The 102664-nt window shown below is 46.5% G+C and overlaps 2 protein-coding genes and 1 non-coding gene across 10 annotated transcripts; 2 read left to right on the plus strand and 1 right to left on the minus strand.

Moving 5' to 3' along the window:
- Nucleotides 1-11396: 11396 nt before the first annotated feature.
- Nucleotides 11397-57793, minus strand: PML (PML nuclear body scaffold). 8 transcript variants are annotated; one of them, XM_070430491.1, is made up of 9 exons: nt 57544-57793; nt 55395-55861; nt 33282-33862; nt 31750-31820; nt 26077-26214; nt 25469-25721; nt 24387-24439; nt 15115-15265; nt 11397-13872 (listed from the first exon to the last, which is right to left on the minus strand). In XM_070430491.1, exons 1-9 carry the CDS (start codon nt 57676-57678, stop codon nt 13094-13096), a joined length of 2628 nt encoding a protein of 875 aa, XP_070286592.1. In that variant the 5' UTR covers nt 57679-57793; the 3' UTR covers nt 11397-13093. The 8 variants fall into 8 exon arrangements, with proteins under 8 accessions (XP_070286592.1, XP_070286602.1, XP_070286629.1 ...); XM_070430528.1 differs by having other exon boundaries at nt 13777-13867; XM_070430501.1 differs by lacking the exon at nt 26077-26214.
- A 2085-nt stretch (nt 57794-59878) lies between these two features.
- Nucleotides 59879-76027, plus strand: STOML1 (stomatin like 1). Its single transcript, XM_070418601.1, is given in 11 exon segments — nt 59879-59900; nt 61210-61325; nt 62336-62420; nt 62423-62486; nt 62796-62982; nt 64357-64364; nt 74419-74513; nt 74516-74605; nt 75046-75118; nt 75120-75285; nt 75968-76027. Coding segments are annotated over 10 exon segments (882 nt in total). The 5' UTR covers nt 59879-59900; nt 61210-61271.
- A 14990-nt stretch (nt 76028-91017) lies between these two features.
- LOC139001394 (U1 spliceosomal RNA) lies at nt 91018-91179 on the plus strand. Its single transcript, XR_011469988.1, has one exon. It is a non-coding gene; the product is annotated as a U1 spliceosomal RNA (small nuclear RNA).
- Nucleotides 91180-102664: the final 11485 nt, after the last annotated feature.

Here is a 102664-nt window from a genome sequence, read left to right on the forward strand (position 1 = left end):
GTGTACGCCGAGTACACTAAGCCCCCACCCCTTCCCATTCCGCCCCTCAAAAAGCGTGCCCACCCCTGCATGTGCTGGTCTCCCCTTGCAAGACAGCCGGGGAGGTCCTTCTCCTCTGATATAGCCTGTAGTCCTGATTTTCGGCCTCTGATTTTTCAAGTGGGGTCCACAGTGTACTCTCTCTGATTTGGTGTTACTAGTTGTGGGGTTCCCTTAATTATGAGTTAAGAAAGGTGAGAGAGAGGAGATCATGGCGGCCAAATAGGCAGACCTTTCTTTCACCTTCTCCCAGGGTCAGACTGGTGTGGATGCAAGGGGCCACATGCTAACCTGACAAGCTCAGGGCAGGCCTGCATGGCAGTCTTGCAGACTCAGAGACCTAAAGTAACCACAAAGCATGGTCTGAAATTAAACTTTAACTAAAAGCAGTTATGGTGGGTAGTTACATCCTAGGCTGGTATCTTCACTGACAAGGTCAACCTTTACCTTAACTGAGCCTATATGTCTTTTTGCATCTATAATAACATACCCTTGAAATGTCTGGGTAACTTGTAACTTCCCTTTTTCCGGACCCCTTGGGGCACAACCTAATGTGCTGGGCGCCAGGACAGATACCACAAATTCCTTCATTGCTATCATGTTAAGTGTTCCTGCACCCACCTAAGTATGTGTCCATCATTTTACTTTTTATCCAATCCCAGGGGTCCCCCCCGTCCCCCCCTTTGCTTTGTCCTGCATCTCTAGTCTATCACCAATGGATTTCATGTAACCCACCTTCGTCCCTCCTTTGATTGCAACATATAAATACAAATGTAACCTGCCAATCTCCGGAGCATTATCTCAATTCGTTGAGGTTCTGCTTCCCAGCATATGTCGACAGTTTGGCTCAAATAAACTCACAGAAATTATTTACAGGTTTCAATGGTTTTTACGTTAACACTGGAAATAAAACTAAAGCAGGGAACATACACCCAGAATTACCAGCTGAGGTCCAACTGAGGAGGAGACTTATATCAAGGAAGGACAGAAAACACTTGGAGACTGGAAGGAAGGGTGAGGTTGTAAGAGGAGCTGACCCACTTCCAGGGGTGGCAGACCGAGAGTGAGGAGGAAGCTCTTGGCTATAGGAGGGTCTGTTCCTTCAGAAGATAGAGGCCTAGAACCCAGGCTCAGAACCAGAGCCAAGACAGGTCGCCAATGAAACATCCAGTGAGAAAGGCAGCAGAGCTGCTGGCTGCCAGAGTCTGGAGCTGACCGACCGGAGCTGGTGGGAGAGAAAGCCTGTTTCGTTTTCTTTTCTTTTTTTTTTTTAAACCCAGAGCGCAGGAGTTTTTATTTGCAGCTACTCACTCACCTGAGGCTTTGATGCAGGGAGGGCGGTGTGGACAAAGTGCCTAAGGAGAGGCTGGGGAGGGAAGTATTGCAGGGAGACGTGGAAAAGCAGCAGCCAGAAATCATGCATGTGGTCAAACCTAATGGGCCATTTTTCCTGATAGGAACTAGCTGCTCCCAGTAGCCAGCAGGGCAGGAAAAGAAAAAACCCACCCTACATGCTACAGCCTGCCTCACCCTCAGGAGCCCTGTCTACCACACCCTGCATTTTTACCTTTTCAGAGGAAACAAAAGCAAAGGCCAAGCCTATGGGTTGAATAGTCTCAGGGAGCACCTGTGATTGGATTGGGGGAGGGGCTGTACACCCCACTATTCCAGAATCCTGACTGGTACTTTTCCCTCACAGGAGAGCTGATAGAAACTCCAGGTTTCCAGCTGACCCCACTGACTGCATACGAGGATCTCCACCCAGCCCAGGGCAAACTAATATTTTGGGCAACTTGCAGAGGAGTAGCTCTGGAACAGGGACACACACACTACATTCCCTGAAATCTGAACAGTACCTCCCCATCACAGGAGACCCAGATATCTAGACTCCCAATTCCACCTAAAGACCTTTCAGAAACAGACTTTTGAGTGATTAAGATTGACAGCTGGCCAACAGGCAAAGGTGGGCAGAGGTGGATCCCGGAGAACCTGGAGAAGTTTGCTGACCCAGCCCTGGACCCCATGCTGCTAACAAAGCTGCTTTACAGGGGAGCTTGGCCTCTCCCACATGCAGCCAAGTCCTATGGAGAAAGACACAAACTGAAGATCGCCGAAAGCCAAATGATGACAGTTTCTGACAGTGGTTAGCACCCATGTACCTCACAGGAAGCCCAAAATTGGCAGACAGAGCAGTCAGCCAGTCATCAGAAGAGCAGGATCCAAAGGAAGCTCCCATGGGGCACTAAACTCTGCTGAAAGGAATGCCACTTCACTTTCTTCTTTATTTTTTCTTTTTCTTCCCCTTTTCTCTTTTCTTTCTCTTTTTTACTTTTTAAAAAATGTATCTTTTTTACTTATCTTCTTTATTGACTTGTTATTATTCTAGACTCTATTGTTCTGTTCATACATGTAACTTTCCTCTTCCCTTTCCTACTCAAAATGTTTTCTTTCTTTTCTTTTCCACCTGGTTTCTCATCTTTTTTCCTTTTCTTATGTTGGGTTTATTTGCTTTCTCCTCTATTTTCCTTTCCTTTTTTCTTCTTTTCTTTTCTTCCTCCTTTACTTTAAACTGTTTTCCTCTCCTTATTCCCCTAACCCAGTATTCTTATTTTATGTCAGCTCTGCACCTACATATTCCTTTTTCTCCCCTCCCCCCCTTTTGTGTGTGTTTTTGTTTGTTTTCTCTTATTTGTTCTTTCTTTCTCTTATTCTGTCATTCCTGCTCTTGCTTTTTCTTTCCTAATTATCTCTTCTCTGGTGGTTGCTTTCATTGGTGCTGTAGGGATCTTGTGCATATTTTTGTTTTGTTTCTTTTGTTTTGTGTTTTGCTACTGTATTTTGTTCTGTTTAGTGAGCACCTCCACAACAGCTTGTGGTCAGTTCCGGGGTGAGCCACATAGTCCACCAGCCTGAGAGGAGATTCCATACATAAACAGGACAATAACATTCAAGACCCAACTACAACAGGAGCACCCAAATAACTCAAGCAAGGGGCTTTCCTAGAGCACCCAGCTCAGATCTAAGAAACTACACCTCTAGGTCCCACAAAACCCCTACTACATAAGAGCAATGCACAAAGTCTGGGAGGCATAGCAGTTTGATCTAATACATAAAAACAAATACAAATGGATAGCAAAAATGGGGAGACTAAGAAACAACCCACAAATGAAAAAGGATGAATTGCTAGAAAAGGAACTAAATGAAATGGAGGCAAGCAATTTGTCAGACAAAGAATTCAAAATAATGGTAATAAAGGTGCTCAAAAAACTCAGTGAAACTTAATGAGCATTATAAGGGACTAATATAATGAGAGCTACACCAACATGAAAAGAGAGTTGAAAAAATAAATAAGAATCAATTGGAAATGAGAACTGACATAGCTGAAATAAAGAACACCCTGGAAGGATTCAACAGTAGACTAGAAGAAGCTGAGGACTGATTCAGTGAATTAGAAGACAAGATAGAAAAAACACCCATTCAGAGCAGCAAATGTGAAAAAAAATTAAATAGCAGGAGGAGAGTCTAAGGGAGCTTTGGGACAACATGGAATGTAATAACATTCACATCAAACAGGCAGCAGAAGGAGAAGAATCTGAGAAAGGAATAGAGAACTTGTTTGAAGAGATAATGGCAGAAAATTTTTCTAACCTGGTGAAGGAAAAGGCACTCAAGTTTAGGAAACATAGAGAGTCCCAATCAAGATGAACCCAAGACCCACACCTAGACACATAATAATTAAATTGTCAAACATTAAAGATAAAGAAAGAATCTGAAAGGCTGCAAGAGAGAGACAGAGTTACCTACAAGGAAGTTCCCATTAGACTGTCAGCTGATTTCTCAATAGAAATACTTCAGGCCAGAAGGGAGTGGCATGAAGTATATCAAGTAATGAAAACCAAGGGACTGAACCCAAGACTACTCTATCCAGCAAGGCTATCATTCAAAATTGAAGGTGAAATAAAAAGCTTCACAGACAAAAAAAACCCACAAAAATACAAACAACCCCCCCCCACACACACACAACAAAACACCAAGCACTGCAAGAAATGCTAAAAGGACTGTTGAAAGATGAAGAAATAGATAGAAAGAGAAGAACAGAGGCATAAAGACAAAGAATGGCAACAAATAAGTACCTATCAATAATATCCTTAAATGTAAATGGCTTAAATGTGCCAATCTAAAGATATAGGGTAGCTGAATTAATAAGAAAACATGACCCATATATATGCTGTCTACAAGAGACACACCTCAGAACAAAACACTCACACAGAATGATAGTGAAAGTATGGCAAGAAATTTTCCAGACAAATGGAAATGAAAAAAAAATTTGGGGTGGCAGTACTCATATCTGACAAAATAGACTTCCAAGTGAAGGCCAAAACAGGAGACAATGGAGGTCACCTCATAATACTAAAGGGATTGATACAACCAAGGATATAACTCTGGTAAACATATATGCACCCAATACAGGAGCATCCAAATCTACACTAATAAGAGAGAAACATGGTAATTAGCGTACAACCGCTACCCTTTTCATTGGCTAATCAGTGAGTATATGCAAATAAACTGTCAGCCAAGATGGTGGCCGGCAGCCAGGCAGCAGAGAACAGGATGCTTGGTTGCCCCAGCGATAGAGGAAACCAAGGTTCCCGCCTGCAGCTGCGGGGCTCTGAGCTCCTGAAGCAATAGCTCCAAAAGATACAATGTTTCAATTATAGAAGCTAAAAGATGGTGGTTAATCTGCATACTCAGGCTCCAAGCGGTAGAGCGAAGCCAAACAGCCCTGAAGCCGCAGAGCAGAGAGGCCTCACTGCCCCGGGATCAGCAGAGCCGGGAGGCCTCCTGGCCCCGGGATCAGTGGAGCCTCCCGGCCCTGGGATCAGCAGAGCCGCCAGGCCTCCCGGCCCTTGGATCAGTGGAGCCCAGAGGCCTCCAGGCCGCCTGGATCAGCGGAGCCGCGAGGCCTCCCGGCCCGGGATCAGCGGAGCTGTGAGGCCTCCCGGCCCCGGGATCAGCGGAGCGGAGAGGCCTCCTGGCCTGGGATCAGCGGAGCCTGATGGAAGCCCTGTGTGTTTATGCACCCTGGGGGTGCAGAGGTCCTGTCCTAGGCAGAGGCCTATGGCGAAATTTTCGACTCTGAGAAGCAGCCTGGGGGCTGGAAGGCGGCTCCTCTGACCTCAGTGCTGGAGAAGACCATTAAGCAGAAAACTAAAGAAACCGATTTTACATCATTTCCCAGGTGGAGAACAGTTGGCATGTAATCCCCTGACCAGTGCCCAGCCTCTCCTCTGTCAGTCTATCTCACTCTTAGGTACCATGTTCTTTGTTCTGTCTTAACTGCAACTCATTTTTAAACTAGATTGCTTTTAAAAGAAGACTAAATAAAGTTTCCCTTAAGTTATTTAGGTGGTGCTGGGGCTGCTGGGGGCCTGATAGAAGACACAAACACGCAACGGGGGGGCCTGTACCCAGCAGCCCCAAGGCCCGCCACCTTGGTGCTGGGGCTGCTGGGGGTATCAGAGACACAAACCCGCAGGCCCGGCACCCAGCAGACCCAAGGCCTTCGTGGCAGCACTAAGGAGCAGCAAGCCAAGTGGTAGGAAGCAGCAAGCAGGTGGGCAGTAACAAGGGAGGGGTCCCGGACTGCAAGAGAGCACATGCTGGGCTAAGGGACCCCCCACCCATCCCCAGTGCACAAATTTCGTGCACCGGGCCTCTAGTATATAATAAAAAAAAAAACTTCTGCAGAATTTTAAGGGAGAGATCGACAGTAATACAGTCACAATAAGGGACTTTCACACCTCACTGACATCACTGGAGAGATCTTCTAGACAAAAAATCAGCAAGGAAACAGTGACCTTAAACAACAAAATAGATTAGATGGAATTAGTTGACAGCTACAGATACACATTCTTCTCAAGTCCACATGGGACATTTTCAAAGATAGATAACATGTTAGGATACAAACTAACTCTCTACAAGCTCAAGAAGATTGAAATCGTATCAAGCATCTTCTCAGATCACAGTGGAATGAAATTAGCAATCAACCACAGTAAAAACACTCAAAAACATTTAAACACATGGAGGACAAATAGCATGTTATTAAACAACAAATGGATTACCAAAGAGATCAAGGAAGAAATAAAAAAACTTCCTGGAAACAAAGGAAAATGAACACACAACAATGCCAAATCTATGGGACACAGTGAAAGCAGTCCTGAGAGGGAAGTTCATAGCATTACAGGCCTACCTCTAGAAATGAGAAAAAGCTGAAATAAACAATCTAATCCTACAACTTAATCAGAACAACAAGAAAAGCCCAGAGTAAGTAGAAGGAATGACATAATAAAGATCAGAGCAGAAATAAATAACATAGAGACTAAAAAGAAAACACAAAAGACCAATAAAACCAAGAGATGTTTCTTTGAAAAGATGAACAAGATTGATGAACCTTTAGACAGACTCATGAAGAAACAGAGGACTCAAATAAACAAAATGAGAAATGAAAGAGGTGAAGTAACAATTTACCCCACAGAAATATAAAGAATCATAAAAAAATACTATGAACAACTATATTCCAACAAACTTGACAACCTGGACAAAACAGACATATTCCTAGAAAAATATAATCAACCAGGAAGAATAAGAAAGCCTAAATAGGCTGATAACTACTGAAGAAATTGAGGCATTAATAAAAAAACTCCCAGCAAACAAAAGCCCTGGTTTGGACACCTTCACAGGGGAATTTTACCAAACATTCAAAGAAGACTTAACACCTATCCTCCTCAAACTATTCAAAAAAAAAAAAATTAAAGAGGAAAGAACATTTTCAAGCTGTTTTTACAAGGCTAGCATTAGCCTAATTCCAAATAAGACACTACAAAGAAAGAGAGTTACAGGCCAATATCCCTGATGAACATAGATGCTAAAATCCTCAACAGAATTCTAGCAAATTGGATCCAGAAACACATTAAAAAGATCATATACCATGACCAAATGGGATTTATTCTGGGGATGCAAGGCTGGTACAATATTTCCAAAGCAATAACTGTAATACATCATATAAACAGATTGGAAGACAAAAATCACATGGTCATGTCAATTGATGCAGAAAAAATATTCAGCAAAATCCAACACCCTTTTTTGATAAAAACTCTCAGCAAAGTGGCAATAGAGGGATCAAACCTCAACATAATAAAGGCCATATATGACAAACCTACAGCAAACATCATACTCAATGGGCAAAAACTAAAACCATTTTCCCTAAGAACAGGAACAAGACAGGATGTCCACTTTCATCACTCTTACTCAACATAGCACTGGAAGTCCTAGCCATAGTGATCAGACAAGAAGAAGAAATAAAAGGCATCCAAATTTGAAAGGAAGAAGTAAAACTGTCATTATTCGCAGATGACATGATGTACATAGAAAACCCTAAAGACTCCACCAAAAACTACTGGATTTAATAAATGAGTAAGGCAACATAGCAGGATACTAAATTAACACCCAGAAATAGATGGCATTTTATACACCAATAACTAACTCTCAAAAAGAGAAACTAAAAAAAAACAAAAACAAACCCCATAAAACCAAAACAAAACCCCTTTACCATTGCAACAAAAAAATTAAGATGCTTAGGAATAAACTTAACCAAGGAGGTAAAAGACCTGTACTTGGAAAACTACAGGACATTGACAAAAGAGATAGAGGAAGATATAAACAAATGGAAGACTATACCATGTTCATGGATTAGAAGAATAAACATCATTAAAACGTCCATGCTATTCAAAGCAATCTATAGATTCAATGCTATCCCTACTAAAATACTACTAAAGGCATATTTCATGGATCTAGAAATAAACACTCCAAAAATTTATATGGAACCAAAAAAGATCCAAATAGCTGCAGCAATCTTGATAAAAAAGAGACAAAGTTGGAGGAATCACAAGACCAGATATCAAGTTATATACTACAAAACCACTGTACTCAAAACAACCTAGTACTGGCACAAGAACAGACATATAGATCAATGGAATTGTACAGAGAACCAAGAAACTGACCCAAGCCATTATGCTCGATTAATATTTGAAAAGGGAGGCAAGAGCATACAATGGAGTAAAGACAGTCTCTTCAATAAATGATATTGGGAAAATTGAACAGGTACATAAAAAAAAAAGAAACTAGACCACTAACTTACACCATACAAAAGAATAAAGTAAAAATGGATAAAAGACTTAAATCTAAGTTGTGAAACCATAAAAATCTTAGAAGAAACCATAAGGTGCAATATCACAGACATCTGCCCAGCTAGTGTGGCTCGGTGCTTGAGCACTGACCTGTGAACCAGGAGTTCAATACCTGGTCAGGGCACATGCCCGGTTGCAGGCTCAATCCCCAGGAGGCGTGCAGAAGGCAGCCAATCAATGATTACCTCTCATCATTGATGTTTCTATCTCTCTTTCTCTCTCCCTTCCTTTCTGAAATCAATGAAAATATATTTTTTAAAAAATCTCAGACACCTCTCATAGCAATATGTTTACCGATACATCTCCTAAGGCAAAGGAAACTAGAGCAGAAATAAATGGACTACGTCAAAATAAAAAGCTTCTGTGCAGCAAAAGAAACCATCAACAAAATAAAAAGAGAGCCCACTGTATGAAAACATATTTGCCAATGATACATCTGATAAGGGGTTAATTTTCAAAATATATAAGGAACTCATATAACTTAACAAAAGGAAGACAAACAATCCAATTTAGGAATGGGCAAAGGACCTAAATAGACACTTCTCCAAAGTGGACATACAAAAGGACAAGAGACATATGAAAAATGCTCAGAGTTACTGATCATCTGAGGGATGCAAATTAAAATGACAATGAGGTATCACTTCACACCTGTCAGAATGGTTATCATCTACAATCAACAAGGATGTGGAGAAAAGGGAACGCTTGTGCACTGCTGGTGGGAATGCAGACTGGTGCAGCCACTGTCAAAACAGTATGGAGTTTCCTCAAAAAATTAAAAATGGAGCTCCCATTTGACCCAGTGATCCCATTTCTGGGAATATATCCAAAGAAACCAGAAACACCAATAGGAAAGAATATATGCACCTCTATGTTCATAGCAGCACAATTTACAATTGTTAAGATCTGTTAATAGCTCAAGTGCCCGTTAGTAGACAAGTGGATAAAAAAGCTGTGGCACATTTACATTATGGAATCCTATGCAGCTGTAAAAAAAGAAGTATCTCTTACCCTTTGAGACAGCATGGAGGGACCTGGAGAGTATCATGCTAAGTGAAATAAGCCAGTCAGAGATACAAGTATCACATGATGTCACTCATATGTGGATTCTAATGAACAAAATAAACTGATGAACAAAATAGATCTAGAGACATAGAACAATGGAACAGACTGACCAGTTTCAGAGGTAAGGGAGTGGGTGGGGAGATATTAACCAGGGAAGTTATGATACACAGACAATAGTGTGGGAGAGGTATGTGTGGGGTGAAGAGGGTCAATGGGGGAAAAGGTGGGGACATCTATAATACTTTCAACAATAATGATAAATTAAAAAAAAAGAAAGGTGAGAAAGGATCCTCTTATTCTAGGTGTAGGGGCTGGGGCACTTGGGGTGGGGTAGAGACAAGTCTGAAGTCAGAAGAGGCAGGAGCACAGCAGGGGCTGGGCCTGCTGGGAGGTTTAGGGTGCAGGTATGGAGTATTGCCAGGATTGGGACTAGGGGTCAGAGTGAGGGTAGGGTAGGAATAAGAATGGAAGTGAGGCCCTGACCGGTTTGGCTCAGTCGATGGAACGTCGGCCTGAGAATTCAAAGGTCCCAGGTTCGATTCTGGTCAAGGGCATGTACCTTGGTTGCGGGCACATCCCCAGTAGGGGGTGTGCAGGATGTGTTTCTTTCATTGATGTTTCTAACTCTCTATCCCTCTCTGTAAAAAAATCAATAAAATATATTTTAAAAAAAAAGAATGGGAGTGAGGCAGGCCAGTGCTGGATGAGGGGAGGGGTAGGGCGGGAGCACAACAGGGCCCGGCATCAGGTAGCAGCTAGGTGTTATGCAGGTAAGAGTGTAAGGCTGGAGTTAAGGCAAATTTTTAAGTGAACTTTCTTGGATGTGAGTGAACCCTTGGGTCTCAGGAGGAGGCACTGGAGCAGTGCTGAGCTGTCACAGGATGTCTGCTTTCAGCTCCAGGTCTATGTGGCTGAATTCTCCCATCTGGGTGTACTGGGGACACAGAGACAGCTACTGTTTAGCCACTTCAAGGTGGACTCCCCTGCTCATCTTCATAGCTCCCTAAGAGCCAGGGTCTGACAGACAACTCTCTGTCCCAGATCTTGGTCTTCATCCCTCTGGAGACAAGCCCATGTACTTTTCCTTGCTGAGCTCTAATATCTGTTTCTTTTTCTAACTTATAAAGTAATAACACTGTCATCTAAGTTGTCGGTAAAATAAGATCTTACATTTGGTGATTCTTCACATATTAAAGAGCTGTTTTCACAAACATTTTCTCACTGATTCACAAACATCCTATTAGGTGAAAATGACCTCTACCCCATTTTACAAAGTCAGCGCCTGACGTACCAGACCAGTCATAGGCTACTAGGATTGAAACTCAGTGTTCTAACCTCTAGCCCAGCAGACTCATGGCTAGCTGACATGGATAGACCAGACATAGAATTAAAAAATGAAGCACGGGTGCATGTTTGTGCTTGCTCTTGGAGACTAAAAACTTCAGGACTGGAATCTGGGTACCTGGGACAGGGAGATGGGGCTAAGGGTGGTGACAGTGACCAAATCTCATTACTTGGCTGCTCACCCAGGCCAGGGGAGAGCTACTACCTACATTGCCTGTGCCACGGTAATCCCTGCAGGTACTAATCTGACAGCAACGCATTGGTCACACATTGCTAATATCCTGGGCTTCCCCTACCTGCCAAGGGTTTTACACCTGTGGCTCTGACACAGACAGGGGACAAGATTACCCAGCAGAGGGCTGAGGTGAGGTTCCAACAGACCTTGGTGTCTGGCTCCTGACTTCCTCTAGGAGTAATCCTTGAAGCTGGCACTTCATTCCCCCCACATGGCTCTCCCCTTTGGGGATAATCCTGGGCAGGTCCATGCTCGTTTCCCTACTTGGAATAGGGGGTTCACATCTGTGAGGCCCTTAGCAGTGATCAGCATGGGGCCTTCTGCTCTGCTAAGTCCTGAAAGGTCCCTACAAAGAAGAGTTCCCTGAGGCCTGGAAGCACCCCCTTCACCAGGCAAGATGCTGCTCAGTGACTTCAGGGTGGGCAGCATGAGGCTTTGAAGATTCAAGTCTTTATTAAAGGCTGTGAAAGTGGAGAGGGCAGATCAGACTTTATTATAAAAGCTGTGATGAAATGCATCTGAAGGTAGCGGGCATTGTGAGGCTGGGCTTGCACTAGGATAGTTGAGCACTGCTCAGTCCAGGCCTAGGCTGCCTTGTGGCTGCCAAGACGATGGCATCACAGCCCACCCAGGGCCCAGGCCCCTCCTCCCCTCTTCCCATCAGTCTGTCCCTGCCAAGCTTCAGAGGCAGCACCTACTTTAAATTGGAACCCTATTTTAAATGCATCAGAGTTCACTGGTAGAACCAGTGCTCTCGCTGTTGTAGCAAGTTTCTATGTAATCCCTTAATGGGTTTTCAGGGCACCCACAAGATGGGGGCTGAGGTGTGCGCACACAGACTTCACCTTTGTGAAAGCTGAGCCCATAGAAGCTGGGGTCTGGGCTGCATCCCAGTAGCAAAAATCGAGGAACAGGGATGGGAAGGGGAGGGGACACTGGTTCTGCCAGTCAGAAGGGATGGCTCTGACCTGCTAGTGTGCTGCTGCTGACCTCTGCTGTGCCCTCAGGCTGGGAACCTTAGCTTAGGGTTGGGGGCTAGGGTTCAAGAATGAAACCATCTGTCTACTGCCTAGTGGCATGCTGCCCATTCTTAAAATCCCAGAATGGCAGGGTTGAATGGGACTCGGACCATCCAGACCAACCAGCCATTTTACAGGTGGGGACAAGGGGACTCAGGAAGAGGCCTTATCCTAGGTCAGGGCTTTCTCTGCTGCTCCACACTGCTTCTCCTTCGAAGTGCAGTCTACACAGCAGTGGTCCTGGAACTCAGCCAGCATCAGCATCACCTGGGCAGCCTGCTAAACTAAACAGCTTGCTGGGTGCCACCCCAGAGTCCAGTCCTATTCCAGAGGTCTGGGGCAGAGGCGATCAGGGGAAACCAGGTGTGGGCCTCTGAACTACACAGAGAGCAGCGCCGGGTCAGAGGACATTCCTTGGCAAGGCTGAGGCGGGCAGTGCAGACATGGCCAAGGGCCATGCTGAGAGGGGTCAGTAGCCTGAGGACCCAAGGGCAAAGCCTGGACTAAGGGGAGTGTTTGTGTGGCCAAGAGGAAGGAAGCAAGTGTGGAGGGAAGTGGGGACAGGCATGGCACAGCAGCTTCTGTCTCTGCAGATATGTGGGAAGTGGACAGAGGGCCGGCCTTCAGGCAGGCTGAGGCTGGGAGAACCCAAGCTCATGAGGGGCAGTTTAGTTTGAAAGGCACTTTGAGTACCTGTGGGGCCACTGGTGTTGCAGGTGGTGTCCATGGGAGCTGTTGGCAGGTCCCCTGGGCAGTGGCTGGGAGTCAGGGAGGAGCTGCAGGGACAGAAAGTGGCAAGCTGGGTGGGTGGGGCAAGCTGGAGGCCACTTAGCCAAGGCCATGCTTTCTTCACCCAGGACCTCCCTGGTTCTGGCTCCTGCAAGGGAGGGGCCAACGGCCTGGTGAGTTAACTCACTGGTGCATCAGGGATCTGGTAGCTCCAGGGGGTGGCTGCTTGGCCTTGGAACCTTCTCTGTGGGATTTTTAGAGAAGGGGAGTTTGGTCCCAGAGAACAAGACCTTATTCTGGACCAAATGTCAGCTGAGTATTAGGGACCAGGTTCTGGGGATGCTGTGATGGGCAAGACCTGGCTGAGGGACAACATCCCTTTCTGTCCCCAGAGATTCCAAGCCAGTCATTCCCTCATCTCAGCTGTGCTGGGGAGCCCTTTGGGCCAAGCTGTGGCTAGCAAGAGGGGTACAGATGCCTTCTCCCACTGCCAAGGCTGGCCCCTCCAACAGGCTTTTGAAGTAGGTACTCATAGCTTGAAAGTTGAGAGCAGGCCGTGCAGGGGGCGATGAGGTGGCCTGTAGATACCGGCTGTACTTCTTCAAGCCCCTCTGTGGGTCTTGACAGTGTGCAGTCAACAGCTCCGTGAAGCTCACGTTGTGGAGGGCCAGGAGGCGGGCCTCGGCCCGGGGTAGGACGGCTGCCTGCACCAGGGGCTGCAGGGATCCGAAGCACTGCAGGCTGCTGAAGGAGTAGAAGTGCTGGGCCAGCTGGGGTCCCGGGGAGACTTCAAGGAGGCGACACAGGTCACGCATGGTCAGCACAGCCGCCAGGGCACTGTGTTCACTCATGTTTCTTGCCAGGTAGGTCTTGGCCAAACTCTTGAGTTTGAAGCTGCTGGCCTGGGGCACTCGCTCCTGGATGAGGGGCAGAGTGGCCAGGAAGCCGGAGATGGCCTCCTGGAACTCCCAAAGCTTGTTCATGTCTTCCAGGGCCCGGAAGAAATTGGGGAGGCTGGGCCCCCACAGCTTATAGCAGGCCAGGATGGGACGGCACATGGAGCTCAGGAAGCAGAGGAAGTGCTGTAGCCCCACCTCCAGGGAGACCGCCTTGGAGTGGATGCTTAAGGCCTCTGGCTGGATGAGCACTCGGAATTTGCTCTCCTGGTTCACGGCTGCCAGCTGCCTAATCTTCTGGGCTGGGCAGGAGAGAAAGGCAGGATGAGGTCCTAGGGACATGGGAGGCACTGGGAGGGATTGGGGGACCTCCAGGGCTGCTGACCCACTATCCAGAGACCCCACCTTGGGGTCTGCTGTCAGGAACCAAACATCAGCCTTCAAACATTTGCAACTATGCCCCAAGCTCTGCAGATTCAAGTCTTCTCTAATGGTCATTAGAGAGCCCACTTTCATTGTCAATCTTGAGGTCAGATTGAGGCAGGCAGAGGCTGGGAGAACCCCTGGGGGAACCCAAGGGGAAGCTGCTGACTGCACACTGCAGATATGAGGGAAGTGGACAGAGAGCAGCCTTCAGGCAGGTAGCTGCTGGGAGGAGGTCTGCTGCCCTTAAATGCCTTGCTCACTGGCTGGGAGTCCAGCTCCCCGCTCCCCTGCCACCTGCCTCGGAGTTCACCAAACCCTTTAGATCCAGGCCCCCCCTGTCTCTCTTCTGTCAGCCTCATCCCACTACCCTTGAGACCCTTCACAGTTTCTACCTAGCCCTCCACTTCCTACCCTTGGCCTCCAGTCCCACCAATCACTTAGCTAAGGCTCCCAGCCAGTTGGAGCCCTGAGACATACAACACACCTGCCCAATCTACTGCACTCAGAGTGTGGCCCAGAGCCTCTTGTGAGGTCTGTGAGTGACTTCCCTGTCCTTCGGGAACACCTGCTGCTTCTGGCTGGCTGGGCTAGCCCCAGGCTGAGACTGTGCGATAAGGCAGGGCCTCAGCAAATACTACAAGAGTTGAGGGACTTCTGGGAGAGAAGTCATATCTCTCTGTGACTTCAGCTCTGTTGGCCTCCCTGTGCAGCCCCCTGTGGAATGGGTCTTATACCTAGAAATGTGCAATCACAGCCCAATGCCTGGCTTGAATTGCTGGTCTCATAGCAGTGATTTTCTACAAACACTGGGTTCTGTTTAGAGGTGTCTTCCCAAGGCTCTCCAAGGAAGAGAAGCACTCCTCAGAGGTGAACTCCCAGAGGCGCTTGCCTCACACTTTCAGGCACTGGTCAAGGCAGCTGTCCTTATTCAAACAATGGAGCGGGACACTGGGAGTCCCAGGGGAGTTGCAGTGCGCACTCGCTCTCCCCTCTCTGGCTGTGGTCATTGGCCAGAGCTCAGGGCTCTCCTGGACCCTGCAGATGGCTCTGCCTGTACTTATCTTGGGGACTTAGAGACTAAGTTAGAAAGGGGTGGGAATGGTCATTAGAGAACCCACTTTCATTGTCAATCTTGAGGTCAAAGAAAACCAGGGGCCTGACTTCTGATTGGAGGTCTGTGAGGCTCTCATCCAGGACCCTGAGGGAGTCGGTGCCCTCCAGCTGAAGGTCACTGGACTCGCTGCTGCTGTCATCCAGCTCTCGGAAGGACTGCAACACAGAAAAACCAACAGGTCAGGGGTCCGGAGGGTGAGAGGGAGCATATTGGTCATGGGAGCATGTGCTGGTAAGCAGGTGTGTATAGTCACACGTGTGCGAACATGAGCAAGTTGGCACAACCTGGGCATCTGCATGCACATGACCAAAGGCATGTTATTGGAGAAGGGAAGGTGTGTGTCTAGGTGAGTACACAGTGCACTTGTGCAGGCTGTGTTTTAGCCAGTGCACATGCATTAATGAGGAGGGGTAAGAGGATGAGATCATGTGGGCAAGTGTGTGTATATCTGGGTATGCATGGGGAGGTGTGAATTTGTGAACCTATATTAACACAAGTGTGTGTGGGGGTGTGGAGGCTTGGGAGCGGGGCCAGTGCTATGTGGGTACAGCTCAAGGTGCCTGCTTCTCACTTGATCTCTGAGCAGACTCAGAAGAAACACAAACTGGGGACAGGAAGAAAGAGTCTTATCTTGAACCCCAGATGTCTCTCTGGAAGGGGCCAGGAGCCTGGCTTTTCTTGTTCCAAAAGCCCTTTGAGGTATCAGTGTCCTATGCAAAGGGGAGGGGGAGGACTGCTTAGTTTCTAGGACACACAACTAGGTAGACACACAGAGCCCAGCACTGAAAGCAGTGGAGGGATAAAGCTCAGAGCCTAGAGGCTGCCAGACAGCAACCAGGAGATGGAGGCTTACGGAAGTCTGAGGCTCCTCGGGGGTGAGCACAGTTTGGAAGGGGCAAGAAAAATTTGGAAGGTCTCTGGTGAAGGGGAAGGGCTCCAGCTTCCAAGGGGCTGGGGCTACAGAGGGAGAAGTGTTCTCTCATGATGTAGAGTTAATTGCTCGTTATCTGCACAGCTGCCAAACCCAGATGTTGTCTTTGGTGGCCTGCTCAGAACCTCCTGTGAATGCCACCTATGGACATCAGCCAGAGACCCGGAGGGAAGGGCGTGGCAAGCGTCCAGGGCTGGCTGCGGGAACTGCTGGGACACAGGTCAGAGCAGGCCTTGGTCTTTCCTTCTATGGACTGCCTCTGGCTGGTTGATGGAGTTGGCTTCACTTGCAACTATCTGAGGCCTGACTCTGGCTAATGAACCCTGGCTCTGACTAATGTCCATGGAAGATAATTAGCACATTCTCCTAGGCCAGTGGTTCTCAACCTTGGCTGCACATTAGAATCACCTGGGAATCTTTTTAAAATCCTGATTTCTGGGCCTCATCCTCCGGAAATTCTGTTTCTTTGTTACTAATGTTGTGGCCCCACCCCATAACAAAGAAACAGAATTTCCGGAGGATGAGGCCCAGAAATCAGGATTTTAAAAAGATTCCCAGGTGATTCTAATGTGCAGCCAAGGTTGAGAACCACTGTCCTAGGCCCTTCTACTTTCCAGGTGAAACATTTAATGAATAAAAATTCAACCAAAAGCTAAGTCATTATTAACCACAGCTAACATGTGCTGGATATTCCTAGGAGTGGCTAATTTTTACTTTTGTTTGCGTTTCATAGCTCTACCCTACGCTCATCATTAACTTCCTCCCAGTCAGTGATAGAAATATTCAATAGAAATCCACCCAGAGCTGGTTTTACTTAGAGAAGCCTGAGTTCCTGGACTTTAGACAGAAGGTCCTAATAAGAGACTTTGTCAAATGCCTTGCATATCAGTATCTTGAATCTGCCACATGTCCAAGGCTAATCTCTCTATATAAAACCCTAATATGCAAATAGACTGAACAGTGGAACAACCGAACAACCAGTCACTATGATGTGCGCTGACCATCGGCGGGTGCGTGTGGAACATGGCGGGTGTCGGCAGCAGGCAGCAGAGCATGGAACATGGGGGCATTGGCCACAGTGGGATGGTGGAGCAGGTAAGTGGGGGCACCGGACCAAGGCAGGGCACTAGTCGCTATCATGGGGGCGAGCCTCTGGTGGTTACTGAAAATTCTTTGCTCCTGTGTGTCACGGTCCCACCCAGTGCTTGCACTTGCGCTGGTGCCAGCTCCGCTCACACCTGCTGCTGGTGCCAGAGCCTCCACTCGCACCCGCTACCAGTGCCCAGCACTGGCCCTGATCGTTCGGCACTGTCAGTGGGTTCAAGCAGTGACTTCCGGCCCCCATCACCCCTCAGGGCTTCTCTACCTCCCTCTGCTCCTGAGGGGTGATCGGGGCCGGCAGCCACCTCTCACACCTGCTGCCGCCCACGGTCCCGCTCGCATCCACAGCCAGCACCAGCCCCACTCCTACCCTCTGCTGGAGCCGGCCCCAGTCACTCCACACCATCAGCAGGTGTGAGTGGGGCCAGCGCCGTCAGCACATGGGAATGGTGGTGGCGGGAGCAAAGCTGCCAGCAGACAGGGGACCAGGGGCCGTAGCAGGAGGGGCCGGGCGGGGGCATGGAGGATGGGCTGAGAAACATCCCTGTGCCTTGCAGCCCACAGTTCCTTTTAAGGTTCACAAATTCGTGCACTGGGCCCCTAGTTTTACATAACTGGTTCTGACTCTTGTCTCATGTCCTGGCCTCCTCCCTCCCTTGTAAGGAGTCTTCTACAGAATCTTCCTTGAAGTTGATAGCTGGTGGAGAGCTGAACTCTCCTTGCTATGTCCTCGCCTTGGCCTCAGCTCTCTTACTAATATCTGAAGATCCATTCCCTTGGCTGAATCCCCTCTGCCACCCACTGACATGATACACTAGGCTTTCTCTTCTGCCTCCTTCCTTCTGTGGTGTCTCTTCAGGCCTTAGAGCCAGAATATTTCTTTAGAATATTTCTTCCAGCTAAGCTCCCTGGAGAGCAGCACACTGCATCTTTGGGCCTGCTCCCCCATCTTTATAGGGGGGTCACTTATGACGGCCATCAGAACTTCATTTTTAGAGCCTGCCATTGTCCTGGGTCACTTTCTTTTATAGTCATGGAAATGTCCTGTCTGAATTTACAGAAGACCCTGCAGGCTTCCCTAATGAAAGGGCATCGCTTCCCTTCTGCTGAGCTTGTCAGTGGAGGAAAGCTGGATCTCCCAACCCCAACTCCTCCTGCTCCCACGTTCCTCTTGCCCTTGGGGACTTCCATAAAGTATGGCTTCTCTGTGGGGCTGGTCTCATGGGAACACCTTCCACTGAACTCCGGCCATCTGTAAACTCAATTCCCCCACCCTGGGAAGTACCGGCACATTTAAAAAAGACTTTTCTAAAGGGCAATCGGCATATAGAGGCCCAGACACAAAACACCTTTCTACCCCTGCTCACTAAGGAACACCCTCATGTCCCACCCCACACACCTCAACCTATTCCACAATCAGTATAACTGAGTGGGTGGGGGAGCAGAGAGGGACAGTGCGTGAAAACAGAACCCAAGAAGCCAGGAAAGGGCCCTTCCTTGGTAAAAGCTGAGGTTTCTTGGCTGGGAAAGGAATGGGGGCAGAAATGAAGTGGGGACAGGTGAGAGTGCCTGTGTGAGGACTAGAAAGTGAGCAGTGGGGAAAACACTTTGAGGACCTAGGGCAGTGATGGCGAACCTTTTGAGCTCGGCGTGTCAGCATTTTGAAAAACCCTAACTTAACTCTGGTGCCGTGTCACATATAGAATTTTTTTGATCTTTGCAACCATAGTAAAACAAAGATTTATATTTTTGATATTTATTTTATATATTTAAATGCCATTTAACAAAGAAAAATCAACCAAAAAAATGAGTTTGCGTGTCACCTCTGACACGCATGTCATAGGTTTGCCATCACTGACCTAGGGAGTGGGAGATGATGACAGCTGAAAGAGGAAGAGGAATTTAAAAAGTGCTGCTATGTGTTATGAGTTGGATCCCTTTGAAAGATGCAAAGAAATACAGGAATTTATTTTTTTATTATACTTGGCTAATGGACTGGGTTTCCTTGATCTAGTTCTCTTCTCCCCTTTTGGGTAGTATCCCAGGAGGTATGTGTCACCTCCATTCAAGACTGATACACACACATCTTAGCAGCACTTCTCTGACAACTGAATCCCCCAACTCCTTCAGGGTTCTCTCCTTTGGCTCTGCATTAGCAGCTTCAAGACTCTTGATGCCCAGGCTCCATCCCAGACCAATTCAATTAGGGTCTCTGTGGATGGGACCTAGGAATCTGTCATTGGTAAAACCCCAAGTGATCAAGTGTCAGGCAGGGTTGAGAAGGATTGTCCATGTTTGGTCATCAGCCAGATAGGAGCCAAACCCTTTGAGATTCAGCATCTAGTAACCAGAAGATATCTGCCTAGTACCTGACATTATGGCTTACCAAGAGTCCCCAGCTCCTGAGGGACTTTCTCAGCAGCCAAGCTTAAGCAACAGTAGGGATCAGTTTGGCAAGACATGCACTGCTAGTTTTTGCAGATACAAAACCCAAGATCTTTCTTGAAAAGTCTGGAAGGCCCCAGAGATGCTTCACCTGTATCTGTGAATGGGCCCACCTCATTAGCTCACCTGTGGCCCCCATGCTCACTGTTCCAACCCCTCTGCCGGCTGCTGCTGTCCCTCGGGGGACACGGCTCACATCTTCCCAGAGGAGCACCTATTTTTCTGATACACACTCACCAGCATCACTGTCCCTCCCCTGGATCAGCTGCTTCCCACAGACCTCCCTTCCACTGCCACTTCTGACACAGCCCCTCCTCCTCGATAGGCCCCCTACCGCTTCCACTTGGTCTTCCTGATGCCAGGCCCTGGGGCCAATCATCTGTCACAAGAGTAGTGAGAACACCCATTTTTTTTTCTGCTTTGGGTCCTAACACAGGGCCCATGGCAGAGGCACTGCTGACCCCAGGTGTCCACCACCAAGCCTGGGTCTCGCCCCTCCACCCAACTACTGCCTCATCGGAAGGGGCGAGGCCACTTTCAGAGCAGTCTCCCATTCACTCAGTCTCTCCCCGAGCCAGCAGGCCTGCACCAGAGCCTCCAGACAGGTCTACATTGCAGCAACTGACACACCTACAGCCCAAGGAAGCGGGGGGGGGGGTGCTTACATGCCCTGTTACACTGGGGAGATGTGGCATATTAGCAGGTCTGTATTCCACAACTGTCACTGGAAGGTGAGAAAGGCCATGGGAATGCAGGAGCCTGGAGCACCCAGGGAATGTCACCCTGCTCCCTCTCTCCAAGCTGCTTCAAATACTCTAGGACAGTGGTTCTCAACCTGTGGGTCGCGACCCCTTTGGGGGTCGAACGACCCTTTCACGGGGGTCGCCTAAGTCCATCGGAAAACACATATATAATTACATATTGTTTTTGTGATTAATCACTATGCTTTAATTATGTTCAATTTGTAACAATGAAATTGGGGGTCACCACAACATGAGGAACTATATTAAAGGGTCACAGCATTAGGAAGGTTGAAAACCACTGCCCTAGGAGCACCAGGGGTCTGGAAGGGGCATGGAAGGTGGGTAAGAAATGCACTAGGAGGACCTAATTTGTTTTCTTTTAAAATTTCTTCAAAAGGTTTGGGACTTCTGTAATGGTTAATTTTAAAACTGTGTCTGATGAATACCTACACAAAAGCCATTGGTCCTCTGGCTCTCTCCATGCCTCCAGAGCTAGTCTCCGAGGTGAGCAGCTAATTCTTCATCACCTGCAATGCCCTCAGGCACCATCTGGCTCCTTGCCCACAGCTGAAGATTAGCCTGATACCCCACCACCCAAACAGCTGGAATCAGTTCCTCCGTTTGACTCTCAGGAAGTCTGGGGAGACCTGTGGCATCTAGTCCTTTTCTCTATCATCTCTTCCCAGGCTTCTACTTCCACCCAGACTCAATTTTGTTTTAATCTTATCAAGATTATGGGATGGAAAACAGTGCCCAGATTTCAGAACATGGAAAGACAAGACTCAAAATGGATTGGCTGTGAGGAATAGAAAGGGTGTGTGGTGTGTGTGTGGGGGGGTGGGGCTGGGGGGTCCTGGGCAGCTCTGAGGTCTCAGCTTGTGTAACTGGGCGGATGGCGTAATTCACCAAGCAGAGCAAGAGATGAGTTTGAGGTCTCTCTGGGACATCTGAGTACCGCTGTAGGAGAATCTCTGGCTGTGCTGGTCTCAACAGCCTCTGGCTAAGATTATAGGAACGTATATAGACCAAAAGGGAAGAAGGCCCAAAACCAAAGCCGGAACATTTAAAGGAACAGAGACCTTGAAGGAGAGGAGCAGCAGCCAGGCTGCAGGAGGGAGCGGAGGGAGCCCTCCCGAACCAAGGGGAGCAGCCTCTCAGGAGGCTCCAATGCTGGTCAAGATTAACGACTGGAGGTGGCCATTGGACTTGGGAGCAGGGTCCACTGGCACAATGAGGGAGAACAGGGAAATGGGGTGAGCAAGGGACACCCAGGGAGGTAAGGAAAGACAGGTTCTGAGATGGGAAGACTTCCTTCAGCATGTTTAGTTATGGCTCTTAAGGAAGTGGAAGTATTTGAAGATGGAGATGAGGACAGGCAGGTGGGGTAGGCTCCCAAGGAGGCAGGGGTGCTGGGGCCAGGACAGAGGAGTCCCAGACAGGTGGATGTCCCTCCACCCTAATGGGACAGGGGGAGGAATGTGATGGGATCAGGTCAATCTGTGGTTGGATACTGGAGAGCAAGATGCCATCTGAAGGTTCCTGTTGTCTTCCTAGGGCAGAGGGTGTGGTCACCTGCCGAGAGTGAGGCTGGGGATGAGGGCCCAGATCTCAGGCTGGGGAGGCTCAGTGAGCTGAGGTGGAGGGTTGGAGAGTGCCTTCAACTGACTATCCTTTGTGGTTTTCCTCCCGTTGATTTTCTCCAACAGAATTCGGCTCTGGGTAGCAGTGCAGAGGCAACCTACTGAATCTCACCAGGGCTGTTTGTGAAAGGCAGGCCTAACTGGAGCCCAGGAGGAGCTGGGTGGGAGAGAGTGGAGGTACTGGAAGTTACCAATGGGAAGCTCAAGGGACAGGAGGCTATGGTCAATCTTGAGTGGGCCAGTTTAGAGATGGACAGTTCAGTGATGGTGAGGTTCCAGGGGTGGCCTTGCAGTGAAGACCCCTGAGAGGTCAAGGAGCAGAGAGGCTGGGGTAGAGGATGCTGTAGTCCCCCAAGAGGAAGGGAGAGGAACCTTAGAAGGCAGGTGCCAGAGTCTTCCGTATGTGGGGAAAGCAGGAAGACAACTGATATGAGCTAGGGAAGTGGGGTTCACCTTAAGACCTGGAACCTCAAAGGCACAGGCAGTCTTATCAGATGGTGGGACTGAAACAGCCCAGGAGACACAGGGCCTTGACCTCACCTCCTACCTCTGATGTAGCAGTAAGAGGGACAGAGTAACCCCACAGGAAACCACGTTTCAGGGCAGGGAAGTGACAAAAGCTAAGTCCAGTAGGGAATCTGTTGGTCACAGAGGAAGGGTTTGCAAGGGTGATCTTTCAACAAACATTTATTGAACAGCCACATCTGCCAGGTCCTAGGATTGACACAGTCCCTGACCTCATGGTCTTAGATACTGACAGAAGCCCAGTGGAAAGGCCTGGGGTAGGGGGAAGGGACAGTGGGAGGTACAAAGGTCGCAAGAAGCTTTCTTTTCTTGAGCAGAAGCCCAGACATGTGAGGAGTGGTGGCCTGAATCTGTCATGCCCTCTCAACTAACAAGGACTAAAGTCTCCTTGCCCAGAGTCTATGCAACCATTCCTTCCTCGGTTCAGTCTTTGACCAAGATGTATGAATGCCTACTGCTTGTAGGGCCTTTAGGTGTGTGGGCTAGGCTGGGCAGAGGGATGGAGGAGGGTGCAGAGCAGGGTGTGGGTGTTGGCCACAAGGTTATAAGAGATTGGTGGCCAGCGGTTGTAGAGGGAGGCAATTGGGGCTCTCAGAGGCTTGTCTGAGGGGGACCTGGGCTGGTGGGGGACCTCTCTGAGGAGGGGAGTGATGGGGATGCATTTGGAGGGACTTCCTGGATGTGGGGATTCTCTACAGGGGTCCTGTCAGAATCTTGGGGAGAGATTCCTGCCCCAAGAGTCTGGGGTGATTGGCCTCCTGCCCTGCCTCCTCTGAAAGAGGCATCAATCTGGGGAGCAACAGAGGGAGGAAGAGCAAAGAAGCTGTTGAGCCACTGAGCTAAATGGGAGGACCCCCGGAGGGAGTGGCCCAGAGACCGCCCTACCCGTTGCACCAGTCGGGGTTGGTTGATGGCTGGCTTTTGGAGGCAAGCAAGACACTCCTGGAGGTTGGCAGGATGGTTGGGAGGCTCTGTATTGGCAAGGGTAGTGGCTTGGACCATCGGGGAAGGACAAGTCCATCGGGGGGCACAATACGGTTTGAGTGGCAAGTGGATGTGACGAAGGCGGATGGCTCTTTGTATCCTGCGAGACGGGTGGCTGATCCCACGGTGGATGGCAGCATGCTCCTGGTGCCCGGCAGGCTGGCTGGGAGGTGTGGCATCGGGGATGACTTGCGTGGTGGGATTGTGGGGAGGCCAAGCCAGGAAGCGGCATGTACCTCGGGGCAGACGGGAGGCCCGGCAGGTGTGGGATGCTCTTAGTGCTCTCAGCAGGGGGCGGGCTGGCCGGGAGTATGTCGCAGCGGTCTCCATGGGCTCCAAGCACTTTCCAATACAGAACCTCAGATTGAGGGCTGGAAGGGACTCAGGGGCCACCCAGTCTAACCTTTCACTCTGTTCAGATCCTCTTTTCCCCTAGACAGGGGACTGCCCATTAACAAACCTCAGGGACAGAAGGGTCACAACCCACAAGCCACTGTCCCATTACTGGATGGCTTTAAAGAAGTTCTTTCTTACCTGGAGTGAAATTTGCTTGTGTGAGCTCTACGTGGTGCTGCCCTGTGCCCTTACAATCCCTCAAATTGGCCCTCAGTCGTGTCCACCCTCCTTGTTGAGGAGGGGACAGAAATACATAAGGAAGTTCCCAACAAAGGCAATGCCTAGTCCAGAAAAGAGACAGCTCTGGAAGGAAGCACTCTATCAGCAGTTAAGAAGAGAATATATGGTTACTGAAGGCCCCTCATCTGGAGGGAGGGCTGGAGTGGTCCAGGCCCACAGGCCTTTGAAGATTATCCTTAGGACAGCTCAGGTCTGAGAGTCACCTGCTGTGGTTGTGTCCCCTGGAATGGGGGGAGGCAGGAATCCCAAGCCAAACTTCTGGGCCACTCACCGAGTTTTCAGCATCTGAGTCCTCTGAGCTGCTGATCACCACAACGCGCTCCTCTGAAACAAGGCAGAGGAGGCAGCGTCAGGCCCTGCTGGGAACGCCCGCTCCTACCCACCCCAGCCCGTTCTCCCGTGGGGACCTTTGTTGGCCAGTGGACTGGGTGGGTGATGTGTGGCCTGCAAGAGGGGATGCCAACATTCACCGTGTGTGCCTATGGGATCTGTTTATTCACAGTGGCTTTCCATGACCGCCTGCCGGGCCCTGTCTGTGAATACCTGATTCGGCTGCTGACCCTGAAAGCAGCATTTGCTCCCTGTGGAGGCCTGACAAGCATCACCTGGGTTAGAACCTTTTGTAATCCTAAAGAAGCTCATTGGTGTATTCCACTTCTCACACCTGTGAGAATGTTCAGTTAAAAAATAGCCTATATCTAGTTAAAACCTTTTGATTTACCATCAGCATTTGTGAGCAAGGAATATCAGTTAGGACTGGATGTGTGAGCAGGGTCAGGGCCTGGGCTGGGACCTAGAATGAGAACAAGGCTGGACTGTCTTGAACATTCCAGAATTCTATTGGTTGACCTCTAGTCTTGCCAAAGGACTTCCTATTTGGCAGTGTCCCTGAAAGATCTCTAGGACAAATGAGGGCCCTCAGGCGGTAGCCTTTGCAGAAAAATTTGGGACCAGATGGGTCCATGGCCTTTACTCAAGTCCTCTCTGGGAATGTGCTAGACACCCACCAAACAAACATTTCATGGGGAGACCCAGGCTGTGCAGAGGCACGGTGCTAAGTTCTGCACAAGTGTGTTGGGGGAAGGAGCTACGGAACTGTGAACTTCAGCTCCTGGTGCTCCCCACACTGGAATCCCAGCGAAGCACATGGTGAAATAAATCACATGCGCTCTCACCCTCCCCAGGCAAACTGTGGGCTCTCCTTGCCCTGTCTGGTAGCAGCTGAGGGCAGGACACAGGGAATGCTGTTGGCTTTGGGCTCCCTGGGTGGGTCAGGATGCAGAAGAGGGGCCCCACCCAGCCCCTGGAAAACAGCATGCAGGCCTCAGCCTCTGCTGTCCCTGACCTCCCTACCTGCCTCCCCAGAGTCGCCAGTCTCATGGTTGTTGAGTTCCTCATTTCCTGCGGTGTGGCTCTCAGGGCTCTGGGACCCCTCCACAGGCAGTGGTGAGACTGCCTTGGAGGTGCTGGGCCTGGGCTGCTCGGGGGAGCTCAGAGACAACCTGGCCTCTTTCTCTTCCTCGGACTCCATCTTGATAACCTTCCTGCGGCACTCGGTCTGGCAGGACTTCCTCCTCTTCTGTGGCGTGGCTATGTTGGAGACCTCCTGTGCAGTGGGAAGTCACAGTGCCAGGTCAGGAGCCTCCAGGGGCCCTAAGGTGGTGGGCAGAGACCTAGACCTGGGTGGCTGGGGCCTGTGGCCTTCCTCTCTGCCTCTCCACACAGAAAGTCCTCCCAGGTTGCCATGCACACTGGCCCTGCCTACTAACCACCGGCCTCTGCCTGCCCTGGGAGTGGCTCATATGCTCAGTGTAGAGGGAACTTCCTGACAGGGCAGCGGAGGGAAAGGAAGGGCATAGAGCAGGTGCTGACTAAGGTCTGGGTTCTCACTCAACTCCACGTCTTACTGCTTGCTGGGATCTGGGCTCTCAGGAGGGGAGGCAGGACTGCAGAAAACTTACCTCTCTACAGGAGGGGTCTTTGATGGAGTAGGCGTACATTGGCACAGGGTGTGTCCCAGGCACCGACTGTACCACGGCCACAGGTTGAGCCTCAGCCAGCCCCAGGGCCTGCACCTGAGCTATCTGTGCCCCTGCTGGCTGCAAAGTCAGAAAAGGAGAATCAGAAATGACTATGCAGCAGGATAAGGGCTGGGAACCTAGGCCTAGGGTCAGCCCAATTCCCAAGGCCTCACCCAGCCATAGGTACAGGCTGCTCAGTCCAAAGCCTAGAGGCCTTAGGGACCAGGAGTCTTCCCCACACCCTCCATGTCTGCACCTCATGACCCTGAGGTGCTCGCATCCAGGAATCACTGCCCAACAACTCCTCCAGGCTTGCTCGACATCTAGCCCACACAGCTCCAGGGACAAAACGCTCACTGCTGCAGGAGCGTTCCTCTACAGCAGCCAAGTTGTAATAGGAAGGAGACCCTTCCATTGAGCTGAAACTGGCCTCCCTGTGGCCTTCACTCTGCCCGAGGGGCTTCAACTCAACTGCCTGTGTCAGAATAGCCACTAACGCATCTTGGACAAATCACTTAAAACTCCTGGGGCCTCAGGCCCTCTCTGTAAACGGGAATAATCATGCTCTCTACCCCCCAGGCAGTGTAGATGAAGTACATTACGAAGTAAAATGCTAGAAAGAGCACCTGGCACTTAGTACCTGATGGTGATGAGTGTTTTTATTCCCCCTCTGTGCCAGGCTCAGTGCAGGTGCTTCATGTACCCATCCCTAAGTGAAGGAGAGGCAGCTCCTCAAAAAGTCTGACAGAATTTTCATGATTCAACAAATCTACTCCTACGTATATATCCAAAGGAACAGGAAACAGATGTTTCAACAAAAACTTGCATATGAATGTTCATAGCAACACTATTCACAAAAGCCCAAAATGTCTGCCAATAAAATGTGGCACACCCATATAGGGGAGTGTTATTCAGCCATAAAAAGGAATAACATTCTGATACACACATGAATGAACCTTGAACACATTCTGCTGAGTGAAAAGAAGCCAGCCACAAAAGGATACATATTGTATATTTCCGTTCATGTGAAATACCCAGAATAGCTACATGTACACATGTAGAAAGCAGCGTGGTTGTTGCCAGGGGGTGGGGGTGGGCACAATGGGGAGCGACTGCTTCATGGCTTCGGGGTTTCCTTTTCGGGCAATGGAAATATTCTGGAACTAGATAGTTGGGATGGTTGTACAAGATTGTGAGTGTAGCCCTGGCTGGTGGCTCCGTGGTTAGAGCATCAGCCCACGTACCAAAGGGTTGGGGGTTCAATTCCCAGTTGGGGGCATGTACCTGGGTTGCCTTGGAGGCAACCAATTGATGTGTCTCTCTCATGTTGATGTGTTGTTGTTTTTTCTCTCTCTCTCCCTCCCTCACTCTCTTCCACTCTCTCTAAAAATCAATAGAAAAATATCCTCAGGTGAGGATTAACAAAAAAAGATTGTGACTGTACTAAATGTAACTGAATTTTATACTTTAAAATGATTAAAATAGTTTTCTAGGGGGTCAATGGGGGAAAAACGGGACATATGTAATATTTTCAATAATAAAGATTAAAAAAATAAAATAGTTTCCTTACGTGAATTTTACCGCAATAAAAATATAGTTTTAAAACAAGAGGTAAGTACCACCCTATGATTATCACAAATCTACAGAGAAGGAAACTGAAGCACAAGAGAGGGGAAATTATTGCCTACGGTCACAGACCTAATAAGGGCCTGGACTAGGGTTTGAACAGTGTTGTGAAATGAAAGTTCCCTTCCAGAGCCCGCGCAACTTGCTTTTCTTCAGTCTCTGTCTCCTTTACATCCCTCCTGCCACCCTTCCCTATTGTGTGAAACTGAACGGCTTGTTAAAAATGAGTGAGTTATGTGGGAAGTGCTCCTTTGAAAGGAGAGGCCCACACTCCTGACCACTGGTGCTTCAAATTCTATGTGATGGTCATCAGTCAGGAGCATGCAGTCTGTCCACAGGGTGAAAGCAAGGCATTCCGTCACAGCAGAGGGGCCCTTCATCAAGAAGAGCTGCACTGGAAAAGCCAGGTGACCGACTGTGAGATTACAAGGCCCGGGATACTTTCCTAATGGGGACAAGCTTTGCCCCTCCTGTGTGGGGACAGATGTGGCCAGGCCTACTCTCAGAGGACACCAGCGATGATCTGGCCAAACCCAGGCTGGGGTAGACAGGGAAGGCCCAGTACGACGAGGCCACGTGCCGGGTACCGGACCGGAGCCAGGCAGGGCTCTTTTTGGTATCATCAGTGCTCTGATGTGGGCTGTGGGCTCCTCCGCTGTCTGCTATAATGATTGACTTACTTCTTTCTTCCCCCATTCCTGGGTTTCTTTTGCACAACATATTTACAAAAAGGGAGGAGAGTTGTCTTGGGATCAGAGAATGCAGCCTGTGTGGGGGAAGGGCAGAGAATGGACAATCTCTGACTCCAGGGAAGTGCACAGTCTATAGTGAGTGCTCTATGCCAGTGTTTTACAAACTATATTTACTGTGACCCATTAGTAGATCATGAAAGCAATCGAGTGGGTCATGACCCGCATTTTTTATATTACATAGAACAGGAAATATAGTAATCCCATGTATAAGTGTCATTTGTTTTGCAAAACTTCTGTTTTAACTAAAGGTATGTGTGTATGTCTACTGAGTGTAGGCTAGATGTAAAATATATTTTTTACAATGGGTAGTGGCCAAAAAGTTTAAACCATCTATTATATATTTTTTAAAAAAAAGTAGCCCTGGCCAGTGTGACTCAGTTGGTTGAGCATCGTCCTATGCACTGAAAGAAGGCTGGTTCAATTCCCAGTCAGGGCACTTGCCTGGGTTGCAGGCTCCAGCCCTGGGCACATGCTTGGGTTGTGGGGTGCATACGGGAGCCAACTGATCAATGTTTCTCTCTCCCTTAGATGTTTTCTCTCTCCCTCTCCCTCTCCCTTCCTCTTTCTCTAAAATATCAATGGGGACATTAAAAATAAGTATGGGTGAGAAAGTGGAAAAATTGGAACCCCAATTTTTGGTAGAAATGTAGAATGAATGGTACAGCCACTATGGAAAATTGCAGGGCAGTTCCTCAACAAATTAAAAATAGAATTACCATATAATCCACCAATCCACTTATAGGTAAATTTTATGTTACGTGTATTTTGTCACCATTAAAAAACTTTTTTTTTTTAAGTTGGAAAGATCCTGCTCTACCTTTCATGTCTGGCTCTACAGGCTGCTGGTCAGTAAAAGACCTTTCCCTACGGACCGTGAACTCCTCAACGGCAGGGTTTGTCCTCTTTGCCTCCATTCTACCCTCCCTGACACCCACCCCCAATATTAACAAAGCAGAGGACACATGAGGCTCAGTAAGAAAAAACACATCATGATGACTGATTTATAAATGTTTCATAGCTTTAAAATTTTTTATTTTTTTCATTAAAGTATTGTAACATCATTGCAAAAAAAGTCTATGAGAAACAAAAGAGGGAGATGCCCGAGCTACCCCACTCCCCCAGAAGTCCTAGTTAAACCTGTGGGCATGTTTTGTCACCTCTGCCTAAGCATACTGTTGTAATAAAAGTTAACCAACAGTTTCAGGAGGGATGAGTGTTGGCACCAGAGGCCCAGACAGGGACGTGGATCTAGGAGTTGTCTTCCTCCTGGATGATGGACCTGACTCTCCTGGAACAAACCAGACCTGCCTGCCTCATTGGAGCTGCCTCGCTCGTCTTTTGCACTCACAGTGTTACTCCCTTCCTTTCTCCCAGCTCCACCTGCCTACCTACCCCCTCCTCTAGCCTATTACTTAAAGACCACAAGAGGCTCTGCAAAAAAGAGCATTCTTCTCATGCTCCAAGTTCAAACTACTTAGTAGTGAGTAGTGAGATGTCACCTCAAGATAAAGACACGGCAAAATGCCTAGACCTTACACGGACAGTATGGGCTTTCTTGCTGTTCATCAACTAGCAACTGGCACCTGGAAGACAGCTGAGATCTGTGGGCCCAGGGCACTTTCCACTATTATTCATATGCTTTCTTTGGGGACATTATCCTAGCACTGTATGTAATACAAAACAACCTAAATATACATCAACAGAGAACTGGCTGAATAAAGCCTGCTATAGTCAGTGGTCCACCATGCAAGTGCGAAAAGGCACCAGGAAAGAATATTTGATGGGGTGAAAAAGCCTGAGGCACAATGCTATATATACATGGTACTATGCTATCTATGCGCAAAAAGAGAATGGAAAAAGCAAATATCTATAATTGTTTTTACTTATAATTACATAAAGAAATTCTGGAAGGAAATGTAATGTTAAAAAAAGATAGGTATGTGAGCATAAGAACTGACATATAGGGGGCAAAGATGGGAGTGAGACATTTCTCTCTCTGTTTTTATTTCTGACCATATGATTATATTTCCTATCCAACAATTAAAATGTTTTTTTTTTCCTTTGGTCACTTTTGGAGCTATGTATAGTATATAGGGATGTGATACCCAAGGCAGGAGTTGGCTTCTAGTCCCGCCCCAGGTCAGCATGAGGCCTCCGGTTAAGCCACACCCTCTCTCTGGATATTAGCTTCATCTTCTGTAAAAGGGGGGTTTAGACTCTATGCTCTCTCCTAGCTGTAAAATACTCATATCTAAAAGTCCTGCCTCCTCCAGGAAGCCTTTCCCGATTGCCTTAGCCTTCACCATTCTCCCTCTCCTATGGGCCATGCTATAGTAAAGCAAATCCAGGAAGGCTTGCCACCCTGACCACCCACACCAGAAGACCTGCTTTTCATGGATGTCTGATCAGTTCTGGACAGGCAGGCACATGCAAACCTGGATAAGCAGGATGGGGAGGAGACCAGATACCTGGTTCGGGAAGGAACCGAGGAAATTGATCCTGGTGGAGAGTGCCATGCATGCAAGCACCCAAGAGGGCAAGTCAAAGGGGCGCCATTGCATTTTTACCCAGGGAAACACTCTAAGTCAGAGCAGTCCAGAGATGGGAGTGACAGCCTTCAAGAATGAGTGAGCTTCCTGTCCTTAAGGGTGTGTGCATGAAAGCTGAACGGTGACAGGTCAGGGGCACTGCAAAGGGAACGCAAACATTAGAGGAGGAATGGTTAGCTTCCAACTCTTGAGAAACTATGGTTCGTGGATATATGCTGACCCTGAAATCATACCACTCGACCCCAGGCTGCTGGATGGCCTCATTCTCCATTTCTTTCCAAGAACCATGTGTGGGGGAAGAAGAGGGAAAGGTCCCCATGCTGAAAAGACTCAAATATCCAGGATGGGGTGCAGGGAAGGGAGAGGTCATCAGGAGTGCCCATCAGTGATCACCTCCTTTGTCTTCTGTCCACTCCTAAGGCTTAACTGCTCCTGAACCCATCAAGAGCTCATGTCCCATCAAGAGCTACTGTGGCATTTAGGAACCCAGAGAAAGCCACCAATCCTCTCTCCCACTGAAAACTCCAGTCCAGCCACTTGCTGTTCATTTTCCAGGTATTCTCCTTACTCTATCACCTGCAGATACAGGGACAAAACTCGGTTTCCTTTCTGACATAGGGGAACTCTCAACCTGCCTGACCTTCTGGACTGTACCGCCTCCCTGCCAGACCTCAAACCCATCTCACCAGATCAACGTCAGAAGGCTCCCTGGGAGTGCTGGTCTCCTCTGGGCTGGCTCTCCTGGGTAGAGGTGCATCTGCAGAATACAGAGAAGGTCATAGCAGGCTAGGGACACTCCCGGTGAGAGGGCTCCTGGCCTGGGACAGTAAAAGAGGGAAGGGGGGGGAATGTGCCTACTGCTTTTCTTGGATACCCATTCTCCAGGGCCTCTCACAACACTGGGGCACTCTATGGAGGGGCGAAGAGTTGGAAGGAAAGCTCCCTGACTGCAGTGGGCATGAACCCAGCCAGAAGGGAGAAAGGGGTGGCATTAGCATCAGTGAGCACTTGCCTTTGGCCCCAAACTAGTACACCTCTCTCCATCTCTAGGCCAACACCAAAGCAATATGTGAACAATGCTAAAGGTGCTACTGCTTGCTGTCTTCTCCATGATACTCTTCTGACCTGAAGTCTGGGTTTTATTAAATCTAGTTTAAATCTCTCATGCTTTGGATTAAAATATGTAACTCCTTTCTTTGTCACTGCCCAGTTACAACCGCCAAGGCAAGCTGTCTAAACGTCTGTGGGGTCATTTCCTGTATACGAGGTAACATTCACTGCATTGATGGAGAAGGCACAAGTCCGTGCCCACTCTAGACTTTACTTTTATGAGCCCATATCCATCAACTCCAAGGGCAGGAAGGAGTGAGCCCTTTCTCACTGACACCTGCCCTGAGGCCTTCAGATTCTTAGCTGCCCTCCCCTTTTCATACCAGCTGCACAGAGCTCAGATTCCACCCCAGAGATTTGCTCAAAAAGACACGAAAGCCTCCTCGCCCTGGAGGCCCCCGCACATCCCACCCCTTGAAAGCTTCTTCAAAGTGCCCCGCCGTATCCAGCTCTTGGCCTGAATTTGGACTGCAGAGCCAGTCTCTGTCTCCGGCTATATGATATGCCCCCATTTTGTCTCCCAGTTGGATTGGAAAACTTGAGGTGAGGAACTGTCTGCTCTTTTCCACCTCCCAAGTACCCAATACCAGGCAGGGCCCACAAAGTGGCAGCTGGTCCAGATGGCAGGCCATTCTGGTGGCAAATAATCTCCACTGAGCCATAGTGTTCTTTGGGGTAAGCACCCAGCCACCCCAGGGGGTTTTCCCAGTCTACATCTGTGTGACCTCATATTCCAATGGACTTCTCTGTTGCTGAACACAGGTGGCTTAAGAGAATCTCCTGGAGTGGTCAGTCCCTCTGGGGCTAACATGATATTGGGTCTAATTCTCAGCATTGTAGTTTCTTAATTTCCCCAAGGGTCACAAGATCACAGCTAATTCACAGGGTCTTGTACATTAGTAAAACATGACCCCTCTGAGGGGCTGCAGCCCCAAGTCAGCAGCTCCTTTCCACCTTATCCTGCGTCCTGGAACCTACGATGTGGTCAAATCCCAGAGACAATAAAAAAGCCCGTTTCCCTTTCCGTCACAGGAAATGATCTTTCCTGCCCCGCCTTCCTCAGGGAGCAGCAAGGCACAAACCCTAAATGGTAAACAGGCCAGCTTACCCGTTCCCTTGGTGATGCAAGAGACGAGGTCCTGCAGGCGCTCCTTGAATTCTTCGAAGCCATCAGTGCGCACAGCGGCGTGCAGTCTCTGGGGCTCCTCTTGGCGCAGGCGGCGGAGCGCCTCTCGCAGGAAGCCGTGCATGTCCAGCACCTCCTGGTCCGAGGCATAGCGCTTCATCCTCTGCACGAGCACGCTGCCCGTGCGGATGCGCTGCAGCACAGCATCCAGTTGGCCCAACTGGCCCGCGATCTTCTTGTACTCGCTCTGATACCGCGCGTTCACTGCCTCCAGCAGCTCCTTTTCCTGCGCCAGCACATGAGCTACTAGCTGGCTTACACGTGCGCGGATAAGCTCCTCCAGGTTGGTGCGCACGCGCCCCAGCTGGCTAACAGCTGACCGCATCTGTGCCTGCGCCATGCCGAAGGCGCTGTCCTGCTCCTGCAATGCCTGCGTCATGGTGTCCAGCTCCTCCTGCCGCTGTTGGATCTCTGCGGCGATGTCGCACTTGAGGTCACTGTGACCGCTGTCCAGGAGCGCACAAGTGCAGCACAGCGGCTTGGAGCAGCCTCGGCAGTAGATGCTGCGGACGTAAAAGGCAGGCCTGATTTAGGGCTCTCTTGCTCCCCCTCCCTTTTTTTATTCATTCCTCTTAAAAATATGACAAATTTTGAATCATGGTTTGTTTCCAGGTTTGTGCTTTCCCCAATTTAGTGTTTGTTGTTATGGTGGTACTATCCAAACTACCAATAAAACATTAGAATATGGAAGTTACTAAAGTAACAGTGGTTAGTAGTCTCCATCCATGAAACAATGCAAAGACATTTTTAAAACATCAATCATCTCTTCCCACCACTTCTGAATTTCCTTTCCCCACGTCTGAGGTAACCAGGTAACCATCCTGGGTACATCCTTTCACACCTCTCTTCATTCAAACAAACCACTTTACACAAATATCCAGACTATGCAGCTGCTTGCAGGATTCTAAGGACTTGATACATTTCATCCCACTTCATAGTTGCTAGATCTAGCCAGTTAGGGGAGAATGATTGTTATCCTCATTTCACAGATGAAGAAAATTAGACATTCAGAGGTTTAAAAGTTGGCTCAAATAAATACAGCAATTTTGGGGGGTTGATACTTGTGCTCTAAAAAATGAGATCATGCATAACTTCCTCCTCTAATTTAACTTTCATTCAGGATATTGTTCTGGGTTTTTTAAGTATAGAGCTAATGTATTTTCTTTAATAGCTCATTATATTCCAGATGGACTACAACTGATTCAGTCATTCTCCTGTTAACAGACATAACAATGACTTCCTGTTTATGCATTTTTTTTCTTTTCCTCTTTCTTTTTCTTTTTGGCCAATATGGACAATACTTTATGTAGCCTAATGCATGGATGCTTTTGCTTCTATGAAATAGATGACCAAAAAAAGTATTGCTAGATCAAAGAATGTGTATATTTTTTTAATAGATTTCAGCTAGCAGATAATTATATAGCTTTTACCATATGTCAGACACAATCATAAATGATAAAATATTAACTCATTTAATCCTCCCAAAATCCTATGGGGCAGAAACTATTATGCCCATTTTAAGGATGTGGAAACTGAACAAGAGGTAAAAAAACAACTTGTCCAAGGTCATACAATTAGTAAGTGGTAAGATGCAAACTGTGGTAGGCAGAATAATGGCCCCCATCCGTGTACCAATTCCCAGAACCTGTGAATATGGTAGCTTACATGGCATAAAGGGCTTTGCAAATGTGATTACATTTAGAATCTTAAGATGGGGAGATCATCCTGGATTATCAGGATGGTCCCAATGTGATCACAGAGGCCTTATAAAGGAAAGGGAAGAGGCAAGAGAGTGAAAGAAGGGAGAAGTGATCATAGAAGCAGAGGTCAAAGTGATACTATCCTGCTGGCTTTGAAGATGTAAGGGGGTGGGTCATGAATCAAGGAATGCAGGCAGTCTCTAGAACAGGGGTGGGGAACCTTTTTTCTGCCAAGGGCCATTTAGATATTTATAACATCATTCTTGGGCCATACAAAATTATCAGCTTAAAACTTAGCCTGCTACAGGTGGTCAAACATTAAATTCACCCCTAATGCCTTGGCAGGGCCAGACCAAATGATTTCGAGGGCCTCATACAGTCCATGGGCCAGACGTTCCCCACCCCTGCTTTAGAAGGAAGACAACTCTACTGACATCTTGATTTCATCTCAATGAGACCCAATTCAGACTTCTAATCTCCAGATATATACAATAATAAACTTGTATTGTTTTAAGCCCATAAGTTTGTGGTAATTTGTTACAGCAGCAATAGCAAACTAATATAAAAACACAAGCAGTCTGGCTCAGAGTCCATGCTCTTAACCATTGCAACACTGCTTCATATATTACCAGGAAAAATATTGTTATTTACTTTCCCAGAAATATTGTTACTCTAACCGGCAATGAAAATACATTAGCCCACCTAAGGCCAGGAGAAAGGCTCTTAGCCGGGGCCATTTTGGCCTCAATTACTGAGATTAACTTGTCCTAGAACTGACAACAGAAAGCCTGATAGTCTGCCTGACTCCAAAATCAGGGCACTAGGCACTGGTCCTCAGCGTTGCTGGCTCTCAACCTTCCAAAGTCACCCAAGAAGGTAAAGTCTCAGGGCTTGATCCTCTTGGTTGTAGTTCCTTGCTATTTATCACTTTGAATATTTCTTGCCACTCCCTTCTGGCCTGCAAAATTTCTGTTGAGAACTCAGCTGACAGTCATATGGGCACTCCCCTGTAGGTAACTAACTGCTTTTCTCTTGATACTTTTAAGATGATCTCTTTGTCTTTAACCCTTGGCATTTTAATTATGATGTCTCTTGGTGTGGGCCTCCTTGGATTCCTCTTGTTTGGAGTTCTCTGCACTTTCTGGACTTGTAAGTCTATTTCTTTCACCAGGTAGGAGAATTTTTCTGTCATTATTTCTTCAAATAGGTTTTCAATATCTTTCTCCCTTTCTTCTTCCTCTGGCACCCCCCTAAAGCAAATTGTTGGTACACTTGAAGTTGTCCCAGAAGCTACTTACACCATCTTCATATTTTTGGATTCTTTTTGCTCTTCTGATTGGGATTTTTTGCTCCCTCATATTCCAAATCATTGATTTGATTCTCAGAATCCTCTACTCTACTATTGAATCCCTGTAAATTATTCTTTATTTCAGTTACTGTATTAATTTCTGACTGGTCCTTTTCCATGTCTTTGACATTCTCACTAAGATTCTTGAAAGTCTCATTAAGACCCTTATAACCATGGTTTTGAACTCTGTATCCAGTAGTTTGTTTGCTTCCATTTCTTTCATTTTTGATATGTTTCTTTGTCTCTGCATTTTGGCTGTTTCCCTGTGTTTGTTTTTATGTACTAGGTAGAGCTGCTATGTCTCCTGGGATTGGCAGAATGTAGTATGTGTCCTGTAGGGCCTAGTGACTCAGCCTCCCCAATCACCTGAGTTGAGCACTCTAGGTGCACCCCTGTGTGGGCTGTGTGCATAGTCTTGTAGTTGAACCTTGATTGCTGTTGGTGTAAGTGGGAGGAGTTGACCTCTAGGCCAATTGGCTGTGAGGACCAGCTGCAACTATAGTGGGAGAGATACTGTGCATAAAACACCCCTATGGAGCAGGACTTGCTTCAGTGGGGCTTTGGTGCTCACTGAATCTGCTTCTTGTGTGTGTCGCTTGTGGATGTGTAGAGTTGTAATCTGTTATGGTCTGAGGCTGTATACTGGGTGCACTGGCTTTAGGACCTCCAGGGAGGTGCAAAGTCAGGCACTGCTTGGGCCACCTGGCAGGAGCTACAGAGAGATCTGCGGACGGCTGTTATTTGCTACTTGTATTGGGCTTGGAGGCCCAGCTGTGAAGCAAGGCAGGCTGATGCTAGTGTCAGGTCTTGGGCCTTTTGTTGACAGGTTTGGGGCATGCTGTCACCAGCTGCAACTTGTCTGAGAGATTTTAGCAAAAGTTTACAAATGAGATTTTGAAACTTAACCAGCTGATTCTAAATTTCACATGATGGAATAAATGGATCAAACAGGTAAGAAATTTCTGAAAAATCAGTGTAAGGAAGGGGAATTTCCTCTGCTAGATAACACATTATAGAACTTCCATTATTAAAAGTGTGGAACTAGTTCTATAACACATTCTAGAACTTTCATTATTAAATTCAAGAGAAAGATCAGCAGAACAGACCAGATAGCCCTGACATAGGCTCTGACATCCACAAGAATATTTTATACAATGAAGAAAGCATGCCAGACTAATGGCTATTAAAGGGGTTTTCAATAACTGGAATCAGGGGGAAATGGCTTGTTTGGTGGGGAGGGGGGCGGATCAAGTTAGAGCTTTGCTTTACACACACTCCAGGATACATTTCTGATGACTCACATAATTAAATGTGAAGATGCTTCCATAGATATACTCTAGTTGACTAACTATTCTCATAATAGTAAAGACCTTATAACCACAAAAGAAATGGAAGAAGTCATACAATCAACAGATGCAACTATCTAAGAACTCAAAACTGTATATTTTTTGGAAAGATATTCACGGCATCCTATAGTAAGAAAAGCAAGTTAAGGGACATAAGAGTTATTTATTTTGTTTTAGATGATTACAGAGATAGCAGTAAGGAAAAGAAAAGGTGTATATTGATAAGAGTTACCTCTTTATCTTTTCACCTATTTAGATTTTCCAAAAGTTTCCAAAATTAATTTCAGGCAAAAGAATTTGGATTTTAAATAGGAGTCAATGGGGAACCCTTGAAGAATATCCACTCTAGGAATTACCACAAAGCTTTCTCCTCTTCCCTGAGATGTACTGTTTCACTTACCCCTTTATGGCTGTACAGTGAATTGACTACATTGTTAATATTTTACATGAAACCCCAACATGTTTCCTGTCTTCCCACCCTAAAGCTGCCTCTGTCTAAACTGTCATGCCAGAGGCCACCTGAAAGCATAAGCGTTTGAGTTCTGGTGGAGGATAGACTCCTGAATTTGAGCTCTTTCAATTCCTAGCTAAGAGGCCTTGAGTAAATTACTGTCTCTGAGTCTTAAGTTGCCCATCCATAAAATCAGGATAAAGATGCCTCTCTCGCCCTAACCGGTTTGGCTCAGTGGATAGAGCGTCGGCCTGCGGATTGAAGGGTCCCAAGTTCAATTCCGGTCAAGGGCATGTACCTTGGTTGCAGCACATCCCCAGTAGGGGGTGTGCAAAAGGCAGCTGATCGATGTTTCTCTCTCATTGATGTTTCTAGCTCTCTATCCTTCTCCCTTCCTCTCTGCAAAAAATCAATAAAATATATTTGGAAAAAAAAGATGCCTCTCTCATAGACTTGTTGCAAGGACAAAGATAGGCTGGTGTATGTGAGGTGACCAGCATGGTGCCAGGTACACATGGGTCATTCTGGAGCCATTAAAAAGGAGGGGGCATTAACTACACATATACACATGGGTAGCCCCACTGTTGGTGGGTGAACCTCTCAACCTCAGACAGTAAGGAAACATCACCACTAAGTGGGGTCCCTGGGCTGTCCCCTTCCCAGTATGGACAAGCCACCCCAGTCCAGCCGCACCTCCTGCTGGCACCAGAGCAGGAGGCTACTTCTGTTGTTCTAGGAAATAGGGTATCTCAGAAACGCAGGAAGCAAAAGCCCTACAAAAATAGGATTAATGGAGGATAGCCAGCCCAGAGTAGGACTTCAGGGCAGGGCCTGGCTTGCCTGAACAGCAACTGAAAAACTCCCCACTTCACCACCTCTATGCGCCCCCTCACAAGAGTGGACTGGGAGCTTTCACTTTGGAGAAGTAGCAAAAGGAGCAGCCTCCTTTGGAAACTCAAATAATTAGCTAGAGGGCTATTAAAGAGACCCATCAGTCATTTACACCGTTGTATGGAATGCATTTAATCAGACTGGTTTCCTGCTATGCCCTGGTGACACAGTGGAGGAAATAAGACTTCTGAAGCCAGGAGAAGAGATAGGTAATTATAGAGCCTGGGATACCTGTAGAGAGTGAAAGCATTATTCCTATGGCCCTCCCTCTTCCAACTATTCATTGGTTGAGAAGAAGGTGACTGAGATGGGAGAATCTGGGGTCTCTGAGAGGAAGATACTAAAGATACTAGTTAAGATACTAGTTAAGAGAAGCAGCAAGGAAAGGTGAATGGAAGAAACCTCATCTGTTTCACACTGTTGTCTTATGCTGGCTCCACATCTATGAATGAGGACAAGAAAATTTGTGCTTTTTCTTCCTTACTCTTTCTATGTGGGTCCCTGCTCCCAAGACATAGGGCTAGTATATCCATGGTATACAATGTTCTGTTAGGCCACAAAACTCATTCAGTAGGTAGCAGATGCACTGCTGTGTGGTACCCCTGCCCCTCCTACCCTCTTTATGGCAGTGAGTGGCACTATCTACAACTCAAAGGTCACTCAAGCCAGAGACCAGGGGGAATTCCAGATTCCTCCCTGTCCTCTGTTGCTTCAGCAAGTACTCAACATTGACTCGTTGATTCTATCTTCATTTACTGAGTACCAACGACTAGTATGTGCGGGTGTGGGGATAGGATATAAAGGTCACTAAGGCAGAATCTGGTTCTAAATGAGTTCCCAGTGCTACTGCCTTGTTCTTGCCCCAATAGGGCTTATCTCCTTTGGCACTGTTCCCCAATACACCTCACTACCTCTGGTCTCTCTAATCAACCCTTCCCAGTGCCACCAAGACGATATTTCTAAAATGTGATTATTGTCATATGCTGAGGAGACGGCAATGATGCACCTCAGAAGTACAGTTGGAAGAGTAGCAAGTGCAAGACATTTTTAAAGAATCATGTAAGTTATATGTTCATAAAGGAGATTCACTTTTGGGAACAGTTAGGTCACTTGGGGAAATTTATTGAGTTTTGTAAATGCACTACAATTATATTAGTGAACATTAATGCAACATGAAGTTACATGCCAGTAAATGTTACAAGACAGTAAGACAAAGTTTATCACATAGATAAGTACAGTGATTATCAAGCTATTTAAACTTGATCTAATTTCAGGAAATGAAATGGCGAGAAATAGAAATAGCTAAAACAATCAATTAATTAAAACCACAAATAAAAAAATGGTACTTAATAATTAAGGTAACAATAATTTCATACAATATGAGTTAAGTAATATGGTATAAACAGGCAGTTCTTCTCTTTAGTCATGCCAATCTCGAAATACCCCACCAACTCTAACAGCTTTGGCAGGATAAATCCAAATTATAAAATATGCCAAAACAGGAATTTGTTAGAAAATTAAATGACTAAAGTTAATAATTAAATGTTAATAGAATCTGGTGACATAGAAACAGGTAGTGAATTTTATGTGACACAATTTTGATATTCTCAAGTACCTTATAACAATGTGTGTACATGATTTTATGTAGCTTTGAATGTATACTGTTGTTTTGCTCTTCATTACTCATTCAATAGTCATTAAGTAAGTTCCCCCAAATTACAGTAATACTGTTCAGATTAGTAATCTGAAAAAAACTTAAAATAATAAATTAAAAATTGTAATACTAATGGTAATAGAGCAAAAAGAGGAAAATAAGGAGGAAGAGAGAGATGTAAGAAAACTTCACTGAAATAAACAGAATTATTAGATTGAAGGAGCATGCCAGATCCCAGAATAATTTGATACAAAATGCTCAACACCAAGACAGCTTGGTTAAATTAATAAACTTCAAGAATGAAAAAGATCTCTAGGCATTAAGACTGAAAAAGCAAATATATTGGTCCTCATGAACAGTTGATGTTGGAAGACAATGCAGCCAAGTCTACAAAGTTCTAAAAGAAAACGTGTGATGCAGGGATAGTAATAGACTCAGGCAAGGTGTCATTCAAGTATAAGAGCCACCAACAGACATCCTCAACACCAAGAGACTAGGAATTCAGAACACAGACGTCCTTCCGGGAAGAAAAACTGTTGATTGACAACATGCATCCAACCATGAAAAGTGATGTCAAAGTGAAAGGACCAGTGCTGCCCATTGGAACAACTGTGACACGGAACCAAGGCTGGATACGTGGCAGGGGACCACCCCGACCTTTCACAGCAGGGGCTCAGTCACTACTGTCTGAAATGGAAGCATTTCATCAAAAGCACTTAATGTCTTAATAATTGTTTTACTTAACCTTTTTTAAAATATATATTTTATTGATTTTCTACAGAGAGGAAGGGAGAGGGATAGAGAGTTAGAAACATTGATGAGAGAGAAACAACGATCAGCTGCCTCCTGCACACTCCCTACTGGGTATGTGTCCGCAACCAAGGTACATGCCCTTGACCGGAATCGAACCTGGGACCCTTGAGTCTGCAGGCTGACACTCTATCCATTGAGCCAAACCGGTGAGGGCTATTTTTACTTAATCTTAAAGAGATCTTTTAGGAAAATATTTTAGGATAAAGAAATATTCTTTGAAGCTTAGCAGGTCCAATTTTACTTCAGCTCCTTTTCCTATCATTAATGTAAAGGAAAATAAATTTCAATACTGCTTGAATAGTGTGCTTCCTCTTAATAATCTAATTCTAAGGGAAATACACTCTAAGTTCTAAACAAGTGACTTATAGAATCCCTTTTTGCAACTCCGCCCTGTTGTTAGTTGATGAGTGCCTGAATGCAGAGGCCAGCAGCAGCAGGAAAGGAGCACCGTCTGCAGACAGGTGGCCCGGCATCCTGTGTGGCCCTGCCATGGGCAAGCCCTCCTGTTTGGGTTAGCTCCCATGAATGCTCTCACCTCTTGCCTCATTTATACAAGGATAACAGTTCTCTCTTCCTCAAAAATCTCATGTGATACAAACAATTTACATGCCAGTAAATGTTACTGGCAGGAGAATGTGGGACTTAAGGTAACAGCACAGGAAAAATATCTCAAAAGATAGGACAGTGCTCTATTGTGTTAACAAGAGGTTGAATCCAACCAGGGGAAGCTTCCTATTGGAAAGGGGCTGCCCAGGCACCGAAGGGTCAGGGAGCTTCACTTGAGGCTGGCAGCAGACTTGTTCTGCACTTTAGTTTCTGCTCCACTGCATTCCACACACCTGGAATCTTTCCTCTTCTTTGCTTTCACTTGCAGTGGTTGCTGGACATTTGACACGTGAAGGACACACTCCTCTTTCTTTTTGTACCATGCAGAACTGGACTTCACCTTTAGGGAGCCCCACACTCCCCATTCTCAGCCCGTGAGGGAAAAGATTCTTATTCTCTGACACTGGATTTGAGGCTGAAGTTGTGTAACCTTTGGAGCTGCTGCAATCATTTGGCAGCCAAGAAGGATGGAGCTGAGCTGGAGGAAATCCATGTCACAAGAAAAAAAAACAAAGAAAATAGGTCCCAGTGACACAATTTCAATATCTAGTAAGATTAGGCCAGAGGCCAGCTCTACACCTATTCACTTTCTTAAGTCATTCACTCATTTTTTGCTCAAGCCACTAACTAAAAATGTGCCACTAATTTATACATTTGTTTTAGTTGAAACTAATACACACAAACCTTTAAGGTCAAGGTACAGCTCAAATGTCAACTCTTTCAACCTCCCAATTAAACATAACTTTCCCCTCCTTAAAACTGCCTCTGCACTTTATCTGACCGTGTCTTCCAATATGTACACACAGAGCACAGGGCTGTGTGTACCCACAACTTACTGTAGACAGAAACCCTCCATAGATCTAGACTTCCAAGACAGGGATTCTTATTCTCCCAGCAACAGTTATCACAGTGTCAGGCATGAAATAAAAGTTCAATAAAAGATTGTTCAATGGCTGGCTGGACGGATGGATGTGGTTCCAGGTAGTTTAATCTTATGAGTTAGAAATCAATGACAAAAGCCTGTTACTTTCCAGTCTTACTGTTAAAAATTCTTGTAAAATGTCTATGGCCTCCATCCCTGAGCAGCAAAGCCTACTCTTTACAGATGGAGAAAGCAGAGATCTTGGCTTGGGTTATTTTTAAATATATTTTTTTTATTGATTTTTTACAGAGAAGAAGGGAGAGGGCTAGAGAGTTAGAAACACCGATGAGAGAGAAACATGGATCAGCTGCCTCCTGCACACACCCTACTGGGGATGTGCCTGAAAACAAGATACATGCCCTTGACCGGAATCGAACCTGGGACCTTTCAGTCTGCAGGCTGACGTTCTATCCAGTGAGCCAAACTGGTCAGAGCGGGTTACTTTAAATTTTTGCTTCTTTCTCCAAAACATAAAAGGGCACATGGGGGGGACGGGGGGAGGATCCCTTTTACTCACATATTATTCAACTAAATCTACCTTCGATCTCCCCTACCCCCACCCCATGAAAGGAAAAGCAGCTGTTCCTGGCTCTGAAACCAAGTCTTCTGGGTGAATTCACAGAAAAACTTGAAAGTGGATTATTTGACAGTGTCCTAACTCCTGGAGCAGCCTTTTATCTGCCCATGGATGCTCTTTTTAGGCCTGCATTCAATCCCAGGGAGATCACCAATCCAACAAGATGCAAATTTACTGATAACTTCACGGAGGGTACCAAGAGAGCACCAGACAGGGAAGGGATGAGAAGCCAGCCAGACACCTAGAATGCAGAGGGCAAGGGTGCTCCTTAGAGTTTGCACCCTTGACTCCTGGATCCCCCCACCTCCACCCTAAGCAGTCCCATCAGGATCTGTCTTTTCCATTTTCTCTTTAGCCAGCAGACCTCCCGTTCCTTGCCACAAGCTTTGCCACTGCATGATATATATCCACCTCTGCCCTGGAACCCTTCCCTGGCCTGCCCAGGATGCCTCTCCCCAGCCTGCTGCCAATGATTCCAACTTCCGGTCTTGGGGACTTTTTTCTCAGTTTATGATCTCATCATACCTCCCAAACTTTATTAATCAGTCTTTTGTTTTCTCCACTCAACTGTAATTAAAGCTCTTTCTGGCTACAAGCCTGATGGCCCTGGATTAATTACCCCACTCAATCTGGTCAAGCTTTGAGATATGACACCCAGACATGGTCTCAGCTCCACCTGCATCCTAGACCCATATTACTCTTGGGTGGGAAGAGTACTCAGCGTCCCTATCACACATGATGGAAAGGGTGGAAGTCACCTTGACCTCTAGGTCAGACAGGCCCTGGCCTTCTCCCCACCCCTTCATCTCTTCACTCTGGCAGATCTCACTCCCACCCGCACCATGACCTCCGTCTCCTAATGGGGCTCACTGTTCCTTGGTTCAGATTCTTTGCTTCAGTTTCTGTTGGGCACACAAATCCAACAGCATGGTGGTAAATCTCCTCAAATTACTTATGGAATGAAGTGAAATATAAATAAGCATGCAGCTAAAGAAGCAAATACTGCTCACCCTGTTCCCAAATTCACCCATTTCAATCACAGTAGCACAGAACAGAGAGGATCTGATCTTTCCACTCTCTGCATTCACACCCATCAGTGGATTTCCAACAGAGTCCCATAGGGTGACATGTACACTTCGTTTTATAAGTCATTCACTGGTAAAACAAGAGTAAATTGCATGAGAAAGGAGCAAGCTGAGAACATTCTATGTCCTGGAAATTATAGGATAGAGCCCTGATTCCTCCAAGCTCATCTTGTCTGACCTCAACCTCTGCTTTAAATGCACACTTTTCCCCCCCTTATCTAAAGAATTCTTTTTATTTGTGTATCTATATTATAAGCACTGTGTGTTTTACTAATACTCTGCATCCTCCTCCTATTAAATTTGAGTCTCAAACAAATCTCATGGAAGACTTTTCTTTTCCTGCACCAACTCATAACATGGTTTATCTTTGGATAAAGAGCACTGTACAAAAAGGAGGTAACAATAAATGTTAATTAGAGTCTTATGAAGGTCTAAATTCAGCAACCTCTTATTTGCTGTTTCTTTTCTTTTTTTTTTAAATTGAATTTATTGGGGTGACATTGGTTCACAAAACCATAGAGGTTTCAAGTGTACAACTCAACAAAACATCATCTGCATATTGTTTTGTGCACACCTTTACCCGCAGTTCCTGAAAGGCAGCAGTCTCCATGCTACCTTGGCCTGCTCCTCCCACCTCCATGCCCTTTCTCTTTCCTTATATGTCAGTCTATGTTGACACCCTCTTGGAGCTGCCTTCCCCAGCAGATTTAGGCTGGACAGGTGGCCTTTTCTGAGATCACTTGCCTTTGTGCCTACCTTCCTCTTTCTTCTGCCCTTAAACTGACTGAGCACACACCAGACAGGGATACTGGCAAGGGAAACTGTAAACTCAAGGGCAGTATAATGAAGGGAATTATCAAAGCACAGAATGACTGACGATGGTGAGTGGGTTTCCTCATAGCACCCTGCAGCCCAGAACGTTAAGAACAGACCTGGTTCCTTCACCAGACTGTGACCTCACGGAGGGCCAGGGCTGTATCTGTTCATACTTATACCCTACTAGTGGCCCAGTGCATGAAATTCATGCGGGTGTGTGTGTGTGTGTGTGTGTGTGTGTGTCCCTCTGCCCAGCCTGCACCCTCTCCAATTGGGGACGCCTTGGGGGATGTCTGACTGCCGGTTTAGGCCCGATCTCTGTGAGCCTAAACCAGCAGTTGGACATCCCTCTCGCAATCTGGGACCCTTGGCTCCTAACTGCTCACCTGCCTGCCTACCTGATCACCCCTAACCCCTCTGCCTGCCTGCCTGATCGCCCCTAACCTCTCTGCCTGCCTGCCTGGTCACCCCAAACTGCCTCTGCCTGCCTGCCTGATAGCTCCTAACTACCCTCCCCTGCCAGCCTGATCTCACTCCCAGCTGCCCTCCCTTGTAGGCCTGATCTCACCCCCAACTGCCCTCCCCTGCTGGCCTGATTTCACCCTTAACTGCTCTCCCCTGCTGGCCTGCTTGCCCCCAAATGCCCTCCCCTGGTGGCCTGATCTCACCCTGAACTGCCCTTCCCTGCCGGCCTGATCACCCCTAACTGCCTCTGCCTCCACCACCATGGCTTTGTCCGGAAGGAAGTCAGATGTCCGGACGGTGGCCGGTCAACCCAGTCTAATTAGCATATTACTCTTTTATTACTATAGACTAGAGGCCCGGTGCACAAAAATTTGTGCACTCGGGGGGGGGGGGCGGTCCCCCAGCCTGGCCTGTGCCCTCTCGCAGTCTGGGACCCCTCAGGATATAACGACCTGCTGGCTTAGGCCTGCTCCCGGGTGGCAGAGGGCACGCCCAATCCCTAGGTGCAGCCCCTGGTCAGGCTCAGAGCAGGGCAGATCGGGGGGTTGCAATGCCACCCTCAGTCACGCTTAGGGTAGGGCCGATAGGGGGTTGGGGCACCGCCCCCTGTCACACTCAAGGCAGGGTGATTGGGGAGGTTGTGGTGCCACCCCCTGTCACTCACAGAGCAGGGCCCATCAGGAGGGTTGGGGCTCCGTACCCTGTCACACACAGAGCAGGGTTGATCAGGGGGTTGGGGAGCTCCCCCCTGTCACACACAGAGCAGGGCCCATCAGGGGGTTGAGGAGCTCCCCCCTGTCACACACAGAGCAGGGCCCATCAGGGGGTTGAGGAGCTCCCCGCTGTCACTCACAGAGTAGGGCCGATAGGGGAGTTGGGGCACTGCCCCCTGTCACACACAGAGCAGGGTGGATCAGGGGGTTGGGACGCTGCACCCTGTCACACTCAGGGCAGGGCCAATGGGGAGGTTATGGCTCTACCCTGTTACACACAGAGCAAGGCCTGTGGAGGGGGGTTGGGGTGCCACCCTCTATCACCCACAGAGCAGGGCCAATCAGGGGTTGGGCGCCACCACTGTCACACTCAGGGCCGATGGAGAGGTTATGGCTCTACCCTGTCACACTCAGAGCAGGGCCCGTGTGTGTGTGTGTGTGGGGGGGGGAGGGGGGCGCCGCACCCTGTCACACACAGAGCCGCAGGGCAATTAGGGGATTGGGGAGCTCCCCCCTATCAGGCACAGAGCAGGGCTGATCAGGGGGTTGGGGTGCCTTCCCCTATCATGAACAGAGCAAGGCAGATAGGGAGGTTGTGGCCCCGCCCGCTGTCACACACAGAGCCGCAGGGCGATAGGGGGTTTGGGCGCTGCCTCCTGTCATGCTGATCCCGGTGCCGGGAGGCATATTACCCTTTTACTATATAGAATAGAGGCCTGGTGCATGGGTGGGGGCCGGCTGGTTTGCCCTGAAGGGTGTCCTGGATCAGGGCGGGGGTCCCCACTGGGGTGCCTGGCCAGTCTGGCTAAGGGGCTGAGGGCCATTTTCAGGCTGGCGGGTGACTGAAGCTCCCAACTAGTCCTTTTTTTCTTTTCTTTTTTTTCTATTCTGGGCCAGCTTTAGCTCTGAGGGCTCGCTGCTGAAAGCAGGTTTCTGGCCTTTACCTTCTGTATTTGATACAATGTTGCGGTCCGCCTGGCTGAAGCCCGGCTGACTGAAAGCGAGTTTCTGGGGTTTTGTTTAGCTTCTATATTTGCAACATAGTTGCTTAGAGTTGCAGCTGAGAGGCCGGCAAGTCAGGCGGGGAACGTTGGAGTCCGCCATCACTGGAGGAAGCAAGCCTCCCTGTTCGCTTCAGTGCATGGCTGCTGGCCACCATCTTGGCTGACAGTTAATTTGCATAAGGATATGCTGATTAGCCAATGGGAAGGGTAGCGGTCGTACACTAATTACCATGTTTCTCTTTTATTAGTGTAGATAGATTATATAGGATAGGATTGCTTAAATGAGGGGGGGGGGGCCTTTTTCACCAGGAGGAGATGCTCTTGTCAGACAAAAACACATAATCCCTATATCTGAACTGATAGCCAGCCATATGCACTATACTGCCAAACCGGTCATTAAAAAATTGAACCGCTTTCTTACACCTTACACCAAATAGCTGTTGCGCTTAAAACCCCTCCTCAGCTCCCACCTTAGGTTCTGCCTTTGTAGTTCACCCAGATTAGGTTCTGATTGGTCGATTTCTATGTCAGTCAGCGTGAAAAGCTCCACCTCCTAGGCAGCCACTGGCTCCTCACAGTTCACCCAGATTTGGTTCTGATTGGTTGGTTTCTATGCCAGTCAGCGTCTCTGGGCCTATCTCTGGGCCTGATCAGAGAGGCGGAGCTGATCAGTAGCTGCCCCAGGCTGCTGGCAAGCGGGCTGAACTGCTGACCTCTTGGGGAGAAAGAGAAGCGTGGCTGCTGATCAGCCCTGCCTCTCTTTCTCTCTGAGAGGTCAGCAATTCATCCCACTCGCCAGTCCATGCCCACCAGAGTCTGCTGCATGCGCAGCCTGGCATTTGGTCGAGCCTTTGGTCATTTTGAACGTCACAGACCCTGGTTCTTCATATATATAGATAATTGACAAAGCTGTAAGATATTTAAAATGTACATGATGATGAGTTTATATGTGTATAGATTGTGGAAGTAATCCTGCCATCTAGTTAATTTATACATTCATCACCCCACATACATATCTTTTTTATTTTTTGGTGAGAATATTTAATTTCTACTCTCTTAGTGAATTTCAATTATATGCTACAGTGTTATCAACTATAAATGGTTTTGCAAACACGTGTTGAGAAGTCTCTCGTAAAAATATGTTCTTATCTAGCCCCTTTGTCTTCTATTTTATTTTTTCTACTAGAGGCCCAGTGCACGAAATTTGTGCACTCAGGGGGTGTCCCTCAGCCCGGCCTGTGGTCTATCATAGTCCGGGAACCCTTGGGGGATGTCCGATTGATGGCAGGAAGCAGGCCTAAGCCATCAGTTGGACATCCTTAGTGATGCTCGGGAGGCAGAAGAGGCTCCTGCCACAGCTGCTGCACTTACCAGCCATGAGCCCAGCTCTGGCTGAGCAGCACTCCCTCTGTGGGAGCACACTGACCACTAGGGGGCAGCTCCTGCGTTGAGCGTCTTCTCCCTGGTGGTCAGTGCGTGTCATAGTGACCGGTCATTCCACCATTTAGCCGATTTGCATGTTAGCCTTTTATTACATAGGATTACATAGCGGAGGGCCTGCCACACAGTAGGAAGGTGGGCTGAAAGAATGGATTCCACAGACATGGTGACCAAATGCCAACAGCCCCACTTTAAGACCAACTCTGGTACTGCTCTTTAACGTGTATCCTAATCAGCTCAATGTCCAAGGGTAGAGTGATTTATTCCTGGAGAAAGTTGTGGGTTATTTCTAGGACCAAGGTTTTGTGCAGAAAAAGCAAGTTAAGTTTTTTCAGTAACCACTGGTAAATTGTAAAACTGTGTGAACTGTGTATGATTTTTAGCAATAGGGTCAAATTTTTAGCCATCTGCCATGCTCACAGGTCCAGAATCCCGCCCTCTTGCTGGCTGAACCAGCCTTGTCTATTGTACCTGGGGAGAAATCCACCCCTGACCCCCCACACTAGAGGTGGGGCCACTTGTATGCTACCACCATCCTCACTGTAGGAGTGGAGGTGGAAACTGTGGTTTATACAACTGCTGCCAGCATCAGTTATTAAAACTATACAATCTAGATATCAACATTTACAAGTGAGCAGACGACAAGGAACCCCAGGACCTATAAAGAGAATCAGCAGCCAAAATGAGCAAACTGATTCTCAGCTCACACTTAAAAAAGGGTAATACAGAGACACATAAAACATCTAAAAATTGCTTCTCTCTTTTTTTAATCCTCCCCTGAGGATATTTTTCCATTGATTTTTAGAGAGAGTGAAAGGTAGGGAAGGAGGGAGAAAGAAAGAGAAACATTAATGTGAGAGAAACACATCGGTTGTTTGCCTCTCACCCACGCCCAACGGGGACAGGGATCAAACCTGCACCCAGGTACGAACGAGCCCTTGACCAGGAATCAAACCTGAGTTTGGTCTGCAGGCCGACAGTCTAACCACTGACCCACACTGGCCAGGGCCTAGGTTTATTTTTTAGGGAGATTAAAGAACATACTGCATACAACAGGCTCATAAGAAAAGCATACTGAGAACATGAACCATTTTTAGCAATTAAAAAACCCACAAGATTGCTAAGAAAAACAAAACTTATCATAGGTAGCAAATAGTAGAAAGGGGTCTCCTAAAAAAATAGTTGGTAAATTATAAAATTGATTCAAGGAACTCTGAGAATCTGGAAGAAAAAAAACAAAGTAAAAGAACTAATGAAAAAAGGATAAAAGAAGTAAGAAATGGATTTGGAGTTCCAATATCCATAGAGCAATAGTTGAAAAAGAAAAAAATAAGCAAATGAAAGGAAATCAATATATAAAAAAGCAGAAGACAACTTCTTTGAAATGAAGACTTGACTTTTCAGATGAATACTATCATAGAGGAGCACTGGGGGGAAAAAGACCCATATCTAATACAGCCTGATCAATCATTGCAAGAAAAAAGAAAATAATTATATGAAATCCTTAGCAAACTAAAACTGATTAACCACAAAAAAAAATATATCAGACAATAACAGAATTTCTCATCTGCAACATTGGAAGCCAGAAATTTATAAAGCAATGTTTATATATTCCAAGATGAAGGAACTGTGATGGTGACCCCAGAGTTTTACACCTAACAATACTTTCCTTTATGTGACAGCAAAAGAACATGCAAGTTAAGACACTTAAGGCCTCAGAAAGTAAATTATTTGAAAAACAAACAAAAAATTACTCAAAATAGTTCAGGCAAATGGGAAATTAATCACATTAAATAATTCAAGAAAGGGGAATATATGCTGTAGAAAAAATTGTGAGCAATGAGAGAAATTAAAATCTAAAATATAGATAACAAGTAAGTTATAATGTGATTAAGACACTTAATAACTGTTAGGAAAAGATGATTAGAAAAGAAGAGGCATAAAAATTTGGCAATAATCTAGAACTAAAATTTCATGTTATTTTAACTAAGTCTGGGTGTAGGAAAAAAAAGGAGAAAAAGACTCAGAAAAAGTATGCTAAAGCTTTTATCTTATCTGGAAGAATAGTGGCAATCTACTCTTGATAAATGTATATACATACACACAAATATGTCGTAATATGCTTGCTAAAAATTTAAACGAGAGTAACAAGAATATATATAACATAAATATATGCATATTTTATATAGAGAGATAGATAGGTATGTGTGTACTCTAAAGAATACACATTTTTAAAAAAATCCTAGGAATATACTAGTTCAAAAAATATGCTAGCCGAAACCGGTTTGGCTCAGTGGATAGAGCATCGGCCTGCGGACTGAAAGGTCCCAGGTTCGATTCCGGTCAAGGGCATGTACCTGGGTTGCGGGCACATCCCCAGTAGGAGATGTGCAGGAGGCAGCTGATCGATGTTTCTCTCTCATCGATGTTTCTAACTCTCTATCTCTCTCCCTTCCTCTCTGTAAAAAAATCAATAAAAATATATTTAAAAAAAAAAAAATGTGCTAGGCCCCAAAGAAAACCTCAATATAGTCTAAGATATAGAACTCTCACATATTAAGTGATCAGACTATAGAAATTAACATCAAATATAGAAACCAAACATTACAAGCTCCTTGAAAAGAAAACATTAATAAGGAATATATGACCAAAAGCTAGTACTTTGAAAAGATCACTGAAATAACCACAAATATATATTAAAAATAAGAAAGAAGATATAGTTACAGGTATAAAGGAGATTTTTAAATTATGAAAGCTAAAAGCTAACTCAGGATGAACTGGAAAATGTTCCAGAAAATCTGTCAAGATCTAAAGTAGATCAATACCATGGAAAAATAATCTACTCTTCAAAAAAGGCACCAGTCTCAGATAGTTGTTCAAGAAACTTCTATAAGCCTCAATTGCTTACATCCTTTAAATTGTAGAGCAGAGAAAGGATATAAATAGTAAGATTTTAACATTTATTGCAAATATGTGCAAGGCACTATGCTAAGTAATTTATATATATTACTAGAGGCCCGATGCACAAAATTCATGCAAGGAGCTTGGCCCTCGCAGCCCGGCTGCCTCAGCTGGCCCTTGCAGCCCTGACATCATCCAGTCCGGACAGTCATTCTGCTGTTCAGTCTAATTAGCATATTAGCTCTTTATTATATACGATTATGTTCATAAGAGGAAAGCTTACAAATTCATTGAAAGAGATTAGTATTCATTGAAAGAAAACTTAAAAAAGAAATCACACATATTCATAAAAATTGATCACATCTATAAATATAGATAATAGCCTAAATAAAATATTATAAATGGAAACTAGTTATGAATTAAAACAATAACAGTATATTATGACCAAACAGAGATTTCCTCCTGGGAATTAAAAAATGGCTCAACATAAAGAAACCTATTAATATAATTCATAATACTAAAAGGTGAAGGGCAACCTTAATAGAGTCCAAAAGAACACTCATTCCCGAGTGTTTAACAAATATTTTTATTTGTTAAAAATAAAACAAAATTCTTAGTAAACAAGAAATGGAAAAGCAACTTTCTCAATGTGATTTTTATTTTTTATTTTTTAATATACTTTTATTGATTTCAAAGAGGAAGGGAGAGAGACATAGAAACATCAATGATTGGCTGCCTCCTGCACACCCCGCACTGGGGATTAAGCCCAGAACCTGAGCATGTGCCCTTGACCGGAATCGAAGCCGGGACCTTCCAGCCCACAGTCCAATGCTCTATCCACTGAGCCAAACCAGCTAGGGCTCTCAATGTGATTTTTAAAAGCTACTTAAGGAAGTCAATAATAAGCATGATACTAAACAAGAAAACATAAGAAAACTTTTCATGAACGACAGGAACAAGATAAAGTTGCTTTTTCTAAATACTATTATTCAATACTGTTCTGGCCAATGAAACTAAGCCACAAAGTAATGTGGGTAAATACTGAAAGAAAAAGTTTTTATTATTTTCAGATGATATGATTGTTACCTAGAAAAACTAAAAGAAACTGAAAAACTTACAGAATAAGAGCTCGATATAATTAGCTAGATATAATTAATACACATAAATTGAGAGGATTAGTGAATGCTAATGATAACCAATTAGAAATAATTAACATTCTATTCTCAATATTATTAAATATTCAAAATTTAACTATAATTTTAAAAAGTTCAAGACATATATGAAGAAACTATAAAACCCAAAAGATTTAACTAGGGATGAGGGCAAGTCACCCCATTTTTACTGCAATTTCAATCAAAATCCCAATGAATATGTAAGTTGTGAAACTGCATAAGAAAGAGCAAAAGAAAAGCAAGTTATTTTTAAAGAATAGGAACTTGCCCTAATCAAACACAAAGCCACAGAGTTCCATATAGCATACGGATTAGCATAGAAATAGTGAGATCACTGGCACAGAACAGAGATTTACAAACATACTCATGACTACATGGGCATTTAGTACATGATTATTTAGGGCATTTCAAATCGGGGCAAGAGTGGATTATTAAAATCTTCCAATGAAAATTGAGAAAAACTGGCTTTTCATTTGGAGAGAAAAATAGTGAAGGTTTCTACCTTATATATACCACACACAAAAATAAATACCATTTGAATTAAAGATTTAATTATAAAAATAAAGTCATACAAATATTAAAATAGAATATAAGAAAATATTTTTAACATTGGTATGGGAAAAAAATCTTTCCTAGAATGGCCAAAGCTAGAAAATATACAGCAGGGGTGGGGAATGTCCAGCCGGTGGGCTGTATGAGGCCCGTGAAACCATTTGGTCTGGCCCTGCCAAGGCATTAAGGGTGAGTTCATTAAATGTTTGACCAACTATAGCAGGCTAATGTTTAAGTTGATAATTTTGTATGGCCCTCGAATGATGTTATAAATATCCAAATGGCCCTTGGCAGAAAAAGGTTCCCCATCCTTGCTATAAAGGAAGATTGATGGATTGGACTACATAAAACTAAAAACTTAAACACCAATACCTTATGCTGTGTGAAGTATTGTGTTTGCACTACAACAGCCTCCTACAATTAAAGAGATTAATTCCTCCAAGGGGAAAATAAGGCAAAGGACCCAAATAGGCAACTCACAAATGAAGAAAAAATGGTAAATAAACATATGAAAAGCCGCTGAACCTCAACCTTAAAACGAAGCAAAGAAATCCAAATTCAAATGATAATATCACTGTTGAGGAATTGGGAGCGGGCGGTGGGGGGGGCGGGGGGGGGGGTAGGGGTTGGGAAGAGAGGCAGTGGGAAGTGCAGGTGGTAAGCCTCCTAGTGAGCCACAGTCAGCTCAGCAGGAATGCAGTTCTCAGAGGGTCCCCTATTCTTCACTTTAAAATTACATCCCCAAGAACAAGCACACAACACACAAGACATTTATTGGGGGAGGGTGTCCCAAAGTTCACATAGGTATGCTACTTTTTTGGCCAAAAGGGGTATAAATAAGACCTCAAAAGACTATATAACTTCTATCTGTGTATATATTCATAAAGAAACTCTGGAAACATTCAAACTAGTGACAATGATTACCTGGATGGGAGGAGGATGAAGTGGTGGGAATTAGGCAGATCATAAAGAGAAACAGAGACTTAGCACTCTCTACATAAGTTTTGTTTGTAATTTTTGAACCATATAAATAGTATTATTTATTTTTAAAAATAATTGAAATCTTATGCTGTTTAATGAAAATAATGATAACTGGAATTTATTTTTTCCATACATACATTCCCAGATAGCGCGGTGGTTAGGCTTTGACTTTTCAGACAGAAACTGCCTGCATCTCTCTCATCTTAGAATCCAGCTATATAGAGATCCCATGGCAGCCCTTATGGAAAATTTCACTTTCTAAAAGGCAGTTTGGTAGCATGTATCAAAATGTAAAATTTTCATGCCCCTTAACCCAGCAATGGCATTTCTAAAAATTTGTTCTAGAGGAATTACGGAATAGGGTGCAAAGATGATTCTGCAGTATTATTTACTATAGGAGGAAACTATTACGATCCACTAGTGTGGCACAGAATATTGGTAAATTGTGATCATCGCTACTGATGCTACTTGTTTGTGGACCGCACCTGGAGTTACACAAGAAGCCTTGTCCCACATTCTCAGCTTTGTGACTCCAGATCCCTGCTCCCCATTCACCGGCTACCTGGCTCTTGGATGCGCCACCCACCCACCGGCTCACCTAGTCAGTGTAGGGTTGCGGTGGTTGGAGTTGGCGCAGAAGATGTTGTTGGACTTGCGCGTGGCGTCCAGAAACTGGCACACCGCCTGGCCGCGGAGCTCGGCCAGGGGCCGGGCCTCGTGCTTGAGGAACCACTGATGCGCCTCGAAGCAGCTGGCGCAGAGGAGTTGCTCGCACTCGAAACACCAGAAGTCTGCCGGCTCTTTGCAGCGGGTGCAAACGGCCTGCGCATCCACAATCTGCTGGTACACTGACAGGCGCCGCTGCAGACTCTCAAAGAAGATGTTATCCAGGACCGGTCCATCAGCGCCAGGAGGAAGGGACGCCTGGCAGATAGGGCACTGCATGTCCGGGGCCTGCAGGCATCCTGAACACAGTGTGTGCAGGCAAAGCAGCAGCTTAGGGCACTTGGCTTCTGCCTGACAGCCGTGGCAGCGTAGGAACTGGAACTCCTCCTCCGTAGTTTGCTGGGGGACCAGAGGAGAGGGGTGAGACCTTAAGTCCCAGGAGTCACCACCCACCACCATCATAGGTCACCTGCCCCCATGGCTGGAGGCTGGAATGGGACTTCATATTTCATTCCAGGCAGTCACTGGATGATGAAAACCCAGGCTTACCAGTATTTCAATTTCCCATTTACTCAGGCCTTCCCACTCTAATTCAACAACATATTGAGCATCTACTTCCCATCAGGCGCTGAGATACAAAGATAAATAGGATACCTCTATCCCTACTATCACTGAACTCAGTTTAGAAGAGATACATTAAGTATCAACCTTCTATAAAGTTTGATGGTTCCTCATAAAGGTAAACTACCTTTTTGAGGAACTACCATATGATTTGGCAATTCCACTCCTAGATTTATATCCAAAAGAACTGAAACCACTGACCCACACAGATACATATTTACCCACATTCTCAGGAGCATGCTATTCCAAAGGTGGAAACAACCCAAGTGTCCATTAAAGGATAAACAAAATGGAGTACATACAACAAAATATTATTCAGCCTTCCCATTTAAGGAAGGACATTATGCTAAGTGAACTAAGCCAGACATAGGACAAATGTATGATTCCACTTATATGAAATATCTAGAGCAGGCAAATTCTCAGAGACAAAGTAGATTAGAGATTACCAGGGGCTGGAGGAAGGGGAGAATAAAGAGCTATTGGTTAAAGGGTACAGAGTTTGTTTGGGTGATGAAAAAGTTCTGGAAATAGGTCGTGAGGGTTACACAACATTGTGAACGTACTTAATGCTACTAAGTAGTATACTTAGAAAAGGCTAAAATGGCAAATCTTGTGTATATTTTACCACGATTTTTAAAAATGCAAAAAAAAGTACTTAATACAGTGCATAGCACACGATAAATGCTCATAGAGTTAACTAGTAATATTAAGCAATATTATTCCTAGTTGTACTTATGCAAATAATACAAATTACTACAACTGGTGTTATTTGTGCTTTTAAAAGGGCCTGGAAGAACATAGAGCAAGTGATCTAAGAAGCTCCTTTTGGAGGTGGGAGGCTGGGGGTTTGTTCAGGAGAAGACTAAGGGAAAGCTTCCAGGTAGAAAACCTGCCTTGGGAAAGGGGGTTGGGCGGGCAAGGTGTTCCAGGAGAAGTATCTAGAAGGCTTCCTGGAGAAGAAACCACAGGAGCTGCGAGGCCTTAACTGATTCACCTCTCCCATTCGGAACTGGTACTTAGGTTTTGTTTTCCCCAATGTGAGCGCTCCCGCCCCCCCGCCCCCCCAACCCCCCCAACCCCCCCCAACCCCCCCCCAACCCCCCCCCCCCCCCCCCCCCCCCCCCCCCCCCGCCAGAGCCATGCTCCAGGATTGGGCAATTGGGCTATTACTCTGGGGCCTCCTCAGAGCAGGGGCAAAGAGGCATATCGCCAGCGCGGGTAGGAGAGTCCGGTCCGAGGTGCCACTGTTCGTTCAGTGGAGAATAGCAGCCCAGAGAGGCTCCCTTAACTCATCCTGGTGATCTTTTTTCATCTTTTCTCTCCTCTACTCCTACTCGAGCCAAGAGGGTCTGGTCTTTTCCTTCTGTGTACTTGACCAAGTTCCCTCTCCCTTCTCACCTCTCCTCCCATCACAGCAAATTCACAAAGCCTAAACCCCATCTCCCCAAACCCAGTAGTACCTCTGTGGGGCTGTGGTCCGGGCTGGGCTGCTGGCTTTCGGAGGGAGACTCCGGGGGAGGCATGGTGGACATGTCGGGCAGTGCGGAGTCCTGTTGGGTCCCCGAAGATCTGGCGGGTGCAGGCTCCGGCTGCATGGAACCCAGTGCAGTTTCGATTCTCAGTTTTGATCTTGGGGGGCGGGAGAAGCTTGATGAGACTCACGCGCGAGAGCACTGAATTTCCGGAGCTATCCGAAAGGGGAGGTGCCGGTTCTGGGCCAGTCACTGGAAAGGAAGTGAAACAGTAACTGGGGGCGGTTCTAGGAGCGGAGAGGCCGAACTGTGCGTTTGGAAGACACGCCCATGGCGGGTTGGAGGGAGAGGGAGGACAGTAGAGCACAGCTGACCTGGGGGAACAGCAAAGTGTCTGAGCTGACTCGAGAGGGGCAGCCCCGCCCTGGGCTTTGGGCCATTCATCAGCTCACACGGCACAGCTTTGTGCTGGCCCCCAGCTGGGAGCCTGGGGCATGGAGATGAGTGACATGGCCCTTGCTTTGGAAGAATCCCAGATCTAGTGGAAGGATAGGCTCCAAAAAGAGATTTTCACACAGCATTGAGACTGGCTGGAAAGGAGGTTCCTCAGCTGGGACTTGGAACAGTGGGAATTTACCAGGGACTCAAATATTGGGAAGACACTTTAAACAGAGAGAATAGTGCATGCAAAGGCATGAAGGTTTGAAACAGGATTTAAGAGGGGACCCATGAGCTATGTCAGCCCAGGAAGGACTGGGGCAAGATCATAGATAAGGAGATGGGCCAGTTTTGTGGACTGTAGAGTCAGTTTGGTACCTAGGAACAATGTGATTCACTGTGCATGGTAGGAAAGTCACTCTGACAACCTAGGGGCAGGTGGCCTGATCTAGGATAGTGGCTGTGGGACACAAGGGGGACCTGAGTCAGAGACACTGGGAGGACACTGAGTGCAGATGAGAAGAACAGGATGATGCCTTGGGTCACAGTTGGAAAGGCTGGTAGATTTTAGGCAGTGGGGGATGGGGGAAGCTGGTGACAGGGTATGAAGAGTGAGGAGACAGAGCAAGTTAGCTTTTGGCCAGCAGAGAAGTGTGCCAGACCCCCAGTTGGTGAGGGGAGAAAGTACAGCTCCAGGTAGCCTCCCTGAGCCAGTACCCTTGACTCTAAACTTCAAACCATCCCAACCACTGTGTACCCATTCTATGCTGTTCCAGCTTGGAACAGACTAGGAGGGGTTGTGACAGGGCTTTGCTCTTGTAAAGGCTTATAGTCTGAAGACATGTATGGAAGGGAAGTGGGAGAGGCTTCAGGAGCCTGCCCCACCTTCCAACCCCATCAGTACCCCTAGGGTTTTAGAATCAGGCCATCAAACTAGGAAAAACCAAAGATGGTGAGCAGCTCTCTGCAGAAGGGACCTGGAACTGGGCTATTGCTGAGGGGCTGAGGGGCAGAAGGAGGCAACTAGCATGTGGCTGTGACAAGGAAAATTTTATTAATCTCTGTTCATTTTGGAAGACAGCTTGCCTCAATGCCCTATTAGAAGTTAATGCTTCTCAGAATAAACTCCCCATTTGCATTTGGGTTTTCTCAAACCATGAAGAGACAGGTTACCTCTGGGTAACTGGACCAAGAGATATGCTGTTTCTGGCCCTAAGGACTGAGAATCTCACCTCTAGATGCTTTGAAGGGTCTGCCCCATCATAACTCTGTGCTAACTCCTCGTTCCTGAGGTCCACACATGAAATTTTTCTGTTTTTGTGCCAAAGTCCAGGTTCTCCCGCCCCACCTTAACCACAGTGAGCTAGTCAACAAATAAGTACTGAGATCCACTCTGTGCCAGATCCTGCTTGTTGGGCTGTGGGTACACAAAGTGGAGTAATTTGCTGATTATGCCCTGGAGAAACGTTAATTCCAGATAAGCCTCCACTCCCTTCCCAGCATACACACCCCAGTATTTGAGTTTGGAGAGGGAATGGTACAATTTCCTTGATTCTGAATAAGATTCGGCTCCTGAAAAATCCCTTTCAAAGCCAACGTCCCTCCTGATCCTTTTCCAAAGCCGAGGGGTAGCAAGCAGGAGGAGGCAAGGACCACCTTTCCTCCCAGCCCCGCGTCCGCAGTTCCGTCCTCCTAGCGCAGGTGGCGACGTGCGACTCCCGAGAAGCCGGAAGCCGCGGCCGGGAGGGGCGGGGCGGGGCGGAGGCGGGCAGATCACTTCCGGCACTGGCTGTTTAGAGCCCTGCTCCTCAGGTGTGGGTACCCGGCGCTGCCCTTGGGGGACGTGGACTCTTTCCCAGTCGAACTTCGCTTGTTCCGGGAGCGGGGCGGCGTGGGGCCGGGGGCTGGTGAGTGGCCGTCCAGCGCAGAGGGACCCGGGGGACCCGGCCGGCATCCCCAGGCCCGAGCTCTGTGCCTGTCAGAAGTCGGCTGGTCTCGCGTAGTCGCTCCCAAAGAGGAGGGAGCGAGGGGAAACGCTTCGTGGAGAGGGGCCTGTACCGGACGCTGGGATGCTGGCGCCGATCCACCCTTCTGGGGCTTCGGGGCTGCAGCCTTCAGTTCTCATCTTCCAAGGAGCCCCCCTCGGTCCGCCCCATACACCTCACTCCTCCTCGGCTCAGCCTGTTAGGCCTCGGCTGAGGTTTCAAGTTCCCATTTTGACGAGAAAGAAACCAAGGTCTAGGCATAGAAGATCATCTGCTCGCCAAGGGCACTTGGCTGCCAAGAAGTGGCAGAATTCCCTCTGCCCCCTCGCAGGGGAGTAGGGAGGAGAGCAGAAAATCAACCACTAGATTCCCTGAGCTTGAGCACCTCTCTGTTTCCTGGTGGAGGGACACAGGCCAAAAAAAGGCCCTCAGCTGCCTGTGTGTCAACTCTGGCCCTGTCTTGCTCCAAAGCCTTGAATCCCACATTTCAGATCTCACGTTCCTCAGCCTGACAACCAAACGCTGGAGGATTTGGTCCCTCCCTAACCCTCCTGTAATGACAGCTGCCCCATCCAAGGGTTCCTTTTCTGCAGGGGCCATGAGGTGAGCCTCATTTCCTAGTTCCTCTCTCCCCACCTCCCACCCGAAGCTCTTCAACTAAAGCATGTATTTGATGGCCCTTAGGGGGTAAAGAATTGTGAGCTAGGAAAGAACATCTTAGTCCTCACCTATGGCTCTTATTGATTGGTGAGCCATTAATGCTTTATCCCTTTAGGCAAAAGGACTCCTTGAAAGCACACCTTTGGGGCTTATGATAGAGGAGGGATGGGTTATGCCAGCAGCACTCAGTTCAACCCAACCTGTGTTTTCAGATTCCCACCCACTCCTGGTTCTGTACCAAGTTAATATAAATTAGACAAGAAGATTGATTCCTGCTCAGCCCAATAAGGAAGGCATCACATGGTTTTGCTTCTCAGATCCAATGACCATTGTCCAGCAGAGAAAGCCTTGTGAAGGCTGGACTTGGGAGAGATTAGTTTTGATGTGTGGGAAGAGGGAACAATCCTTAAGTAGGACCTAACCAAAGATATCGGAGTATTAGGCAAGGAGGCAGACAGCTCTGAGAAGGAAGGGAGGTGGGCAAAAGGTACACTTGACCATGTTCACTGTGCCTGCAGCTGTCCGGCCAGCCAGTTGGTGTTCCTTGACTGCCTTTGTGCTCTTGCCTCAGATGTATCCCACACCTGGTCTTCCTGCCTCTGCCACAGCCTCATCAGTTTCCTGGGGTTCTTGATGCTGCTGGTCACCTTCCCCATTTCTGGCTGGTTTGCCCTGGAGATCCCCAGGGTGGTTGGGTCATACTGAGCATTGATGGATGAACTTTTTGTCCTCTGTCTCCTTCCCTTAAGTATATTATCACACTTCTGGAAAATGGGCTGGGCCAGGACACATCTTTCAGTTGAGGAAACTGAGGCTCATATTTGTCCAAAGTCATACAGGAACCAAACTCCCAAGTCCTGGGTTCTGGACAATAGTGTTAAGGTGCATACTGATATCTTTGCCAAACCTTCCTGCCTTTGGATTAGGCTAAATTGGAACTGGAAAACACTAAAATTGGCCCCAGAGATAACGAGTGAAAGGAATTTAGGCCTTGTTTCCACAGGGGGTATCTGCAGATGGGAAAGGGATGAACTATAGTTGAGGATCACACCTGAAAGCCACAGTGAAGTGGAAGCCAAGCAGGCCTGGCTCTTTGTGCAGCCCTAGGCCATGGTCAACTTTTCTAGAAAGACTTTGGGTTTGGTGTAGTCTGGAAGGAAGTCCTTAAAAAGTCCTAAATCCTAGTCCTAAAACTGCCACTGAAACAAATACTGTGACCTTGGGCAAGTCACTTTGCCTCTCTGGGCCTTCATTTCTCGATGTGGATATATTTACTTCTTTGAGGACTCCAGCACCTGAAGTTGGCAAAGCCCTTTGCTTAGGGTTGCTGATGGAGCAGCCCAGAATTTGATCCTAACTAATTCAAGGACAAACAGTTTTCTGGGTTGAGTCACATCTATCTTCAGACCACAGAAAAGAAAAGTTTCTCTGAGGATCAAGAAACAGTGTGGTAGTGGAGAGCATGGCTTCTGGAGTCATTCAGAGCTGCATTCAGATCTTGCCTATTTCAGTTAGGGACTGTGATTTTTGAGCAAGTCACTTAACCCCTCAGAGCCTTGGTTTTCTCATGTAAACACAGTTTAAGGATACCTGACATTGCCCAGGGCAAGGGGAGAGAGGTGAGGGAGGGCCCTGGGCAGACATCAATGCCAATCTGGGCTTACCACACTCAACCCTTCCTTTGCCATTGTGAGCAGATTGTGCCCACCTATGATCAGATGATTGTGTTTCTATTGGGCTGGATCCGTATCCCCCAAGAGCCTGGCATGGTTTTGCTCCTGCCTTCATTGGCTCCTTTCAGAGGGTGGATCTGAGGACACGAGCTTTCAACGTCCCTCCCTGCAAGGTGAGGGGCTTCTTGGCTCTCCTGGACAGAGAGAATGGGGGCTGTGCAGAGTGTATCCTGGTGCCAGTAACTTGGCCTATGAGTAGCCATCAGAGTTAGGAGAAGGGGAGTATGGAGGAGAGCAGAAAATTGAGGCTAGAGGCTGGGAGCCCATTCGTGCTACAAATACCTAACCCCATATACTTGAGGACACCATTTTGTCCATGAGGCTCTAGTGACCAGGTAGGTGGATCAAGCTGGGTGGTCTCAGTGGGCCTGATCTCCCTGCAGCTTCAGCCCCTTGAAAGTCTCCTCTTTCATGCCCCCTGCCCCCGATCTAAGAATGGGGCCATGCTGCCTGTGGGGGCCAATGTCCAGTTTAGGGCTCCAGTATTGTCAGTGATGACTGTGAAGGACCTGAACACAGCCATAGCCCAGAATGCCATGACCAAGGCCCTGCTCAAGAGGCCTCTGCAGGCAATCCAGATGGAGAAGCTCAAGATCAGCAACCAGCTCCTGGTAGGCAGCACTTCACATGGCAGAATTCAGTGGCTGGCACCTGGGCCTCCCTTGCCTGCGGGATACTTTGAGCAAAGCAGCAGATCCCTTTAGGCCTCAGTCTACCCTATGCATGAAGAGTGTGACAACTTTTGAAGAGCCAGTGGTATGGGTGGGACTATGAGTATGTATGTAGCACTTCATTGTCTATTTGCCTATTAATGGACACTTAAGTTGCTTCCATACTGTAGCTATTGTAAATAATGCTGTGATGAACATAGATATGTATATAACAGTTTGAATTAGTATGTTGGATTTCTTCAGACACCCAGAACTGGGATTGCTGGGTTATAGAGTAGTTCTATTTTTAGTTTTTTGAGGAATCTCCATACTGTTTTCCATAGTGGCTATGTTATAGAGGACAAGGGTTTCAAGGTCTGGGTGTTCTTACTAAATGCCATTCTTGCTAAGTGTTAAAATGTAGCACAATATTTTGCAGAAGCAGCTGTACACAGGATGTGCTTGACAAGAACCCTACCATATTAAGTGTAGCCAACTGCAAACAAGAAATCAACATTTAATTAACCAAATCTATCTATATAAAAGGCTAAGTGACAGACCGTCCAATTGACGCACACTGGCAATTTAGAAATAAATGTTGACTCGCACATGCGCAATACATATAAAGCTCTCGCTGGCACAATTGCATGTGTATGTTTCCATCTGTCATTGTCGATTGTGAATTTGGCTGTTTTTGTTGAAATGATTTGTAATGGATCTATTATTGAAGCTACCTTTGGGACTAGTAAATCTATAGATACTATTAAAAACATATCTAAACACGTGATTCTTTGTCCAAAAAATGAGCATGTTCATAAATTAAATGAAGAAATTTTGGATACACTGGATGGAGATTTTCACACCTATTTGGGTGATGATTCCATCGATTCAATTGATGATGCTGAAAAGGAAAATTTCCCCAGCGAATTTCTTAATAGTATTACTCCTTCAGGAATGCCATGTCATAAATTAAAATTGAAAGTAGGTGCAATCATAATGTTACTCAGAAATATTAATAATAAATGCAGTCTTTGTAATGGTACTAGATTTATTATCAAAAGATTGCAACCTAACATAATCAAAGCTGAAGTATTAACATAATCTGCGGAAGGAGAGGTTGTTTTGATTCCAAGGATTTGTCCCTGTCTGACACTGGCCTCCCATTTAAATTAATTCAAAGATAGTTTCCCATGATGCCAACATTTGCAATGACTATTAATAAATCACAAGGACAAACTCTAGACATAGTAGGTGTATTCCTACCTGAACCCATTTTCAGACATGGTCAGCTATATGTTGCTTTCTCTCTAGTTCGAAGAGTGTGTGACATTTAAGTTAAAGCTGTACTAGTAAATACTTCATCACAAGGGAAATTAGTCAAGCACTCAAAGTGTTTTTACTCTTAATGTGGTATACAGGGAGATATTAGAATAAGTTTAGTCAATTTACCAGTCATTGTTTTTATCACTGTTGTTTTTGTTTTAATATAATTTTTTGTTTTTATGTCATGTCTTTGTTGTCATATCATGTTGTTATTGTTTATTTATTGATCAGTTTATATATTATTTTCATATACTAATACATTTCACTAATTTTCTTTCATCTCTGACACTTCTATTATAGACAAAGGGTAAATAGTGATATTACAATATTTCTTCTAATTAATTTCCTTTCAATGTGCACGAATCCATGCACCAGGCCACTAGTAGTATATATAAGCAATGGCTAAGCCTCCCATCAGGGAGATAGAGCTTTGGATGTGAATCTCCTTTACTTGCTGTAACTAAATAAAACTAAGGATAATCAATGCCCCCCAAGTGGTGAACTCCTTGAGTTAGGTAACAGGTACACCAATCTGCATACCCAGCAACAGTGCACAGGGTTCCCTTTTCTGGACATCCTCATCAACTTGTTTGTTGATTTATTGATAATAGCCATTTTGACAGGTGATATCTTATTGTGGTTTTAATTTGCATTTCTTTATTAGTGACTTTGACCATCGTTTCATATATTTGTGTCTTCTTTGGAGAAGTTATCTATTCAGGTCCTCTGCCCATTTTTTAATTGGATTGTTTTTGTGTGTGTGTGTGTGTGTGTGTGTGTGTGTGTGTGTGTGTGTTTGATGTCAAGTTGTATGTATGAGTTTCTTATGTATTTTGGGTATTAACCCCTTATTGGATGTATCACTGGCAAATATCTTCTCCCATTCAATAGGTTATCTTTTCGTTTTGTTCTAATTATGTGAAACATGCCTTTGGTATTTTGATAAGAATTGCATTGAATCTCTAGATTATTTGGGGTAGTATAGACATTTTAACCATGTTAATTCTTCCTATCCATGAGCACAGTATATGCTTCCATTTATTTATATCTTATTCAGTTTCTTTTTTCAATGTCATAGTACTCCAAGTACAGGTCTTTTACCTTCCTTGGTTAAATTTATTCCTAGGCATTTTATTCTTTCTGATGCAATTGTAAATGGGATTTTCTTTTTTAAATATATTTTTATTGATTTTCAGAGAGGAAGAGAGAGATAGGAACATCAGTGGTGAGGGAGAATCATTTATAGGCTGCCTCCTGCATGCCCCCCACTGGGGATTGAGCCCACAACCCAGGCATGTGTCCTTGGCTGGAATCGAACCCGGGACCCTTCAGTCCACAGGCCAACACTCTATCCACTAAGCTAAACCAGTTAGGGCTAGGATTTTCTTAATTTCTCTTTTTGATAGTTTATTATTGGTGTATTAAAATGTAACCAATGCCTGAATATAAGTTTTGTATCCTGCGACTTTACTAAATTCACTTATTCTAATAGGGCTTTTTTGGGGGCTGGGGGAGGGGGAATCTTATATAGGTTTCCTATATAGTACCATTGTTATGGTAGGCAGCCATCAATCAGAGCCTGGCTGGCCACTTCAGAGAGACGGGCTAGGCCAGGGCTATGTAAAGGACACTGCCATGGAAATCCAGGGGTGCCCTGCAGACTCCAACCAATAGGGAGGTGGACTGAGAGCTATAGCATCTCTAGGCTTCCTGATGGTGGATCCTGCAGCACTCTCCCCACTACATAGACAGTCAGGGAGCACCAAGAATCTCCCCCATTGGCTATGATGGCTCTGGGGGAGGTTCTTACACCAAGCTGCCAAAAAGCTAGAAAGATGAATGAACAGGGCCCCAGTGCTGAAAGCTAGCAAGATAATTGGATAGAAAAAAGCCCTCCTCTCCCTATCCCTGTAAGAACTCTGGGCTTGAGCAGGAAGAGGAGATGGTCTTTGAGACTGGAGTCCACCACTCTCCCAGGTTCTAGCACCTAGATAAAATCTTTTTCCTTTTGCACCAGTGCCTGTCTCAAAATTTTGGCTTTTGGGTGGAACCTGTGTTTTTTGTTACATCTTATCATCTGCAAATAATGACAGTCTTACTTCTTCCTTTCCAATTTGGATGCCCTTCCTTCCTTCCTTCCTTCCTTCCTTCCTTCCTTCCTTCCTTCCTTCCTTCCTGTCTGATTGTTGTGTTGACTTCCAATACCATATCTAATCTAATAAAAGAGAAACATGGTAATTAGCGTACGACCACTACCCTTCCCATTGGCTAATTAGCGAGGTATGCAAATTAATCACCAGCCAAGATGGTGGTTAACCACCAACAAAGATGGCGGTTAATTTGCATATGTAGGCACAATGCAGGGAGGCGAAAGGGAAAGCACAGAAGAAGCCTCCTGGCACTGACAGTGATAGGAAACCCAGGGGGGAGCTAAGAGCCGGGGGGCAGGGCAAAGGCGGCCCTGGGGGCCGCCTTTGCCCTGCCCCCCAGCCATGATCGGAGAATCGGGCGCCTTTGCCGCACTGGCCAGTGATAGTGGGAAGTAGGGGTGGAGCCAGTGATGGGAGCTGGGCAGGGGCGGAGCCCGCGATCGTGGAGTGGCTGCAGCTGGGGGTGTCCCCTGCCCAGGCCTAATGCCTCGGCCAGAGGCATTAGGCCTGAGCAGGGGCGGTGCCAGCGATCATGGGAAGCAGGGGCAGAGTCGCCGATGGTGGGAGCTTGGGGTCCCCGGCCCAGGCCTAATGCCTTGGCCACCGGTGTTAAGCCTGGGAAGGGGTGGAGCAGGAGATCCCTTGGAGAGCTGTGGGTCCCCTGCCCAGGCTTAATGCCAGGGTGAGAGGCATTAGGGCGGAGCCAGCAATCGCAGGGAGCAGGGGCCGAGTTGGCAATGGTGGAGAGCTGGGGGTCCCTTGCCCAGTCCTAATGCCTTGGCCAGAGGTGTTAGGCCTGAGCATGGGCAGAGCCAGCGATCGTGAGCAGGGGCGGCGTGGGTGATCATAGGGAGCTGGGGGTCCCCTGCCCACCCTGATCTGGGACACCCTTCAGGGCAAACCAGCTGGCTCCCATCCGTGCACCAGGCTTCTATCCTATATAATAAAAGGGTAATGTGCACATGCAATTTTTTTTCAAATATATTTTATTGATTTTTTACAGAGAGGAAGGGAGAGGGATAGAGAGTTAGAAACATCGATGAGAGAGAAACTTCGATCAGCTGTCTCCTGCACACCCCCTACTGGGGATGTGTACACAACCAGAGTACATGCCCTTGACGGGAATCGAACCTGGGAGACTTCAGTCCACAGGCTGACGCTCTATCCACTGAGCCAAACCCGTTAGGGTGGTAATGTGCAAATTGACCCTAACAGCAGAACGACTGGGAATGACTGGTCACTATGACACACACTGACCACCAGGGGGCAGACTCAATGCAGGAGCTGCCCCCTGGTAGTCAGTGCACTCCCACAGGGGGAGCTCTGCTCAGCCACAAGCCAGGCTGACAGCATCACAGCGGCGATGGTGGGAGCCTCTCCTGCCTCGTCAGCAGTTCTATGGATGTTCAACTGCAGCTTCGGCCCGCTGGCAAGTAGACATCCCCCAAGGGATGTATCACTGCTAGCTTAGGCACAATCCCCCGGGGAACAAACCTAAGCCAGCAGGTGGACATCCCCTGAGGGGTCCCAGACTGCGAGAGGGCACAGGCTGGGCTGAGGGAACCCCGAGTGCACAAATTTTTGTGCACCGGGCCTCTAGTATGTATGGATATATATATATCCAAACGGCAAATTGACCAAATGGCAGAACAACCAAAAAACTGCATAACCGGTTGTTATTACGTGTGCTGACCACCAGGGGGCACGCACGGAACATGGTGGGTATTGGCAGCAGGCGGCAGAGCGCGGAACATGGCGGGTGTCAACCACGGTAGAATGGTGGAGCAGGTGAGTGGGGACACCAGACCAAGGCGGGGTGCGGGTCACTGTCATTGGGGTGAGCCTCTAGTGGTTACTGAAAATTCTTTGCTCCCACGTGCCACGGTCCTACCTGGCACTCACACCTGCAGCTGGCACAGGCCCCGCTTGCACCCATTGCCAGCACCAGAGCCTCCACTTGCACCTACTGCCAGCACCTAGTGCTGGCTCCGATCGCTTAGTGCTGTCAGTGGCGGTGGCAGGAGCAGGGCTGCTGGCAGACAGGGGACCAGGGGGCCACAGCGGGAGGGACCAGGCGGGGGCATGGAGGATGGGCTGAGACCCGCCCCTGTGCCCGCCGCAGCCTCGCAGCTCACAGTTCCTTTCAAGGTGCACAAATTCATGTATTGGGCCCTTAGTCCTATATAATAAAAGGCTAATATGCAAATTGACCAAACGGCGGAATGACTAGTCACTATGACGTGCACTGGCCACCAGAGGGCAGATACTCAACACAGAAGCTGCCCCCAGGTGGTCAGTGCACTCCCACAGGGGGAGCGCCACTCAGCCAGAAGCCAGGCTCACAGCTGGTGAGTGCAGCGGCAGGGGCGGGAGCCTCTCCTGCCCCTGTGACAGCACTAAGGACCCCTCGGGGGATGTCCAACTGCTGTCTTAGGCCTATTCACCCCACAGAGGTCTCAGACTGTAAGAGGGTGCAGGCTGGGCTGAGGGAACGCCCTCCTCCCCAGTGCACGAATATCATGCACTGGGCCTCTAGTATTGAATAAAAGTGCTGATAGTCTTATTAGAGAATGCTTTTAGCTTTTCCCTAAAGAGTATGATGTTAGCTGTGAGTTTGTTAGATATGGCCTTTATTATACTGAGATGTTTCCTCGATTCCCATTTTGCTGAGGTCTTTTATCATAAATCGATGTTGTCATGTACTTTTTCTACATCTATTAATATGATCATATGATTTTTATCCATTTTATTTATGTGGTGTATCATGTTAATTGATTTGCAGATATTGAACCAGTTTTGGTTCCCAGGAATAAATCCCACTTGATCATGGTATACGATCTTTTTAATATATTGCTGAATTTGATTTGTTAATATTTTATTAAGGATTTTCTATTTCTATTTTCATCAGGGTATTGGTCTATAACTTTTTTGTTCTGTCTTTGGCTTTGGTATTAGGGTAATGCTGGCCTCATAAAATGAGTTTGGGAACCTTCTTTTGGCATAGTTTGAGAAGGAGAGGGGTTAATTCTTCTTTGAATGTTGGTAAAATTCACCTCTGAAGCCCTCCAGTCCTGGACTTTTGTTTGTTAGGAGTTTTTATTATTATTATTACTGATTTGATTTCGTTAGTAGTTATTGATCTGGTCACAATTTCTGTTTCTTGTTGATTTAGCCTTGGGAGATTGTATGTTTCTAGGAATTTATACATTTCCTCTAAGTTGTCCAATTTGTTGGCATGTAGTTGTTCATAATATTTTCTTATAATCATTTGTATTTCTGTGATGTCAGTTGTTACTTCTCTTTTATTTCTGATTTTATTTACTAGGTTACTTGCCTTTTTTCTTGATGAGGCTGGTTAAAGTTTTATCAACTTTATTTAACTTTTTCTAGTTTTTTTAGGTGGAAGGTTAGATTGTTTATTTGACATTTTTCTTCTTTCTCAAGGTAGACCTGTATTGCTATGAATTTTCCTCTTAGAACTTTATTGGCTTTGTCCCATAGATTTTTGGGGTGTTGTGTTTTTAATTTTATTTGTCTCAAGATATATTTTTATTTCTTTCTTTATCTCATTGTTAATCCATTTATTGTGTAATAACATGTTATTTAGCCTCCATGTGTTTGTGTATATTTCAGTTTTCTTCTAATTGATTTCTAGTTTTATACCATTGTGTTTAGAGAAGATGCTTGCTATGATTTAAATCTTATTAAATTTATTGAGAGTTGTTTTGTGGCCCAGCACGTGGTCTATCCTTGAAAATGTTCCATGTACATTTGAAAAGCATGTATATTCTGCTTCTTTGGGGTGAAATATTCTTAAAATACCTCTTAAGTCCATTTGGTCTGATGTATCATATAAAGCTATTATTTTCTTGTTGGTTTTCTGTCTGGAAGATCAATCCATTGATGCCAATGGGGTATTAAAGTCCCTTATGATGACTGTACTACTATAGACCTCTCTCTCTTTATGTCTGCCAATATTTGCTTTAGATATTTAGGGGTTCCCACATTGGGTGTGTAAATGTTTGCAAGGGTTATATCTTCTTATTGGATTGACCCCTTTATCATTATGAAATGTCTCTTTTTGTCTTTGTTGTTTTAAAGTCTATCTAGTCTATATATCTCTAATATATCAATCCCAGCTTTTTGTTGTTGTTCCTTTCAGTTTGTGTGTGTTTTTGTATCTGAAGTGGGTCTCTTGTAGGCAGCATATGCATGGGTATTGTTTTCTTATCTATTCAGCCACCCTATGTCTTTGGATTGGATCATTTAATCAATTATATTTAAAGTGATTATTGATAGGTATATAGTTATTGCCATTTTATTATTCATATATTTTATCTTTTTTTCTTCTTCTTCTTAAATGCAGGAAGCCACCACTTGCCAATACTGTCAGTGCACCAAGGAATGTGGAAGGCCAATGGACCTTGGGCATTAGCAGGGCTGATGCTAAGCATCAAGTGTTGAGATAGTGGTGGCTCAAGGCAATTCCCTAACCTGATAATCCTTTTACTGTTTACCAAACTTTACCTTTGATATGCCTGTATGCATTGTTAAAGGGCAAATGTGTATTCAAGTAAATAAATAGCGGACCAGGCCAGGTTTCGGTGTGCCTCTTCAAGAAATAGGTCTCCACCTGGCCCCCAATGCCTTCTAAATTCATATTTCTTGTCTAGTATTTTCATTTGTGCATCGGCCCCTCCTTCAGATCCTGAACCCTGCCGTGAAGGTTGTGGCACTTAAAGAATTCCCTTTAACCTTTCTTCAAATAATACTGGTTTGGTGGTGATGAATTCCTTTGGCTTTTTCTTGTCTTAGAAACACTTTCTCCTTTGATTCTAAATGATAGTCCTGCTGGGTAGAATAATCTTGGTTGTAGGTACTTGCTTTTAATCACTTTGAATATTTTGTGCTAATCCCTCCTGGCCTGCAACGTTTTTGTTGAGAAATCAGCTGATTATCTTCTGGGAGCTCCCTTTTAGGAGCTTTTCTTTTGGTGCTTTTAAGATTCTCTTTTTGTTTTTACCTTTGGCATTTTAATGTGATGTGTCTTGGTGTGGGCCTTTTTGGGTTCATCTTGTTTGGGACTGTGCCCTTCTTGGATTTGTATGCCTATTTCCTTTGCCAGGTCAGGAAACTTTAATCATTATTTCTTCAAGTAGGTTTTCAATTTCTTACTCTTCCTCTTTTCCTTTGGGAACCCCTATAATGCAAATATTTTATGCTTGTTGTTGTCCCAGAGGTTTCTTAACCTATCCTCTTTAAAAAAATTTTTTTTTCTTTTTGCTGTGCAGAAAACTGAGAGAGGCAGTCTGGGGAGAGTCAGTCTCACACCAAGATGTTAGAATCATTTAGGGCCCATTTCCAAGACACAGTTGGCTGCTGGTAAAGTGGGATCAGTGCCTCTGGTTAAAATGAAATCTCAGGAAAGCCTGCACACCTCCCTAAGCCCTGGTTCAGGTATACATTTCTCATTCTCACTCTCCTTTTCACCTACATTTCATCTTGAAGGATTGAACATTCCCCACCTCTTACTTGCTAGTCTCTCCTTAGCTGCTCCAGGCCAGCTGTTTTACCCCTCCGTGCCTTGGCCCAGCCTCCCACCCTCACCTGTCACTTTCTGCTGCAGGCCTTGCCTCCTAAGACTCAGGAGAAAGAAGTCTAGGACAAGAACTCTTTCATCCTCCTCCAGCATCACCCTCCAAAATCATCAACATCTGTGCTTTTTTGTTTTTTAATCTTCACCCAAGGATGTTTCCACTGATTTTAGAGAGAGGAGAGAAACATCAATTGGTTGCTTCCCACCTGGGTATGTGCCCTGATCGGGAATTGAACCCATGATCTTTCATTGTACAGAATGATTCTCCAACCAACTGAGCCACACCAGCCAGGGCTGTGCTATTTTTCCTGCCATGTTGGAAGCATCTGCTTACTCTGTCTGAGGTTCATCCTTGCACCAAAAATGCTCTGGCCCAGAACCTGGCTCACTTTATCCATTCATCCTCTCTTCTTCTTGCCTTTCTGCCTCTCTCTCCTTTCCTTGCTTTCCTCCTGTTCTTAGTCTTGGCTTCCCATAGGCTCCTAAGACAGTCATCACAGTGAACTCCCACTTGCTAATGCAGAGGGCACTTTTCAGTCCTTCCTCTACATCACCCGGTGTCAGACTTTGACTCTGTGCACCCATCCTTCTTTTACTCTAGATCAGTCATCTGCTTCCCTGGACTTCCATTACTCTGCACCCCAGCTTCCTTTTTTCTTCCTGGTCACCCTTGTTCCTCCTGCCCTTCAGTTTCCAAGTTTCTGTTTTGTTTTTTTTCTATGACCTCCTAGGAAAGGCTCATTTACCTGGGGCCCTTGCTACCTCTGGACACTAATTATTTACACCACTCTGCGCTAGTCCTACTCTCTCCTGCACCCTGGACCCATTTATCCAACTGCCTATTGGGCAGCTGGCTGTGCCATACACATTAAAGCTTAATGTATTAAAAAAAAGTTATCATCCCTCCCCTACCTACTCCCAATTCTGCGTCGCCTGCTGTGTGCCCTTCTAGACGAATACCCACACTCATGATCCACACCAGCGACCTTGCTGCGACCTTTGTGAAGAGGTTCAGGATCTGAAGGAGGGGCTGACGCACAAATGAAAATGCTGTACAATAAAACATGAATTTAGAAGGCATGGGAGGCAGGTGGACCCCCTTTCTTGAAGAGACACACCGAGACTGGGTCCCGTCTGCTTTTTATTCAGTTTTAGATACACATCTTGCCCTCAGTAAAGCATGGCAAACAAGTAGCAGACAGACAGTCTCAAAGGTCAGTAAAGATCAGTAAGGTCCAGTAAACATTTACAGTGGGGCCTTGACTTACGAGTGTCCCGACTAATGAGTTTTTTGAGATACCAGCTGTCTCTCATCCGATTTTTTGCATTGAGTTGACAGAGTAATTTGAGTTAACAAGCTCCTTAACGAGCTCGGTCTCGGAACGAATTAAACTCGTAAGTCAAGGCCCCACTGTACTTGGAGGCTATCAGGTCAGGAGATTGCTTCGAGCCATCACTATCTCAGCACGAACAATCGGTGCCTAGCGTCAGCCCTGCTAACTCTCAAGGTCCATCAGTCTCCTGCGTTCCTTGGTGCACGCTCATGACAGTATTGGCAAGCCGTGGCTTCCCACAAACCTGACTCCTCCTCACTACTTTCTCTGTCATCACACATCTGGGCAGCTGACTAGCCCAGTGGTTCTCTTTCTCTAGTATCTTGCTGTAGCTTCATATAGTTTACAGAATTGTGCTCCTTCTTGGATATATCTTGGCTCCACAGCCACCTGTCTGCCTGATACCAGATCCACATCATTTCTGTTGGCAATTTGAAACCACATCCTACTTTGGTCTCTGTGCCTTCACCCTCAGCCCCCTCCAACCCAGTGTCCACATGGCAGCCAAGAGAATCTTTCCAACAAGCAAGTCTGCTCTGTCAACTCCCTGCTAAACGCCTCTCTGGGGCTCCTTGTGCCTCAGAATAAATCCAGGTGAGCAGGAACAGCTACCTCTCATCCCCTCAGCTGTCTCCAGCCTCCCAGCCCACACTTGAGTGTTTAACTAAAGGGAACTTGCAATTCCAGAATGTTCCAGCCTCTCCTGTCCGAGCTTGTGCACATTCTGCCCTTCACCTGTATAATTCACTGCCCCATGTCCTCCCTGGTCCTCTCCTGGCTGCTTACTGCCAGTAGCACCTTACTGCCAGTAGCACCTTACTGCCAGTAGCACCTTACTGCCAGTAGCGCACAGCTGGATTGTATTGTCCTGTGCCCATGTTCCCAAGCAGAAACTTGTCAAGGGGGTGCCTCGTGAGCCTGCCCAAAGAAGGTGCTCCAGGACGGTGTGCTGAATGAGTTCCATTTATCCCCACACTGTCCTCCAACTGGAGAGCAACAACGTGACCAGGGCCCGGGGGCTTGAGGTGGACCACGTGGAGCTGGCAGTGGAGGCTGTGCTACAGCCACCACAGGACAGTCCGGCTGGGCCCAGCTGGACAGTCCCCTCCAGCAGCTGGCTCTCCATTTCCTGGGGAGGGGCATTTACTCACTGGCAGGAGGTACCCTGCCCCCGGGGCCAGGTGAGGAGCCTCCTGCAAAGGGTGGGGGGCTCAGCAGGGCACTCAGCTTGGTGTCCAGCACAGGCTGAGCTTTGCTACTTGCTCCCTTAAGCAAGCACCTTTATGCAGTCCATTCTCTGCCTGTCTTTTCAGGCCACTCCGATTCTGGAGCTGACTAGAACTGAGGCGGTGGGAAGAGCCTAGGTGTCTCTAAGCGCGTGGAGGCCATGGTAGAAAAGAGATTTACATTCAGACTGGAATAGCTTAGAAATAGGGTTAGGGAGTTAAGGATGAAAATTTAAGAGTGACTTCTTAGCTGAGTAGTGAGTTGAACACAGACCTGAAGTGGGTGTAAGAGGGAACTATTGCGAAGGTATGGAGGCCACAGTGATCCTGACCTTGGCAGCAAATTGACCTCCCCTCTCTGCCACTTCCCCAACCTTGTGGACTACCCCCACCAGACATCTTGGAGATGGTGAGCAAAGTTGAGTTGCCTGCCCCTCACATTGGTGCTAGGCCCAGCTTGAAGCAGCCTGGCCAAGGGACTGCTGACTACTCTGCAGCCCCACCTGGTCAGCCAAGTTCGGGCCTGCTACCAGTTCAGTGTGGTCCTTCCCAGTGACACCCAGAGCGTCTACTCCCTGGACCTAACTATAGGTGCAACTGCCCTCCCTACCCGCTCCTTCCCACCAAGATTGCCTGTAGCCCCTGCCCTCCACCCCGGGTCCATTTTTATCTTTTTTAAAAAGTATATTTTTATTGATTTCAGAGAGGAAGAGAGAGGGAGAAAGAGATAGAAACATCAATGATGAGAGAATCATTAATCCACTGCCTCCTGCACACCCCACTCTGGGGATTGAGTCCACAATCCAGGCATGTGCCCTGACCAGGAATCGAACGTGAACTCCTGGTAGACACTCAACCACTGAGCCATCAGCATGGCTCCAGGCCTGTTTTAGATTTCCCCTGATGCTGTCAACAGTTTAGAGTGAACCATAGCAATCAGGGGCTCAGACACCATTTGCAGATGATGATTATCCAGACCTCTGTCTCCCTACCCTGTGCTCATCAGCAGGACAACTCAGATAGCCAAGCTTCCTGTACCAAGAGCCCTGCACATGCTGTAGGCCTACTGTGTGCCAGGGTTTGTGCTGAGCACTTTTTGCTCATTAGCTCACCTACTTCTCACTGTGTGCCTATGATTTAGGTTGTATCATCATTCCCATTCTCCAGTTTGGAAACTGAGGCTCTGAGCAATTACATAGCCAATAGGATTTGAACCCAGGGTAATAGAACCTGAATGCTTAATCACTACTTTCTACTCCACCCAGTGGGACATGCTAATCGTCTTTTCCCCATTGCATGTCTATCCCCCTACTCAAGGTGAAGGGCAACCTAGCAATGGCCATGAAACTGGAGGCTGTTCTTAGGGCCCTAAAGTAGCAGCCTTGGCTGACCATCCACAGCCCAGCCTAAGCCTGGCACCAAGCCAGAGGGGCATCTTGGAGGAAGAGGCATTGGCGCTACACCTTAGATTACTGAGGCCCTGAGAAGGTTCAGGCCCAGTCAGTTGCCAATGAATGGAGGCTGGGAGACACTGGCGGCAGGGCGAGGCTGAGTCAGGGCCCTTCTGACCTACAGTGGTTCTCTGGACAAGCCTTTGCTCATCACAATCCCCTGCTGAGTAACCGCCCTAAGATTGGTACACAGCACCATGACAGGAGAGCCAGGCCTGCTCTGCGGTGCTGGCTAGCTGACTGGAGAGGCAGGGCCCACCGAAACAGCCTGGCAGCAGCTGATTTGGTTCCAGTATGAGGGAGCAAAGCATGTGGCTCAGGCTCCCAGCTCCAGAGTGTGTGTGTATGTGTGTTTGGGGCAGGGTGGGGGGGATCAGAGAGGTTGGGGGATGGCCACCAAGGAGAGGTCACTGCTGGAGGGATCTGGGGATCAGGCAGGTCTCAACTTCCAGATTACAACTCTGATCCAGGCCAGTGGGGGTGAGGTGAGAAAGAGTGGGTCCTGCTTCTCCGGCCAGGGCGTGAGACCTCTTGACTCTGACTCTCTGACTCGTCCAACAGCTCTGTCTTGCATGCCTGATGGGCCAGGCTGGGGCCTAGGGCAGCATGAAGGGGAGCCCTACCCTTCCTGTGGTTCTTAGCAGAGGTTTGAAAACTCAAACAAATGTGTTTACAATGTCCTGGAGAGCAGTGGGGTGTGGGGATGGATGGTCCCCGATGTCCCTAGTGTCTGCAGCCAGGGACCAGAGCCCTGAAGGCTGACACAAGCCCTCATGATGCTCTAAATCACCCACAGATCTCCTTTCTGCTGAGGGATCTCAAAGCCCCTGGGGCAGGAGTGGGCACTCTGTTCCTCTTGAGAGTCAGGAGGTGTGCCAGGGAAGAGGGGGTATGCGTGTGTCAGAGCTGGTCCCGAAACAGGGTGGAGTCATCACATTCCGGAGAGGTTTCAGGGCTGCTCTCAGCTTCCCCTCCTGTTACACTTGAGTGGCCTGGCTTTCTGCTTCAGTGTTCCAGCCCCCAACCAGGGGACCCTTTGACTTCTCCATTCCTCAGAAATGAATCTAAAAAAAAAAGAAAAAAAAAGAAAAGAAGAAGAAGAAGAAAGAAAAAAAGAAAAGAAAGAATGAAAGATAGAGAAATGACTCTCACTTCCTGAAGAGGCTTGTGAGGAAACCCCCACAGAAATCTGAGCCCTGCCCTTGAGGAACAGCCTGTGGCACCAGGCCTCCCTCAGGACCTTCTCCAGCTTCCTTGGCATCAGGCTTTGTCCCTCCTCTTGTATGTCCTCCCGGCACAGCCTGCACACCCACCGGGGTCAGGTCGCAGCTCCAGAGCCCCTCCCCAGAGGGCCAGAGCCTCAGCCTGCTGTCCCTGCCCTGCCCTAGAGGGCCAGGCTGTCTATTCATAAGCCTTACCACTCATCCCAGCCAGCCATACTCTCACCTCTCTGAGGCCTAATGGGGCATTGTCCTCCTCCCTCTCACTTGGGCTTCCCCTTCACTTTGGGGTGCTCATTATGCCCCTTCCCCACGGTCTGAGTCAGTTCCTTGCAAAAGTGCCTGCCCTCCTGGTGGAACCATGAGCTTCACGTGTGAGAGATCTGCCTCTGTTCCCTCCATGGCTACAGGTGACTCACCAAGTGTTACAAGGGGCAGCCCAGGCACTTACCTGTGAACACTTAGAGGAAACAGAAACTCCTCAGGCTCTGGGCCGGGGAGGACCAACATAACGTTTAGGGGAAACTGAAAGTTGCAGTTGTCTGTGTGGTGAGGAGCAAGTCCTCTGCCAGCCAGTATCCCCCATCTTGGAACTGTTTGCTACTCTGGTGAGGCCAGTGTTAGGTGGCTCAGGAGGCGGCGAAGGAAATAGAGAGTTGATCAGAAAAAGAAGGAAGGAAGGAAAGTTTATTCTGCGTTCCCGGGAGACCCACGTACCCCAAGGACAGGGCACGTGGATTCACACCAACAGGGAGGGGGGGCGCTTTTTTTATACTGCGGTTGGGTGAGGGCGGGGCGGGGGGGCCTGAGCTGAGGAATTCTCTGCCGCAGGGGATGGGCGGGGTATTCAGAAAGAAGTCAGTATCTGTGTGGGGGTATGTGGATTAAGGGAGAAGAAGCCGGTATCTGTGTCTAGCAGGTTGATCTGTGAGAAATTCCAGGGGAAGTCCATTGTCTCATCACATGTCTGCATGTGTCCGATCCTGGGCTCTCTCCGACCTAACAGCCAGCAGTCCGGGTTCAGAGTCCCTGACTTTCAGAGGACTGAGCAGACCTTGCAGTCCCCACGGGAGAATGAGGGGTTCCTAACGGTCAGGGTGTGGGGAGGGAGGAGGTGTCAATCAGAGAAGGGTTCTTGAAGAGGTGTTGCCTGAAACTTGCTGCTACGCGGGTGAGGAGAGGATAAGTGGGGGAAAAACATTGGGCAGAAGGGAAAGCCCCTGTGAGGGCATGGACAGGAGAAGCAACTGGGCACCTCCGATTTGGGGGACTAGAACCTGAAGTATGAGTGGGGATAACAATAACTGTTATTGTGTGCCAAGAATTCCCTCTGATGGACTAGACACTGCCTATATATTACAATAGTTATGCTGTGTTTACATACTAATATATAATATATTATTTTGATGTTAATTTTTAAATATTTAAATTTTGAATAGCTAGTACAGTCACATGGATCAAAATGTTTAAAAGATTAAAAAGGCATACCATGAAATTGTCCTTCATACTCCTGACTCCATCCACGTTTCCTACATCTTCCTTCTAACAGGTACTTTTGTATTGGTTTCTTGGTTATTCTTCCAGAAGTTTTTTTTTTTTAATGTATATATAAGAAAATCCAAATATCTATCCTCAGTGTTTGTTTTTTTTACACAAGTTACAACATAACAAACACATGTTGCTTTGTTCACATTAAACCTTGAGGTTTATCCCATATTAGCACATAGATGGTCCCCATTCGGTTTTGTAGTTATATATGATTTCATTGTATAGATGTATCACTATTTAACCTATCTTGCATTTAGATTATGTTTTGAGTTTTGCTATTTCAAACAATGTTGCAGTAATAACTTTTAAATATGCCACTTAAACTGTGTTTATCAGTAGCATAAAATCCTAGGAGGGAAATTGCTAGGTCAAAGCATTTATAATTTAACTAGAGGCCTGTTGCATGAAGAGATTTGTGTAATAGGCCTTATCTTCCCCTGGCTCCCGGCACGGGTTTTCCTCCGGCACCCGGGACCCAGGCCTTCGCTCTGGCCGGAGCCTTCAGTCTTTGCTCCAGCGGCTGGAGCCTTCAGTCTCCTTCAGTCTCCTTCAGTCTTCGCTCCTCTCTGCTTTGCACCTACATATGCAAATTAACCTCCATCTTTGTTGGGTTAATTTGCATACTCCCCCAATTGGCTGGTGAGTGTAGTGGAGGTACGGTCAATTTACATGTTTGTCTATTATTAGGTAAGATAAATGCCCAAACACCCTCTTTGGAGTTTATTTCAATTTAAACTCTCCTCATCAGTGATTGAGAGTGTGTTTTTCTCATAGCCATGCCAACATAGTGTGTTTTTTGATGGACATATGGTTTCATTTGAGTAAATACTTAGGAGGAGAATTTCTGGGTCAAGAAAGTGCCAAACCAATTCCACAGTGGTAGTGCCAACCTTGAGCCTCATTCCTATGTGCTTATTGGGCACATGTCTTGTGAAGTGTCCAGATATTTTTTTCCACTTAAAAGTTGGATTATTTTATTGGTATAGTATGAGTACTAGTTTTAAGAGTTCTTAGTATACTCTCGGACTACAAGTCTTTTAGCAGATGTGTATATTTGGAGTATTTTCTCTCAGCTTGCCTTTCTTCTTGATGCTTTAACTTGACAAACAGCAGTTTTTAATTTTGATGAAGTTCAATCTATAATATTTTAATGGTTAGAAGTTTTATGTCTTGTCTTGGAAGTCTTTGCTCATTTTAAGGTCTTGAAGATTTTCTCCTATGTTTTCTTCTAAAAGTTTATAGATTCAGCTATTAGGTAATTTTGAGTTACTTTTTGTGTATGGTATGAGATAAAAGATAAAGGTTCTCCCCCCCGCCCCACCCCCCCCCCCCCCCCCCGCCCTCCATGTAGATATCCAATTATCTGAAAGGGCGAGGGCTACACCCTCCATCTTGCCCCGAATCCTCCATTTTTGGGCAGCAGCCATGTGCTCAGCAGAAGCTTCTTCCCGGAAGTCCAAGCCTCTGCTAGCCACACCTAGGATTTCTTTAAACTAACCAATGATAATCAAGGGAAGTGCGTGCCATAGATATGACCACATCCTGTGTAACGAGACACCGACTTGCGCCTGGCCAATCGGCAGGGCCCACAGTCCTCTCTCCTCCCCTTACTCCAACCCCCCTATTAAACCCCTCTTCCCACGGGGCTCTCATACTCTCTCGGCCTCAGGGGGGTGGGGGCAAACTAGTTTGAATAAAGACTCTCTGCTTTTGCATCGGACTTGGCTGGCTCCCTGGTGGTCTATTGGGGATCTTGAAATCTGGGCATAACATTATCCAGCACTTTTTTTGTTGAAAAGATATCTTTTCCTCATTGAATTACCTTGCATCCTTTCAATTGTTCTTTCTCTTATTTTGAGTGAAGTTGAACATTTTGTAATATGTTTAAGAGTCATTGTGTTTCCTTTTCTATGAACGGTCGTTTCATTGACTTTGACCATTCTTCTAGCATTGGTTGGTTCTATTTTTGTTTTTATATCTGAGGGCTCTTTAAATACACAGAAGATGAGCTGTTTTTGATATGAGTTGTAAAGTTCTGCCTTAAAACCCAATTTGTTGTTTGTATTTAGACTTTGCTTATGATATTATCCCATGAAATTTAAAAAATGTATTTGAATTAATAAATACTTTTTTTATGGCTCTTAGATCTTGAATAAAGTAAAAAACCATTTTGAGATCATAAAGGAATTCCAAGTATTCTTATAATTTTATTTTTTACAAATAAATTTTTGACGCATTTGAAATTTAAGTGAGAGAGAGAGAGGGGGAGAGAGAGAGAGAGAGAGAGAGAGAGAGAGAGAGAGAGTGACAAACTGGAGAAAGAAGGAAGGGAATAAGGATGGGCTAAACATACACCCACCCTCATACACAGCCTAGCACAGTGATGGCGAACCTATGACACGCGTGTCAGAGGTGACATGTGAACTCATTTTTTTGGTTGATTTTTCTTGTTAAATGGCATTTAAATATATAAAATAAATATCAAAAATATAAGTCTTTGTTTTACTATGGTTGCAAATATAAAAAAATTTCTATATGTGACACGGCACCAAAGTTAAGTTAGGGTTTTTCAAAATGCTGACACGCCGAGCTCAAAAGGTTCGCCATCACTGGCCTAGCACATAGTGTGGGGCAGGGTGGGTGTGGTTCTGGGAAGGTAATTAACTGTAACAGTCAAGGGAAAGAAGTGCTGACAATAAAATTTTAGTCACTGGGTCACTCACATAGGCCTCCCTGTTAACCCCTCAGTGAGGCCTCTAAATCAAAAACCATGAACTGAGAATGATAAGGAGGTGGGACTTCTGGGAAATTAGTTTATGTATTAGAGGCTGGGAGAACATTTCTGTCTCTTTCTGGTGACTGATTCTAGATTCCCATCCTAAGCCAAGTGGAGCCCAGCTGACCAGCCAGGTCAGTGAGTCTTTAAGTGAGGCCAGTGCTTCAATGTTGGCAAGAAGCTGGGATGAGCCTGCAAAGCCAAGGCTGGGTGGGGTAGTTCTGGAGAACCTCAGAGTCCCAAGCTGGAAGGGAGCAAATGATTGACCCACCTATCTCATTTCACAGGTGGGAAGACCCAGGCCTGCAGGCCCAGAGACAACCTTCCCAGAGGTTCTCAAGATCCGGGGGCTTCCTGCTGCTCTGCCAAGCCTGGCTCCACTGTATGGGGGTGGGATTAGGGCAGACAGTCGCCATCCCTGTTGCTCTAGAGTCTCTGCCACTCAGGCAGGAGAGAGAAAGTGAGAGGAAGCAAAGAGACAGGGAGGAGGCGCAAGATAAAAGGGCCTTGCCCATCACAGTCTTCTGCTGGGAGCTAGCTCCCTGGACTAGGACTCCAACTTGCATTCATTGACCTTCCAGAGCCTGGCAGTGTCTGCCATATAATAGACATCAGCAACTGGTTATTAAAACTAACTTGTTAAATACAAGGGAGTATAAGGTTTGTTGAGGAAGATGAGGTAGAGAGAGAGAGACAGGGAAAGAGAGATGGGGATAGGAAGAGACAGAAGGAGACTGGAGGGTGAACATGGAGAGACAAAACAACAGAGAGACGGGGACAGAGAGGGAGCAGGAGCCAAACCGCTGTGTCTGCCTCAGTGGTGCACACAGCCCTGTTGGTCACCCTGGAGGGGCTGGAGTCACTAGAGGAGGGTCTCTGGGGCGCCTCAGCTTCCTGGTCTGAATCTTGTCTCTCTGAAGCGGGACCTACAGAGGCCTGGTTATGAGCTCGTGGCACCATCTTGTGGCAATTTTGGGGATAGCTAGTTTTCTCATTCCGGATGTAGCTTTCAAGGATCTGGGAGGATGGCTAGGGGCAGTGGAGAGAAAGGGGAGAGAGGAAAGATGCCTGAGGCCCAGGCCTTGGAAATGTTACCTTGCCTGACCATTCCCATATTCTCTCTCTCTCTCTCTCTCTCTCTCTCTCTCTCTCTCTCTCTCTCACACCTATGTGTGCCCAGGCCCAGGCTGAACTTGGTGGTGACGCGGGGTCAGGGAATGCATTGGTGAGGAGGATGGTGGGAGGGTTTAGCTAGAAGACATTGGGGAAGTTTGACTAGTGTGACCCAGAAACTTCAGCTCATGGAGTTAAGTCTGTAAAATGGGGCTAATTATATCAAAGGACATTTTAAGACTTTCCTAGGATGATGCTATTACTTTTGGAGATTCCTCCCCAAATCAATTATTAAAACACACAGACTTGCTACATTAAATGTAACATATTACTGTAAAATGATATGACGTGATGTTTTTGGTAAGCTTGCCTTGGAAATTATTTGGCTAAGAGTAACTCATTTACAGCACAATTATCTGTAAGTTCTCAGCACCCCAGCATTCACTTGCATTTTTAAGTACTTGCAGAATTTTTAAAAACTCCAATCTAAAAATTATTTCCAAACATAATGAAAATTTTATGAAAACTAATTTAATAATTAAAGAAGTTCACACAGAATTAGTGACATAAATTAACAACTGATGACATTTTGTAGATATCTGATCAAACATTAATTAGCTTGGGTTATTCTGAAGTATTTGTATTTTGGAGCCAGAATTTTTTCAATTTTAAACATTTATGTAAATCCCTGAGAAGCTCTAGGGTTCTGGTCAATGTGTCCCTTTGGATTATCTTATCTGGAAAATAAGTGGCTCTGATAATACCTACCCATAGTAGAGCTATGAAGAATAAAAATAGAATAATATATGAAAGCACTTAGCACAGTGCCCAGTAAACTCCAAGCATCTAATAAAAATTTAGTAGATGTTCTATCTGAACACACACATACTCACATATTCATTCATTTATTCATTCAAAAATTGTACTGGGCTAGACAAGGCAATGTTCTAGGTGCTGGGGTCGTAGTGAACAAATCAACCAAGACTCCCATCCTTGTAGAATTTACATTCTACTTGGGAGTTACTGGTATACTTAAACAATAAGCATTAAAATAAGAAAATTGTGCAGTGTGTTAGAAGGCCATTAATACCTTGGGAGAGAGCCTGGCATGTTCTAGAACAGCAGAGGCCAATGTGGCTGGAGTGGAGACGGGGGAGAGTAGGAGGAGATGATGGTAGATGTGAAGATGGGGCCAGTTCGTGTAGGGCCCTGTAGGCCATTGATGGGACACCACTGGAGAGTTCTAGCAGAGGAATGGGAGAGTCTGAATACACAAATGGCCAATGGCCAGACCATGTGTAAAAGTAGAACTCTGACCCCAAACTGCAGCAACTTGCCCAGGAAACAAGCCTCTCATACAATAACCAGCCCAGGAAGCTGCCTGTTGGAGTCAGACAGCTATCTCTGGTGACAATCCAGAAAGCTAAACTGTGACTTTTGTAACAATCATTCCCAACTGGTCAGGACTTGATTCAGAACTGACAGTTTCCCTAACCTTTGTCCCTGTTTCCAACTTAGAACCAGCCAGAAAAAGCCAAACATGCCCCCTAACCAATCACAAAGCTTGCCCTGCTTCTAATGAGCCCAGCGACAGCTTCTCCAGGTCACCAGCCTTCTTTTTTTCACTGTAAAGCTTTCCCACTTCTCTGCTTCCTCGGAGTCTCTGCCAACATAAAGTGACAAGGCTGCCTCCCTTGCTGGAGCCAGCTCTGAATAAATAGCCTTTGCTTTTCTCATTTGGCTGGTCTTTATTTCCACAAATGACAGGAACTGCCTAAAAGCTGCTCTATTGAGAATAGACTGTATGTAAAAGCACGGAGACTCATTAAGAGGCCATTGCAATAATTCAGATAAGAGGTGAGAGTGACAGACCAGGGTGGTACCAGGGCAAGTGATTAGAAGTGGTTGGATTCTAGTTACACATATTTTAACTTTTCTATTTTTAGTATAGATTCACAGGCAGTTGCAAATAAATGCACAGATAAGTCCTGTGTACCCCTCCCCAGCCATGTTCCTTCAGCATCTCATATAACCACAACACGGTATCAAAACAAAGACACTGACATTGGCACACTCCACAGAGTTTATTCAGATTTCAACAGTTATGTGTGCACTCATGTGAGTGTGTGTGTGTGTGTGTGTGTGTGTGTGTGTGTCCCTATGGAAGCCTGTCACATGGGTAGCCTGGAATAACCAGCAAAACAATCAAGAGGTTGTGTACCATTATCATGAGATTCCTCCTGTCACCCCTTTACAGCCACACCTTCCCCTCCTATTCCTAACCCTGACAACCACTCATCTGTACTCTTCTTCCATAAATGAAATAATGCGGGATGTATCCTTTTAAGGCTGGCTTTTCCATTCGGCATAATTCCCTGGAAAGTAGTCCAAGCTGTGGCTCATACCAATAGTTCATTCCTTTTAATTGCTGAGTAGTGTTCTATGGTATGGATGGACCACAGTTTGTTTAACCATTCGCTCTTGGAAGATATCTGGGTAGTTTTCAGGCTTGGGCTATTACAAATAAAGCTAGTGTGAACATTTGTATACTTGTTCCTCCATGAAAATAAGTCTTTTTAAAATATATAACAGCTTTATTGAGATATAATTCACACACCATAAAATTTACCCATTTAAAATGTATAGTTCAAAGATTTAAATATATTCACAGAGTTGTGCAACTATCATCACAATCAGTTTTAGGACATTTCATTAACCCTCCCCCCCCAAAAAAAAACCCCTATCTATTAGTAATTACTCTTTATATCCTTCCAATGACACTCCTCCTATCCCTACTCACTATTTCACTTTTTTTCTCTATAGTTTTCCATATTCATATAAATGGAATCATACAATATGCAGTCCTCTGTGACTGGCTTTTCTCATTTAGCATAATGTTTTCAAGGTTCATCCATGTTGTAGTTATATTAATATTTCATTCTTCTAATCTACACTAATAAAAGAGAAACATGGTAATTAGCGTATGACCACTACCCTTTTCATTGGCTAATCAGTGAGAATATGTAAATTAACTGTCAGCCAAGATGGCAGCCGGCAGCCAGGCAGCTGGAAGCGAACATGAGGCTTGCTTGCTGCGGACTCCAACGTTCCCCGCCTGCGCTGCCGGCCTCTGAGCTACAACTCTAAGAAACTATGTACTATGTTGCAAATAAGAAGCTAAACAAAACCCCAGAAACCAGCTTTCATTCAGCTGGGCTTTAGCAACATTGTATCGATGTTTTCAGCAGCGAGGCCTCAGAGCTAAAGCTGGCCCAGAATAAAAAAAAAAAAAAAGAAAACGAGCGGTTGGAAGCTTCAGTCACTCGCTTCCGGAAAACAGCCCTCAGCCCCTCACCCAGACTGGCCAGTCACCCCAGTGGGGACCCCCACCCTGATCCAGGACACCCTTCAGGGTAAACCAGCTGGCCCCGACCCATGCACCAGGCCTCTATCCTATATAGTAAAAGGGTAATATGCCTTCCGGCACCGGGATCAGTGTGATAGGGGGCAGCGCCTAAAACCCCTGATCGACCTGCGGGCTCTGTGTGTGACAGGGGGCGGGGCCACAACCTCCCTATCTGCCCTGCTCTGTGCCTGATAGGGGGGAGCTCCCCAATCCCCTGATTGCCCTGCGGCTCTGTGTTTGACAGGGTGCAGCGCACCAACCCCCTGATCGGCCCTGCTCTGTGTATGACAGGGTGCAGCGCCCCAACTCCCCCCCCTCCCCCGCCACAGGCCCTGCTCTGTGTGTGACAGGGTGCGGTGCCCCAACCCTCCCTCCCCCCACGGGCCCTGCTCTGTGTGTGACAGGGTAGAGCCATAACCTCTCCATCGGCCCTGCCCCGAGTGTGACAGGGTGCAGCACCCCAACCCCCTGATCTGCCCTGCTCTGTGCGTGACAGGGTACGGAGCCCCAACACCCCTGCTGGGCCCTGCTATGTGCGTGACAGGGGGCAGCGCCCCAACCCCCTGATCAGCCCTGCTCTGTGCATGACAGGGGGTGGCGCCGCAACCTCCCCATCGACAACTGCCTTGAGTATGACAGGGGGCGGTGCCCCAACCCACCAATCGGCCCTACCCTGAGCGTGACTGAGGGTGGCATCGCAACCTCCCAATCCGCCCTGCTCTGTGCATGACAGGAGGCGGTGCCCCAACTCCCCAATTGGCCCTGCTCTGAGCCCTACCAGGGGCTGCACCTAGGGATTGGGCGTGCCCTCTGCCACCTGGGAACAGGCCTAAGCCAGCAGGTCGTTATCTCCCGAGGGGTCCCAGACTGCGAGAGGGCACAGGCCGGGCTGAGGGACCCCCCTCCCCACCCCGAGTGCACAAATTTTTGTGCACCGGGCCTCTAGTTGCTAAATAAAATTCTATTATATGCATATACCACATTTTGTTTATCCGTTCATCAGTTGATGATTATTTGGGGTTTTTTCTACTTTTTTGGCTATTGTAAGTAATACTGTTATCAACATTTATGTATTAGTTTTTGTGTTTATATATATTTTCAATTCTCTTAAATATATATCTAGGGGAATTCTCGGTCATATGGTAACTCTATGTTTAACCTTTGAGAAACTGTCAAGCAGTTTGCAAATGCAGCAGCAACATTTTACATTTTACCAGCAATGTATGAGGATTTCAATTTCTCTGCATCCTTACCAACATTTGTTAGTGCCTTTTTTATTATAGTAATACTGAATTGTGAGTGTCAAGTGCTATCTGATTATGGTTTTGATTGGTGAAGGGGTTCAGAACATGCCTCTCCAAGTTAGGCTATTTGGCACATGAATTATTTTGAACTGAAGGCAAGCAAGACCCTGCAGGCTCAGAAGAAACTTATCTCTCCCTTAAGGAATTTAAAATGGGGGCCTTGCCCATAATAAGAGTTATCACCAGAAATACTTTTTAATGATCTATCTATAATGCATGGAAAACATCTAATTATTGAACGTCTGCTCTTCCTATTGTCCTGCATATGACCTTCCTTCCCTCTGAAGCCTCGGGCTCCTGACCTCACTCCTTAGCTCAGGAAGTCATATATACCTCATTTACCTTTCTGTCTTGAACCTCTCGTGTACATCCTGGATACTACTCCCTTATCAGACATATAATTTGCAAATATTTTCCTCACTTTGTGGGTTGTCTTTTGACTTTCTTTTTTTTTTTTTTAATTCTCACCCGAGGATATTTTTTCCATTGATTTCTAGAGAGAGTGGAAAGGAGGAAAGAGGAAGGGAAAGAGAGATAGAGAGAAACATCGATTGGCTGCCTCCCACACACATCCCTACCTGGGCTGGGGAACCTATAACCAAGGGACATGCCCTTGACCAGGAATTGAACCCATGACCCTTTGGTCTGCAGGTGGATGCTCTAACTACTGAGTTAAACAAGCCAGGGCTTCACTTCCTTGATAGTATCTTCTTTTTTCTTTTTTAAATAATTCTTTATTGTTAAATAAAGTTTTACATATGTCTCCTTTTTCTTTCATTGAACTCTCCCTGAACACTTTTATCCCCCACCACATGCCCCCACCCCCTATTGTCTGTGTCCATTGGTCATACTCATCTGCATGAATACAGTCCTTTGGTTGATCTCTTATCCCCACCCCCACCACCCTTCCCTGTCTTCCCTTTGAGGATTGACAGTCTGTTCTATGCTTCTGTGTTCCTGGATCTATTTTTGTTCATCAGTTTATATTGTTCATTATATTCCACAAATGAAGGAGATCATATCATATTTATCTTTCTTCAACTGGCTTATTTTTCTTAGAATAATGCTCTCTGGGTCCATCCATGCTGCTGCAAATGGTAAGAATTCCTTCTTTTTTACAGCAGCATAGTATTCCATTGTGTAGATGTACCACAGTTTTTTAATCCATTCACCTGCTGATGGGCACTTAGGCGGTTTTCAAATCTTTGCTATTGTAAATTGTACTGCCATGAACATAGAGGTGCATATATTCTTTCTGATTGGTGTTTCTGATTTCTTGGGATATATTCCTAGAAGTGGGATTACTTGATCAAATGGGAGTTCCATTTTTAATTTTTTGAGGAACCTCCATACTGTCTTCCATAATGGCTGCATCAGTCTGCATTCCCTCCAGCAGTGAAGGAGGGTTCCTTTTTCTCCACATCCTCTCCAGCACTTGTCTTTGTGGATTTGTTGATGATAGCCATCTGACAGGTGTGAGATGGTATCTCATTGTCATTTTGATTTGCATCTCTCAGATGATTAGTGACTTTGAGCATGTTTTCATATGTCTCTTGGCCTTCTGTATGACCTCTTTCAAAAAGTGTCTATTTAGGTCCTTTGCCCATTTTTTGAATGGATTGTTTATCTTCCTTTTGTTAAGTTGTATGAATTCCCTATACATTTTGGAGATTAAACCCTTATTGGATTAACATTGGCAAATATGTTCTCCCATGCAGTGGGCTTTTTTGTTGTTTTGTTGGTGGTTTCTTTTGCTGTGCAAAAGCTTTTTATTTTGATGTAGTCCCATTTGTTTATTTTCTCCTTAGTTTCCATTGTCCTAGGACAGTGATGGCGAACCTTTTGAGCTCAGCGTGTCAGCATTTTGAGAAACCCTAACTTAACTCTGGTGCCGTGTCACATATAGAAATTTTTTGATATTTGCAACCATAGTAAAACAAAGACTTATATTTTTGATATTTATTTTATATATTTAAATGCCATTTAACAAAGAAAAATCAACCAAAAAAATGAGTTCGCGTGTCACCTCTGACACGTGTGTCATAGGTTCACCATCACTGTCCTAGGAGCTGTATCGGTAAAGATATTGTTACAACATATGTCTGATTTTTTGCTGCCTATGGATCCTTCTAAGATTTTTATGGTTTCCCATCTTTCGTTTAATTCTTTTATCCATTTTGAGTTTATTTTTGTGTATGGTGTAAGTTGGTAATTTAGTTTCATTTTTTGCATGTATCTGTCCAATTTTCCCAACACCATTTATTGAAGAGTCTGTCTTGACTCTATTGTATGTGCTTGCCTCCTTTGTCAAATATTAATTGAGCATAATGGCTTGGGTTATTTCTGGGCTCCCTGTTAGGTATTTAGGTGCTAACCACTGTCAGGCACTGTCTTTGGCGATCCACCACTCCTCTGCTGTGCCTGTGTCCACAGGCCTTTGTTGCAAACCGGTGGAACCAATCTGCCTACTTTGCCTGTCTGCCAGCTGTCAATCTTAACCACTCAAGCTTCTGTTTCTGTCAGGGCTTTAGGTGGGTGGGGTTGGTGATGTTTCGCTATCCGGGGATCAAATGACCCAGAACTACTCCTCCACAAGTGGCCCAAATATAGCTCTGGCCTTGGTTGGTCAGAGATCCTTGTATGGAGACCAGTGGGGTTGGCTGGCAACCTGGAGTTTTTATCAGTCTGATTCCCAGAATAGTGGGGTGGACTGGCCCCTCTTCCAACCCAGCCACTGAGGGCTCTTTGGGTCTGTTCAGAGCTTTTGTTTCCTTTGTATAGCTCAGAATGCAGGGAGGGTGTTGCAGGCTGTATTCCCTGCCTTGAAGCCCCTGGGAGGGGCTAGCTCTTCTGGGAAGAAATGGTTGCTTAGGTTTGGAGGGTTAGGAAGAGTCTTGGTCACATATCACTGCCCTACCTCCCTCCCCAGCCTCTCCTCAGGATACACAAATCTGTGCCTCTCCCTGCACCGGAGCCTTGGGTGAGTTTTTGCAGCTGAAAAGTCCTATATTCTGGGTTTAGAGAATAAAAGCAAAGACAAAATGAAAGCAAAACAACCATGAAATTGCGGGTTTCTTTCCCGCCCCCACCCCCACAGGCACCATGCCACTCAGGCCGTTTTTCAGGCCATCTTTTGCCCCCCATGGCTGTGGTCCCAGGTCTAGATTTCCTGGGCGCCAGCAGCCCTGTGGGTTTTCACAATTTGGTGTTATGCCTGTCACCAAGGGACATGACTTTGGTGCAATGCAGCCTCCACCTTACCTTCTCGGCCTGGGGGGCTGGGGGGGCATCCCTCTCCAGTCCTGATCCCCATTCCTAACATTCTCCAGGAGTCCTCTGCCCTTCCTTATTGACAATTGTCTCCTCAGCTGTGTCTAATTTGTTAATTTCAAGTGGATGTTCTCCGATTTAGTTGCTTTTCCAGCCTGGTCCCAGGAGGATGTGCACAACACATCTGCCTATCTGGCTGCCATTTTTTCTTCTCTTGATAGTATCTTTTGAAGCACAAATGTAAAAAAGTATGCCCAGCTGGTGTGGCTCAGTAGTTGAGCATCAGCCTGGCAGGTGAGATACCATAATCACGAAGATGGCTTTCCCAAGGTGAGGCTTATCCATTATGTTCCAGATGGGCTGACCCTGCAATTTCCCCAAATGTGGGAACTCGATTGCATAATTTATAGTAGTGGGGGACTGTGTTTGCGCTCTCCCTTAGTAGATTTCAGGCTTTGGTGAGCAACAGAACCATCAGGAGCAAACATTAAAAGTGCCAAAATAAGTCTTTACTAGTATTTCTCTCGGATAATTGCAGTTGTGGGGCCCTTGGTGAGTCCATTGTTTTGTTTTGAAAGGAACTGGTTATATTTTGAAGATAGAACCAAGGATGTGGGTGTGGGAGGAGTTGGAAATGGCTTGAAATGAACCGATGTTACAGAAGACTGGAGAAAAACCAAGCAATGCTTAGAAAAATGGCGTTACACTTTTTTACGCTGGTGGGCTCAGAGAAAAATGTCTCTCAAATTCTGAGCAAAACAATGGAGGAAGCTTGTCCTTTTTATATCTTTCTAGCCCTTTGTCTCCCAAATAAGGGTTTTTCTGACCCCTTTGCAAGTTCTTAAAGAACCCCATGTGCTGGGGCCTTGAGACCACAACTAAAGGCCTGGCACCAGCACTGATAACTCCATCTGGGGATGGTTTATGGCCTCTCTAAAATGGGAGTAAACAGGTCTTGCAGGACCAGACAATTAAAGGGGCAGTGGCTAGACTATAGGCTAATAAGAATGTGCATTATGTTAATGGCACAGATTCAGATTGCTAACCCCCCAAAATGTCTCATTTTCCCCATCACTGATACACTCAGAACAGAGCTGGAATGGAGTAGGGACTCAGTGAATGTCAGCTAAACAAGTGACAGCAAACACAACCCAAACTATGGGGCAATGAAAATACCCATGAGACACTATTTACTGCACACATTGCCTCAGAGGCAGTAGGAGTCACTCAGAAGGCACTTGATGTACAGAAAACCCTTTGAGTTCCACTTCCTCTTAGGATGTAGAAAGCCACAAGAGAATGTCACTCCCAATCTAACAAGAAAAAGCCAGACAATCTACAAAAGTATGAATTTTAAACCCATCAGAGAGCTGAGGATGTCATAGGTAACCAGGAGAACTGACTCCCAAAGAGTGACAGGCTCTCTGAGGAAAGATGGGACAGACGGTTTTGCCCTGAGAGAGCATGTGGGAGGTGTGAGGGAGTTTGTCCCTCCCCCACCATTTCCTAAGAGGAAGATTGGAGGGGGAGCAGGGGGAACAGAAGAGGGGAGAGACTCTTTCACACACTTGGTGGCACATACATATAAAAGGCGATTGGAGGATAGACACACAACTCATCTACTTCGGGAGGAGGTTCTTTCAAATAAAGCCATTAGGGGTGATAAGAAGCAGAAATTAAGATCCACTGCTTCTGGGGAAAGGATAAAAGTCAACTCCTGTGGGAGGGGCACTCCTGTTCAAGTCCCACCAGACTTGAACCCTGCCTAGGCCCACCCTTCGAGTCCCAGGTGCTGAGCAAGCAGAACTGAGAACAGTAACAGCAGCTACTCTAGGGAGAGAGCAAGAGCACATAGAGGGGCCCCTCTGGGGAGGCAGGCAAGGGCCTTTGAAAGCTATTGGTGGAACAGCAACAGTGAGAAAAACCCTCTGGAACCCCACCCAGGCTGTCTAGGAAAAGCCTAAGCTTAAAGACCTATGTAGGTTAATAGTAAAAGAATGACAAAAAGACATGCCATGCCAAAACTAATCCAAAGAAAGCTGAAGTATCTGTATTAACATGTGGCAAAGTAGACTTTGGAATACAGAATATTTCCAGGAATAAAGAAGGACAATGCATAATGATAAAGTGGTCAAGTTCATCAAGAAGAAAAGCAACCGCAATGTGTATGTACTGGGAACATACCCTCAGGATACATACAGGTACAACTGATAGAACTGAAAGGAGAAATAGACAAAACGCACTTTTCTCTCAATACTTGACAGAATGAGTGAGTAGACTGAAAAGCAGTCTAGATATGGATAGCTCGAATAACAGTATTAACCAACTTAACCTAATTGACACTTAGAGATCACTCCACCCAACTGAAGCAAAATATACATTCTTTTCAAGGCATATGGAGCAGCACCAAGATAGATCGTGTTCTGAGCCATAAGACAAATCTCAAAAAAGTTTAAAATAATTAAAATCATACAAATATGTTCTTTCATCATAATGAAATTAAACTATAATTTGGTAACTGAAAGGTATCTGGGAAATCCCCATATATTTGGTAATTAAGCAACACATTTAAAAATAACTCATGATTGAAAGAAGAAACCATGAGAATAATTAGAAATATTTTTAATTAAATGAAAGTGAAAACACAACATATCAAAATTTTTAGGGCACAATTTTTTAAAAATATATTTTATTGATTTTTCACAGAGAGGAAGGGAGAGGGACAGAGAGCTAGAAACATCGATGAGAGAGAAACATCGACCAGCTGCCTCCTGCACACTCCCCACTGAGGATGTGCCCACAACCAAGGTACATGCCCTTGACCGGAATCGAACCTAGGACCCTTCAGTCCGCAGGCCGATGCTCTATCCACTGAGCCAAACTGGTTAGGGCATTTAGGGCACAATTTAAAGTAGCACTTAGAGAGGGATATTATAGTATTACATGTTTATATTAGAAAATATAGGAGAAGATCTTTGTGATCTAATTTAGGTAGAGATTTCTTAGAGAAGGCAAACAGTACAATTCATACAAAAGAAAACATAATTACATTGGCTTTCACCAAAATTAAAAAGAAAATTAAAATACGAACCATAGATTGGGAGAAAATATTTGCAAAACACATAACTGATAAAGGACTTGAATCCAGAATAGATAAGGAACTCTTCCAATTCAGTAATAAGACAGACAGGCCAATTAAAAATGGGCAAAGGATTTAAACAGAAACATCCTCGGGGATGAGATATGGTGGAAAATATCTACATGAACAAATGCTTAACATTATTAGTAACTAGGGAAGTGAAAATTAAAACCACAATGAAACACCACTACATATCTACTAGAATAGCTTTAAAAAAAAAGAAAGATAATACAAAGTGATAATAGCCACTTTGTGGAGCAATAGCCACTTTGGAAGACAGTCAGGCAGTTTCTTGTACAGTTACACATACCCACATGTGACTCACCAACCTGATCCCTAGGTATGTAACCAAGAAAAATAAAACACATATCCATTCAAAGACCTGTAGGAGAATGTTTACAGCAGTTCTTTTTCATAATGGCTCCAAACTGAAAACGACCCAAATATTTCTTTTCTGGTATATGAAAAAATAAGTTGTGGGCCACACAATGTAATACTACTTAGCAATAAAAAGGCAAGCTATTGATATACACAATAACATGGATGAATTTCATAAGAAAAACATTATGTCAAGTGAAAGAATACAGATACAGAAAGGCCATTTATATGAGATTCTGGAGAAGGCAAAACTAGGGACAGCAGATTAGTGGTTGCCAGGGGCTAGGGGTGGGGACAATAAATTGCCTATAAAGAGGCATGAGAGAACTTCTCAGGGTAATGAAAATATTTTACATCTTGATTGTGTTGCTTTTTTTTTTTTTTTACAACTACACATAGTTGCCAAAACTCATCAAACTATATACCTAAAATGGGTGAATCTTACTATATGCAAATTATTCCTTAAAATACTTGAATTATCCTGTCTAATAATAGAGAAACATGGTAATTAACCGTAACTTCGCTACCCTTCCCATTGGCTAATCAGCAGGATATGCAAATTAACTGCCAACAAAGATGGCGGCCGGCAGCCACGCAGCTGAAGCGAGCAGGAGGCTTGCTTGCTCCAGTGATGGAGGAAGCCAAGGTTCCCCGCCTGCCTCAGCCCAGCTCTGAGATCCAGATGCAACAATGTTGCAATTATAGAAGCTAAACAAACTCCAGAAACCTGCTTTCAGCTGGCAGCGGGCTCAGAGCTTAGAGTGCCAGTGATGGTAACAGAGTTTCAATTATAGAAGCTAAACAAACTCAGATACCTGCTTTCAGCCAGCTGTGGCCTCAGAGCTGGAGCCGGCTCTCAGCTCCAGTGACAGCTATAGAAGGTAAATAAATCCCAGGAAAAAAAAAGAGTCTGGGAGCTTCAGTCACCCGCCAGCCTGAAAACGGCCCTCAGCCCCTCACCCAGACTGGCCAGGCACCCCAGTGTGGACCCGCACCCTGAAGGGGGTGTGACCAGCTGCAAACAGCCATCAGCCCCTCACCCAGGCTGGCCAGGCACCCAAGCGGGACCCCCACCCTGATCCTGGACACCCTTCAGAGCAAACCAGCTGGCCCCCTCCCATGCACCAGGCCTCAATCCTATATAGTAAAAGGGTAATATGCAAACTGACCCTAACAGCAGAAAGACTGGGAATGACTGGTCACTATGACACACACTGACCACCAGGGTGCAGATGCTCAATGCAGGAGCTGCCCTCTGGTGGTCAGTGCGCTCTCACAGCGGGGAGCTCTGCTCAGCCACAAGCCAGGCTGCCGGCTGCCAGTACAGCAGTGGTGGTGGGAGCCTCTCCTGCCTCCTCAGCAGCACTAAGGATGTCTGACTGCAGCTTAGGTCTGCTCCCCGCTGGCAAGTGGACATCCCCCAAGGGCTGCCGGGCTGCCAGAGGGATGTCTGATTGCCATCTTAGGCCCGATCCCCCAGGGAGCAGGCCTAAGCCAGCAAGTGGTCACCCCCGAGGGGTCCCAGACTGCAAAAGGGCACAGGCCGGGCTGAGGGACCCCCTATCCCCGAGTGCACAAATTTTTGTGCATCGGGCCTCTAGTCCTATATAATAAAATGCTAATATGCAAATTGTCCCCTTGACTGGAGTTTGACCGAGAGTTCGACCGGGAGTTCTACTAGGGGGGCGGGGCTGGCCGGCCAACCTCCTGTGTCCCCTCCCCCCTGACTGGCCCAATTGGCAGCGATTGGGGCTGGCCGGCCAGCCCTCACCCATGCACGAATTTGTGCACCGGGCCTCTAATATTTTAAAAAATGAGACAATAGCTGTGAGTCAGAAATGAGATGGCCTTTGATGTCACATATTCTGGACATAGAGTCCTGCACTCTGTGGTGGCCTCCAGGTGCAGTGACAGTCTGTTTCCTGGCTGAGACGCTCCTAGGCTGCTGGGACCCCAAACGGAGGCCCCATCTCTTGTCTGACGTAGGTGTTCTGCCAGCTGGATCAAGTCCCTTGGGCCCAGGATTCAGTTGCCAAGGTGACCACAGGCAGGCACTGTTCCAAAGTTTTGAGCATATGCACATTAATACAGCAAAAGAGGGAATTCCATCAGGACTTGATTAGTCAGATATTACCAAGCCCAGTAGGGAGACGCAGAGAATGTAACCTACTTAAAAACAAAGAAACAAACTAGGAACTTCTCAAAAAGAAAAATAAATGACAAATTATCAACTCAACAGGGTATCCCAGCTGAAATTTGAGCTGTTGTCTTTTGTGTTTTTGCAAGCTTTGCACTCTCACTCCAAAGTACTGCCAGCCTTTCATCTGGAGTTTTTGTTTCCATGGCCAAGAGTAAAATTGGCCTGTGGTTATCACCAGGAAGGAGGTTGGGGTAGGATGGCTATCTTTGTCAGATTGGGTATTGGAATGATGTTGGCTTCAAATTCACTCAGAAGGATGAAATCAATTCATCATTTCCCCCTTATGCTCTGGAAGAATTAAAAAAGCAACAACGTAGAAGTGACCTGTTCCTCCAGTTGGAAGGAACTCACACTCAAATTCTACACCTGGTGTCTTTTTTAGAGATAACAATTTTTTAACTTTCTTCTGTGGTTATTGGCCTTTCATTCATTGAGTCAGTTTTGGCAATTTACAAATATGTGCCTAGAATATTATTATTTAATGCTGAAACACTCTACTTCATAAATATATATATATATATACATATATATATACATATATATATGTATATATATATATCTTTAATTTCTTTATTTGTTAAGGTATTACAAATGTGTCCTCATCCCCCCATTAACCCCCAACTCCCCCTCCCACTCATGCTCTCATCCCCCTGTTGTCTGTGTCCATTGGTTTAGCTTATATGTATGCATACAAGTCCTTTGGTTGATCTCCCCCCCCTTACCCCCACCTTCCCCTACTTTCCCTCTGGGGACTGACAGTCTGATCACTGCTTCTCTGTCTCTGGATCTGTCCCTGTTCATCAGTCTATGTTGTTCTCTATATTCCACAAATGAGTGAGATCATGTGGTATTTATCCTTCTTTGACTGACTTATCTCACTTAGCATAATGCTCTTCAGTTCCATCCATGCTGTTGCAAATGGCAAGAATTCCTTCTTTTTTACCGCAGCGTAGTATTCCATTGTGTAGATGTACCACAGTTTTTTAATCCACTCATCTGCTGATGGGCACTTAGGCTGTTTCCAAATCTTAGCTATGGTGAATTGTACTGCTATGAACATAGAGGGGCATATATCCTTTCTGACGGGTGTTTCTAGCTTCTTGGGATATATTCCTAGAAGTGGGATCACTGGGTCAAATGGGAGTTCCATTTTAGTTTTTTGAGGAAACTCCATACTGTTCTCCACAGTGGCTGCACCAGTCTGCATTCCCATCAGCAGTGCAGAAGGGTTCCTTTTTCTCCACATCCTCTCCAACACTTATTGTTTGTTGATTTGTTGATGATAGCCATTCTGACAGGTGTGAGATGATACCGCATTGTTGTTTTGATTTGCATCTCTCGCATAATTAGTGACTTTGAGCGTGTTTTCATATGTCTTTCGGCCTTCTGTATGTCCTCTTTCGAAAAGTGTCTATTTAGGTCCGTTGTCCATTTTTGATTGGGTTGTTTATCTTCCTTTTGTTAAGGTGTATGAGTTCCCTGTAAATGTTGGTGATTAAACCCTTATCAGTGATAACATTGGCAAATATGTTCTCCCATGCATTGGGCTTTCTTGTTGTTTTGTTGATGGTTTCCTTTGCTGTGCAAAAGCTTTTTATTTTGATGTAGTCCCATTTGTTTATTTTCTCTTTAGTTTCCATTGCCCTAGGAGCAGTATCAGTGAAGAAATTCCTTTGGCATATGTTTGTGATTTCACTGCCTGTGGATTCCTCTAGTATTTTTATGGTTTTCCGTCTTACGTTTAAGTCCTTTATCCATTTTGAGTTTATTTTTGTGTATGGTGTAAGTTGGTGGTTTAGTTTCATCTTTTTGCATTGGAGTTGTATATATTATTTTCTAAAATTTCAAAAGCTATCTCCATGGCTGTGTTAATATTTCCTTTCTCATCTCATTTTTTAAATTCTCACAACTGAGGATATGTTTATTGGTTTTAGAGAGGGAGGAAGAGGGAGAGAGAAAGGAAGAGATGGATAGATAGATAGACAGACAGATAAGAAACATTGATGGGAGAGAGAAACATCAATCAGTCTCCTCCCACACATGCCCTGACCAGGGCTTGAATCTGCAACCCATGTGCCCTGATCAGAATGGAGCCCCAACCTTTTGGTGTATGGGATGATGCTCCAACCCTGGCCAGGGCTGTATTTTTATTTTATTGACTAGATTCCCGGTCAATTTTAATTTGCTCCTCACTTCCTCTGCCCATAAAGAACAATCTAAGTATGAATCATACTTCTTCTAGGAGGAATTCTGCTTTTCCTCCTGCAGCCTGTGTTTGAGCTGCTGTTTCCAGAGAGCTGTGAAAGAAAGAGACAAAGGTTTGAACTACGCTCTGGCTACACTTCAAAGCACAAGCATATGGCTTTCTGTCTGTTCCCAGACTGCCTTTAAGAAAGGAAATCACATGACCTCTCTATGCCTCTGCTTCTCCATCTGCAAAATGGTAATAACAACAGTGTATCTTTCACAGGTTCATTATGAGGATGAAATGGGCGAACTTTTGTAGAGCATTTAGGACAGAGCCTGGCACATTGAAGAAGTTAGCTGCCATCATCATCATTACTGGGTCTTCCTCCGCTCCCCCAAGAGGTGCTTGTGTTTCCCCACCCAAAGGTCAGGTCTAAAGGAGCTTCTGTGAATTGAGGCACACTATGGGGTGATGGAAGTTTTCCCCAAAGAGAAAGAGAGGCAGAGTGAGGAGCTAAGGAGGACATGGTAGAAGCAGGCAGAGGAAAGAGGTTGGGAGAGCTGGGTGATGGGGCTGAGGCTCTGCTCCATAGCAAGGACAGTGTCCTCGCCTGGCAGCGCCCTGAGGTCATGGTGAACCTTGAGGGACAATAAGACTGACTGGTGTCCTGTGCCCAAGCTATGCGGGAGTTGGAGATGCCTCCCCTCAGAGGTTCAGTCAGCAAGCCTATGTGAGATAGAGGGGACTGAAGACCACAGGGCTCCTCTCTGATGTTCTGGGCCTTTTAAGGCCTCCAGGGTGAGAGTAAAATGACTCAGCACATTGAATTTCCCATTTGGTAGCCAGGGGCTCAAAGCAGATTGCATTTGATTTTGAAAAATTAAAGGGGAAAAAAGAAGAAATGATTTCCTATAGTCAGGGCATATGAGTGCCAAAATCCACAACTGCTTCCCCTGCTTTCCATGGTTTGTGTTTCAGCATTAAAGCTTTTTCAATACCTTCTCATTTTCAGGAAGTTCTGCAAATTCCAGGTAGCATGTGTCATGTGTACCCTTGAGTCCCAGGTTCTGGCTGCTCTCTACAGCTGAATCCACACAGGCTTCAGTGAGGCTGCTGGTTGGGGGCAGCACCTCTCATTCACCCTGGCCAGGTCTGCCCATGGGCTCCTCCTGCATGACTCAATCTGGGGGATACCAGGGGGTTTGCAGAGAGCTGCGCAACGATTTCCAACATATGCTGTGGCTGTGGTGTGTGCCCAGAGGCAGCCATAATGAGGAGCCCACTCCTGCGCATGACCAGCTGGCCTCAGAGGCTCTGAGTGGATAGCCAAGGGCACCGTGGTCTCTGGTCTTGACCACAAAGGGGGAGAGATGCCTGGAGGGAGCTGGGAAGTAGCCCCTCATCCCAGGTTAGAGAGGCAGGCATTGTTACCTCAGTCAGTCTGTAATCAGCAGGGCAAGCAGGACCCTCCCTTAGCTGGGGGTTGGGCATCATAGGCATGAGGCATGGCCTGTATGCTAGTGTGGATGTCATGGGATTGGGTTGAGAGACTCAGAGACTTCCAGCACATGGGGCAGGGGTAAGTGGGCCCTGGGCTTCCCAACGAGAGTCAAACTTTGTTTTCATGAAATCTGCAAATCTCCTCACAACCTCCCATCCCTGGCCAAGCAGTGTATTAACATGCTCTCTTAAAAGTCATTCTGATGCATTAAGAAGCGCCTCACCTAAAAGCCAGGAAGAATGTCAGGCCAGTGCTACCACTCACACTGTGGTTCTGAGATGCTTCCTTGACATAGGCCTAAGTGGCTTTTCAAACAAGGTGGGATTTTGTGGAGTGAGGGCAACGGGGAGGGCTCTACGCTGAGGATGCTGCTGCACTGGGTGGCGGGCAGCTATGAGCATCTGGGGCTGGGGGAGAGGGAGAAGATCATCTAGAGCAGGACAGTAATGGGATCTGGGTCCCAGCTGTCCCCTAAACTGGCTTTCATCAGAGGCCCTGCCCCTGCCCACTCAGCCACTCCTTCCCCTGCTAGGTCCAGTCTGGTTTGGCATCTAATGCCCCACTTTAGGCCTCTGTCTGCAGTGATGCTCCAGGCCCTCCCAGGCTGTAGTCTCTCCTCTGGCTCTCCTGCTCTGAGTCCCGCAGTCTACCTCTCCCGCCTTCACACAGGCTGGGCTTTGCCTGTTACCTCTCCCTTCCCTCCCATTTCCCACCTTCTCTGATAGAGCAGCCCTGGAGCGTAAGGAACCAAGCCTCTGAGGACACAGATGGGGAGACTGAGGCCCGATTAAAGACAGAGTTAGGACCACAGCCAGGTTCCCGGCCTCTTGCATAACCCCTCTGTGTCCTTCACCCACCCTCACTCCAAGTATTAGAACTCAATAAATCTGTGGCCTTGACCAGCGATAGGCTGATGGGAGGTCCATTTCCCCTCCCGGTGTTTCTCACAGCAGTGTCTGAGAGGTGGTGAGCCTCTCAGCTCCAGGGCTGAGCAAGCTGAGGAGGGGCTTACGGCGGGTGACTGAGAGGCCCTTTGCAACCCAGGTGGATTCTCACACATCAGGATGCAGAGGGAGGAGGTTCTGGGTCAGGAGTGGAGATGACCTGCCCACCATGCCATCCTTATTTTCCTGGAAAGCCCTGTGTGGTGCTGAGTGCCAAGCTCAAGTGAGCACACAGGCACTGCCAGGGACCAAGAGGGACCCTGGTTGGTGCCAAGGCCCCCACCAATCAGCAAATTTTCTTAGAAATCCACTTTCAAGAAATAACCCTTTCTTGGTTCAGCCAGGGAAGCTGGTCCTACTCCCCCTCCTCTCCTATCCTCCTGCCCTCCAGCCTGTCCAGACCAGGCAGCTTCCCCTTCCCCCAGGAGCACTGTGTGTCCCCAGGAGCCTCCCTTGAGCATTGGCTGAGACCTGTGGCCTCAAACAGGCTCCCATTCTGGAATTCCTTTGTGACCTGGGAATTAGGGACTTTTAACTCCACCTCAGGGTCCTCTGATAGTCTGGGACAGGGTAACCTTGCCTGAGCTCTCCCTTGCTCCCTCTTGGGGGGTACCTAGAAAGGAGAGGGGTGGGGCTGGAATCAAGATAGCATCTCTGAGGCATATGTGGGTGAGGGGTGCAGCAGGACGATGACCCTTGGATGACAGGCTTTTGCCTACTCTCTTTAGGCCTCTTGGCCCAGCCCTGGATGTAGGGTGGCAGGGTGAAGCGCCCCTGTGCCAGGGAAGAGCTGATCCTAGCAAGCCTTAGTGAGGGAAGGTGGAAGGGGCTGTGGCCATGCTCCATTCCATCCTGCTGCCTGGGATGGGAGTGGCCCGAGGACTTAGGAAGCTGGGGCCAAGACTCTTCTGGTGGCACAGCATGGCTGCAAGAAGCCCTCCCTCCCCACCCCATTGGAAGACCTAGTTGCTGCCAGGGACCCTGAGTTATGAATTGCATGAGAGACAAAAGGGGGGTGACTTTCTCCTTTGGGGGCACTGAATGCAAACAGGTGGTGGTCCACAGTGATCTGGAGCCTCTGCAGCTCACCCAGTGCTGTCCTGTGGCTGCAGCGCACTGGCTCTCCATTTCAGCGTGTGAGCCTAGCAGGAGTGCTCCCACTTGATGCTGAGGAAACCAAGGCCCAAGGAGTAGCATGACTTGCCCAGAGTCACAGAGCCAGTGAGCAGGAGGAGGGCCCTGGAACCAAGCCCTGCTTCTTGGATGTCTCTGACCTTTTTTCACTAGTTCCTCCCCTGGGGAGATAGGGAGCTGGCAGGGGGCAGGTGGGTGCAGAGGTGTCCTGAGGGCTGGTGGGAGGGGAAGGAAGAGGAGAGGCACACCATGACCCAGTGTCCAGGACCTCAGGAAGACCACAGACAAGGCTGGAGAGGAAGGGCTGCAGCAGCCAAGGGCTTCCCTGCACCTCTGCCTCCCGCCTCCATCAGCCTCTGCCCAGTATACCCCTGTCCCTTCCCTTCCTGGGGAGACCACCTCCCATGTGAAGACTCCACCTTCCCCCCAGGAGTTGTCTCAG

This window comes from Myotis yumanensis, unplaced genomic scaffold, assembly GCF_028538775.1.
Source record: "Myotis yumanensis isolate MYYU_CA2020_CCGP unplaced genomic scaffold, mMyoYum1.0.hap1 SCAF_1, whole genome shotgun sequence".
Classification (NCBI taxonomy): domain Eukaryota; kingdom Metazoa; phylum Chordata; class Mammalia; order Chiroptera; family Vespertilionidae; genus Myotis; species Myotis yumanensis.

Bases quoted from the DNA above. Each gene is read 5' to 3' on its own strand.
- PML (XM_070430491.1), bottom strand. From the start codon at position 57,678: ATGCAGCCGGAGCCTGCACCCGCCAGATCTTCGGGGACCCAACAGGAC. The intron at 25,722-26,076 runs GTAAGTTTTCTG...CCCACTGCACAG, and splicing joins AAGACCCCTCCTGTAGAGAG to GAGGTCTCCAACATAGCCAC. The intron at 15,266-24,386 runs GTGAGTGGCCCA...TCTGTGTTGCAG, and splicing joins ACTCAGATGCTGAAAACTCG to TCCTTCCGAGAGCTGGATGA.